Source organism: Amia ocellicauda, chromosome 8, assembly GCF_036373705.1.
Source record: "Amia ocellicauda isolate fAmiCal2 chromosome 8, fAmiCal2.hap1, whole genome shotgun sequence".
NCBI lineage: Eukaryota > Metazoa > Chordata > Actinopteri > Amiiformes > Amiidae > Amia > Amia ocellicauda.
The window spans coordinates 37,863,413-38,007,591 of NC_089857.1; the positions used below are offsets into that span (position 1 = coordinate 37,863,413).

Here is a 144,179-nt window from a genome sequence, read left to right on the forward strand (position 1 = left end):
TGTTAGAGGTAGTAAGTAGTGAAATAAAACTCTAAACAAGTCTGACGGCATTTAGAGTACTGTTATTAGGTTATTGTTATTATTAATATTTACAAAATACTGATACATATAATATTTGGTTTTAAATCAATAAACACACCATATATAACAAAGACTGCTTTATACATATTCAGTATTAGTAGTAATTTAAGTATTAATCGCATAGCAGACGCCCTAAGCCATGCCGAGTTTGCACAATAAACATTTTTAAAAGTATTTCAATATGCAGTAAATACAATCAGTACAAAATACAATCATACATCCATACCAATGAGCTAGCAAGTGCAGATATAATACAGTCATGTCCCAGGCATGTAGTAAGGGGTGGGGTAGTTACAGTGAAATGATAGAAGTTCAAAAAATACATAAGCAATCAGGAGCATTGAGGGAGTAGTTTATTAAGAAAGTGCATAAGAGCAGAGTGCTGAGATTAGGCTGCAATATTGTATGTACAGTCTGAACACATGGATCTTGTAGCAAAGCCGGGGTGTGGTCAAAGACCTGGCTTAAACCATAAAACATTTCAGATCATTGTAATGGATTTTCTGTTCTTTTTTGTATATATTTAATGTTAGTCATAGTTTTGACCTACCCATAAGACACAAGTCATGTTGATTCTAATATGTTTTTTAAAAAAAACATAGGCAACGAGTGTTTTCTACAGATCTGTCTCCAGTAGCCACAGATGCTGATAGTCATCGAAATAAACCACACGTTTTATTATCACCTTCGTGGCTGTGTTTCCACTGATGTACTCTAAGGGTGTAGAGGCTGCTTAATCAGACATAATGATACAGGATATGGTTTTATCATTAATGTAATTTTTAAAATATTTTACACCAGTGTATATGTTGTGTTGTAGTTTTTCCAGTTCAAATGGGAATTTTTATGTGCTTTAATAATTTAATTATCTATATATACAGTACTGTGCAAAAGGTTTACGCAGGTGTGAAAAATGCTATAATCTAAGAATGCTTTAAAAATAGACATGTTAATAGATTATATTGATCAATTTATTAAATGAAATTGAGTGAACGGAAGAAAAATCTAAATCAAATCCATATTTGGTGTGACCACCCTTTGCCTTCAAAACAGCATCAATTCTTCTAGGTACACTTGCACAAAGTCAGGGATTTTGTAGGCATATAGTCAGGTGTCTGATTAAACAAACAGGTGCTAATGATCATCAATTCAATATGTAGGTTGAAACACAATCATTAACTGAAACAGAAACAGCTGTGTAGGAGGAATAAAACTGGGTGAGGAACAGTCAAACTCAGCTAACAAGGTGAGGTTGCTGAAGCCAGTTTACTGTCAAAAGTCATACACCATGGCAAGACTGAGCACAGCAACAAGACACAAGGTAGTTCTACTGCATCAGCAAGGACTCTCCCAGGCAGATATTTCAAGGCAGTGAGGGGTTTCCAGATGTGCTGTCCAAGCTCTTTTGAAGAAGCACAAAGAAACAGGCAACGTTGAGGACCGTAGACACAGTGGTCGGCCAAGGAATCTCACTGCAGCAGATGAAAGATGCATCATGCTTACTTCCCTTCGCAATCGGAAGATGTCCAGCAGTGCCATCAGCTCAGAATTGGCAGAAAACAGTGGGACCCTGGTACACCCATCTACTGTCTGGAGAAGTCTGGTCAGAGGGGCCTTCACGTAAGACTTGCGGCCAAAAAGCCATATCTCCGACGTGGCAACAAGGCCAAACGACTCAACTATGCATGAAAACACAGGAACTGGGGCGCAGAAAAATGGCAGCAGGTGCTCTGGACTGATGAGTCACAATTTGAAATATTTGGCTGTAGCAGAAGGCAGTTTGTTCACCGAAGGGCTCGAGAGCGGTGTCTGGAGGCATCAGTGAAGCGTAGTGGAGGTTCCTTGCAAGTCTGGGGCTGCATTTCTGCAAATGGAGTTGGGGATTTGGTCAGAATTAATGGTCTCCTCAATGCTGAGAAGTACAGGCAGATACTTATCCATCATGAAATACCATCAAATTTATTCTGCAGCATGATAATGACCCCTAACATACAGCGATAGTCATTAAGAACTATCTTCAGCGTAAAGAAGGACAAGGAGTCCTGGAAGTGATGGTGTGAGCCCCACAGAGCCCTGATCTCAACATCATCGAGTCTGTCTGGGATTACATGAAGAGAGAGAAGCAACTGAGGCTGCCTAAATCCACAGAAGAACTGTGGTTAGTTCTCCAAGATGTTTGGGCCAACCTACCTGCCGAGTCCCTTTAAAACCTGTGTACAACTATACCTAGAAGAATTGATGCTGTTTTGAAGGCAAAGGGTGGTCACACCAAATATGGATTTGATGTAGATTTTTCTTCTGTTCACTCACTTTGCATTTAGTTAATTGATAAATATAATCTGTTAACGTCTATTTTTGAAAGCATTCTTACTTTACAGCATTTTTTCACACCTGCCTAAAACTTTTGCACATATTGCTTTTTTGTTGTCCTGAAGATTGTGCACTTTGTCTTGTGACAGGAAAAAGAAAAACCCAAAGCATCCAGACGCATTCAAGAAGATAAGGGTCTTATTTCTTGAAAGCGTTCCAGGAGGAAATCGCTCTCATTTGAAGAAATGCTGATTAGCATTTGTGAGTTCAGAGATGATTCTCTACATGGATTTATATTGGGAAAAATCTAGTTTTAAAAATCTTACTTGAAAGATGTCTGTATTTGCAATATGCTGATAAATATGATGATCGATTATAAATTTTATCTAATTAATAATTTGGTGTGGATTACATGTGAATTAAAAAAAAAAAAAAATCCGGATGTGGATTCTTTGTTCATTAAATTAAAATGATGATTAGGCCTACATAAAACAGAATTACAATTGCCTTTTCAAATAAAATGTATTATTATTATCCTGCAGCTGATGCATACTCTGCATCTGTTTACTTGCAGGCTAATAATATCTGGTCTGAAATCTGATTCTAAAATACAAACAAACACCCACGTTTGCAAGCAAACACTTCAAAAAAGAACTACAACACCCACAGTGCATTGTGAACTGTAAACCTAAAAACTGTAGCATCATAGCTTACATATTACAAAATGTAGCCCTCAGATAATCATAAACGGCTATATTTCATTCATCTTCCATTTAAAGAGCGATACATTGGATCTGTCATATGTGGGGCTGTTAAATTACATACTGAATACAAGAACTATCTTTCTCTACTCTAGAGTGAAAGTGCAGTCTGCCATCTTGGGTGATAATAACCCTGCTCCTTAAAGCATTGTAACTAACCTTAACATGCAGTTGTTTGGTTTTCATTTAGGTTACATATAAAATTAATTAAACGTTTGACTTACACTTTAACCCCTGATGTCTAGCCACTTAATCTTTTGAGCTGCAGAAAACAAAAATCAAGACTTTTAGGCTACAAGACTGTTAGGCTTTTTCTGTATTACTTCTAGAACACAGTACTTCTACAACTTCTGTTCATATCTATCTCTCAATTCTGTAATGTCTAGTACAGAGTGGTCAACAAATTCAATAAACCAAGACAATGAGACAGGACAGGAACTTGAAGATTCACTAAAACTGAGGCACATCAATTCCTAAGTAATACAAGTTCAATTAATTTGTTGATTTATTTCTATGTAATACAAAATTCTGCCAAGTTCCTTGTATTTTTTGTTTTAATTAGCAGCAGTGAAGGCAAAAGGCCTCCCACCTAGAAGGAAATGATGTGTTGTTTATCATGGTGTAGGTCTTAGGGCCATATCGAATAAAAAGTTTGACCTACCCGCAAAATGCAAAGTACAAATCTGTACCCTGTCACAGTTTAATGTATTGCTAGAAGACACTTGATAGCCTACTATTTAAGCCTAAATAAAAATAAAAAAACAGAGTACAGCTTTGTCATTTGTGATTCGCTTGTGGGTCAAAGTTTTGAGTTGGCCTAGCCAAGATCAAGACTAAAAAATTCACTTCAACCAGCAGTGTTTGAATACACTTGGAGGCTATGTGGCATATGCATACTAAAGTGCCTGATACATGTATTTAAAGTATTGTATACATTTTGTATCAAAATATGGTTTCATTTTCAAAGGCCACATTTAGTTATATTAAATTATATTTTTCAGATCTGCTGACATAGATCTTAGAGTATCACTCAAGATGGCCGCACGATGTCTCACTCAGCCTCAGTTCGAGAAATAAAAACATCTCGTGTCAGAGGGCGGCGGTCTGACGATCTCGCGATATTTGGGGCGATGACGCGGAATCATGGCGAAACTGCAAGATAGGTCTGGACATATGTGTTTAGTACAGTAAGTCAGTTTTCTAATCACATGAGTTCTTGCGAGAATTCGTGGGGAAACAACACGCAGAAAGAAGTAATTCAAACAACACGAAGAAGATGACTTGATCCTGTTTCCTTGAGGAGACCAAGTATGGATATGCTGCTGTGTTATTATTGTCATTTTCACTTTCCGTGCCACAGCGTTGAAGATGGTAAAAAGAGTTGCATGTAAGCGGTGCACCCGGGCAGTGGTGTAACTCGGGACTGACACTCGGGCTGTTTCCCCACCGTGACACTGTCACCAAAGTAGAGATGCGTGGAAGTGAAACTGGACTTCAACAATAACCCGGTGTTACCCAAGACAGAAGCGGTATTGTTTATGGTGATTTAACCCCCTCCTAAAAACAACAAGGTTAGTGATTTCAATCAAGATCAGCTTGTTTTGGTCCTGAGTCATGCATGGGTCGGGTTACCTGTACTGCACCTGTATATCTCAAACTGTTTTATATAATATTGTGCAGGGAGTGAATTATATACGTGTCTTAATAAAAATACAAGTGAAATCGACGTGGGTAGCAACTACATACTAAGTAGGACAGCATATGCTAATCGGGAAATATATACTGGGCTGTGTCAGTGATTGAACTGTACAACACTATTGGTTTTGTAAATGTATAACTCCAGCTACACACGTAAAGTAAGATACATTGTTTCAGTTGCTGATCGTTGCTGGTTTTGGTTTTGATTTAGTGGTTGAAATGTGCAAAGGATGAACCTCCTCCTTGATGCCCTTGCTTGCTGTTCCAGGATGAGACATTTCATTGCAATATTATCCTCCTCCCGAGCGTCTGTGTTCATTTAAAGGCCGGATTCAGGAAGAAAAGGCATACAGGGACATTTCCAGTATCATGAATCTGCACCAAGTGCTCACAGGAGCTGTCAATCCAGGAGATAACTGTTTCGCTGTGGGAAACATCAATGACGAGCCTTTCACGGTAAGTCCGTTTCATCTCATGACTTATTTAGTACACAGCATTGTCTAACGCACTGTATTTGTTAATGATTAGTAACTAGAGATTTTTGTCTTTTGTGAAAAATGGGTGATAATACTGAAGCTACTAAGATATTTGGCTATTTATATGTTTCCTACTAGTACCTAGTTGGCTAATTTAAATTTACCCATAATTATCTGAATCATGTACAAGTATGAATGAATATGGTTAACATTAAGTTATAAACTATGATCTATCTTAAGTTACTTATATAGATGGACTGATATGAATATACACAGGGATATCAATTTTCAGGGTGCCTTAAGCACAAGGAAATGCATGTAATTGTATTTGATAAACAATTCCTGTCACAAGTAGATTCATTGTTTTAAAATAACACCAATAAAGAAATCCTAAATCCTGTAAACTGTTTCAAACATGGACTTCTACAAAGTGAATTTCATGTTACTTGCATCTACCGGGACAGAGGGCACTTTGAATTCAGGATATAAAGTATATTACATAATGGTTTGAATAAAAATGTATATAGGGATAGGCATATTCCATCCAAATATTCCATTATAATTTAAGTCTTATTTATTAATGTGTAAAACATTAGTGATGAATGTGTAGGTATGTATGCATTATTCATCAACTATAGTAACTTTTTTCCCACCACAAGTGTGTTAAATATAATATGTAATATACCTGTGGCTAGATGGATGTTACTGTTCAATGTAACTGCTGTTATTGAAAAAAGAAAGTGAAACCTGGGGAGATACGCTGTGTGCTAGATAACATCAATTTAGATAATTACTGAACACCTATCTTTCTATCCATCAAAGATAGAAGCTAAGGAGCAATTCTCAGTCCATCCAGAAATCATTACCTGTCATTTTGTGAAGGTCTGGTGGACATGTAAATCATATTACATGAAGCTGTTCCAATTCATTTATGGCAAGTAGGTTAGTTATCTCTTCATGAAAACATCCTCATTCATATGGATATCTTCTATATGAGATTTAGCCATTGCAGAATTCTCAAGTGATTCTCAAGGTCCAAAAAAGTTAATTATATAGTTGTAGACAGACTCAAATCTAACGTGATATTGAACATCTTTGAACTCTCTAACCAGTCATTCATGAAAAGTTTGTTTTCAGTTGTCTCCAAGAACTGAATTTCACTTTGTATTGTCCCAAAACAGTAATATCTAATCAGAAAACCATTTACTGAAATTCCCAACTTGTATGATGATGTTTCTTGATGCATCATGATGCATATTGAGGTAGATCTCTCATTTTGTAGGCTCTATACAAGGGATGACCTCCGTGTCATCCACCACAGCATCATGCAAATATCCCAAACTTAATTTAGGGAATCAACATGTGCATCAAGCAGGGATCATCAATGCTTGCTTAATTTGAATTCTAAACATTATAGAGCACGGACTGGAAAGTCATTTATTTACCTGAACCAAATTGAATGTCAATCAGATATTCTATAGGAGGTAAGAATATAGAAGTCTGGCTAGTGCAGTCCTGAACTCATGAGCAAGAGCTTCAAGATGACCTAATTTTAAAATGGGCCCATCTCCTACAAGGCCTTGCACTGTGACTGATTAAGTGAAGCAGGTACAGGTAGTGTCACAGTGTTATTAATGGGTCTGGGATTCTGCCAGTCCCTTATGCCTAATCTTCTATAGGATAAACCATATATGAAGTGATTCTGCCTCAATGAAAACTGTATTTGTTTCCTTAATTGTTATTTTATTTGTATTTTGGGTTACCAGTTTGCTTCTCTCCTTAACCATATGGGATTTGATTCTTGGTAGTATGTACTCCCCCACAGTCAAGTGGAGAAACTATACCTTTAAACTTGCAATGAAATATTTAACTTCCATTTGGAGATATAGCCTACAGACTGAATATTGACTACAATCATGTAATTATTAGTATTTACACATTTGTCATATATATTGGAGAGGTATGTGAAGAGTTGATTGATATAGGCTAGAGTTGATTTTGTAGTATAGCGTTAATCTCTGTAGCTTTGTGCTCTCCTAGTGTGTTGAAGTCTTATTTGAATATGCCTATATTTTATGTCTGGTATTACTATACCCATTGAGTAGAAAACCTGTGTTGTCAGATTTTGTGAACATTATCTTACTACATTAACCTTTATGATGTGTTTGCATCATGAAAATGTCAAGCTGCCAATGAGACACTACGTTAAATTTGATCTGTTTGTTTTAAGTTCTCGTGACTCAGAAGGTGCAAGTCAAGGTTTTCAGTCATAGTTTCATATTAAAAGTATTTGTAAAACGTACAGCATTTGCTTTTCTCTGAATAATCGTCATCTCCCCTGTGTTTGCAGTGAGAAAACTGCAATAATCAAACCCTGCTCTCTTTTTTAATTGTAAAAAAGTGGTTAAAGCAACCGTATTCAGTGTGCAATGGGAATACCTGATTTCCTTGAACTAAAAACAATGTTCTCCATCTCCACAGCAATTTATGCTAAATGACCTCAATATAATGGATTAACGTAATCTCTTTAGTGCGGGAATTCACGAGGGTCCCTTTTTGTGTATTGGCTGGTTCTTTGGTGTAACAGCCCTAAGATATGCCCTTGCAGTTTGCTAGAAGGCACTAAGCTGCTACACAATTCATGGCGACAAAAAAAGCAAGCGGCTGTGGGAATGTTTTTTTTGTTTTCCTCGATTTTTTTTTTTCTGCAGAAAATATTAATTAATTTGCAAAGAAAGAGATCAAAGCTGATCCTTTTTGCCTTGACTTTAAAAGAGCAAAGGGTACGGTTTGTACAGAGACAAAAATCACATATTAAATTGTCTCTTTACGTCCTCTTCTATTGACATTATTTTATTTAGAGCATTCTGACCATGAAAGTCTGTATCAAGCCCCGATGCAAATAAAAAAAAAAAAAAAAAAAAAATTCTCCCTATATTCATCATGAGGATGAATCATACAGATGTGTATTGTTTACAATTGCACCAAAAGTTGAGTTTCCGAGTATTTTTTTTTTATAGATCCATTCATTTGTAGAACTTTAATAGAATGACCACCTGGAGGGGTTCTTTATTATACTTATTTAGATTTTTAGACATTAGTAAACATGTAGACTGCAGACCAGAATTCATAACAGGTAACAGCATAAAACCTACAATATTTACAGGATGCAACTTTTATATTTAGATACAGACCACTTCTCAATGTGACTGTGAGATTGACATACTTTAGGTTTATTTGTGTATATTGTTCTAACTTTTTGTTATGATAATACACTTGTAATGCGTGTCACACTATAACTAAACAAACAAACTCACAGGTTAATAATAATAAAAAGCTTTCCTTAAGCATGTTCCAGATAGACTGGGGTATCCAATCTTATTCACATAATTGTGCATATAGTTAGAAGTGGTCATACTTGGGTTTATGTTTGTAAGATGACCTTTGATCATCTGCATTTTATATGCTTTCCAAAATCCAAATACATTTTCCTTGCTTGATTAATTATTAATATAAAGGAACATGAGTAAATTCCAATAAAAAAAAAGAGAAAACTTTAAACTTTCAAATCTTTTCTTTCTTTTCTCTAATTTCAATTTATTGGCCTTTCTTAACTTTATAATGAAACTTAACACAGTCTCCTTTACTGCTCTGTATTATTCAATTTGTTGCAAAATGTGTACAATAAAACCTGTTAAAGGAATCAAAATGTAGAGTAAGTTCTCAAAAGTCCATGTGGTAGGCTTCAAATGAAATTTAAGTAAAATGATGGATATTCACAATGGAAAAAGTTGTGAATCGATATTTAATTTTGTCCTTGAGGAAGTGCCTTTTAGGAATTATGTTGTGGTCAAATAGTTGAACTGAGTCAGCATTATTATAAAAAAAAAAAAAAAAAAGTTAGCTGCAAGGACAGTTGGTTTGGATGCAATGACATAAACCTGCATATCGTATCTGTAAATAATGATAGTTGGTAGTGCGCTAAAGTGTCATTTAAACCTGCAAAATTCAACAATCTTTACCAGGCATGGATATTTACAGACACTTGAGTTCAAACAAAAGATTGCAATCAGCAATCTATGTCCAGCATAAAATAATGTCTGCATTTGTATTCTTGACAGATGTTACATGTAAATTAAAGTTGTCCTTTTTTGGTCTTTGTATCATGCTTGTTCAGTACATGTGTCAGTAAATGTAGCTATTTCTCAATGAACCAAGAGTCCTTGTTTTCAGCTCAAGTGTAGTGCACTTGGTATTTCTGAGAAGTGTGCCTGCCATTTGATTTACTGGAGCAGAGTCAGGAGTCCTGACCCCAGTCTGTCTCTCAGTTAAATATTAAAACTCCTTTCATTCATTAATGCAGTATTAATCAGGACAACGTACAGTTACTGTCTGTTGTTTTCTAGGTTTGATCTCATTAATATGTCATATTGGGAATTTCTTTGTTATATTTGACTGACTTTGCAGTTATATGTCTGGAAAACATCCTCTGTTACATTAAGTGAATATATTTCCAAATAAATCCATACATTCTGCTGACTCTCACTTTCTTCATTGTAATTTAGCAAGATTGTTCACATATTTCCTTAATTTCCATTAGCACCTCATAATTGTAAATAATTAAAACCAATCTGATAAGGAGACATTTAATTATAAGCTAACGTCTGTATTCTTCTCAAAATGCCAGATTTACTTTCAATAAATAATTGGGGAAATAAATATATTTGTAATTTTAAAGCTCTTGTAGTGGATTGAATGGGAGTATGTATTTTGCATTTTTAGGCTATTCCATGAAAACCTGAAATGGAGACTCATAAATTCCTACCTTCTGTTATTTTCCTAGTAGATCACTGGCAATAGTGGAACACTGAGTCATAGCATTGTAGTTTGTAAATTTGTGCATTCGTTTTTTTTTTTCCTTTCAGGAGATTGTAAATTTAAGTTTTAATATTCCCACATAATATCTTGATGTACATATATATTTTATATTCTAATGTTTTGTAGGCTGTGTGAAACCAATATATTCGAAAGGGAAAAAAGGAGAATCTTTTGGGAGTAACATGGATTTGAAATTGGACCAATATTTAGTGAATTGAAAATAGTGGCAGTGTCTGCAGAAACAAGACAGGGTTGGGCAGAGCAGATGCTGTTGAGCATTACTTATCAGCACTAAACAAATTCATGCCCGTCCCTTTTTGATCAGTTAAAAGGCACATAATATATCATAGAGAAAAGCTATTAGTGAAGAGGCATCAATATTAAATCTTATGTATTCCTTCTTTAAGTGTCAATTGTGGAAATACCATAGGAAACGTTCTTAATACCTAACTTCACCTCAATTTATATTCTCCATTATGTTGTGTGTCCAAACCACTACAATAATTCTGTCCCTGTAGAATGTTTATCATTTAAAAAAAAAGAAGTTTTTCCGAAAATCTGACCATCTTCCAAGTTCTCCTGAAAATGAACCTACAATAAATCTCTCTACCGTGCAACATGTTATTTCCAATTCTGCATAACGTCCCATTTTCTTGTAGGGAAGATGAGATTACAAGCACCATTTGTTTAATTCTTGTCAGAATAATCTTCTCACCTACTTCTTTGCTACAGTTGCACAATGTTGTACTTACGTTTTGCTTAATTATATACTTAACTGCATAGCAGTGTTCTGCATATTTGCACCATGTACCCTTTTAAAGTTCCCTAAACTTTTATAACACACACAGTTTCTGGACTCTTGTCCCGATTTGATGTTCCAGCTCAACTACCATAGAGGATCTCTGGGTCTGCACTTTGAGCCGGTCATGAATTGTTTGAAGTGCTTTCCTAGTTTCCTTGAACTAGCGTTACAACTGCAGGGCTTATTTAATCACATCTGTAAATGCACATGCCTTAAGAATAGAACGTGATGTTGGCTTTTCACTGGTCTAAATCTGTACTATAAAAGTGCCCTTCATGGGGGGGAAACTGTCTGCCTAGCACATGACCTGTTGTACAGTCCATTAGTGCTGCTGGGAGTCTGTTCCTTTTACCACTCATTCTCGTGTCCTGGGAGAGACTGCTCTTTGCCAGTAGGAAACAGGAAGGTTGGCATACACTGGCTAGTACAGTAGGCAAATAATGTGCCATTCCCCTTGGACCCTTGATTCAAGTCCAGTTCAGTTCATGCACTTAATTTTCCTAATACACAGCACAGGCCTGGAAATGGAAGGTATGGCATTGCAATTAGAGTGATCTGTAAATGAATGCATATCTGTGTATGGTTTGCAAAAAAATAAACCACGATTCAGTTATTGCCTGTGCTCCGTGACACGTACGTCGACGTTCTGTGTGATCAATGAGATGCATCTCTCTTGACTGAATGGCAGTTGAGTCACTCTTTTATTTCCTCCTTTTATACTGCTTCAAGGTTAGAGGACAAAGTTGGATCGATGTGTGCTGCACAATTAAAAAAGAAAAATGAAAATCAGAAAATGTGGCAGTGGTCCATTTTAATTTGTGATTCTGATAATGGTAGAAATTGTCTTCTGATTACATTAAGATTGTCTGTAAAGTCTTGCATCGAGTAATTTATTAAAATGTCTGTGTAACTTGTGTATCTCTGGGAACAAAATGTAGTCTGCCATCATGGCTGTCCAGACTGTGTGCATGATATCTGATTAGACTGTATTCCTTACCCTGTGTCCAAGTTCAGCTGATTATTAGACACACATTCTCTGTAGACTCTGTTGACTGGATGTGGATGTTGGCTAAATTACATATGCATAGCTTTTAAGGTCGATGTTTATAATCCAGTCAAGGGTAACCAAATAATACAAAAGGGTTCCCTTGCATACTTTGTTTTATATTTTCATAAACAATCCGAACCAGTTGTACCTAATTTTTAAACTGCAATAAATTAACAACTTATACTGCAAACTGGATAAATTCCACTTTGACTGATTAAACGGTAGAATATGTGTTATTTGTATACTGTAAGTGGTCAGCACACATTCCTTTTGGTGTAATTCACTGAAATAATTGCATTTATTCCAAACAGACTACACTGATACTGCAAATTGTGACTTTAGATTATTGTTTAATGAATCACTTCCAAATTCAGATCCGTAGTTATAGTAAGCATTAACCAATTGCTTTTGGAAGCGCAGAATACAGTACAGTTGTTTGTTTTAATGAGAAGCAATCGCATTACAGCAGCAACATACTGATCACATGCCCAGACTGACTGTACATTTCCTCTTGCTGGCCTCCAGGATGCCCTGTTCCAGTATTTATTTTTTATTAATTTTTTCCTGCAGCTAAAAGGACATGTTAGAAATTTATTTTTTGCTATGTTTTGCTAATGTTAAGACTGGTGTAGTTGCAGTACCATTCAAGTTCAAATACAATTGACACATTTGAAATAATATAGAACCTATCATTTTCTAAAAATAACCGAAATTTCCCAAATGATTTAACGAACTTCTGTTGAACTAATTGCCTCAATTGCATCTATATCATTGTTAGTTATACTGCCTTCTTCAATCTGTAAAATGATTTTAGAAAAAGCTTGTTTCAGAGCCTCGGTGGGATACATTTTTTTTTTTTTGCTAAGAATGATAATGAGACTAATTTAAATCGTGAATGTTAACTTTCAATGTAATTCATTAGTTATATTATTCCTTTAAACGATTAATTTAATCCTCTTAAAATGTAAACTTTGGTATTTCGTTTTATCTAGATTATGTGCAATAGTTTCATAGTATAGTACATTTTTGCTGTATCTCACTTTTGTACATCCTGTGGTCTACATTTTTAAAAGAATGTTTTAACTTATGAAGAGATGAATAAGGGCAAAGCTATAGTGTAATTCTTTGCACATAGACACATAAAATCAACATAAATGCCATGTACTGATGCAGTTTCTTAGAGAAGTTCAAGACATTACACTATGAGCTAGACTTCTTCCAGAGCCCAGAGAGGAATGTCTTGATGGTCTCCACACAACAACATTCTTACAGAAGCTTTATTTTTCACCAAACCTGTTCTGCTGGGCTGGGCTGGGCTGGGCTGGATTGGACTGAACTGGACAATTCCTCCTGGATTGGCATGGTTCACGGCTTCACGTGAACCACTCACAGCATTAAAATTAATTAAGTCAAAACATTTACATGATTTGTTTTTAATTATGTACAAATGTAAAAGTAATTTGTGCTCAAAGTGACTTGTAACAGGTGCTTTATTTCATCACATAGGGGAGCTTTGTAACTGGAAGAATCCAGTGAATCAGTCAGACTACCAGACTATCAGTCCTGCTGTTCTTGACTTTTCTTAAAATAGAGAAGAAAATGAAGGGTGGAGGGAAAAAAAATACCCGTTCACAGTACTTCAAGGTTATGTGATCAGACAGTCACAGTCACATTTTCATATCCAGACAATCATGTGAAAACTGTTCTTCTTTTGTGTGTGCATGTGTGTGTGCGCGCGCCCAATGGTATCAGATATCCTGGTGGAGTCAATATTGTATTACCGAAGACAGTCTCATACTGATTTTAGCTGCTTCTAGTGGAATTAAATCCTATTATTATACTTGTATAGAATGGACTGTTCTCGGGTGATGACTGAGCAAGGGCTTTCAGCAGGTCATACAAACAGGGCTCAGTTTGGACAGTGTGCTGCTAGTTCTTTTTGTTGTTTGCTGTGAACATATGGTAATTTTAAATTTTATTCTGTGAGATTTTAAAGCATAGAGATACAGCGATGCATGACAAGTGAGCACAGAGGGAGTACTACTGTGCTCAACAATACCTAATTTTGCTGAATGCTGAATAATGTATAGTTAAAGATGTTCATATTGAATCTGAGCACTGATATAATGGGGATGATTTTAGCTTTTTGTTATTTTTTCTATGCCAGCTCTTCAACTGGAAGCAGACAGTTTCAAAGCCTGATTATTGACACAGATTATGAGATACAAGCCCTCCAGTAATATGTAGGCTAAATGCTTCAATATTACTTTTTAAAGTTACAATATGTTCTTGTACCTTTTGAGTTACTACCTGGATATTTTCCAATTTTCAGCATGTGAAGTAAAAAATAATATTGGACTTTTTCCACAAGTTTCCATTGAGAACTTCTTCTTATGCACATTTTTATTCTGTAAACCAGTGAGCATTTGTCAATTTGTAAGTTAAGGACATCAGCTATAACTTGCTGCGTAAGTACAAAAGCAATTTACACACGTATATCGCCTCCCGTCAGAAAAAACAAAGCCATCTGATCTAACAGGGACACGGTGCTGTCTAGGGGGTGGTGCAGGAAACAAAGAGATTGTAACTCAGATTGTGGAATGTAAGCAGGTTGTGTAAACTGTTTTGCCCTGATACTGGGGTCATCACACCTGTTCTTCACGTTTCTCTTGTAAATAGTGGCAGGGTATGGTTAGTTAGTTGCACCTCTAGCAGGTTTAACTTTTGTTCGAAATGTTAATGTGTAATCCAGTCCTCCGAGCACAGCTCTCTTAAAGTCACCATACTGTGACATTTCCTGGCCCAAGGAGAAGAGTGCCACCTAGCTGAACTTTAGTTTTCTGCAGATTTTAGACTAATTCCCACTTATCCTTATATGCGCTATACAGTGTCTGCATGTTTAGTATGTATAAATAGGTATGTAAATATAAATGTCTAAAGCCCTAGTGCACAGATTATGGCAAGAGGTGAACTGTCAGCAAAAGTACAGTGAACTACAGAAAAGCAAGTGTATCCCTGTCACTCCTTAGTATGTGTTCCCTTGCTCCTTGATACAGATGTAATTTTTGTGGAAGATTACACATGCAAATGAATAGATCGGGATCAGTGAGTTCTTAGCAGACATCAGTGAAATATAGATAGACTGTACATGCCTGGAATCTTTAATGCATTCACAAAAGCTTTAAAGAGAGTTTATGATCCTTACTAAATCATAACAGTCTTGTCTTAAATGTATAATTTTTAAATCCAACTCTAGTAAATCCTTGTAAGAATTATTATTATTGAAGCTTTTAAAATAATAATTTAAATAATTTGTAAAACTTTATTTTATATTATACTATAATATATTTGAATACTTTGTGGATTCTTGGAAAACTATCATATGAAGACTATCTCTGTTCTAAAATGCACCGTACTGAACAGATACTCCTGCTTGTAACATCTAATGACCACAAATTAATCTGAATTGCCAATACTATTAACTGTTTAATACTGACCTCTTCTCTTGGAGAAATCTGTTTCTGTGGATTACCTGCTGTTGGACCTCCTCTGGCTTAAATAAGTGTAAACAGCAGGAATTCAGCCAAAGATGAGCAGTTGTTTAAAAAACCTGCTACACTGTTTTGTTTGTTTCTTGTATTATATTTAATGTAACAAAATGTATTCAAATTGTATGTACATTAACTATCACCAGAAATATTAATAAATGTATAAATTAAACGTATTCCTGACCAACGGGAATGAACTTTTATTTCCCCACAATATTTTAATATGTTTTGTGTTGCTACTTGTTATATTTTTTTCTACTGGGTATACAGTCAGTAATGTAGCTCAATGCATAGGCTACACGGGAGGATTGTTACTCTAGTTACGTGAGTCATCATCCCTAGACTACAGAGACTACAGCTTTGAATCACAACAACCTTTGCTGTCTCACTCATTGTGGGCTTACAAAACAAACAAAATAAAACAAATAAAAAATACAGGTAAAATAGAATATGCACTACTAGAAGTGTTTGCACTTGTTACTTTTAATTTCCAAGGCAGCCAGATGCAAGTCTAGCACAATAACGAAACAATACTGTAAACTTACTCTTGATGTAAAAAAAAAAATGAATTAAACTATATAGATTTGAGCTTTCTGTAATTGCCATGCCTGGCATATTTTGACATACATTTAGACCTGGTTTAGACTTATCTATAATTAGTGGTGCCTTTTTCAATAATTTTCAATCCTTTATTTGCATTTACTTTATCGTAAATGGTGCTTTTTCAGTTACTCACTCTTTTAAGTGAAGGAATGCCAATAACGTAGCAACTATAAATATATAAATCCCCTGTGCTTTTATGGATTTATTTAGGTTTATCTACACGTGTTTTCAAAGAGCCCTTGTCCTGCTGCATCTCTGTATGGCTTAGTACACCACAGGTCTATCCTCCTAACATCTGCCTTGCATTTCCTTGATTTACTTTGGAGGCTGGTGACTAAACTGAGCTCATTTTACCCATTCCTTTACCAACATATCTTGAGTTAGATCTCACCATTTCAGCAGGATCACTCTTAAAATATCATCATTACACTTAGCCTGTGCCTTGATCTGTCTAACCTGATTGTTATATTAGTATTATTCATCTGAAGAATCACCACCTTTTACCTTTTTCTATCTTGTAGAATGAATAGGGCATACTATTGATTGAAGTATGATCATTATTTTCGGCTGCCTGTAAAGAAAGATTATGAATACATTTTCTTGTCCTCTTCTAGAGATACACTTGCAGTGTACTTTCTTCATAAAATGGGACCAGGAGGAAGTTGTGTCATAAAAAACTGGGGCTTGAGTAAACTAACTACTTTCCGGTCTGTCTTACTGATGTATTCCTGAATATGTCACAATGTGCTTGATCACTCAATGGTAATTTGTAACTCTAAAATAACTCGACATCTACTTCAGTTCCCACTCAGTTTTAGAAGTGCCTGAATTTCAAACTAGTAAATCAACGACGACAACAACCACACAAAAACGCTATTTGAAGGCTTATTAAACATTTTTTACACAAATAATGTAATGGGGAAGTGTTAGCAGAAATCTCATGTAGTATCTTTTCAAAGGTACAAGTTAGGCTGAGTGTCGGGGAGCCTCTGATTTGACTTTGATTGGCCAGGCAATTTATTGGAAAATAAATGATTGACTTCAGAATCATTATATTAGAAAACTAGGGAGTTACACAAATAGCCTAGATCTTGGCGGTTTAACTGGGATTCAATATTAACAGCTATGAACACTATCGAGTGTATGCCAAATTTATTCCCCTGGAGCACCTACATCTTAGAATCACATTAGATTAAAAAACGAGCTAATCGGCAACATCAAACACAGTATGAGATGTCACAGGCGGCGCTCGCTGTAGGAGATCTTTGGAGCCCCAGATACTAATGAATCTTGTGCATCTCTGTGCTGTCGCTTCTCTGAAGGAGACAATAGAAGTGTAGTGTGTGTTGCTCTTTGTTCCTTAAAGATAATGCAGTAGGCGATGAGTAGGAGGAAGACTAATGAGATGTAGAAATTCTGTCTTGTGGGTACAGCTCCAGAGATGTGTGCAATGTATAATCATAAAATGTCGTGTATTTTTTTGTATTTATTTTTTTCTTTTTCTGGTTGGTGTAGCATACATATTTTGTAAAGTTTTGAAAGGGAGTTTTGTAATGTTTTCATAAAGAAGTATCTGCTAGTATTGCCACAGTATTGCCCAAAAAAATAATGACACAATACCCCCCTCCCCTGAATCTTGCATCTCGCTTACTTAATTTATTTTCAGATCTTGTGTTATGTGCTATCGGTGGTGCTCAGTTTTTAAAGTTAGAAAGTTGCTGACTAGTCTGTTTGCAGAGGCATCTTTTCAAGGTATCTTAGTCAAAATGTGCAGGTGTCGTTACCAGCACGTGCAGCACACGTACACCTCGGGTGGAAACCATGGTATCCTTAAGGTTCTAAAAACGAGTTAGAATAGTAGGCCTGATTGTGGTAGTGTTTTTTTTTAATCAAAAGCCTGACAGCAGAAATTACTTTCAGAAAAAGTTGACTTTGCTGCCTCTGGATTTAAAGCGCTGAAAGTATTTGAAGTATATTTTGTATGTGTTGCATATCAAGGCAAAAACAACAATGCCTTGAACAAGTATGCATGGTAGGGTCATAATCAAGCCCTTTAAGTGTTATTAATATTGCATCTGTAAAAAGAGTACAATTCCCACAGCTGGCCTGACTTCCTCACAGTGGAGATCAGTGGAGGACTATTTCAGTGTCTGCCTTCTGTTCAGCTGCCAAAGTATGAGATCAGGGATATAATACAACAGATTACATTTATTGTACTGTGAGAAGTATGTGAACATTCAAGTGTTGTTGACAGTGGGATTCTCTATTTGTTTACATCAAAATATTTATACTATATATAAGTTATATTGTATTAAGTGAATTAAGTAACAGTAGTGGTTAAAGGTTAGATAATGTTAGATAACAGTGAAACCAGTGAAGGCCTTAGCTGTGAATTATGCAGAGAAAGATAGAAGGAAAACATCCTTCTGCACAGGTCTCTCCCCAGCCTTTCTGAGTTTTAAAAGTTGTCAATTTTTTGTTTTGTAATCAGGTTAATTTTATTAAAAGGTACAGGATTTATACTTTTGCTTATCTGGCCAAAATTGTCAAAATGCAAATGTCTTGATTCCAGGTTAAGGTTAAGACAGAATCTAACATCTCTATTGCATTAACCTGTAGCAAATAATTAAATGTAAACAATGTTTGATCACTTTTGCCTTTATTCTTTTAAATTGTATTCATCTTTGTTACAATAAGTGTGTTGCTCAACTCACCAGTTATTCTGAGTTGCAGCAATAAATAAACATACACAAACACACATAATACTCTTGTTAATAACAGCACATCACTCACAATATACAAGCATTTGTTTTTATTATATAAGATGATTACTCTGATGTTTCAGACAACTTTGCCTCATACAAGTTTCATTTTTCAACTCAGTAATAATTGCATAGCAAGCTTAACAGAATCCCCCCCCACACACACACAAACACACACACTCCAAAAGTGTTGATAAATAACAAAAAGTTCTGAAACTGCAAATGCATTTTGAGATCTGTGAATTTACTGCTGCAATAAAACCAAGAAATGTGCAAAACACAATTTAATGACACTGAGCTGAGCACATAAGATTTATAATTGGAATACTGGCAATTAGGCTGCTTTCTTAAGGATAATCATAATGCTTAATGATACTATTAGAGAAAGAAAATGTGAAGCAACAGACCAAATCTGAAGACCTTACTTTGAGTACTGAAGAGACTTTCTGATATTAATCTATATTCTGTGCCTCCAAACATCCTATAAAGCACTCCACTTCTACCATGAACTGAATCTTCAAATAACTGTGGGACATTTTAGCACTATGTTGAATGTGCTTTTGCTTCATAAGAAATTCTGAATGTTTCATTGAGATATTGCTTTGAATGTTTAGGAGTCTGTTTTTAATGGAACCAAAGGTTCTAAAAAATAAATCTCTCAGTTCCTACATAGGTCCTCATTGTAAATAACATATCAAGGTTGTCATTTGTGTACAAGTTACTTATATTTAATTTGATTTCTGTTTTTATTATATATATATATATATATATATATATATATATATGGATGTGGGCCACATTGTATTTGAAAGGAAACAATCAAGATGTGCTTTAAGTGTAGACTTTCATCTTTAATTTGAGGGTAGTTACATCCAACGTTGTAGGAATTACACCCATTTTTATATGTGGTCCCCCAATTTTAGGGGCTCAAAAATATTTGACAAACTAACATAATCATGAATTAAATTATAAGTTTCAATACTTGGTTGCAAATCCATTGCAGTCAATGACTGCCTGAAGTCTGGAATCCATAGACATCACCAGATGCTGGGTTTCTTACCTGATGATGCTCTGCCAGGCCTGTACTGCAGCTGTCTGTTGTTCCTGCTTGTTCTTGGAGTGTTTTGCCCCCAATTTGGATGCAACTACCCTCAAATTAAAGAAGAAAGTCTATACTTAAAGCACATCTTAATTGTTTCCTTTCAAATCCATTGTGGTGGTGTTCAGAGGCAAAATTATGACAATTGTGTCACTGTCCAAATAGTTATGGACCTAACTGTATGTATGTATGTGTGTGTATTTATATATAAATGTTCTGATGAAGACTAACTGTTGAAATGCATCAACGTTGTTTGATGATTTGAAATATGAAAGTGCAAGAATAAAAGTATACAGATTTGGATTATTCCATGGGAGTTGCTGTTCCTCATCTTCTGTGGTTTTTCGCAGTTAGATATTCTTTTTATATATATACATACATACATAAAGTACTGTGCAGAAGTTTTAGGCAGGTGTGAAAAAAAATCTGTAAAGTAAGAATGCTTTCAAAAATAGACATGTTAATAGATTATATTTATCAATTAACTAAATGCAAAGAAGAAACAAGAAAAATCCACATCTAATTAATATTTGGTGTGACCACCCTTTGCCTTCAAAACAGCATCAATTATTCTAGGTACACTTGCACAAAGTCAGGGATTTTGTAGGCATATAGTCAGGTGTCTGATTAAACAGTTATACCAAAAAGGTGCTAATCATCAATTCAATATGTAGGTTGAAACACAATCATTAACTGAAACAGAAACAGCTGTGTAGGAGTAATAAAACTGGGTGAGGAACAGTCAAACTCAACTAACAAGGTGAGGTTGCTGAAGCCAGTTTACTGTCAAAAGTCATACACCATGGCAAGACTGAGCACAGCAACAAGACACAAGGTAGTTCTACTGCATCAGCAAGGTCTCTCCCAGGCAGATATTTCAAGGCAGTCAGGGGTTTCCAGATGTGCTGTCCAAGCTCTTTTGAAGAAGCACAAAGAAACGGGCCACTTTTAGGACTGTAGACACAGTGGTTGGCCAAGGAAACTTACTGCAGCAGATGAAAGACGCATCATGCTTACTTCCCTTCGCAATCGGAAGATGTCCAGCAGTGCCATCAACTCAGAATTGGCAGAAAACAGTGGGACCCTGGTTCACCCATCTACTGTCCGGAGAAGTGTGGTGAGAATCAGCCTAAATGGAAGACTTGCGGCCAAAAAGCCATATCTCCGACGTGGCAACAAGGCCAAACGACTCAATTATGCATGAAAAAACAGGAACTGGGGTGCAGAAAAATGGCAGCATTTGCTCTGGGCTGATGAATCAGAATTTGAATATTTGGCTGTAGCAGTTTGTTCACCGAACAGCTGGAGAGCGGTACATGAAAGAGTGTCTGCAGGCAACAGTGAAGCATGGTGGAGGTTACTTGCAATTTTGGGGCAGCATTTGTGCAAATGGAGTTGGGGATTTGGTCAGACTTAATGGTCTCCTCAATGCTGAGAAGTACAGGCAGATACTTATCCATCATGCAATACCATCAGGGAGGCATCTGATTGGCCCCAAATTTATTCTGCAGCATGACAACGACCCCAAACATACAGCGGAATTCATTAAGAACTATCTTCAGTGTAAAGAAGAACAAGGAGTCCTGGAAGTGATGGTATGCCCTCCACAGTGCCCTGATCTCAACATCGAGTCTGTCTGGGATTACATGAGGAGAGAGAAGCAACTGAGGCTGCCTAAATCCACAGAAGAACTGTGGTTAGTTCTCCAAGATGTTTGGACCAACCTACCTGCCGAGTTCCTTCAAAAACTGTGTGCAAGTGTAACTAGAAGAATTGATGCTGTTTTGAAGGCAAAGGGTGGTCACACCAAATATGGATTTGATGTAGATTTTTCATCTGTTCACTCGCTTTGCATTTAGTTAATTGATACATATAATCTATTAACATGTCTATTTTTGAAATCATTCTTACTTTATAGCACTTTTTCACACCTGCCTAAAACTTTTACACAGTACTGTACATACATACATACACATATATAATATCGTAATCCTCTGTTATTATGCTATGTGTATCAACTACTATACTGAAGAAAATAACAGTGACAGCATTTTATAACTTTACATAAAATTCAGTTTATTTTTGTCTGTTTCATGGTCTCCTATCTCCAGCTGTATTAGTTAATCGTGACTCTTCTCTTCCAGGCATATGCATCTGGATGTGACATTGTGATATTAGGGAGTAACTTCGAAAGGCTACAGATCATCCCAGGGGCAAAACATGGAAATATTCAAGTTGGATGTGTGGACTGCTCCATGCAGCAGGGCAAGGTAAGAGACCAGTATGGCATGTTTTCAAATATCACTTGTGTCCCCTGCAGTTGCTAACCTTGCTCTTTGTAGATTACCATTAAGACACACGCACCACAGATGACATTTTGTTATATCTAGGAGTCGATGTTGAAAGCAGAAGGAGAATGAGATCACATACGTTAGGGGGTGATTTTGTTTTGTTCAATAATATACTATATGGCACTTTCTTATATTACTGTTTTTCTAGAAGGATTCAGATTGCTTTAAAAGCATGTAATGTAGCTGTCACTGGTATAGCTCCAGAGTGGGTAAATGTCAACATAACAAACAAATGTTTAACATTTGAGCTAATATGTTTTTATCTCTCTAAAGATCACCTCTCTCAGAACACTTGTTATTGAGCCTGAAGCCTCACTGGAGTACACAACTCTATAGATTGTGAATAACACAGAGATTCTGTATTAAATGCAGTTGGTGGTCCTTCCTGCACATTAATATAGACATATAATATAGTGCCTTAAAACAGTTAAAATGACTAGCAGAAGCAGACAGAAAAAGACAAAGAAAATCTTTCAAGGGCATTGAAGACTGCATGGATTTTTTTTTAAAGGGTGTCTTCATGGGAATCATCCTTGTATTGAGCTTGACACAAAGAGAGGATACATTGGCTCTTTGGTTAAATGAAATATAAGTCTTTGGACAGGCAGATCAGTAATAAGCCTTAATTAGCTGTAATCCAGCATGAAAATCACATTTCCAGGATTAGACAATGTTTTTCAATTTTTTTAGTGATAACCATTAGAACAATATTTACTACCTTTCAAACATATTACTGCATTCTCCACCCTGCGTTTTGTGGTTGTTGCCCTGTTGTGCTTTATGCTTCTTTCTGTTTCTATTTCAATGTAAATCCTTAGTCATGGCGGTATTTTTACCATTTGAATATCAATTTTCATTTGAATAATTAAATCAATCACAAGTCAGTCAAGAACATTTTTTGTCTATAATTATAATCATGTATTTAGGTTAAAAAAAACATGTTGGTTATATATTTCAATAGTATACACACTATTACCCAAATATGGATGTACAAGAAAATATATGAAATCAAATGATCAAATCTTGATTTGATCTGTTTTTAATGAGGCATTGGCAATGAACAATAACCCAATCTTTATCATTTTGTTTTTGCCTTCTGTTCTGAAATAGCCTACATGTTGTACAGCACTCTGATGAGAAGTGTATGTTTCTAGACTGTGCTGAGCATAAGAGGAGGAGGAATGAAGGGGAGGAGTGGGGTTCTTGGCAGTAAAGGAAGGGGAGGGGTGGTGGAATCTAGAGAAATCAGGATCAGAGGATGGGGAGGAAGAAGAGAAGATGAAGAAAATGTCAAATTTGGAAATGTTGAATTTTAGCACTTGGGAAGAGATGGCTGAGAGGCATTTTGAGAGGTAGGATGAAATGTGAGAGCAGGGCAGTGGGCTGATATTTGAGCATCTTAAGTATAGAAATGGTAGGAGAAGGCCAGAGAGAACAAGGTGTAGTGAGAGGAGAGCATTAACAAACTCATTTGAGTTTGTTAGTCTAGCCAGTTTTACCTTTAATAGTGAGTTTCCACTGCAGCATTTAAGAGTGAAAGCTTGAGACTCTACTTATTTTCAAACATAGGTTGAAAGTATTCCTGTAAGTTAGGAAAGCATGCTATTTATGAATCCGGTTAACATAAGCCTTGACTGAGCTCACTTCCACAGTTCGCAGGGCAAGGATGGATTTGGTCTTACTGCTCTGTAACTGTTGTCATTTATTTATTCTGGTCTCATTTTAACCACAGCCAAGTCAGATCTCTTAACATCATTAAATGCAGCCCACGGCCAGAGGGATGCATTTGTTTAAAATTGATTTGGGGGGAATATTACATGCTGAAAAGTGGGTGTATCATGCATGTTGCTAAGTTCTGTTGATTCAAGAGCCAATTAGGCTACTAAATGATGTCCTGCAATATAGAATTAGGAGTTAAATAGACAAGATTGTAACTGGCATAAATTGGAAATGTGTTCATCAGAAGCTTGTTGCAGCGTACATTTTGTTATAATTTATATTAACTCATAATATCAAAGTATGCATTTCTTTTTTTTTGGTTTCTAATATCTGTAATGTCTATTAATGTAATGCAATTTTCATAAGGTAGTCATAATCTGTTCTCTATTTTGTTCAGTTCAGGTTCTGTCAAGTACACATTCATTTTAGACAATAGACTGTTAATATAATGGCCACATAATGTGTTAAAATATGAGGTGTTACCTCCAGGGAAAGAGCGGTTCTTTCTATGAATGACTAATATACCAATGACATTTAATTAGTTCTGAATGCTTTTAATTTTATCCAACCAGCAGTTATGCAAAGTGTCTGGCCCTTTGTCCCATTTCCTGCATTTTAAATGTATAATTAAAGATCCATTGGTTTCGTTTATTTGTGTTGGATTGGATATAACAATATAAAAATTGTCTTTTTGCATCTCATTACCCTGGGACTTCATAGTCAAATTCTCCAAGCATAGCCCCTTTAGTAGGTAACCCTGCTCAGGACTTTGTTAAACAAGAGTGCAATTGTTCCTAATTTGCCCTCCCAATGTCATTCACAAACTGCTCTCATGAAAGCTATTATTGATGAATGCCAATCATTGTGACATTGTTTCTGTTAATCAGATGTTTTTGTATATTATTGAAGAGAAACTGAATTAATTACAATTACAAAATCAGAGTACAAGTGTCATAACTGAATCCCAAAATATAATGTAATGCATAAGTATATTTAATATCTATCTATCCATCTAAATATATATACACATTTTATTTTTATTATTTACTTATTTATGTATTTATTTTCACAGATTGCAGCTTCCTATGGGAATGTCATTTGTATATTTGAACCTGTTCAGCTTTTAAATCCGAAGATTAAGAGTCCAGCGGTAAGTCCTTAGAATAATATCTCTTTTTACTAATTGGTAACATATATAGGAAATTAATTGCATATTGTATGCATTTCACATATTGAGAAGGTTACTGGCTGCAATCCCAGGGCCTTGCTGTAGCTTTTGGTGTTGGACTTTCTTGGAGAGCTATGTTAACCTAGTATAGAATGTTTATATTTATATATATATATATATATATATATATATATATATATATATAATTTTTTTTTTTTTTTTTAGTTTGTGGAATAATTAGCAAAATTTATACTTTTTACTTTTGTTTTTTCAGAAATTAACCTACCAGTGGCAAAAGACTGGACAGTTTGTCCTGCAGTCAATAGCACACAATCTAGCATGGGACCCCACAGGTAAGATCTGAACACGGTGGTTTCTGTTGTTTAGTTTCATGTGTAGATGGATCAAATGCAATCTTCACGTTACATGCAAATTAAGCACACTCTCTTGTTCTTTGAGTCCCTATTTGGTGCTTACAAAAACAATGGTGTGTCTATATAATAACATATACAGCCTTTTATTCAAATGCTTTTACTGAAGATTTTGTAGCAGATTTTACCAAAGTAAAGTCCCAGACGTATTCATCAAGTTTCAAAACAAAAGAACAAATTCATTTTTCTTTTTACCGATGCTACCGATAAACATTTCAAAATTATTTGAATATATTGTGTGTTTTAATCCATACATCTTCATTACATACACCTACCTGATGACTGGTGCATTTTTTGTGGGCGTTTCAGTTCTATCTGCAAAGAATCATTTAATTCAGATTTTAAATACTTATGCAACAGCTTCTCATCAATCTGAGTTAGAATGTCTTGAAAGTAATTCACCAAAGTACTTTTGACTTTTTCCTGTTTTTATAAGACATTATATTACCTTGTTTCATAGAAGCTGACAAATGTGCCATGTTTATGAAGATTTTTATTTGGTCTCCAGGCACACGTCTTCTGACAGGTTCGAACAGTTTACAGTTGTGGTCCAACGTTGGCTTGAGCTCATGCATCGAAGAAGATGTAAAAGAAATGACCATAGGGAATGGCCTTGGAAGCTGGAAATGCATTTGGCAGTGCAAGTAAGGAAATCATGTATAGTAGTATTACAAAAGATTAGTTTTAGTTACTTAGACATTATTCAGTCTAGGGTCTCAATAACTCTGAATGCTAAATTTTAAGCGTATAAAAATACTTTTCTTCCTGAATGGTGTTTTGGCTGCAGTTTGCAATGTTTCAGTGCAGGCTGAGATTAAGCATCTGTATGTGGCTATAACTTGGTTAGGTTGGCTTCTTGTCATGAGAAAGTTTAGGTGTGCAGTGATACAAACTATACTATCAGCAGTAATTTAACAGCTCAGTACTATTCCAGGGATTTGTACAGTTACTTCTGCATTGTCATTTTCATAAATATGAAACATGGATTACTGTTTCTAATCGACATAATGTGAATAACTTAATTTTCTCTTGAATCCACAGTGGTAGTCGAGAATATCTACACCCATCGTTTGAATCGGTCATTGGGTGATTCATTTATGCACATACAAAATCAAAACTTTGAGCTACCCACAAATTGCAATTTACAGACTTGTACCCTATCATGTTTTGATTTATAAGATGTAGAAAGTTTGGTCTAACCCTTAGTATAATACATAATACATATTTGTTCATTAAACTATATTTGTGAATTATATATATTTTTGGAGTTTGTTGAACACTGTTGTAGTCATTGTTGTAGTTAATTTTGGACAAACACATTAGTTGGAGTGGCATTCCAACGTTACACGTCATTACGTTGATTAACATTGTTTCAACTAAAGGATATAGATAACTTTGAACTGCAACCCGGTCATATTTGTGTACATTTATTTGTAGAGGGTCCCACATTTGTTTTGTTCTTTGGGATTTTTTTCTTAATTTTATATTTATTAAATTTACAGGACTGCATCCTCTATTCATTTAATGAAATTCTCTCCAGATGGGGATTTCTTTGCAACAGCTGGACAGGTAAGCGGTTTAAAATATTGTACTAACAGATTCCTGTTATCCCCACATATGAATAATTAATATGTATGTTGACTTGGATATCAATATTTTCTCTACTATCATTAATAATATGCATGAAATGAAATGCTTTGTAGGATTGATTTTATTTTTCACACTTTAAAACTGAATGAATGTTTCTTTCATGAAATAATCACACGGCCTACTAATCTCAACCCCAGCATTCTCAGTCTGTCCTACCAGCTTGCCTTTTTAAAGGATTACATTGCAGTAATACAATTAATAGGCCCTGAAAGAATTTTACAGACAAAACACAAGTAATTTTAGATAAGCACTTTGAAATAACATCACAGTTATTGGGCCTGGATGTGTTAGTTAATCCTTGTCTGTAAAACGCTTCAGACTTATACTAAATAAAGGTTGATTTTTGGTTGTATGCAGGATGACTGTCTGGTCAAGGTATGGTACAACACTAGCAGCTGGCATACAGGCGCAATGCCCCTGTTTAGTCCCCCCGAGCGCTCAGCACAGGGAGAGGTGGATTACTCGTTTGTGTATCTGGCCCATCCAAGGACAGTAACTGGTTTCTCGTGGAGGAAGCTGAGTAAATACACACCTAGGTTAGTAACAAATTATCTGCACGTGTGGGATGGGATTGCTTCTTGTTCAATATCAGTAGATGCATATTCTTAGAACAACTTTTCTTTATGGCAGGAACTTTGTTGATGCTTGAAACTGATTTGTGGTATATCGGGGTTGAGGTGTATACTAAACCGTAATAAAAGTCAATAAATTACTGCTATTTATTTGACATTCTCTAGTGTGTCATGTCTTCTACTATTCAATGGTGGGTTTCAGTGTCTTTTTCTTTCCTGCAGGGGTGCGGTATGCAATGTGCTGTTGACTTGTTGCAAAGACAGTGTTTGTCGCCTTTGGACTGAGACCATGCTACCCAGTGATGGCTTATTGTCTGGACTTGGCCAAAACCAAAATAACGAGCCGGTTACATCAACAAGTGGTTTAAAAAGGAATTCCTCCAGCAAAGAACGTGTGCAGAGTGCTCTGGAAGTGAGTGATACCAGGCCTGGTGTTTAAGGGAGAGGATCTCATGAGACGGGAGTAACTTGACTGCCTCTAGTGTGTTGAGATCTGACTGAAACACGGTGTAATATTCATTAAAAAAAATTACAAGTTTAATAGTTTTAAACCCTTGTGATCGCCTACTCTTTTTGTAATCTGCTGAGAATTCTGTAGTGGGAACTTAATTCTTAATTTATTGTAGGAAAATACAAAAGAAAATACCATTAAAATTCAAAGTTAACAGATAATTTTAGTACAGAACATATATATCACAGGTTAATTTAAAACAATATTTTAATCATATGTTGGAAGGTACCGGAGTAATCATAATCGTATAGAATTCAATTTTTTATTATGCATCTGTGGACATGGATTGTTTTTGTAACACGAACAAGCTTTTGCTAAGTTACTCTCTCATTCTGTACTCCCACTAGCCTCATAATCACTCCTACAAATAACTCCTACAATCACGGACTGTAAAAATAGGCCAGCACCATCCTCCTGAGATGACAGGGCATATTCTTCCTATTAACACGAATCGTCATCGAACACTGTGGGAGTATATGCCAATCAAAAAAGGGACGGTAGCTACACGAATGTCACCACAGGGGCTTTTTCTCTGTGCTTTTTTCAAAATCACAAAGCACAGGGTGGAACCGTATCCCTACATCATCTTTTCTTTGCATTCCTTAGATTTTGCTATTCATAATGCCATTGAAAGCCTCTATGACAAGGCCTACCCTTAACCCCCTCCCCAAATTCATACTGCTGCATGTTTTTCAGTTCACACCCCTCTCTTCTTTCAAGTGTCCTTGAAAGTTCCATGTATTATTATTAATCGGATATGAATGGTCCTCTTTGCAGTTGAATCTGAAGCAGTTTCGGAGAGGCCGCCGGAAACCTGTGGTCGTGGCGTCCCACACGGGCTTTCTGCCTCACCAGCAGGACAAACACCAAGCCCACCGGACCAGCTCCAGCCTGCACACTAACGCACTGTGTCACTTTCACATTGCGGCCAGCATCAACCCTGCCACAGGTGAGTGCCAGGGGCTGCGTTCAGCTGCACTCCCTGCTCGTACATTAGGTTTAAACTCGGCGCCTGCAGCCCTATTCCAGCTCGGACTACACATTAATGTTGAGTCCTCTCTTGGAATAAGAGAACTCCCGAGCCCTGTGATGTAGGCCTAGCAAACACAGTAAAGGGTGGGGGATTGAAATCCTATCCTCTCATCTATATACAACACATTTCTTTTATTAAAGTTTTTGTAATTTAATATTTTTGAATTTTTGCCCCTATTAATAGTTTTTTGCTAGAAACATTTAAAGTCCAAGGGTTGGTCACTAAGCACTGCTGTTCTGACATTAACTGGTGATGTTTTCAGTTTAAGGACATCTCCAATTCAGATATATATGTGTTTTACGGTACTTGGGATTCTTACGCAATAAATTGTACTGAAATAACCAGGTATTCCCATAAAATTAATGAGATCACCTCTCTCAGATATTCCAGGAGCAGAAGGTTTTCGTTGTGTTAATGGATGCTCAAACCAAGGCAAGCAGTTTTGACCTATTGATCAAATGCATTGGCATTCACTCAAATCATTAAATTGAAATCATTTATGAATTTGTTAATCTGTGTGTATTATTAAATGACTCATTATTATGTTGTATGTAATTCTACATTTAAATGAGAACATATGCACTAGTGCTCAAAAATATTGGCTTACCTGGAAATATTCTGTAAACAAAACTATAACAGGAAGATTCTGTATAAGCTATTGATTTGGATTTCAATGTATGCAACTCTTACATGAGAAAACCCCCCCACTGATTTTTCATTGGCATTTCACTTCACAATGAACTGGGGTGATGAGAGCACCAATTTCAAAACCCATTCATGCTATCTCCTCATCTCTCTCTCCTGTTGCTTTTGATATAGAGAGATATTGACTTGAAGGAACCATGGTAACTCACCACACAATCCTAAGAGATCACGATTCTTGGGAGTAATTGAAGTAAAATGCCAGTAAAAAAAACCTCTGCTTTATTTTATTTAGAAAAATGTCAGGATTTGGAGCATGATCTGCCTAATTGACTACTCCTATAAATCTTTTTGTATAAGTGCATGTTTTTTGTATCGGTAAGATTTCCAGGTGATCCCAAAATAATGTCTACAATTGCATGCTAGTTTCAATATTTTAAGATTTGAAAATAACAAATGAGAATGCATGCCCTGTATGATTAATGCCATATCATTAAATGTTTAAAGTTTTCAAAATATTAGCTTGGAAAAATAAGAACTGTAGCCTAAGCATTCAATAATTACACCAATATAAAGGATTGTCTGATTTCAATGTATGATGTTTCAATAGAAGCATGACCATTTCCCTCTACCCAAATAACACTATTAATACAAAATAAATACATATGGATAGATATCAATTTGTCAATCACAGTGCTCGTTTGTAGTGCACAATATAGTATCTCTTCCAATCCTGTCCATTGCAAGACCTGTTTTACGCCTGGACTGTATGTATGTTTGGTTAAAATACATAAAATTGACAAAGGCCTGCATGGAATGAGTTGGTAGAACTACAGCACCCACCTAAACATTCATCTTTTGATCTCCTTTCTAGTTGTATTACCATATTTCACATCCATTGGGCTACATTATCACCTTACTTTTCTATGTAAATAATGTTAATACTAGGGTGAAAGTGGTTAATAGATCTGTTTAAAAATACAGCAGCAGTTAAGGAATCATTTGGAAATATAAAGAAGTTTGATTCCTATCTGCAAAAAATGTCAGTATTACATTATTAAAAGGTAATATTCATATACTATCTATAGATAGATTGATCGATTGATTTGTGGACAGCAGTGTGCAGTAGTGAATAAGTCTCTGGACTTCTGATTGGAGGTTCATGGTTTCAATCCCAGACGGGGACACTGCTGTTATACGCTAGAGCGAGGTACTGTACCTTGATTGCTCCAGTAAAAACCCTGCTATATAAATGGGTAATTGTAATTAAAAAGAATGTGATTTAGTGTAAAAACTGGATAAGGGTGTCTGCAAAGAAATATAATATCATCTATATTTAACCTTCATTGTATAGGAATGTATTACACTACCCTTTTTGAAAGATAATGTCTATTGAGCATCTTTGTTCTTAACCATTCATACATGTTCACTTCCTTCCACTGAATTGTGCTCCAAAATATAGTAGCACATCCAGCCAATACGTACTGTGAGCAACACCTTCCATGTTCAGTGTATTTTGCGTTTTAAATAAAAGGGGCCTCTCAGAGTATTGTTCCATAAAATACTCTTGGTTTGATGCATCTGTGTAAAATTCAATGGTTTGTTCTTCATTTTGATATAAGTAGTTGATCAGTGTTGATCAGGGCTTTGTGTATTGCGTAGACATTCCACTGCTTCCCTCCATCTCGTCGCTGAGCCTGGATGACAATGAAGAGCAGAGCAGCCCTTTTGTGGTGCACTGGCTGAATAACAAGGAGCTGCATTTCACCCTGTCCATGGAAGTCTTCCTGCAGCATCTGCGCAGGAGTCTGGACCAGCAGTCTCCCGAGACCAGCACTGAGGAGACTTCGCAGACGGACGCCAAGTCGGATGAAGGTAAAGTAACCGTTCAATGTATTCGCACATTACATTGTTATCATTTGGTTAACTAGCATGATTGTATTAGAATTAAATCATTTGAATTATGTTCTAGAAAATGGTGCTTTAATTTTCTAGAAATGGAGAATAATTAAAGGTTGAGGCAATTCAGGTATAAATTCAAGGCAGAATGTAGTTTGTTTAATTGTGGAACATTGATTCATCAATTTATTGTTGTTAAGTCAATATTGGACTCAAGACTGTGTTAGTAATAGCTTCCTGTGTGTTTCTTAGATACCAGCTACAATGATGATGATCAGAAAGGAAAGAGAGATTTGGATGGAGATAAGAGCTCCTGTGGCATGGGCATACCTCTGTCTGCTGCTGCTATCGATCACGAGATTGAAGTCCTGTTGGCAGAATGGAACAAGAATGCAGACATGCTGTTCAGTATCCATCCCATGGATGGCTCTTTATTAGTGTGGCATGTGGACTGGCTGGATGAGTACCAGCCCGGCATGTTTCGTCAAGTGCAGGTAATGTGCCCCCCAGCATGTATCTCTTCTGTGAGATCATCTTTAAGATTATCATCTCCAATCAATATAGCATTTAGGCTTTATTCTTGAAGCATATGTCTTAATCCAGATTTATGATACAAAAGATGAATGACAAGCCAGACTCTGTACTCCAATACGTTTAGCAGGTTATTTACCCAAACTAAGTGAAAAGATCACAGTTTGCCACTTTTAACTTCATTGACCAGAGGAATTATGTTTTTCTCCTTTTTCCTTTTTTTTTTTTGCAAGGTCTCTTTCGTGTCTAGAATTCCAGTAGCATTCCCGACGGGGGATGCCAACTCTCTGAGCAGGAGTGTGGTGATGTACGCCTGCACCAAGAACGTGGACCTTGCCATCCAGCAAGGCAAGCAGAAGCCCTCTGGCATGACGCGCTCCTCTTCCATGCTCATCTCCTTCGGCCACAATAAGTCGTCCAGCAGTCTGAAGCTCAGCATCTTCACCCCCAATGTCCTCATGATCTCGAAGCACGCGGATGGGTCTCTGAACCAGTGGGCGGTCAGCTTTGCAGAGGAGTCAGCCTTTTCCACAGTCCTGAGTGTTTCTCACAAGTCCAGATACTGTGGGCACCGCTTCCACCTTAACGACTTGGCTTGCCACTCAGTATTACCTTTGCTGCTAACCACCTCTCACCACAACGCCCTTAGGACACCTGAGGTCGACAGCGTAAGCAACATTGCTGGCAATACAGCACCTCGTGATCCACTGTCGAAGCGGCTCAGCCGAGTATCGGTCGACTCCTCGTTCCAGGATCCCAATGCCATCTACAGTGAGTTGATCCTCTGGAGGGTGGATCCCGTGGGCCCACTTTCCTTCTCCGGAGGTGTCTCGGAGCTGGCCAGAATTAACTCGCTACATGTCTCTGCTTTCTCTAACGTGGCTTGGCTTCCCACATTGATACCTAGCAACTGCCTCGGTAAGGAGCTGCATTTAATTGTCATTCCTCAATACAATGTGCTGTTTTTTTTTTTTTTTTGTCTGCAGCATTCAAAATACATTATTGTAGTTGGTTTATTTATTTTTTAAATTAAAATTATTACATAACTTTTATGTGGACATTTTATAATAGAGAAGTGGTAATATTAGTAAGAGAAGAGTAAGAGAAGTAAGAGACGTACTGTGAGTGTCAGTGGCAGGATGATACCTGAGCTTTTAATACAGCAAGCTTTTCCACATAAGCAAATGTGGCATATGGTGAGTGGCAAAGGTAGCACTGTAATTTGAAAAGGAAATGTGTTGAACCCTAGACAAATTAGTAATGATAAGCAGCAGTGGCTCTGTTTCCCAGGGCTGTATTACATTTTTAGGACTGTTAATGTCCTGTGTTATAGACAGGTTGAGGGCAGATTTTCTCAGTTGGGTCTTTTGGTTTAAAATCACTGATTTAAAAATGTGCAATGATAAACGCATTGCTGCTGGTCAGGGTTAGATTTTATACTATACTTCAACTGATTGATTATCTGAATTCAGAGCCATGTACTACCCTATTACAGCTGCAGGAATAAGATTGTGTTTTAACTGAAATTAAAGATTACATGAATTTTTCATATACAGAAATCATATTTTTGAATGCTAGCTTTAACACAAACCTTTAGTTTAGTAACCTAATGTTCTGTCACGATCTTTCTTTGTTTCCCCCACAAGTTTTGAAGGTCCTTAATAATTTAAGAGAGTCTTTGAATATACTTTTGCTTCGTTTCATGTTGAGACGTATACTAAAAGCACATTCGATTTAAACCTATTGCATCATGCACTCTTGTGTTTCATTCCAATAAATCTTATTAGACCCTATCATCATAGGTCACGGATGCTGTGTCAAAAAGTAAAAAAACACTCTTATTTAAACTGATGTACAGATGGAAAATGAAATCTCTTAGTGTGATCTAAGCTTGGGGTCTCATTGCCTGATGAGAAAATGTATAGCACTGTACTGTATAAAGATTTTTTACCAGCAGGGATACTTATAACTTCACCGTATACTGGTCATATTGGATGTGTATCTCTTCCTATGCTTATACTGAACTTTTCTTTTCAGGTGCTTATGGCAATTCCCCCAGTGCATGCTTCGTGGCCAGTGATGGTCATTCCCTAAGACTATACCAAGCTGTTATTGAGGCTAAGAAACTGCTGAGCGAGCTCTCAAATCCTGATATCTCTGTAAGAAAATGTTATATATTTGATTACGATATGATATGATATTGTGTTGTTATTTTAGGTGGAACCTGTATTTGCATTTTCCAAGGTAGATGTCATTTGAGTAGGTCAAATATTTATTATTTGAATGACTAGCAGCATCAAAACTAATTTACAAACTATTTGTAATCTTATCTGGTTGTTCTGACTGCAGTTTATAACATGTCTGCCTGTAATATTTTTTATCTTTCTAGAAATATGTTGGGGAAGTTTTTAACATCATAAGTCAACAGTCAACTGCAAGACCAGGGTGTATAATAGAATTGGACGCCATCACAGATTTTGTACGTACAAATTCTGCTTCATATTATAGAGATTTAATCAACCATTTCAGAGCCTTTTTCTTTTTTATTAAGCATATATCTTTGACTTTATTCAAATGTAAATGATATTACAATAACTTTTTGTATCAATAATGTGTAATGTAGATACGTTTTTAAGATACGACTGATAAGGATTACATTTCATTAAGTTGAGAAATAAGGTTTAGTATTTTAAGTTGCTTATTTTTTCATATTTTTAATTACATTTCCTTTCTCGATTCATTAAGTAATTTAGTAATTGATTTGTATGTTTCAAAGCTATTGACATAGTTTAAAATGTGTGTCTTAAATGTTATTTTTAATTAGTTTTGGTTTGTTCACAGCATGGGAAAGAAACGCAACTTCTCCACGTATTTGAAGAAAACTTTATTTTGGGACGTAAGAGCAAAGATGAAGGAATGTCATCATCGGAGATGGGTATAACACGTAATTTCTCTTGCCACTCATGTAACAATAAGGAATATACTCATTCATTTGATTTGAAATGTTGTATTATACATCATAGTATATTAGTCTCCTGCGTAAGTCACTGATAGTTTGTCTTGCTGGGGTGATACATCCAAATTAAAGTTATATTATTTAATTAATGCCTTACAAAGGTTAGAAAGCTAGATGCATGGACTGTATTATGATATATATGTATTTATTATGGCCAGTTAATGCAGAGAAGGGGAAAAATAAAACTTTGGGGAACAATTATAAATTATTGATGTTCTAATTGCCTGATTGCACTAACGTTCTGTTGCTAATGTGCGTGTCTTCATAACAGCTCCCCAAAAGGGATTCTCTGAGAGGTTCTTCTTGGTTGTTATTGAATATACACAGAGTGGTCACTCATTACTTCACATGTGGCATCTACACTTGAAATCAGTTCAAATTACTGTAGGTACGTACAGAATATTCATTTTTAGTTTTTATTTTAACAACTTAACTGATTCAAAGATTTTAATTTGCTGTTTTGGGTTTCTGCAGTATTTTTTCAGTTTGTTTTTTGTATAATTAACATTTTCCTCAATTAGTAAGAGTATCGTTAGGAATGAGAACCTAATGCAAAAACTAAGGTTTTCAAGTTTTCATAATTTATTCATGCTAGTTTATTTTTGATCTAGGGCTATAAATGTAGGCTAAAAAGACCATGCTATCTACATTAATATCATCTCTAATTAGGGGAATACAATAGAAGTATTTTAGTTTAAAATATGCTGCTTTTCTATATTTTAATTTATTTTGTAGCTGAGCTGACTTAACACTTCTAACGTATCACTACAGTACCAAAAATCCATGTTTTCACCTTAAAACTTTTTTTTTTTCCCTTTGTTAAAATCTAATTATAAATATCCTTGGAACTCAAATAAGTTTAAATCATGTAAAAGAGATTACTTGTTATTCCTCCTAGATGACAAGCCTGATCCGAATGAGTCTCTGACCGTTCAAGATGACCAGTATGGCTTCTCTTCAGATAAAACCCCCTCCCCGCTGTCACAGAGGTGTAAAGCCAGCACCACTAACCTGCAAAGTGCCAGCAGACTCACTCTCAGCTCAGAAAGAGTGTATAGCCAGGAATTGAAGCTGCCAGATGGAGTGGAAATTATACGAGCTACCCCTTCGGCAGGTTAGAGAAATATTTTAATGAGCTTGTAGACTCTTTAAACAAACTAGACTCTTTGTTTTATATGCTTTACACTGAATGATTAGTAAAAAGCAGGATTACAATGTATTAAAATACAATGGAACCACAGGATGAATGTTTCCAAGATTTCCCAGAACTGCTCCTTCGGATTCCGGCCTCTTATAAGTTTCAAATCAGCTTTGTTTCGGCTCTAAAAACGTTAATTACATGTTTTTTGGAAAACAATTTCCAGTATTTAAAATCAAATAAGGGAACTGACCATCAGACCTTAATCATCCTTTTAGGTTTATATTAATTGTGTTGTCATGTGTTATGTGTCATGTGTGTATATATATATTTTTTTTTTCTCTGCCACAGGGCATCTCAGTTCCTCTTCTTTACATCCAACTGGACTTGCACCGTATCTTTTGGCCACTTCCTGCTCTGATGAAAAGGTGCGCTTTTGGAGATGCCGGGTGGAAGCAGAGGCCTTGTCGTCCAGTGATTCTGACAGTTCTGTGACTTTTAACTACACGTACGTGTGGGAGGAGTGGCCACTGTTGATTGAGAATGGCTTTATAAACACTAGTACAGTGAGTGTGCCAGGCAGACCCATTGAGGTCAGCTGTTGCAACACAAGTCGCATAGCAGTGGCATATAATCAGACATCCACCCAGTTCTCTGGCAGAGATTTCACAATGCAAGTAGGGATTTTTGAATGTGAATCCAGTGGTGGGTCACAGTGGATCCTCGAACAAACTCTTAGCCTGGATGAGCCAAGCACAATTTTTGATCCCAGAATTAGCATTGACAGTAATTTAACTGTGTACAATAAACAAGATGTGTATTTATCAAGTGACATCTGTGTAATGCCTGGTGCCAAGCATCTAGTTCATTTAGACTGGGTTTCCCGGGAAGACGGGTCTCATATCTTAACAGTTGGAATTGGCTCTAGACTTCTTATGTATGGGCAGCTTTCTGGAAGAATGCCAGAAATAGGAGTAAAGGAGGGACCCATAGCTTCATCAGTACCCCTGTGGGAGGGCGCAAAAGATCAGCCTTTATCCAGATTAGTCCTCCTTCAGTCTGTGGATCTTGTTTCCTCTGTTGAAGGATCTCTTCCTTTGCCTGTTTCTCTCTCATGGGTGAGAGATGGCATCCTGGTTGTTGGGATGGACTGTGAAATGCATGTTTATTCTCAGTGGCAACCACCTGCCAAATCTGTGGTGGCAACTGAAGTGGACGTTGGTAGCACAACCTCTCTGGCAACTACAATAAAACACAGCTATGCCAATGGGTTGAGCCCTCCACCTCCCAAGAAGACCCTGACCAGATCCATGACCAGCCTCGCTCAAAAACTGAGTGGTAAGAAGACCATGTACGATCTTCCCATTGAAATGGAGGATTTTGGACTCTTTAAAGCTGCTCATGACCTTTTCCCCACTCTGCCCCAGTACCATCCCGTGCAGCTGATGGAGCTCATGGACCTGGGAAAAGTCCGCCGGGCAAAAGCAATTCTCTCTCATTTGGTGAAATGTATTGCAGGGGAAGTGGTGGCCGTGCAGGACAGCAGCACCAACCACGAGCGCCGCCTCCGCTCTTTGACAATCAGTGCCAGCGGAAGCACGGCCCGAGACCCTAAAACATTTAACAAGGCAGAGAGCTCTGACTACACAGAGATAGACTCCATTCCTCCCCTCCCGCTGTACGCCCTCTTAGCAGCTGATGAGGACACTTCTCCCAAAGCCAAGGATAAGACCGCCGTCAACGAAAACCATTGGAACCAAAGCGACACCTACGATGACCTCTTCCAAGGCCCCAGTCTGGTCGTGGATGATTTCGGTCTGACGGACAGTGAGCAGGAGGAGGCCAAGCCCCAGGTGATTGACCTGTCCCAGTACAGCCCCACCTATTTTGGTCCAGAGCATGCACAGGTCCTGTCAAGTCATCTCCTGCACTCCAGTCTGCCGGGACTGACCCGAATGGAGCAGATGTCATTGATGGCTTTGGCCGATACAATTGCAACCACAAGTACAGATATTGGAGAGAGCAGAGATAAGAACCAAGGTAAAGCTTTATATTCTCTCTCACAAGTTTCTCCTTCCGTGTCAGTTTGTTGTTGTTAATGAAGATGTTTCTGTTCTTACGAAGGGGGAGAGACTCTGGACGAGTGCGGTTTGAAGTTCCTCTTGGCCATGCGGCTGCACACGTTTCTTCTCACTTCCCTGCCTCCTGCATATCGAGCCCAGCTCATGCGCAATGGTAGGCTGTTTGAAGAGCACTTTTTCCATTGATTATTTTTTTTGTAAAAGTCATCTTTCATGGCAGAACTTTTAAATCCTTTAAAATGACAGCAACATTCTGAAGTTTCTCCTCCTTACTCCTGTGCTTTTTCATTTTAGTTTTATTTCATAACGAATGCATCAATCATGTGCTTAATTGGTTTTCCTGCAGGCTTGTCCACGTGCCATTTTGCCTGGGCTTTCCATTCAGAGGCTGAGGAGGAGCTGCTGGGCATGCTGCCTGCGATGCAGAAAGGCGACCCCACCTGGTCTGAGCTCCGAGCCATGGGGGTTGGCTGGTGGGTCCGCAACACTAACACCTTGCGCAGATGCATTGAAAAGGTATGGGATTTGTTGTTGCCCTATTCAAAATGAACAATTTTCTTTCTAGCAATGCATACTTCTTTTCTTTTTAAATGAGGGACTGCTGAAAGCCACACAATGTCATGTCATGTTTGTTGTTTTTTAAACAGGTGGCCAAAGCAGCTTTTCAGAGAAATAACGATCCTCTGGACGCAGCTATTTTCTATCTTGCCATGAAGAAGAAAGCAATAGTTTGGGGTCTTTACAGGTATGAAATCTTGTAGATTAAGTTATTGCCTGTGTGTCAGAGGAGATCATAATGTTTTAGACCAAGATAAACAGTGCTGCATCTCTCTAACCCATGTCGACACCTAGGTCTCAGAGTAATAGGAAGATGACTGAGTTCTTCAGCAACAACTTCAGTGAGGATCGGTGGAGGAAGGCGGCACTGAAAAATGCCTTTTCCCTATTGGGAAAGCAGCGCTTCCAGCATTCAGCAGCCTTCTTCCTTCTGGCTGGCTCCTTGAAGGATGCCGTGGAGGTAAAATTAAAAATTTAGAGAACTGCTGTCAAAATAATCTGATTACTGAAGCACTGTGTGAGAATCTCTTACAAGCTCTACCGGTTATAGTATCTCGGGAATGATACATTACTGGTACTGAAAGTGAGTTGTGAAGGCAATGGCAATTCAGATGGGTTTTAGATCACAGTGCATTTCTCAGAGAGATGCACCACCATACATACTGTAAGTGCTGTTCAGGGCTTCTGTAAATCTCGGCTAATCAAATAGTTTTTATTAGATGGCAACACTACTTGGTGATTTCATTTCATATGTTTATATGAATATGGGCAGCAGTGCATTATAAGAATATATTTATGCGCCACTGTAATTGGTTTTATAATACGTGATTTAAAAAATGTTCAAATAAGTTGCTGTTTAAGGTATTGTAGATTCTATTCAGAGTAAAAGTGCTTTTCCAGCTTCTTATCCTTCAGTTACTTCTTTCTGATAAATGTGTATTTCACGTAAACTGCTTCGCATGACATTCTGCCATTTTGGTTCATCAAAAGGAAATTAACATATTTTTGTAATCTAGTTCGTAATGTTCTGTTTCAGGTCTGCATCGAGAAAATGCACGACATCCAGCTCGCCCTTGTGATCGCACGGCTCTACGAGTCGGAGTTTGAGGTGTCCTCCACGTACAAGTGCATACTGCAGCGGGAGATACTGGGCTTCAATGCACATGAACGTACATTCATCTCGTCCCGCATGCACCCAGACCCATTCCTGCGCAGCATGGCGAACTGGATACAGGAGGACTACAGCCGGGCTCTGGACACCCTGCTGGAGGTACCAGTCAGGGAGGAAGATGCAGGTGGGGCCTGAGGAATCTCAGTTGGATTGTTACACACGCACACACACAATACATTTCATAATTGTGATATAAAAGTATAGTAATGGTCATTCATAGGAAGGTATTTAAAATCACCATGTAGCTCTACAGTCTTCCCCAATGATCTCTGTATATAAGAGATCTCTGTAATTACAATGATGTATATAAAGAAATATGTCTTCATGAATTTGTTCTATCAAGTAATATTTTTGATTCATATTTTATTAATATTTAATGGTGTTATTGCTTACATGAAAGCTATTCAACATGATTGGACGAGAGGCATCCACACAACATCAGGTGTCTTACTTTCTCTGGACACTACTTTTTCTCTGGCTTTGTGCTTGATTAACTGCTATAATTAGTTCAGAAATCATGTTTGTGAGACCAGTTGGATTATGCTGATCTTTTCCTGTTTTGAGAACAAATATCCCGCAGGAATACCTCACACAATTATTTAGAAAACAAAACATAATGAAAAAGGCACAATAGTATACTTAATACTTATAAATTACCATTATATAATAACAAATATGTAACAAAGAAAAACAATTCACTATTAACAGCACATCCTAAGATTTATCTGTTTCAAGCCAAATACCAGCAATCCACAAGCTGAGAGAGGTGGAAAAGTTACTGCTCCATTCTTATTTTTGGCTCATTCTTACTCGCAGTCTGATCGTGAAAGCAGCAAATTGTGTCCTAAATTTATTAGACTTGTTGAATGAATTGTGATGTACCATTATGCTTCTAATTCTCCTTAATTTATATTGTTTCCAGGTGCTGCTGCAATGTCCGCTTGCTGTAACCCTGTGGTGTTCAACTTCTACACTTATCTACGGACTCATCCTCTCCTCCTCCGCCGATATTTTGCATCCTCTGAGAAATCTTCCGCCAAGATGGGTCTAACTGCCGAGAGCAGCTTTGCAGATACCATTAACTTGGTGGAAAGGCGACTCTTCTTCACTGCCGCACATGCTCACTTTAAAGCTGGATGCCCCATGCTAGCGCTAGAGGTCCTGTCAAAGATGCCAAAAGTAGTCAAAAAGTGTCGGCCTCTGCTTAGCAAGGAGAGCTCCACCCTCTCGACACGTGCGAAAGAAGATTCCTTGTTGACCAACGATATGAAGGTCGAAAAGGCTTCTGACCTTGACTGGTCCAAACCTGTGGTGAATGGTTTTGGATCGGTCCCCGATAGCTTGTCAAATAGTCAGTCGGATTCTGTTCTCAGTCTTGACTGGGGCCAGCCTTCTCTGGTTATTCAGGATGAACCTTTGAGTTTAAAATGGGACAGTGACAAGGAGTCCAACTCGGAGGATGAAGAATGTGGGTTGTCCATGAAAAGCTGTAAAACCGAGAACAACAATTTCCTTAAAGAGACGCCTGAATCTAGTTCTTCTTACACAGACACCTCAAACATAGTTGAAGATGGTGACATCTTAACGCCTTCAGAAGACATTATAGCTGCTCAGTTGAAGTTCAGTGCCTGCCTAAAAATCCTCACCACAGAGCTCCGAACGCTATCCACTGGGTATGAGTTAGATGGTGGTAAACTTAGGTATCAGTTATACCACTGGCTAGAGAGGGAGGTTGTTGCTCTGCAGAAAGCTTGTGGTTACAAACCTGATTTGGAGGACCTCGAGGAGGGAATAGCTGGGAAAGTCAGTGAGATTCCCTCTTCGGGGTTGTCTGCTGAAGACCTCTATAAGCAGCAGAGAGCTGCGCAGCACAAAGAGTATCTGCAGAGGAGGAGACAATGGCTCCTGAAGAACCAGCCCCTCTTCAGGATGTTTCTCAGCTACTGCAGCCTTCACGGGTCACATGGTGGAGGCCTGGCATCAGTTAGGATGGAACTGATTCTTCTTCTGCAGGAGTCTCAACAGGTGATATGAAAAGTTTTGCTAATTTTTAAAAGGATTGGAGAAATTAGTGGGGTTTTTTTTTTCCATTCTGTAGAATTGTACAAAAGTATTTGTTTTACCCTAACAAACTTATTTGATACATTGCATTGTACCAGTCTGTAAGCTGCAATTCAAGATGGGCTCACAGGTACAATCAGCATAAGCAAGATATTGTCTGTCTTTATGGCTGGTTGGGAAAGAATCTCGGAGGTGCACAGTACAGTGTTTACCTTGACTAATACAGAAGCCATAGAATTTTGCTTTTCTTCAGAAAGACATAAGAAGAAATATTTAATACATATTTATTTTAATCTGCCATAATAATGTTATATTGCTCTTGTTGTTGTTTTGCAGATCCTGCTCATAATAAAACTAATTTTTTCTTCTAGGACACGGCAGTACAAGTTACCATCAGCCCAACCCAACACCAAGCGTCAATACCTCTCTTATTAGCATGCACTGCCAGCGCAAAAACTGTGGTTGCCAACCCAATAATATACCTGACAAACCTTACTCATGACATTCTGCACACTATAATTGACCTGGATTCTCCACCACACCCTGACATTATAAACAACAAGGTGAGGCAAGGACGATTTGTTTCAGTTTCGGCGAGTTTTGTTTTATTATTCATAAAAAGTTTTGTTTTTTACCTTTTCGTCCTGAATTTTTTTTTCGGCAACACTATTTCATTGATTTGTATTTTCAGGAACGATTCTCTTAATTTAAGAAAAGACTACTTTAATTAGCAAGGTGCACATGTGCCAAAAGTTCTCAGTTTAAATAACGTATGCATTAATTTGAACTTGAACACTAAGATACTGAATGCAATGGGTGGTACACAACGATAAGTGTTGTATGGAGGGGGCTTTATTTGGGACAGCTCCATGAACTCAAATCAGGTTATATGTGTGTTTAGCACAGACAGACTGATTTAGTTTATATATGCAGTAGAAACTCAAAATATGTATTTGCTGCTTTCACACTACTTAGAACATGGATAGGATCCTTGAATCCTTTATTGGTATTAATGGACACCAAATGAGCACGATGGGCTGAATGCCCTCCTCTCATTTGTAAACTTTCTTACGTTCTTAAGTTCTTAAATGGATAGCTGTAAAATACTATGCCTCATATTAAACAAATTGTTTTTTTACAGATCTATGTCATGCACACCTTGGCAGCTTCACTATCTGCCTGCATCTACCAATGTCTCTGTAATGGACACAGCTATAGGTATTTATGGCCTCTATTCTGATCCTCTCCAGTGTTTATATGCTTCGGTTTTGAGGTCATAGTTTTGAATTTTGTTTTTCACACACATGCGTATTGCGGGTGCAGTGTACTAAAAAGAAATCAACCAAAACGGCACAGGTTTAATATTTTACTAACTGGAATAGGTGTATTTCTTTGAATAAATTAAAACAGTTGATATCTTCAACATTAGGCTGACATAACAGGAGTTAAGTTAACCCGGAAAATGTATATTTGTATTACAGAAAGCAATAAAAATCATTTTGAATACTCAAGAGATTTCTGTTGTAATATATTATTTAAAATTAATATTGTCTGTTTAAGAGCCATCATTGAAAATGATTTTTTACTTGACATAAACAAGCTATACTATAGTATTAATGTCAGTTTACACCGCAAACTATTTATTTTGTAATTTCCTATTTCTGTTTTTCTGATGATCAAAGTTGTTTTTAAATTATTTTTCAGTGCGTCACATGCAAACCAGTTCACAGGAATTGTCTACCAAAGCTTCCTGCTGACACAGCAACATCCAGTGCGAACACTGAGTATGGATGAGGCCGTTACTCCAAATACGTCACCTGCCCAGTGGCCAGGTAACCACATGAACGTGCCTTATATTCTGTTATATATGTTTTTTTTTTTTTGAGATTGTCAAAACCTTATTGATAATTACTGTAAATACTTATTCAGGCTTTATTAAATACACTTCACGTCTATATACCTTCATGTAGTGAAGAGAGTGCTGCAAAGATTTAATTCATTCATTAGAACATTTATGTTATTCAAGACAAAGATGCTGAAACATTACCTCTTTATTGTTACATCAAGGCTTCCTCATTCCTTACTGCAGGACATTAAACACACCAGTATTAACAGGCCAATCGAAACGTTATTTTCTGAAGAACCATTTGTGTTTTGTAGGTATCGGAGCTCTGATCCATCTCCTGAATTCTGCTGGTGAGGAGGACCAGCCCGGGCTGACCGTTTTGCTGTGTGAGATTCTGACCGCTGTGTTTCTGAGTCTCTTTGTTCATGGTCTTGCGACCCATTCCAGCAACGAGCTCTTCCGTATCGTCGCCCATCCGCTCAACAGTAAGATGTGGGCAGCAGTGTTTGGCGGTGGCGCTCGAATCCCCATTGTGGAGAAGCAGAGCCTGGCAAAGCCTTTCTCAGGTTGGTCTACATCCGTACCTAAAACGAGCAGCGGCAGACAAGTGTCGTTTTACACTCTCTACTGCTGTGTTATATTTTATATTATATAAGTGATTTTCTTGTCATTTCTATTGACAATTTTGCAATTAAGAAGTGAAGATGTGTTTGATTTGTTGGATAAATACATTATTTACTTTAGCATGGCCCACTAAGTTATTTTGAATCAATAATTGACTGTAATTGAATAATTGAATACTTTTCCAGTTAGAAATAATGAATATTAAACATATCATTTTCGAACATCCTAGACATTTTCGCAATTCAATTTAAAAACATTTCAAAGAGAACTCTTCTTCCTGGCACATTGCCACTTTTCATCCCTAAACATAACTATAGGTCTACAGTGAATATGTACTTTTCCTTAAAGCATACCCTTTGCTGTTGAAATTAATTCAAAACATCAGCCTACATAAGCTAAATAGAACTGCAGAACATGTTCTCCAATTAATTAGTGAAATATTGTGAAGCTTTTTTTTCAGTGCTTGTTAAGTTTAAAACATAATCGATGACATATACCAAAATATAACACGATTACTCTTAATTAATTAAGTGGATGCTTGTGCTTCTTCACAGATATCACAAGTTTATAGTTGTTTTTTCTCATCCTTAAAGACACAGACTGCACCCTTAAATTAGGGGTGACCCTCCAGGCCTGAGAGGCTGCAGTGACTTCAGGTTTTCATTCCACCACCTCTCTTTTAACGGCATCAAATCATTATTTTCTTATTGGACCAGCTGTACTATTTTCCCTATTCCTTAAGGCGCTGATTATTTAAAAAGATCTACAAAAAACTGCTCACTTGCAGCCTTCCAGGACAAGGGTTAAGCATCTGTGATTTAAACAGCTTAAACACTGCAAGATGTAAAAGTAACAACTTGTAGTGAACATTGAAGTGTTTTTTTTATGATTTATTTATATACATGCATTGTAATCACTAAATTGTTATTAATCCATTCCATGAAAATGAGGGTAGAATACTTTTCTTTTCTTGTCCCATTTCCATGTTTTATGTCACGTTTTATATCATTGTGTGACTATAATGTGATGCACAGTGGTAGAGAGATTGTGTCCTGGATTATTTTAAGGATTTATCTTCTGTTTTGGCAGGAAGGCAGTTTCCTATCCCTAGCCCTCAGCAGGTAGTAGTGTTCTCCATGGAGTGTGTGGGGTTTTCCAAAGCCCTGACAGCCATCAGTACTCATAGTGCTACAAGTCCTGCAGGCAAGACAGTAGATCATAGTTAGGTCTTTGCCATTGTGTGTGTGTGTGTGTGTGTGCTGTGTGCAGTCAGAGGACAGCCCGAGACAACCATCGTTGTAGATGGTGCTGGCAGTATGATTAGAAACCATTTTGTTTACTGAAGGCTGTTCATCCAGTGTTGTGTGCATCATCACTTTGTCTTTCAAAGTAGAGGATTTCCCTGTGCTTCTGCCAAATGTTGAAGTTTGTTCATATTCACACATCATTCTTATTAGGGAATTGGATGATTTAAACATTTTGAAAGTTTGATTCTGATTTTTTTCCCCTTTTTTTTCCGTATTCAAATCCCTAAATCAGACGTGATGTGCACTGTTTACAAATGATTAAAAAAATAACATTAGGCCTGCATAGGATTTATTGTTTTGTCCTTAAAAAACTAAATTTCAGTTTGTCACTTTCTGGCTGTTATGAATTTTGGCCACTTATTAAACTATAATTGAAAGGCACGTTTGGTCACAAATAATGAATACAGTTTGTAATTTGGTCAGTCATGATATTGATCAATTTGGAATACTGTGCATCTTGATGTACCTCCAGAATCTGCATCTGCCAGGAAACAACAAAACTTACTGTGTCCGACGTAACAAACATTCATGTTTTTCAGCTTAAGTATGTATAATTTCTGTTTTATCAGATACATACTGGTTGAACAATAAGCAATGAAATTGGTATGGAGAATGTCAGTGCTGAATTGACGATGTAAAGCTAGGCGATAGTCTGTTTGACCACTGTATATAGGCCAAATGTCTGATTTGGAGGAGATAATTTGTTTTCTGACATAATTACTTTTTACAGTATTTTAATAAAGTTCTCCAAACTGTTTATATCGCAGAGAAATCCTTCCTTTTCTTCCCAATGACCTGTTTATGGAAAAAAGCATGTTTTACTCTATTGTAGTGGTGAATTATATAATATGAAAACTTGTAAATATGAAAGATGAATAGTTACCACACACTCAAGAATACTTTCTATATTTTAATGTAGTTTTGTTGAAATTAGAGAAAGTATATCTTCTAACTGCAGAGATCGGACAAGTACGGGTACAGTTAAATGACAAGCACGTGACCGCAGACTAAGAACAGGGACACCTCAGAGGTACACACAGGGACATGACCTTTATCATACCTGATGGGCCTTATTATGGTGCACATGCTTGGATGATTATAATGTTGGGACACCCTAGCACCAGGAACAAATTCCACAGACCAGGACTAATGATTTAATTCATACCGCATGTTTCTAGATTATGTAAGGCAATAAATGACACCACTAAGGATTAGCCTACCTCTATATATCTTGGGACTTGTGTAAATCTGAAATGTGTATTTATCTACTTAGTCTCTGCTTGTGGTAATTTCACAGTATATATTTCCAAAATCCCTCTATTCTAGTAAGGTAAAAGGTGGAAAGGATTTCTGAGTGTGTGCATACAAAATATATGAACAATAAAATACACACAATCCTAGATCGTTTAGTATCATAAAAAAGTCAATGCTCCAAATTCACAAGACTTTAATCATTAGATTTTATTTTTCTTGTTTGTCCCCGTAGCTTTGCTCTTGTGTCTTGCTGCATGCTTCTTTTTAGCATGCTTTTAAAGTGTGCTTTTTAAAAGTGATTATTTGTAAATCCAGACAGCATTTGTTTACATTAAACTTCAACTCGCATATCCTGTTTTATCTTTGACCGTTTTGTTCCAAAGGAAAGGATTGGTAAAGCATAAGGATTTTCAATTTTTCTTGTAATGAACTGTATTATAAACAAACACAAAGTTTTGCATCATTACTAAATTCGATCTATATCAATCTGTCTACTGTTGACAAGTATGTTTTCTGATGTTGGTACCGCTTGACACAAATTCAGCATTAGTCCACACTTTTAATTTCCCTAGAAATGTGCAATACAAAGTCAAAGCAGTAAAGGTTAGTTGAAGACTGTGGTGAAATATTAAGTAGAAAATGTCATCTCATGGGCCCTGACTACAGAAGAATATTATTACATACTGCCAGTCAGATTCTTCAAACTGGACTCCTGGAATAGAAACCTACTGCTGCAGGCTTATAAGTGGCAGTTAGATATAAAGGTGTTGAATGTCTCCCTTCCTCACACCATCTATTAGAAGCTGAGGTTAGATCTGTAAAGAACATTCGTCTCTATTACTAAATCTCTATCGTATCAGTATTCTGTGGGGTTCTAGGTCCATTTGTTCCACAAAATACTCCCAACTACAGTCATTTTTGTCAACCTGAATAAATTCCATCTATTAGTTGATTTGTGAGGATTCTATAAATATCTAAGGTGCTAATTCCTTGCCATTATGTTAAGGCAAGCACAGAAGAAGTGCTCTAGGATACTGTTCAAGGTTTAATTATATTATGCTTTAAGCACTATCACAATCATTGTCTGCTAGCCTGTGATTTAACCTGAGGAAGATATTACTGTGGATAGAAAACCTTTTTCTATTTTTAACACAAAGTCTGGTGCCAAAGTGTTACATTTATAAATGTGCGGTAGGATTTGGAACCATTCAAACATGTACACTTCCAGTATGCAAAACTACTATTATTTTCAATAGTATAATGCATGACATTAATGAGGCGCATTAGTCACTGTCTTACACCATTTGCATTGAAAAACCAAAATAATTTCCCACATTTTGACATGCAATGGAATATTATCTGGATTTACAGAAATCTGTCCACTATTCTTGTCTGTAAATCCTTTCTTTTCACACTTGCTTTCTTACCTTCCTGTTACCTGTAAAGAAGAAGTAGACAGTGAAGTTGACTGGGATCTGTCTCAGGCTGATATAGCACAGGGTATTGGAGATGCTGGTGAGTAGGATGCTGGGAGTCACGTTTTTATTCAAAACAAACCTGGCAAGGGAGATTACTAATCTTCATTTTCTTTCCTTTTAACAAATAAACATAAGAACCACAATTTAGGGACATCATGTATTGAATTTGTGAAACATAATGAAGCATTAATTCTACTTTGATAAAATAGTTTTTAATGGGTATTCCTTTCTTGATGAAGGCAATTAAGTTACTTGATTAAATATAGTCATTCAAGTTTGAGCTTTTTCCAATGACTTTTTTTAATGTAATTTATGTAATTGTATTGGTTTTGCTGCCATGAGCAGTTAACAGAACCTAAAAGTTTATTTGCCTTTTATGTATAGAAACCTAATTTATTTTATGTCTAAATTTTTTTTTTATTAAGTATTTGAAGTTGAAGGGGTGATATATTTTGAGCAAAAGTGTAGATATATTTTACTTTAAAACATTAATAAACAGTCTTCTAAAGCTTTAAGGCATCATTATGTAAATTGCAGTAGTTATTGCATTATATTTCTTAGTTTATTTTTGGATGCTTATATAGAGGGAAGGAACATTAAACAAGCAAAATACTATTTACATTTCCATCAGTTTTCCCACTTTTTTGTTGATTTGCTTTTTTATTTTTGAGTTGCATGTGCATGTTGGTTTAAATGTTTGTGTGTACAGTTAGTCTTTCCTTCATGCAAAATGCTAATAACTTAAGGAACAACAAAAAATAATGTAAAAATAGGCTTTAAAGCGCATTTGCTGTAAAAGACTACCCAGAAATGTCTCTCAGGGAAACAGATATTGCATCTGAAAATTCCATAATTGTGTGGTTTATAACCAAGATGGTTTAATGGTATAATAAGTAGTATATCCCTTGAGGCTTTATTTTAACTGAATTAGTACATTTTATATATTAATATAATTTGTACAAATATATTTTTACTTCAAATAGACTAAAAGCTAGATGGATGGAGCACTGTGCTGATTACAGGAAATTAGTGATTATTGCAGCACATTAAATCGCCTTTTCAGGCAGATTTTTTGATTGATGTATAACCATTGATCAGGTTCTTTAGGGAGGTACAAAAACCACCCATCTTCATTCACTTCCTCATAAATAAACCGGAAACAATGTTTCACTGGAGAGAATTTATATTTCTCTTTTTTTGTGTGTTTATTTTCATTTTTTACAGTTTTCCCTGTTCAAATGAAAATAAAACAATAGACATTTGTATTGCTTTTAGTTTGCACCATAAACCTATTCATTAGAATCGTGTATATGTGTGAGTATACTGTATTTGTGTTTATATACACTTGGATTCGAAGGTATTCAATTTTTTATTAGAAAAAAAAAATGGTGAATCATTTAGTTTAATCATTCTTGTTCATTAAATAATAGCAGTGATCTATTCACACTTTGTCAAACACAGATTGTCTAGAGAAAACTGTAAAAACTATAGAAATGAATAGTGTGAGTCAAATGTTTACACAAGCACCATGTGTAAACTTTTTACAAACATGGATTCTTTACAGTTTTCTCAGAATCTACCTGAAGAAATAAATGAATCAGAGGTGTAAACAAAAATTCAGGAGAGGGGTGTGATCCCATTCCTGCCCCACCCCACTTATAAGTATGGGGCTTGAACACTACTTTCCCAGCATTCATTGCTTCGCATCCCTCTATCCACCCCAAACATGACCATTTCTGGAACTCCCTGGCTTCCACACTGTAGGGCTCTCACTCCCTCATTGTCTTATCAGGGTGTGGCCAATGCTCCTGAAACCACATCCATGTGCTAATAAAATCATATTATTTCATGATACTTTTTTTCATATTTCGTTATTTCATTTGAATGTGCTTTGCTGTCGTTGTAGTCACTGCTCACGGTGATGGGCAAGACAGGAATCGCAAAAACTTCAAGTTCCTGTCAACCAAGGGCAGCAGCAGGGAGAGTCTGCAGAGCCCCACCTCTCCTGTTGTCGATCAGGAAATGCCTGTTTTCAAAGAGAAATTTGTCCCTCCCGAGCTTAGCATCTGGGACTACTTCATTGCAAAGGTATTGATGGATTCAATCTCTGAATTTGCTTTTTGGTTCTGTTGTTTTCCTGTAAGAGTGTTTCTCAGTGACTGTGTAGTAAAGGCAGATCCAGCACGGTGCGTTGACCCCTTCACTGAGTTTTCTCCAGTCACAAAACTAACTCCCCTGTGATCAACTGTCATCGTGAAAAATCTAACCAAGGCCCAGCATAATGTTTTTTAGGTACAGATTGCGTTAAGATTCCTACCTAATTAAAAGCAAATAAATAAAGTTCTGTTAAAGAATGGAATTTATTTTTCATGACCATTTCTCAGACTGGTTTAAATCCTTGCTTGTAGAGCTTCGTGATATTTACTGAATGGATGCTATTCATTGCAAGTTATGCTTTTTATGTATTAAATAAAAAAACGTAATCAAAAAAAATATAACTGCACTGTGTTATAGGAGAGATTATGATTACAGTCTAAGCAATACGATACAAGCAGTAACACAAACAGGATGTAATAGTGGAGTTATTTGTCTGTCAATATCGACTCTCAGAACTGACGTTTATCGGGTGATTCTTCTGTTTCTCTGCTAGCCCTTCCTCCCGCCGTCTGAGAGCCGAGTGGAATACGACTCGGAGGAAAGCCAGGGCAGCGATGAGGAGGAGGAGGAGGACGACGTTTATGCCTCAGACACCCAGCTGCAGGAGCATTCAAATCCCAACTCCTACAGGTACCTGGGCGTGGGTAATAGGGAGCTGCAGTCTGTCGGGTTATTACTCAATGAACTGCTATATCTGTTTAAACAGAAGATTGGGGCAAATTATATTTAAGAACAGTATGAAAACAGAAAGAAGGGAAAAAATAGGGAAAATACTACATTCGAAAATCTGACCAAAGTAAGTTTTAATCAGGGATATGAATGAAGGTATGAATGCTGTAAGCATTCAATGTAGGTTATGTTGAGAGAATATTTTGAGTAATTTTCACTACAATGAAGGGTTGTTGTTTTTTTTTACTGAAAACTGAATGATGTGTTTATTTATCTGAGCCTAGCTTGACATTGTGATATTGGTAAGGAATGCCGTTAGGACTTAGTTTGAAATGTTTATGTTGGCTAGGGTTGGGGTTCAGTCTGCTGTTCATGCTTGATGGCACAGCGCATTGGTTTTGTGACACTGTTATAAATGATCACAGTGCAGTCTTGCCTTTTGAAGATTGATGCATGTGTGCAAAATCTTATGTTACATGAAATTGTTTTTCAGGTTTACCTATATATAGATGAATCATGTTATGATATCTTTCTCTTTCAGTTGGTCTCTGATGCGATTGGCTATGGTGCAAATGGTTCTTTCCAACCTGAAATCTTTCTTCCCAATGGCAGGACATGATCTCTCGGGTAAATCGCTACAATTGCTTTTAGTTTTAAATCCCCTTGATTTTCATAATATAACTTCTATTTTCTACAGAAATAACTACATCTTAACTATACAATATACACTCACCTAAAGGATTAATAGGAACACCTGTTCAATTTCTCATTAATGCAATTATCTAACCAACCAATCACATGGCAGTTGCTTCAATGCATTTAGGGGTGTGGTCCTGGTCAAGACAATCTCCTGAACTCCAAACTGAATGTCTGAATGGGAAAGAAAGGTGATTTAAGCAATTTTGAGCGTGGCATGGTTGTTGGTGCCAGACGGGCCGGTCTGAGTATTTCACAATCTGCTCAGTTACTGGGATTTTCACGCACAACCATTTCTAGGGTTTACAAAGAATGGTGTGAAAAGGGAAAAACATCTAGTATGCGGCAGTCCTGTGGGCGAAAATGCCTTGTTGATGCTAGAGGTCAGAGGAGAATGGGCCGACTGATTCAAGCTGATAGAAGAGCAACTTTGACTGAAATAACCACTCGTTACAACCGAGGTATGCAGCAAAGCATTTGTGAAGCCACAACACGTACAACCTTGAGGCGGATGGACTACAACAGCAGAAGACCCCACCGGGTACCACTCATCTCCACTACAAATAGGAAAAAGAGGCTACAATTTGCACAAGCTCACCAAAATTGGACAGTTGACAGGAAGACAGGAAAAATGTTGCCTGGTCTGATGAGTCTCGATTTCTGTTGAGACATTCAGATGGTAGAGTCAGAATTTGGCGTAAACAGAATGAGAACATGGATCCATCATGCCTTGTTACCACTGTGCAGGCTGGTGGTGTAATGGTGTGGGGGATGTTTTCTTGGCACACTTTAGGCCCCTTAGTGCCAATTGGGCATCGTTTAAATGCCACGGCCTACCTGAGCATTGTTTCTGACCATGTCCATCCCTTTATGACCACCATGTACCCATCCTCTGATGGCTACTTCCAGCAGGATAATGCACCATGTCACAAAGGTCGAATCATTTCAAATTGGTTTCTTGAACATGACAATGAGTTCACTGTACTAAACTGGCCCCCACAGTCACCAGATCTCAACCCAATAGAGCATCTTTGGGATGTGGTGGAACGGGAGCTTCGTGCCCTGGATGTGCATCCCACAAATCTCCATCAACTGCAAGATGCTATCCTATCAATATGGGCCAACATTTCTAAAGAATGCTTTCAGCACCACGTCAATGCCACGTAGAATTAAGGCAGTTCTGAAGGCGAAAGGGGGTCAAACACAGTATTAGTATGGTGTTCCTAATAATCCTTTAGGTGAGTGTATATGTGTGTTTATATGTGCTATGTTTTCCCCCCCCCATTGTTTTCTGTGTTCCTCTGGCCCCATGACAAATAAGCAGAGTTTTAAAAGTTACCATATTATAACAATGAGTTCTTCTGTAGGAAAAGGTTTTTAAGAAGACTACACTTACCTGTTTTATGTACTGTAACTCCTGATTTTGACTTAACTGAATAAAGAAATTATCCACAGTGGGATTGATCTGCTATTGTACCATTACTTTACCTACATTGCTTCAGTAAACACCCAGCTGTATAAATGGGTAATTATGAATGAGAGAGCATATAATACTGGTAACCTAACTATTTGTGCATCGATTTCTGTGTAAATCCTGAGTAACTTCATTGGTATATATCAAGGAAAGTAATATGCCACTAACACCACTTAAAAATAAAAAAATAAAATGCATAGTTCAAACAGCAATATCAGCTTGCTGAAGGGGGGAAATTGATCAAGGCATCTTCAAGTCCCGAGGGTCTGCAGTCATGAAATGTTGTTTCTGCCTGTACTTCATAATTCTTCAAAACTCGGGGCTATTTTTTCCATCCTAGAATAACATGGATACTGTAATTAATGTTAGTGCCTTAAAGTAGAAATTATCCAGTAAATCAATGGAAGAAAGAGAAATTGGGGCATCAGACAGCAGAGACGCTTCTTTCCATCTTTTTTTTTTTTTTTTTTTTTTTTTTTTTTAAAGGTATGGTGTAAGTAAGGCCATTTCCTTCTGTGACTGATTTGCAGAACTTGGAAATTATACTTATACCATTAAAAAAAAAGTGATGTCTGGTGGGGTTGTGATCCCTGACTGTCGGTTTAATGTGTTTCATGTCCACCAGAGCTGCCAGTTGGATCCCCACTTTGCCATGCAGTCCTGAAGACCCTGCAGAGGTGGGAGCAGGTGCTGCTCAGAAGGATGGAGATTTTCGGGGGTCCCCCTACCAAGTTCATCTCCACACACACTGGAGATGACCTCCCCGCAGCAGGGCCAGCCATTCTCCGGCACAAAGCACTTTTAGAGCCAACTAACACCCCGTTCCGGTTGGTGCCTAAGTATTATACTTTTGCTTATCTTATTTCATTTTTTTTTTTAATGCATTGTTGGTTTAACGCCAATCTATGTGGGTTGCCTCCCTGCAACATAAAATCTGTTGTTGTCTATTAACAGTGTAAGTAATCCTTAGGGTTTTATGTTAGGGAGTTGTGGGCACTAACCCCAAAACAGCATTGTTCATTTTGTACCTAAATACCTGGGGTGCCCTGGGCAGTGCCTAAAGTACAGCTTGCTCGCAATAAAACGGCTCATAGGTTCTCATATTAAGTTCTAGTATGTGATAGGAAAAGGAAACAAATATCTATCACTTTGAAATACTTGCTTAATATATAATTAAAACTGCTAATAATTTAGGGATTTGCATCCCTCTGAAAATGTTTGCAAATTAGATGCGAAAATAACAGCATTGCATAACACTCCCGCTTGTTTTGCCTAATAAAGTTATCTCCAGGGTAAAACATACATGTAGATCTAAGCAACATTTCCACTGGAAAGAGATTTAGATTAGGTCCTTTATAACCAGTGAAATTAATACATGTGTGCAGAACATTGATGAAACAACATCAGTCATTTTATAAAATCTAATGCTTTTTTATAGGTTATGAGGTTAACAATAAATTAACATGCCTGTTTCCTTCGTTACCCTCTTTAGCAGTCTGCATGGATTGTTCTGCTTATAAATAATTTGGGTTTAGATAACCTTAATGCTATGTACATGACCAGTCTATGCAATTTTACTTTAAATTAAAAAATAGATTGCATGCATCCAAACCGACCTACATAATTAAATTGGTATTACATTGTTAAAAAACAAGGATGTATAGAATACAGCACCACACTTCTTAATTCTCATTGTCTAATTCAGGTAAATGTTTAATTTCAAAGTCATGGGCCTAATGCCATTACACTGAAGAGGCCAGCTTGTGTTTCAGCAGTAGATGAGGCTTCTGGGATGCTGTCTATCGAATGTCTCTCACAGCACTAAGTACAGGCACTCCCATTGTATCATGGTTTAAAGAATTAAGAATTAGATAATGAACAGAGCGAATCTTCAGGGAACACCTGTTCAGTTTGAATGCAAGCCAACATCTTGAAAGTGATGTATATATTCATGTATTTTCATGTATAAGTTTAAAACCTGTGAGGTCATGAACTATGAAAGGCAATATTGCATTGTGTATGGTCAACTTTTAGTGAAAACCTGGTTAAATGGTAATGTTCCCCAGCAGTGTAATTGTAGTCATCTTCATATTAATAAAGGGAAGTTTAGAAGAAAGAATAATAAAAAGCTTGATTGCAGATCCAGCCATCACTCTGCGCTTCCCGTGAAGAGATTGTGGCAGTACCTGGTGAAACAAGATGAAGTGCAGGAGACTTTCATTCGCAACATTTTCACAAAGAAAAGGGGTCAAAATGAGGTACACATCCTAAACTCTTATTTCTGTATGTGTATAATGATGAACTTTGTTTTGTTCTAATGCTATCTGTCAGACATTTTGCATGAACTTAAAGCTTTTTCTTTTATATAATGCCATTCTTTGTATTATAACACTTAATTGCTGTTCTCTTCCTGTGATTTCAGTGATTTTGCTTGTTTTCTTCTGGACATAATTGATGTGAACCTTAAACAACTTTTCTGTTTTACATCTGTTTTTTTACACACTAATTATTATTCTTTTGTTTGATTTTGTTTGATTCTTAACAAACTTTGTAGACTTTCTTAGAATTTTCTATTTGCTTTGCATGTTTCATCTCATTCTTTTGTCTGATATCTTGTGGCTACTCCAATGATTAAGTCGATAGAAGACTTCAATGAGAATGTCAAAAATACTGTGATGGAGGAACCTAGCATCAATAAGGTACAACCTGCTAATAACTTGATAAGAATGAGAAGAAAAAATCCAATAAATCTATACAAGTTAAACCCAGTTTTAGTTAATCTGAACGACTGCATCTTTCATTCTGGAAATTGCTGTAACATGCAAATAATGCACTACTATCTTTGCAGTTGATTTTATACACTCACCTAAAGGATTATTAGGAACACCTGTTCAATTTCTCATTAATGCAATTATCTAACCAACCAATCACATGGCAGTTGCTTCAATGCATTTAGGGGTGTGGTCCTGGTCAAGACAATCTCCTGAACTCCAAACTGAATGTCTGAATGGGAAAGAAAGGTGATTTAAGCAATTTTGAGCGTGGCATGGTTGTTGGTGCCAGACGGGCCGGTCTGAGTATTTCACAATCTGCTCAGTTACTGGGATTTTCACGCACAACCATTTCTAGGGTTTACAAAGAATGGTATGAAAAGGGAAAAACATCCAGTATGCGGCAGTCCTGTGGGCGAAAATGCCTTGTTGATGCTAGAGGTCAGAGGAGAATGGGCCGACTGATTCAAGCTGATAGAAGAGCAACTTTGACTGAAATAACCACTCGTTACAACCGAGGTATGCAGCAAAGCATTTGTGAAGCCACAACACATACAACCTTGAGGCGGATGGGCTACAACAGCAGAAGACCCCACCGGGTACCACTCATCTCCACTACAAATAGGAAAAAGAGGCTACAATTTGCACAAGCTCACCAAAATAGGACAGTTGAAGACTGGAAAAATGTTGCCTGGTCTGATGAGTCTCGATTTCTGTTGAGACATTCAGATGGTAGAGTCAGAATTTGGCGTAAACAGCATGAGAACATGGATCCATCATGCCTTGTTACCTCTGTGCAGGCTGGTGGTGGTGGTGTAATGGTGTGGGGGATGTTTTCTTGGCACACTTTAGGCCCCTTAGTGCCAATTGGGCATCGTTTAAATGCCACGGCCTACCTGAGCATTGTTTCTGACCATGTCCATCCCTTTATGACCACCATGTACCCATCCTCTGATGGCTACTTCCAGCAGGATAATGCACCATGTCACAAAGGTCGAATCATTTCAAATTGGTTTCTTGAACATGACAATGAGTTCACTGTACTAAACTGGCCCCCACAGTCACCAGATCTCAACCCAATAGAGCATCTTTGGGATGTGGTGGAACGGGAGCTTCGTGCCCTGGATGTGCATCCCACAAATCTCCATCAACTGCAAGATGCTATCCTATCAATATGGGCCAACATTTCTAAAGAATGCTTTCAGCACCACGTCAATGCCACGTAGAATTAAGGCAGTTCTGAAGGCGAAAGGGGGTCAAACACAGTATTAGTATGGTGTTCCTAATAATCCTTTAGGTGAGTGTGTATATATATATATATATATATATATATATATATATATATATATATATAATTTAAAATAGAATTTATATCAGGAAATTGTAACTGATTGGTATTCATTCCAGATGTTTACAATTTAAAAATACTAATCCAAGATTCATAGTTCAGTCAGCACAAAAGCTAAACTGCAGCATAAATACCAGATATAGTGTATGGGTTTATTGGAAATATTCAGGTAGTTTAGTGAATTCAATTCATTGTCATAAAGCAATGCATTTAATCCTTTTAACATATTATTGTAATTGTATGTTATATCACTATAATTAGGTGAGTCATACAATCTTTTGTTGAGTGCAGAAGGATAAAATAACATTTAAGTAACTGGTATAACAATTTTCTCAATATATACATATATCAAAACATTTTAGAACAAAAACATGTATTTTGCATAATCGGTTGTAGGAGTATGGCAATTTACATGCATTTACTTGCACAACAAAAAAAGGATTAAATGTATTTCACAGTTACATAATATTTTTTTGTTTAAAAAAAAAAAAAAAAATTGCTATAACACTAAAGAGTGTGGTGGCTTTGGGACCTTCATTCTTTCACCAGCTCAGAGGATTCAGGCACGTTGGGGGTTTATTTGGCTCTGTCTCATATTAACAAAATAAAAACATCTTATTGACTCAATATAAAAATGTGGGTGAGAAGTCTCCATGTCATCCATTTTTATGTGTTTATCAAGTTCCAGTTTACATGTCTGATAAAAACTTGAATATACCTGTATTTAAGCCAAAAACCCTATGGTTGTGGCCCATACTACTGCGGAGTATTTTCAACTCATTTGTTTTTATTACAACATGTAGCAACCTCTGGAAGTGCTTTGGTAATGACAGTTCTTTACATTTCATACATTTCTTTAAACCTTGGTATATTTAAATGTTTAATTTAACTTAGATTAACTGTTTGTTTTTTCAAACCGCAGATAGAAGCTGATCTGGGATATCCAGGAGGCAAGGCGAGAATTATCCACAAAGAGTCGGACATCATAACTGCGTTCGCTATCAATAAGGTACTCAATTATTTGACAAATTAAAGAATAATATATTCTTCCCAAAAGATCTTTATGAAGAGAAACTAATTATCTCTGGAAACATGAATGCCACAGAAGAGAAAATGGGCCTTCTTTTAAAGCTGTTTGTGATATTTTGTATTTTCAGGCAAATCGCAATTGCATAGCAATAGCTTCGACCCATGATATTCAAGAACTGGATGTGTCTGCAATCCTGGCAACTCAGATATTAACATGGATAGATGATGAAGCAGATGTGGAGAACAAAGGGTGAGGACTGACCTACTTTATCAAGTGCAATTGAACTGCAGCTCTATGCCAGATTATAGATTATTACTGATTGTTGCTTTTGACTGTGTGAAAGGTCACTGGCTGAACAAAGGAGAACTCATCCTCAATATCCTCAAACGTTCATATAGAAAAGATGAGCGACAATAATGTAGTTATATTTTTTCTTGTCAGGAATCTTTTGGATAATAACTGTTACTTTTTGTTCCTTAAAAAAAATTGCAATGAATTTTCCTAAAATGTGCAGACGATTTCTGGCATATATGTACACAGAGAATATGAAAATCTATGCCAATACAACCACTTTCTTTGCGAAACAAAGGGATTTCGTTTGTTGTAAAGCAAATTAATGTGTCTTATTAAATTGTGTGCACAGTTTACACTAATTATTTTTTTTCCCAAACTTGTTTGCTTTAGTGGTTGCTACAAATATGATGGAGTCATTCTGTCGGTTTGCTGTATTTCAGAAATGATGACTTCACGTTGATCCACGCACGGGAAGATTTCAGTACCATACAAGGTACCACTCCTTACACACCCAGCAGCCCCGGGACCCCCATAAACATGCCATGGCTGGGCAGCATGCAGACCGGCCGGGGAGCGTCTGTGGTGAGTGTCACTGTGAGAATATACCCATGAGTACCATGTGTTTCTGGCAGCATTATTCTTGTGTGGATGAATCGGTGTCGGGGGAAGGTATCAAGCTCAAATCAATTCCACAAGTGTACAGTAGGCATCGGGAGGGGAGAGTGTTCCTTGGTCCACACTGAAACAATGCGGTATTTGTTCCAGCTCTAGTTATTCAGTTGCACCAATCGCTTGGTGGACTTTTTCCAAGGCCCTTAAGGTCTGAATTTGTTAACCCCTGGTGTAATAGGATATAAAATTCTGCTGCATTATAAGACATCTGAAATATGTAGGCTGCAAAAAGTATGCCATGTCTAAGAATGGACTGGGAGAAATAGAGGAATTGTAAAGCAGTTGCTATAACATATAATGACAAAAATGAAACTTTACGTAACTGGACATAATAAAACTGTACATACATATTTTTTCTGTGAGTGTTTTACTTTTTTTGTAGGAACTAGCCAGCCAAAATGATATGGTTAGTGTTATTGGAATAAAATGGCATTTGTCTGCAGTCTATACTTTGCATTTCAGCAATGTATTCCAAAGCCCAGAGTGCAGGAGTCCATTAGCCCAAAATTCACAAGTGGCTAACCACAGTTTGTCTTTGGATAACTGTCACTTGGGAGATCAAATTGAGAGAACGTAACTGTTTCTGCTCTGAGTGGTTGGGCTGTTCCTGGCTTAATGGTCCCACGTTCACTAAGGTAACTTTGGGACACACCCCGACAGTACATGCTACGTGCATCCCGGAGGCGCCACTAAAGCAGTTTATTCTTCAGGAGAACAAAAAGCAAACAAACAAAGGTGTCATTACACACTCCAACTAAATGGCTTGCCTTTTTTGGCCTGTAATTTGTTTGTTAAATTATAAAAACAACATGACATGAGAGGCATCTTGTGAGTTTCTGAAAACGATTGCACAATGCTTCCCCATGGGTGGTAACAGCTGTTAATGAAACCAGTATTATTTTCAGATGTGCAGTTTAAGGCTGAAGTCTATCTTTTTGTGTTTGAAGATTTCTCTTCTCGAGCACTGTTTCCAGCACAGGGAGAGGTGTGGTATGCTTCCCAAGTGTGCCCTTCTACTTTCTTTCATGAGAGAGTAAAAGAAACATCTTCTCTGTCTATATTGATATCTGGAGCCTTTACAGCTGTGCTTTTATTTCTGGAATGCAGGCGATGATAATGCAGTAAAGATATATATATTTTTTCTTTAATTGCAAATCGTGCTTCTACATGACACAGCAGAGAGACACCATGCCCTTCTTCACACCACAGGTTTTCATTTATATATTTCTTAGTTTAATCTTAGAATAATGGCTGTAGAATTTTTGAGGCGATTCAAGGCGCTTTCCTACTGGCGTTTGTTATCTGTGTTCCCCCTCTATAGGAGACATGAAAGGCATGTAATTGTCCCTGTTCCCTCCCCCACTGTTCTCACAACCTTCCCTGCTCCCATTTAGTTACACCCTTTCTATTTACCTCTGTTTCCTTTACATGCCTCTTCTTCTGTGTTGCTAATCATTCACTAATCAGGAAAATTCTGCTAAATTAAATGGGATCAGAAAGGATTTGACAAAAAAGGAGGTAAGACTGTAGTCTCGTGAGCCCTTGTAATTCAGGTATGTGTAGATGGTGCTTCCAGTGACCAGGTATGGCCACCCGCTCGTTGTTCAGTGCGGCAGGGTCATTCTAGTGATGGGTGAAAGTGCTGATGCTTTTGTCTCGGACCTCGTGTTCTGTTGCTTCATTTTTAATTTGCGGATGTCTTCAGTCATCGTTCAAGTTTGCATCGTGGTGTTTTTGTGTTTTCACGTTGAAGTGCTTATTGTCCCGCCTCATCGGTTGGTATTCCATACATTGTTTCTTCAAAAAATAAAAAATAAAGTAAAAAACATCATATCATTTCACCCTTCACTAGCGATGTCTGTCTGCTGTATTTCTTGGTAATAATCATGGTGACATTTATACTAGCATTCTTTTTCTCTCTCTCTCTTTTTTAGATGATCAAAAGGAATATCAATAATGTAAGAAGAATGACCTCCCACCCCACTTTGCCATATTGTAAGTGACATTGTTTTTTATGTTATATTTTACCAAATCATCATGTATTGATCCACTGCTATCCATCTGAAGCTAGCCAGCTAAAAATAACCCTCAGACAGAGGCACATTGTTCGTTGAATGAAATGTATGCATTATTAGTTGTATCAACCATGTGGTTCCTAAAGCTTAGGCAACAAAATGATACTTGCCATTTTATTTTGCTTACTGTCAAATACTTAAATGGTTGGTCATTTTATTATAGATTTGTTTGTTTTCTTATTAGCATACACCCTTACCCAGGATAACTTCGTTTATTGTAACCTCGCTGTTTTTGTGCATATAAAATATTTTTTCCAGGCAAACTAATTTTCCCTTGGGGTTCTGTATTGTTGTTCACAGTATAACTCCTTTAGATTTGCATATTATTAATCATAGTCTCTATTTAACTTCTGAGACGCATTTCTTCCCAAATGTGTTAGACCTGACAGGTGCACAAGACGGAAGTGTCCGGATGTTTGAGTGGGGACATTCCCAACAGATCATTTGTTACCGAAGTCCAGGAAATTCAAGGGTTACAAGGATCAGGTTTAATTACCAGGGCAACAAGGTATATCCTCTGTCACTAAGTACTCTCTTTGATATTCAAATTAATCATCCTTCTAAACCTTTTCCAAGAAAGTTCTGATTCAATCAGTGTGTAGTGCATATAAATAGCGAAAAGTGTTATCAAACGTGTTGGATTAATTATAGCTTTAATTATAGCTCTAGACATTCTAATAAATATGTCCATTGTGTCGAAATGATCATTGCTAAGTAAAATATTTAACAAACTATTAGTATTAATTTCCTATTAAACTTTTGGTTGAAAAATACTTTAAAGGTGATATGATGCAGTTCTGCCATTTTTATTTTTTGTTTTTCTGCAACAGTTTGGCATTGTTGATGCCGATGGAGCCTTGAGTCTTTGGCAGACCAACACCGTAGGAAACACACCAAAACCATACCTGGTGAGCTAAATTAGGGATTTGGCTCAGCTTCATGAGGTTGATTTTTTTATTTTTTATTTTTTATTCTTAAACATAAATTCTGTCTCTTCTGCAGACCTTGCAGTGTCACAACAAAACTGCCAATGACTTCATTTTTGTGGGGTCATCCTCTTTAATAGCAACAGCAGGGCAGTCTGGTGATAACAGGTAAGATGTTATTATGAAAAAAAAAATACTTTAGAGGTAAATGTATCATGTTGTACACTAGTAAATTAATTCAGGTATGCAATGTAGTTTTTTATTGCTTTGTATGTTATTTAATTAGAAGTATACAATATTTCCTCACCACAGTTTTATTGATGACTTCCTTGTTTTCTGCAGGAACGTGTGTCTGTGGGATACATTAGTCACTCCTATCAACAGTCTTGTTCATGGTAAATCAATCCCTTCCATTGGTGTAAAATGCAGAAAAGGATTTGTATGCATCTTGGTTTATTTCCCCTCTATGAATTTGTACATTATTGATGACTTTGCATGCATGCATTTACTAAAGCATAATAGAACTGCTGAGCAGCAGAGAATCTTCTGACTTGTTTTCACTGGTCTGGTCTGTCATGATGGGCAACTCTGTGGATCCAGGAATTTGCAGTGTGTAACCTGTTTTAATGCAGTTGGATATATTAGGCATTATCCCACGATCTATGCAACATGAATAGATGTGTTTGATTTTGTAACCAATACCAAAGATTCATTGAACCACATTGAAACATCTGTTTAGTAGCCTCTTCAAATGAGCATGTCTTTTTGTTAGGAAATAAAGAAAAGCTTTTATTTAAAAGAGATTTTTATTTTATTTTATAGTGCTTTCAAAGTTGTCAGGTTCAACACATTTACTGCATTAAAGTTGGAAAGGAGCAACTGCAAAAGGCTTAGAAAGAATAGCACAGAATTCAAAGTTTCTTCAAAGTAAATGGTGGTGTTCTTGCTGTTGCAGCATTCACCTGCCATGACAGTGGGGCCACTGTCCTCTCCTATGCCCCAAAGCACCAGCTGCTGATCTCTGGAGGAAGGAAAGGTTTCATCTGTGTGTTTGACCTGCGCCAGCGGCAGCAGAGGCAGAGCTTCCAGGCCCACGATTCTCCTGTTAAAGCCGTGGCTGTCGATCCCACCGAAGAGTACTTTATCACTGGGTCTGCAGAGGGCACCATAAAGGTAACACGAGACCCCTCTGTTGGACACACCTCCTTTTCATGAATGATTGTATAATGTTATTTTCATACCCTGTAACCAATTTGAGTACTTTTTGTCTGTTGAAATCTGTTGATTTCTCTAGAGATTTGTTACAGTTCTGCCTCTTTATACCCGCTGATTCTGAAAGGATTAAACCCTTTTCAGATTCCACTCACACACATGTTTAAATATTACCTTTTTGTAACCTTTTCCTTTTTTATGATAACTCATTCTAATTCGAAATGTTCTGTATTATTACCAGTGATTATGCTATGCATTTTAGTCACCATAACTAGTAAAATGAAAGAAACGACGTATAGTGAGGGTTTTCAAAGTAAAACTGAATGATGTCAATGTTTTCCGATCCTGAATCACATTTCTACCTCTCTTGAAGATTTGGAGTGTGTCGACCCACAGTCTGATTCACACTTTCCTCAATGAACACGCCCGTCAGTCCATCTTCAGAAACATTGGGACCGGAGTCATGCAGATTGAGGCGGGTCCTGCAAACCACATCTTCTCCTGCGGAGCCGACGGCACAATGAAGATGAGGATCCTTCCAGACCGCTTTAGCACAATGAATAGTGACTGGAAAAATGATGTGAAGTTTATCCTATAGTATATTATTGTCTACTCTTTTAACAATACATTAATCATAGGTCACATTTAAACATGTAGTGTGTTATATTGTATATCATACACTCGTGCCACATAATTACAGATAACTTGCTGAAGTAGAGTTGTTTCAAAGTAGGCGATGCATCCTGGAAGCACTGATGCCTTATGAGAATTGTCAATGGTGTAAAGCTTTGATTTATGAGAAGTAGTACAGCTATAAAAAGAAATCTAAAGAAATAAATATAATGTTTCTGCTGCTTTTTTCCTTAATTTTTAAACTGGTGTCAAGGAATATGCACACAAATTATAACTGTAAGTATTTTTAATTCAAATATGTAAAGACAACTTGTATATGAACATGTAATATCAGATTAAATTTAATGTAACTATAAGAATTTTCCTTACTTCTGTGATAAGGATTTTTATGCCTGCTATTCAAATTATGTTGTGTTTTGTTGTACACACAAACGATCATGTTGTATGTTAGTTTAGTTTACTGAATGATAATAGCCCATTGGGTCCATATTTTCAGAATGAATTATTTACTGTTGGAGTTGAATTTCTGTGCATTTAAGCTTGCTCTGTTTACACTGCTTTTTTATTATTTAAAAGAAAATTAATCTAGGTGGCAAATGTGTGTTAGTTAAAACTATTTCAAAATGGCAGATTGTTCAGGGTTGGAAATACTGAAGGTAGAATTATTAAGTCCTGGGTCCTAAGAAGGATGAAATCTAAAGTTTTTATTACATTTAATGAAGACGATATTCCATAGGGGTCAATGTTAAATCAAACATTTCACAATGGTGTTCTGGGCCTGGAATAAAATGGACACACTGTTCATAGCCTGTCCATGTTTATAGATATGTTATGGATGCAAGCCTCAGTTTCAGCAGCAAAACAAAATGCATTTATTTCATGCACTTGAAACAACCTCCATTTTTTTTTATTTGATTTTGTATATTGAAGTATTTAGGAGGTGTTCTCAGTTTTTCTTCCACATTTTACTTAAGTTTAAGTATTTGTCGTTGAACATACCATTTTCTTTTAATACATATATTTACTTTTAATGACTTCTAAGTTTAAGGAATATAAAGCAAATTATTTATTGCTGTGATGATTAGAAAGTTATTCTTTGGAGAGGTGGGCTAAAATGTTGTTTCCTGTAAGAGAAACAGTTTTTTGGTTTTTTTATTTCTTCTCTTGAGGTAACTATTTCACCTTGTGAATGAGATGTGCAATGTGTATACCAGGACAGGGGGAAATAATGAATAAACAATGATTACACTGCATAATAGCAGTAATAATTGTGCTTAATTTAACAGCAAATTCTGAAAGGATAATGTCTACTTTTAACTGAAAATTAATCGAGCTTCAAAATAATCATTAAAACAAATAATTTTACAGTATTTAATAACTGAACATTCTGTTAAGCATGTTTGATGGGTTGTAAACTTCTTTGTATAAGACCACACACTTACAACAAAATGCTAATGAACACTGTTTTTTTTATTGTCTATGAAGGGCTTGCTGCAATGCAACTAGGGAAATTTGTAATGAATCTCAGGCTTTGGCTTTCTAACTAAATTATTTTTGTGAAAATCCTTTTTTCGATTTGAAATCCTGCTATTACAGTACACAAATGATTTGTATATTTAATGGAAAAGATATGCAAACATAAAAGAGAATCAGTTGTGGAGGATGAGGTGCATTTAATATTGTGGTAGCGCTTGATTTAAAGTATTTGTTAGAACTATGGATAAAAAAAATGTTAATTATAGTAACCTGCAGTATAATTTGTGTAATTTACACCGGTATTTTGCACATGTAAATATATGAGAAGCCTTATATAGAAGACTTATGATTTATTGGTGTGCCTGCCTTCTTGCATTCTAAGTAATTTGTAAAGATACATTATACATTATGGGTATATATGGGGCACGTTGTAAATGACAAAGTAACTAGCCAAACATTTTGTTGAGATATGGCAAACAGATGATAGTGCTTCCTAATCTCAACTATGTAAGAGCTTAGTTTTCAACTTTAAAAGTGTAATCTTGTAATGGTACTGTAACTGCTCAATGTGTTAATAGATCAAGCTCACATTCATTTAAATAAACATTTGAAAAACAAAAGTATACATTTACAAATGTTGTTCCATAGTATTTTTTCACCAGTATTTCAAAATGTACTGAAATACTCCAAACAGATTAAAGGATGGTCAGGGGTACAGAACCCAGATGATGACTAATTTCAAATGGCTAATGGTACTATTTAGATGGACAATTCTCTTAAACCAGCAACACTTTGTTCTGAGACTTTGAAAAATGTATGCAAGAAATAACGGATTACTTTTAAATTGCCCATTCAGTTTTCTGTGTAGAGAAAGAAAACCCTTTCCTTTCCATATGTTGTCTCAGAGGAGTTGCTTCACTGGATTGGAGTTACGACAGCCCAGATCTGAATGGGTTAGGAGGGATGAGGAGTCCTTCTTGGCTCCAACCCCTCTGATGTCATCGCTGAGATGCAAGACCCTAATGAGTTGCCTTCCTGAAAATATTGAATGTTGACTTAAACTTCTGGCTGGTGATAAACCAATTAATAGACTGGCTTGTTATCTTGAAAAGCAAAACATCTGTTGCTTTATTGACCCTATTGTGTGATGTTGAAGAATGGAATGACTGATACCGTGGCTTTACAAATGTACCTTATGTTTCTATGATATATCCTTGGTATGCACTGCTATGCTCTAGCAATGCCACTTTAAACCATGTAATTACCACTTTTGAAACCATTGTAGCCACAACAACAGGTGTGTATATCCATTACCATTGCTCCAAACAAGCATCAAATAAGATGTGACAGGGTAATGTTGCAGCTTGAAAACATTGGCTGAGCTGAAAAAAGGGCAGGGGGAAAAATACAGAATGGAACATAAAACTATAAAGTGTAATTTTATGGGAAATCCTATTTGGATGGATAATATGGAACTAACTACCATTACATGCAGAAGCACTGAACACTGATCCACATATAATACTGAAACAGACTGTCAAAGGTTTTCTTGATTGCATTTATGTATCCTTTGACTCAGACACAAAAGCTTGAGCATAAGATGATAGGTACAATCCATTATGAAGTGATGGAGGCCTGCAACTTTACTTCTATACGGAAAAGACTATACTATTGCATAGGTCAGGACAAGTCTTCCACACACCCTGTGTTGCAATGCTGTACTGCACTCCTGTACTTACACACAACTTCCCCAGCAAGAATTACACTGCAGTATTATTACCAGGGTATCACTTGTGAGAAGAGCTATTGTTGTCATAGGCTTCCTAAAAAAACACAAAGTTCACATCAAGATTATCAGTGTTTTTGTTTTTAATTAGATCAAGAAAAGTACTTAAATCCATGAAAATGATTAGGCTGCATTATGGTTGATCGGCGATGGGTGATTTGAAGGCTTTGTGGTGATCAGTATTTAATGTATTGAATAAGTAGGCCAAAACTAAAAAGAAAAGAAAATAGACTCCACTGAGTGACTTAAAAACCCCCACACATTTTCCATTGTAGACCAATGCATTCATTTACAAAAAAGTTATTTCGTCACCAAGGTAGATAGGCGATACTAGGGTCGCGTCCGTGTAATCTGCGCTGCTCCACCAATGGGATCGGTGCGATTCTGCAGATCTGCGCAGAACTGCGGAAATCTGCGCTACAACAACGCGTCCTAATGGTGAGTCGGCTGCCGGGTCTGCGGCAGAGGGTGGTATTTCCGCTGTCAAATTTCAGTCGGATCAGTAGTAAATCGTCCATTGCTTCCCCGAGCAGCACCCTGCGGCACCGGCGCAGATATATGTGTGTAAACAACAGACGCATCCCACAGTAGGTGGTTTTCTCTGAAGGCGACGGATTTTCGCTTGCAGCCGATTATCGAGGACCAAAATCTCACAGTAAGTAAATCGAGTAAAACTTGTCTTTCAAATGAGAGTGGGTTTGGGCTTTCAGCATTTGGTAACTGCTTGCTCCAAACGTGCAACTGTGATAAGACCTGAAAAAAGTGCTTTAATAGTGAAACAATTTCAAATAAAATACAAAAGAGAACAGCAACAATCCTGCAATTGATTTCTACAACACATACATCAATGTGATATTAGTGTAGACTGGTTTAATCGACTTTCAACAGTATACATCATTAGTGGTCACTGGAAATGTAATCTCCAGTAATATTTGACCATTTCACATATCTAACCATCACCATAGTTTCTTTGAAGCCTTTTCCTGTTTAACTTGAATTTTAAGTCAAAATGTAACCAGTTGGGGAGCTGATGAGTGAGCGTTTAAAAAGTTACATTGACTTTGTTGCGTCGCACATTAGTTTGCTCTCCAGTGAGTTTATATATATATATATATATATATATAAACACGGTTGTTTTCCGAAACCATTGAAGTAAATCTGTCGTTTGGGTTTGAAATTAAAATGAATGTCAGGGGCACTGAACAGCTAGTTTTATGATGAATTGTGTAACGGTCTTATTTATGATTTATTTGACGTTTCATGACCTGATGCCTTACTGAACAACAGCAGGAAATTAAAAACGCTTCATAATATTATTAAAAATTACAGATTAACTTCTACAGATGGTTGTGTGTAATTTGGAGCCTCGATAAATGTGATGTAGTCAGTTTTTCAACCGCTTTGAAAAATATGTATTAAAATATTAGTCTTCCTTTCAGTAGCTGGACCCTTATTGCCTTTCCATTTAAAGAAAACGTTTAATAATAAACACAACACATCTCTGTTACTGCCTCATGAGCATCGATTTGGTTTGCCAGCTGTAGCTACAAATGGGCACCACACTTATTGATCTTGTGCATATTTTAAGTGTGCACGTTTAGACCCAATAACTGTTTCCTTTCATTTTTTAACGTTTTAACTTCACTATCAAACTTATGCAAATTGTCTCTGATTTTCATGAATTTTGAATAATATTTTGACAGTTAACTCATGAATAGTGCATTGTGTGCTGCTTGTGCAGTTAAGCAACATTGCAGCATAAAGATCTGTTTGTTATCCTTGTCATGTGCAATTATTCAGTTTGATTTGCAGAACGTTCTGGATGTTTCATGTAATTGCTAGCATATTGCTTAGATTGCTTTTAATTGCACAGGCCCTGAAATTTCAACAGTGTTGTTTTAGGTCATCAAGAAGCTACCTGATACTGTGAGTCACTGGCAACAAAATCAAAACTGGTTGACAATGGAAACATGTCACATGTTTGTGATTTCATACTTCCAAAACAGCACATTGAAGCACAATGCTTGTAAAAGAGAACTGGATAATGTCACAAATAGAAAAGTCCTGATTCCATCATGTGTACAATTTTTGTGTGTGACTCTCTGGAGGGAGTTGGTAGACCTCTGAATATCCAGTCTACTGATGAACAGCAGAATCCAAATCCTTTTAAATTCATTCATGTTTTTCTGTGTGAAATGTCTGCTCTTTTAATTCCTCTGTCTTCTTTCCATCGGTGACCTGCTGTTCAAATGTGTCCCATCTTAAAGAGTTTTTGAACAGTTTGTTTCATCTGCACATGACACATAGTAGGTTATTTGCTCCGAGCTTTATTCCATATATTAGGAACAAATCATGATACTCTAGCTTCGGTTGAGGATAGCAGGAGCTGTCTTTAAATCAACACCTATAAAGAGCTCAACAAAGCTCTGTAGGAAAGCATGACATGGCATGAGAAAGCAAGAAAAATCGAACATTGCAACATCCTGTTTCGTTATTTGCAAATGAATGCTTTCAGAGAGCTGCTTTCTCTAAATCCATTCCTTATGGCTAAAACACATCCATATACTTAACAAAAATGTTGTTTATCTTGGACAACTATAGCTACACTGACATTTACCATATGCAAATGAATGTAGGGGTTTGTAACATGTGCATACATGTTGGTGTTACGAGACAAGGAAGGGATCGCATAAACATTGCTTAGAGAACACAGAAGAATATCACTGTGTGTATGGTATTTAGGTAGTCATTTGTTAAAGACACATTATGCATTATGCTCCTTGGATTTACAAGCTACAAAAAGCATTTTGGAAAAATTCTGGAATCATACTTTTTTTGGATTTTCCTTTAAAAATATTTTACTTAACAGCACAGACATATGTAACAATACAGCTGAGATGATGAATAAAGGTCAACTTCTAATGTTTTTTATTACATTAGCCATTAGGCTACATCTTTACTTAACCTCAGTTTGTTTTGCTTAGCTTGGGAAGATGTGCATTTGTATGCTAGGGAGGGGTACCAGAGTTTGAGATTTTAGTAGATAAGCTGATAAGACATCAGGGGCTCTCAAAAACCTCCTTGAGGGCAAAATGGAGAAACAAGGGTCTAGTATGTGAACGCAAACAAAATTGTAGTTTTATTGCCACATTCTTGTAAAATAAATAAATACAATTGCAGATAATATTGCATTGCGTCCGACTTAAAAAGCATACAGCTTTCAATGTGATTCAGAATCTGAACGAACAAGCACTGTTTTGTATTGAGCTTCTAAGACAACTCATGACTAAATGTGCTATATATTTGTTTGGTGCGTGTTTCATGTCCTCATGTTTTAATCAGGTTTTTTTTCACCATTTAAGGTCTCTGTGGTACACAGGGAATGAATGCTGAGCATGTGTGTTCTTTTATGTTTGCAAACTAGTGTGTCCTACACTGTCAATCTCCAAATTGAGATTTATTTATTTATTTAGTAGCAGATATTATCCAGTGCATTTCAAAGAAACATTTCAAAACATTAGAAAGTGCAGTAATACAGCCAATACTAAATATAATAAGCATACATCCTAGTACAGGGGTGGTCAACCCTGTTCCTGTAATCATACAAGTTTTACAGGTCCTTCTGAATTATCTATCACTGGATACCTTGAACACATGGAAATTGTGAATAATTAAGCCCAACAATTGGCTCAATTATGCAATTAACAATGTAGATGAAACTAAAACCTGGAGGCACAGTGGGTCTCCAGAACCAAGGTTGGCCTTTCCTGCTTCAGTACACTGATCTAACAAGTGCACACAAAATACAGTTAAGTCTTCATTATGTACTATTTGCAGTAAAACAAATAAATTGCTAACAATACATAAATAGAAGGGAGTATAAGGAATCATAGTTCAATAAGAGAGTGCATAAGAACAAGAGTGCTGAGCAGCCCAGGGTGTTTGGCTGCTGTGTTACAGGTACAGTTTGAACAGATGTTTTCAGTAACCTCCAGAAGGTGGTCAGGGACTGTGCGGTCTACTGGAAGCATGCATTTAACTTCCAATCAATTCTGACTCCTATGAACTGCCTGTGCCAGTGATGTCACACTCCTACCAACTAGGTTTGATTATTATTTGTATTGATATATACTCATAGGTTTTATTGATTTATGCTTGTATCTTTGATTTGTAATTGTATTTGTAAAACTTACTCATTTGGTATTGATTTGTACGTATGATTTTCACAATGATTTCTGAATGTCGTCCTAAGCCAGGCAGTGAAATGGGAAAATGGTTTCTTGCACAAATGTATTTGTTAGTGATCGGTTTTGAGACGGTTTAATGGAGGTTCGATAGAATGGTTGCAAGCTTTAAGTACCGCTAGCCTTGTTTATACAGCACCACAGTTTCCTTCCTACAGTGAGGGAAAAAAGTATTTGATCCCCTGCTGATTTTGTACGTTTGCCCACTGACAGAGAAATGATCAGTCTATAATTTTAATGGTAGGTGTATTTTAACAGTGAGAGACAGAATAACAGCAAAAAAATCCAGAAAAACGCATTTCAAAAAAGTTATACATTGATTTGCATGTTAATGAGGGAAATAAGTATTTGATCCCCTATCAATCAGCAAGATTTCTGGCTCCCAGGTGTCTTTTATACAGGTAACGAGCTGAGATTAGGAGCACTCTCTTAAAGGGAGTGCTCCTAATCTCAGCTCGTTACCTGTATAAAAGACACCTGTCCACAGAATCAATCAATCAATCAGATTCCAAACTCTCCACCATGGCCAAGACCAAAGAGCTGTCCAAGGATGTCAGGGACAAGACTGTAGACCTACACAAGGCTGGAATGGGCTACAAGACCATCGCCAAGCAGCTTGGTGAGAAGGTGACAACAGTTGGTGCGATTATTCGCAAATGGAAGAAACGCAAAATAACAGACAGTCTCCCTCGGTCTGGGGCTCCATGCAAGATCTCACCTCGTGGAGTTTCAATGATCATGAGAACGGTGAGGACTCAGCCCAGAACTACACGGGAGGATCTTGTTAATGATCTCAAGGCAGCTGGGACCATAGTCACCAAGAAAACAATTGGTAAAACACTATGCCGTGAATGACTGAAATCCTGCAGCGCCCGCAAGGTCCCCCTGCTCAAGAAAGCACATGTACAGGCCAGTCTGAAGTTTGCCAATGAACATCTGAATGATTCATAGGAGAACTGGGTGAAAGTGTTGTGGTCAGATGAGACCAAAATCGAGCTCTTTGGCATCAACTCAACTCGCCGTGTTTGGAGGAGGAGGAATGACCCCAAGAACAGCATCCCCACCGTCAAACATGGAGGTGGAAACATTATGCTTTGGGGGTGTTTTTCTGCTAAGGGGACAGGACAACTGCACTGAATCAAAGGGACGATGGACAGGGCCATGTACCATCAAATCTTGGGTGAGAACCTCTTTCCCTCAGCGAGGGCAATGGGTTGTGGATGGGTATTCCAGCATGACAATGACCCAAAACACACAGCCAAGGCAACAAAGGAGTGGCTCAAGAAGAAGCACATTAAGGTCCTGGAGTGGCCTAGCCAGTCTCCAGACCTTAATCCCATAGAAAATCTGTGGAGGGAGCTGAAGGTTCGAGTTGCCAAACGTCAGCCTCGAAACCTTAATGACTTGGAGAGGATCTGCAAAGAGGAGTGGGACAAAATCCCTCCTGAGATGTGTGCAAACCTGGTGGCCAACTACAAGAAACGTCTGACCTCTGTGATTGCCAACAAGGGTTTTGCCACCAAGTACTAAGTCGAAGGGGTCAAATACTTATTTCCCTCATTAACATGCAAATCAATTTATAACTTTTTTGAAATGCATTTTTCTGGAGTTTTTTGTTGTTATTCTGTCTCTCACTGTTAAAATACACCTACCATTAAAATTATAGACTGATCATTTCTTTGTCAGTGGGCAAACATACAAAATCAGCAGGGGATCAAATACTTTTTTCCCCCACTGTATATCAAATGTTTAGAGGAAAGTTTAGTCACAGTCAACTGACATTGCTGTAATTTCACTATAGACTGTTGCATTAGGGTCATATGTAGCTGGGAAGGTAAGCTGTGATATTAAGAAGTATTAAATTTACATTAATACAGCAAGCTGTTTAATAAGGTAAATCCCAAAATGCTATACATGGGATAGAAATTAAAAATGGTAGCTCTAATGCAAATGTTTCCAATTTTGTTGGACAGATCTTAAATAAATTACAATAAGACACAACTGGGTCTTTCCCTATTGTTAGTGTATAACTCTAAAGAGATTTCCACAACAAGCTGTCTTTGAAGTACATACAGCTGTGTTATAGAGAGAGGCAGAGCAAAAACATTCTCGCAAACAAAGACTCAGTGATTTCAGCAACTTCAAAGTCAAATTTAAATTTGTTGGAAGCTTGTTTTAGTCCACGTCAAACAAAGATTTTTTTGTTGTCCACCAAGAGCAAATATTTTATTTTCTCTGATGGATGAAAAACTGAAGTACACTGAAAATGTCTGCAGCGGTGTAGTATTTTGTGGTTTACTGTAAGTCTTTAATTCCGGAGTTGTGTAATGAAATGAAATGCAATGAATGTGTTCCTGTTTGGTGCAATGGCAGTGCATTACCAACAAAACAAGCAAAGTCACACTTTGAAATCTAATGTTAAATGATTAATCGTTCTTTGGTCTGTACATGTATTAGGTATTTGTTAATTACATCCCACTTTTTTTATTTAATTACTCGTAATTTTGAGACATATGGTGGTACATAAATGTCTTCCATGTTAAAGTATTAAGGTATAATACACTTTGTATTGTATTGTATTGATAAGGGCATCTGCCAATAAATAAATAATAATAATGTCTATGAGACTCCTGACTTTTGACAGTACTAAAGCAGACGTTTTTTATTTTATTTTATTTATTCAAACATCCTTTTCAAAGTGAAGAGAATAACTTTTTTAGTGTCAACTACATTACCTTGCATGGGCTTTGTCTTGTAAATTAAAAGGATTGAAGCTGTTATTTGGGTTTATTTAGGGACTGCTTAATGGCAGGAAAACTAAATTGGATGAATTAGTTTAAAAATAAACACTTCTTTATGACACATTTATGTCATGGTGTCATTTATATCACTGTGATGTTATTAAACGCTAGCGAAGTCTCTGTTCCAGGAAACTGTTGTTTGAAAGAAACAATAAAACAGCATTACATGGCGCCTTTCATATAAATAATCATAATACGAATCAAGTTATGTTTGCATACGTCTATTAAAGATACATTCGCTCTCTGATTTAATTTTTTTTATTTTGTATTACTCTTCCTGTCATTCTACTTTGGTTTTAAACCTAATGAAAGTAATTGCTAGTGTGGTGCAGCCATTTCTGCACAGGATGTGGAAACAGTCAGTCACTGTGCAGAGAAGGAGGCAAAGGAAGATAAAGTGAAACGTGCCAGGTACTTTAAAGGTACAGAGGGCTTGATAAGTCTTTTTTTTTTAAATCGGTTTCTGTAATGTTTAGCCCATTTAATTGTACTCTATTTACAGTATTAATGCAATTATATAGTTTCCATAAAGCTTAAAATAAAAACAGCAGTTGAAGTTCCACGTAGCTGTGGCCAACTGATGCTGTAGTTAAATCCTGCTTTCTTTTCAAAGTTGACATTCAGGTATAATTTCCACTGAGAATCTGTCTATTATTATTATTATTAGGTCTCTATTTAAAATATCTGTCTATCACCAGTATCTTTGGTAAACTACAACTATAACACTTAGAGAGCTCTTTAGTAGTGTGTTGGGAAAGCTTTGTCAAAGCAAACTTAATTTGAATCATAGAACGCACACCATGAAGCTTTTTGAGTTGACAATTATTGGAATGGTACAGTAATCATTTCAAACTGTACAACTTGGCTCTTATTCGTAGTTTTTCACAGTAAAGCTGATGTGTCAGCCAAAGAACAGACAGACAGCTTTGCGTGAGGACTGCAGAGCCGTGCAGGTGTGTTCCAGGTGTTTGTCCAGACTGCTGGATTCACATGCTGCAGACTGGACTTAACCCAACAATAGTGTAATCATGTATGATTTTCTGTCCTTGTTTATTCTATATTTCTTAAGCAGACAGGGTGTGAAATTATCGCATTTGCTATGAAAGGAAAAAGAAGAAAGCAGCTTGACTCGTCTGTTCTATAAGGCAAGGGTACGCTAACAATTCCTCAGTATGGCACACAAATCAGTAGCTAATACCAATGGAAACATGTTAAGACATTCTGCAGTGGGTTATGCACTAAGAGCAATTTAATAAAAGGAATGAGAATGGAGGAATAATCTGAAAAGGTACAAATGTTGTTTAACCTGTATTTTTAATCCTATACTTTAAAGATGTAATGATCAAAAGATACATTTAGAGCTTTACACATTTCTGCCTATTTTTATCGAATAATTTTTCAGTTCCGCTTGGTGAATGCCAGATTTCTCCTCAGCATTGCTCTGAAAGTCTGATCCTACTCACTCAGATGGTATACCATGATTATGTTCACATGCTGAGTAGTATGAATGTTTAGATTGTAAGAATATTCCCTTCAGAATTCATAAGTAACTTGCTAAATAAATAAAAAATGCTACAATGTCTTTATTCACAAAGCATCTGGAAAACCACCTTAAAACTTCAGCAGCAGAGGAAGTTATTTCACTTTCTTTTTTTTTTTTTTTTCCTTCTGTAGTCTCCAGAGATAAGAAAAAAAAAATGTATATAAAAATAACAACCAAGTCATGAGACTAAAGGATGACATTGTACACATTCTTTGAGCCCAGCCTAAAGAAGCTTTGAGTTGGTGACAGTGCCATTTGCTGGGATTGCATCTGGGCTAGAGTCGAATAACGGTAACATGCAGGCTGCCGAAACCATTGATCCCAGAAAATCCTTTAAATCTTCTTGGATTTGTTTATTTTCTTTTTTTTTTTTCTAATGAAAGTAAGATGCAATACTATTTACAAATGTGTGTGTGTGTGTATGAATGTGAATTGCAGAACATTGTTGGGGTTTCTTAATAATTGCAGGAATATGGAGTTTGATACAATAAAAGTAAGAACTCTGACTACGTAAATTAAGCCTCTGCTCGTGTGGCTCGGCCCTCAGAGACCTGTGAGCTCTATCATTTCCACAGTTAGCTTGAGTGGGCTCTTCTCAGCTTGCCTTACTCCACTGACCCCTGTGGCTAACTGGGTGGTTGTGAGTCTTTTCTTTTAAATGTTATTAGAACAGCATTAGCCCTCCCTGCTAAGCCTACTCCCTATGAATTGTGGAACGAACAAGACAATGGACCGATTTTGTACATTTCAATGTCTGTCTGTGAGTGCGTCCCCTCCCTTTATTCCTTTATAATAGTGGTTTTATTATAGCTGAGTTGATTAAAAGAAAAAAAAAAAAGGACAACTCCATATTGATAAGGAATAAAAGAAACAACACATACTGGATGTTGTCTAGTTGAAGATCATATTTGCTTTTTTTGTTTGATTAAGGTAAAAGGTACACAGCTTCTTTTTTGGTTATTATTTGAGCATTTCTGTTGGTCCTCATTCCTCTCATCTTTTAATTTACCTGTGTTGTTCTCTTCTGCCTATTCAAACCGTAACTGCTGTTACAGCTCACTATTAATACATTGTACACTATTTGATCAGATAAATATGACTTCCAGACCCCAGTTAGCATGTAGCTCACACCTCCTTTCCAAATAGAAATGACACGGGTCCCCTTCTATTCCTCTTACCACACATAAATCTTGCCAACTGAACCACAGAAAATAAATATTGTGCCTATGCTATAGAATCCCAGAGGACAGACCTTGTCTCTCCCACAATGTTATGCTGTGACTTGTTTTTTTTTTTTCTTACTAGTATGAACATCCTTTCAGAAAACTTGCATGAAGTCTTCTTCTCACTGAGGGGACACAGACACTAGATACTTTTCTTTTCTTTTAGCTCAGCTATGAGTGTAGGTGCCTTACCTCTTTTTTTAACAATAGAGTGATGATCAGAGCATGTCCTCTTGATTGTCGCTGTTTTATTGTGCCTGTTGAAACACAAAATTCAATCATTGTTTCTTGTGGCAGTTGACAGTGGGTGATTGTGATATTGTTTTTAGAATTGTCATTAAACGAGATGAGCAATAGGTAAGAGATAAGCACACTTGGAGCTATAAAGGGAAAGAAACTATCAATTTCCATCAGATCAAGACTGTGATTGACTGCCTATTGTGTTAAATGTCTGCCTGCTGTATTTCTGGAGAAGAAAACAAGAGGCTCATTCACTGAGGAAATATGAAAGTAGATGCCAAAGAAAACACTTTATTAAAATGCAGATGCACAGCAAAGACATTACAGAATGAGATTCCAAAGGTAGCCAGAGATGATCAGACACGGGTCGAGAATATTAAATGTTTTAGTTCTACTTCTTTAAGGAATTTAGTTTTTAAAGAAAGGATTTTATGTTAAAGAAATGAGTATCAATCAGGATACAAATGATCCACCTGGTATTTGTGTTTCATCAGAAACTGACAGTCCAACCTCCAAACTGGCATTTTATTTGAGGTGTATGATAAATAACCAGATTTGTTTAAATTGTATTTAATTTACATTTAGTACATAAGGCATAGAATTTTATTATCAAATCTAAAAGTTGAACAAATTAATTGACCCTCTTCTGTATTTTACTGAAGGTAAAATAAACATAAATTTACATTATGAGTGACAGAAAAACAGTAACAAAACCATATCAGTAACCACTTTCAACAGAACCAATACATTGATGTAGGAGTGGTTTGACACTTTGTATGCATGGCACTGGAAATGGAGTGGGTTTAATAAGTTCTGCTGCCCCTCCTTACCTTATATAAAGAAACCTGAATATCTTTTAATTATCAGAACAGCAGTGCTCGCCCATAGGATAGACACTCATTCACTGCACATCGTCGGCATAATGAAGTCCTGGGATTCTGGGAAATGGGTGTATTGCCAACTCAAGGTTAATGTTTTTTCTTGTGCTTTGTTAGACCATGGCACTTGTGGCACCATGACTTTACCTTTGCGCTGCCGAGTCCCTGCCTCCTATAGAAACCATGCAGCTTTTATAAGCTTTGGCACAGATAGGTAGATTTTCTCTCCTGCAGAATGGCAGTGTTGCTAGGAGATGCAGTGCTTGATTTTATCCAGTACCCCAAGTCCTACTGCTCACCAAAGCAGACGAATGCTGTTGTGAATTTGCACATGGTTTAGTTACAAAGCAGTTGTTCCATAGTGCCACAACAAAAATGTGGCAACTGTGAAAACCTGGTTCATCCCAAGCAAATTACAATATTCCAGTAGGGCATGGGAGCATCTGTGTATCCCCTTTCATTCAACAAGTGACACTGGGCATTTGCACATGCTCTTCCACGGTCACAGCTGAATGTAGGGGGTCAGTTTCCACATTCCTCCTCTCTTGGCATCTAAGAGTTCATTTCTAGGGTTCTCTCTGGCATCTACACACATCCTATCGACTCATTTAGCACCCCTAGGCTGTTGTACCTCATGTTTATGCCTTATTTGCCTACAGACAGCCTTCCTCTGCAGAATTAGGAATTATATGACTGGTTCAACCTCCTTGAAATCAACCTACTCTTGTATTTTCTTTTATTAACCCTTTTTATAGTCTTTGATCTTTTGATCCATCTCACAGCTGATCCTGATGTGTCTTGTCTATCTGTCTATCTATCTCTTATATACTCTTTGAATCTATTTATATATTTTTTAATTCTTTTAACTATAGTAATGCTCTCCTCGGCAAATGAAACCTGAGAATAGTCTGAAAGGCCTCATGCCATATAGTTACCTTTGTTATTGTAACTGGCCTTTTGTAGTGTCTGTTTGTTTGTTTGAGAATCTTTATAGAACACAGTTAGTTCAGATTTCAAGCTACTACTGTATTTATGTGGTTTACAATGTCGGAAATCTTGAAAGGCATTGTGTCCCATTTCATGTTGTATTATCAATATATACTGTAATTGCAGCAGATGTGAAAGTACATGGAAGAATTGAAACTGTTTCCATGAACACCCTTTTATCTGGGAAAGACTTCCCTCTTGTGGAAGAAATGAAGACTGCAAACAGTATTTCAGCTCCGTAAGGATGAATCCATATACTCAACACATTGCATCCTCCAGGGGTTTTCCCTCTGTACCATTGAAACGATAATTTTGGCACTTTTTTGGCCTCAGTGCTTTTATTTACACATTTAACACTGCTTATAAAAATACTGAATTGTATTTTTTCCCAATTCAAGTTTAGTTAATCTGTTTATCAGTTGCACTTGTATGTTTGAATGTCTTAAATAAACATTTTGCTTCATTTATTTAAACTTTCCTCCTGCAACATTCCTGATTTAGATGACTGTTCTAAAAATGAGGGTGTAATTCAAAGCTGCGAATGGTATACAAGACTAAAACTGATACTGTGATGTTTGTTAGGAAATGTAAAGTTATTCTGTTAATGTATGGTTAGGTTTATATTATCGTGGTTCAAAACAATGCTGCGAAAGACACCAAAGAATGAAAACCGACAGTATAAAAGTGTATCACAATTGCTAATCTCTTACCACTGCAGTGTGACCATGTGAAGTTTCAGAGAGAAACCTTCAAAAGGTTTTCAGTATTTGCAGTGAGGGGCAAGTCAAATAATTGTGTGAATGTTTTGTGTAATTATTGGCATTGCAAATAAACAAACAGACATAGGTGTAACTACACACTTTTTAGCAGAACTATGTGCTGTTTAATGGTAGCTCTGTGCTTTGACTTAATTAGTGATTTCTGTGTTTAACAAAAGGCCAGAGAAATTAAGGATTCTGGTTATGGCATAAATTCTAGTAATTCCCTGTTTAAAATAATCCTTTGTAACACTGCAGTTATTAGCGCCTTAAAAGGGCCCATCACGATTAGAAATGTATAGGTGTGTCATCTCCTTGATTGTAGTGCTGACATTCAAGAAGAAAGATTATGAATGTCAAACAAGTTAGGCCTATAGGTACACATTGGTGAATATGTTTCTGATATTTTAATGTACTGCCTGATTATCAAGGTGAACTGTGATTATTTCACTGAAGGTTTTCACCATTTCATTAATCACTCAATATTCTTTCGGTGTTATACAGAGGAAGGGATATTTCAAATGTATGTCATTAGATGTGCTCATCACAGACAGACATGATACAAAGATTGGTTCAGCTGACTTTGCTCTCCTATGCAGAGTTAGACCTACATCTTGTGCCTTGATTGAATGTATTTGTTTTTTGAGAGATGGCCATAGCTATATAGTGATGTTCTTTCAGCTTCTTAAACTGGTTAGAGATGATATATTGAGTTGTTCAATAATGTTTTTTTTAAAAGGCTATGGTAAAACCCTGAATATGAAAAAGTTTGTATTTCAATTATATTTATTTATGGTAAAATACCAAAGAGTTTAAAAACTAGTGATATGATGAAATAATATTTTAGTTCTGCCAGTGCTAGTCAGTATCACATCAGGAATAGAGAATTCTGTAATAAATATTATTGGATTATATGAAATCTCAAATATACCTTCATAGATTAACTGACTGAGTGTTATTCTTTTGAAGATATTTATTTCTGAGGACTTCAGGATGCATAGTATTACAATGTGGCCATGTTGTTCGCATCTACCATCAATCACTGGTGAATTAATTTTTTTACCTTGATAGACTATGGATTAAAATTCAGCATCTCAAAGTCATACTGGCCTATCTGACTCTATTATATCAGGAGTGCAGTTATTTTACTGCAGTTAGAAAAAGTTGTGAAATGTTTGTTTTTCTCCTGCTTGAAAATGTTTTCACACATACAGTATGCAAAAGGAAACCAAGCGCTAAGTGTGAAAGTGGAGCATTGCATGCCATGCTGTGGCATAGGATACAAATACATTCTCATAGCCATATAAAATAAGATTCATTGTATATTAAACAAGTTGAGCATATTATTGTATTCTTTGAAATATAGTAGACCTAGTTGCATAATTTATACCATGATTTACCATGATTTTTGCCCAGGTTATTAAACCGTGGAAATTGTGTACCATCCCTAATAATCAAGTAATCCAGAATTGAACCATATCATGTCCTTATTATGCAATAAGAGTGTTTTTAAGAACCAAGTAGGGCTGTGCGATATGACTTAAAAATAATATCTCGGTATTTTTAGAAGTTTGGACCATACACGATATATATCTCGATATTTCTTGTTTTTATCCAATCGAGCCACAAAATAACACCAAAGACATTCAAACTACAAGTATTTCGTTAATCCTTCAATAAGCAAAACTAACAAATACATGCAGGCTGTCATGGTAAATATATGCAACACATTACAGGGCAAGTGTTGTGTGATTACTATTACGTGCGTTATGTTATGGGATATATATTTATATATATATATATATATATATATATATATATATGTTTAAAAATAGCGGGGGTTACAATAGTTTTATATAGAACAATTATCCGGTCAAGGAAGGACGGACAGCAGCTCCCGTCTAAAAACAGTCCATATTCACCGATGTCTCAAATGATTTATTAGAGAAAGTGAACATCACAATGCCTACGCGTTTCGACTTCTCTTCCTCAGAGCACATGGACACGCAGCATGATTTACTGTCACACCAGTGATAGTGATCACGCAGCACATGCGCAGTAAAGGTCCAGATTCAGGCAGATTGAGCACAGCCGGGTCTATAGCGGCGCATTAACATCTGCTGGACAGACGTTTCTCCTGTGACTGTCGCGTCTCGATTCTGCTGACCGGTACAGCACGATGTTAATACAAAATAGGTATTATTATTATTATAATACAACTGTTGAACCACTTCACCATCTTAATAAAAATAAAATGATACTTTCTGCATGTGTTTGCATTGCTTTCCATTTATTTAAATGCAAACGTTATTATTAATTTTATACAAATGATATCAGTCTAAATTAGCGGGGGTGGGGGTGCTTGCAGATCGAGTTCAGCCCGGCGACGAGAGCGGGGCGGACCGTGTGCGCCTGCGCATTAAAGCATCACTTGGTCGTGTTGGTTATTGTGTGTCAGTTCACTCTCCTGCACCTCTGTTTGTGTTTCTGATGCTCATTTCAGCCGCATCCGACACGTGAGGAAGAACCGGGAAGAACGCAAAGCGTCCTAATGACGAAAAATACTGCCGTAAAGTTTGCAATTTGCGACACTACGATATAAACGATAGAGCATAATATGAAACGATAGACGTTTTTCTATCGTCATACGATATATATCGTCATATCGCATAGCCCTAGAACCAAGGCTAAACAATATGAAAATCTGATTAATCCTTTAATAGGTTTAGTTGTATTAACATGGTAGAAGGGTCGATTGAATTTGTAGGAGCAATGGATTCTAAATGTATTAGATTGATATTTAGTTTCTCTTCACATCTGCCTGTTCGAGGGAGTTTTTAAAATATTGTTGTATTTGATATATCTGTGTCGTCTGTGCGATTGCTCTTCTTTCTAATCATATGTTTTGGCAAGTTCTCTTGGGGCTCTTTCATTATAAATTGTGAAGTACATAAATAGGCCAAATAACATTCTTGTCTATATACAGAGTCTTTACGGTTGAGGCTGAGGTCATGGTTTACAAAGCATATTAAGATGTAGCACATTGTTTGGGTGGAATGCTATGAAATGGTTGCATTTGTTTGTCTGTTTGAGTCCAGATATGCAGAACAATGCAGCATATTTGTATAGATTTTCCAGTCTGTGAATAAATCCAGTTCCAATTCATATAACAAGGAAGATGGTAAACGCTTAACATAGTTGTGCACTATTGCACTTCAGAGGTTTAAAGTATAACATTTTACCAGTGTTAGAACAGGTTACTTCTAAAATTATTCATTTGAGAAATTCTACTGAAATTACTATTTCTGGATTCCCTCTTGTATGTCTTATACAATTACATCTTTATATGCTTTTTCTAAGGTTATTCAATAATATGTCATTAAGTTATTTAATGCTCTGGGTTAGGGAATCAAGTTTTATTTTAATGTTAAATTGCCTGATGTACAGATGTTTCTGCTCAAACTAAGGAGCTGACTTAAGCACTATAAAATATTAAGTTAACTTGATTTCCTTATCAGCAGTGTCTGTAGGTAACACGCTCAATGTGAATCATACTGTCAACAGTGTGGAAATGTATTCATTGTTACATAATGATGGCTTTTAGAGGTAGCAGTGAGCGGTGAGCTGCTGAGAAGGGGTTTAATCTTCACACCCTTTTCATCTTACAGAATTAACTCTCTAGAAGTTATGAAAGGTGGGAAGAGTATCATTAAAATAATCTGTAGAGCTCCCATCATAATTTGCTTCATCCTGTCAGTTAGAAGAATTGGAGCTGAAATACAGAAGTGGTGTTAAGGGCTAATCAAGTAATAACCACCAGAGTTTTACCATTTTTGTCACTGTGACTGTAAGTGGCAGAAAATCAAATGTTCCGGGGTGTTGATGCCTTCTCCTAACTAGTGCCATGTATAAAACTTTGTTTTGCAAGATTTCCAAAAGATACTATAATCAAAGATCTCAATAGTTGCATTACAGAGGAAATTCTGATTATTTTTTTCTTACATGCTAGATAGCAGTATATGCTGCTGCTTTAAGATAATCTTTTTGGGGCATTCACGGGGTATTTCCACAAGGAAAGTTTTTAATTGGCAGATACCACACACTTTCCAGATAACTTACTTACTACTGCTGAGAATTGCACTTTATAATTACCCAATTAATTGATTTATTTGGTCTGTTAAAGGCTGTTGTGCTGACTGTGGTCATTGCCTTCTTGCAAGTCTCTGTGATGCATTACTTTAAATCTGATGACTTACTCCAGAAGTAAAAGGCATGTGCTGTCAAATTAACTCCACCCTGTTCGGGAGCTGGGGAAGTAGAAGTGTAAGGAAGAGAATCTGTTTGCTGATTACACTTGAGACAGCAGAGCTTGTCTCAGACACTGGGCTGTAGTCGCATTTGTGGGAGATGGAATCCACTTTCATGCACCGATATTTCATTTGCTGACTTCACAGAATTTGTTAAACTTGGACTGGCCCTCCTTTTTTTTAAATTTGGGTACGGAAGTTAAATGCTTCTGCTTTAAGTGCACATCGGCTGCATTCCAGTCTCCGTGTGTTCCACCACAAGCATGAGCTCTGAAGCAGATGAAGGTATGTCTTCATGAGTCTGACCTGAGAGAAGTGGATCATTTGAGATTTGCTCTGAATTGTGACTTTTCAGGCTGATTTTCCATGGGTAGCACAGAAGCTATGTGCATTGATTGTGTCTCATAAACTGTGCCTGACACTTTACTTTCACAGATTTTCATGTCACTGTGCTCTAAAGTGATCGTGATCAGTGGAACTGGGAATATGAAACCTTTAGAACATTATAAGTGAAATATGTGACAGTCATGACAGGAATTTCCTAGTGACTTTAAGATTACTTTATGCTTTTCTTGAAATGGCTGAAATTTGACTGATTTACATCTAGGAAATATAAGAAAAAGAGAAATTCTGGAATTCACGCTGCAGAAAGTGTTTTTTGTCTTCCGTTTGTTGATTTTGTGTGAGTTAGTGGAGTTAGGGGAAATTCTAGGGAAATAAGACAAAATCTAAAAATGAGAAGGACCTTGTGCACGGTGAGGAAGTAAGACTATACTTAAAGATTCAGTATTGCTCACCAAAGTCTGTTGCAAAACTTAATTCCAGAAATAGCTACACGATTGATACATTCCTGGAACAGTTGTTGCATTCCGGTAACAGACGTTTGTATAAAAAAAAAAGTAAAATGTGATATTTATGGCTTAATAGCTGTCACATAATCAGTTAAATCTACACAGAATGTCAGTATAATGTTGCTTTTCATCTCTGCGTTAGCTTTGTGTACATATGCTTTAATCAGCGGACATCTAAAAAAAAAAAACTCCAGTTTAATATGCAAGCAAGTGTGATTCATTTGGGTGTATCTAATGTCTATGTGTTATATGTTTGTTTAAATGCATTATTTTTTAATTCTGAGGAATGTCATAATATTTGTAGTTTGTGAAGGGGTTAGTACCCACCACAGTATGGTTTTGCCCACCGCTGTAATTTTCATTTTTTGTAATTGTAGTTATAATTTTACTTTGTAACCTGTCTACATTTGTTATTATGATATTTTAACTATCAGTAACAGTGGTTGAGAGTTTTAAGCCTGACTATGTTTTTTGTTTTTGTTTTTTGTTCTTGTGAAAATCCTTCCGGTTCTTTTTGAGTCGACCACTAGTGCCTTTTTTAATTTCTTTCTGGTGCATGTGTGGTGCCGTTTATTAACCTTTGATCAATGGCTGTGCATTTCTGCCAGCCAGCACTGGTCTGGACATGGCTTCCCTTCACTTCATCAATGTGACAGTATGAAGTGCTCACTAGGGATATCATACACCTCTCTAAGAAAACCTCTGTTCTTGCAACCTAGAGCAGTTTTCTGAATGCATTTTTTTGTATGTTTACAGGAAAGAATGCAACATTAAGCTAGGGCAATTATGAAAAACGCAGACTGAATTACTTAGACAGGCACTCACAAACTCGTCACCTTTACACTTCCTCACTTGACAGACCTTGTAAAGACTTTTATAAATCTTATACTTATCACATTATACTCCTTATACAATCTGAATTCGAAAACAATGTTTTAACCCATCCAGAGGTTTTAATGCACTGTAGGTTAAAATATCATGGCAATTCTACATGCAACTCGGGAATTAATATTAAAAAAAACTATCCTCCTTTTCCTAAATATGTGAAACATTTCCCCCCCGAGAGACTGTGTTGTGATGAGTGCCCCTCTCACAAAGGTCTGCAAAGCCCAAGTGATATTATAATGCCATGTACATTCTAGCTAGTTTGCCGACCAAAAGGAAATCATAAACCACTCATTTTCTATAAATGACTTGTGTGTGAAATACAGCTTTATAGCACACTGCAGTGGTACAAACACTGTGATTGGCACCTTCGGGTTAGGGAGTAAAATGATATGTTAAGTAAAGAAACATGCAATTTTGTGGAGTGCTTGTCACACATAATTACATTTCTTGACTTTCTCATGTGACGACGTTGGATTTGGTAACAGCCACATATGTTATGCTGTGTGGTGTTTTTACAGTGGTATATATCACAGTTTGTTTTGCAGGTCTGTGGCAAATGGAGCAGCAAAATATATTATGCCTCCAATGTGCCATCATTGAACTGTCGTATAGGTCGTAAAAGGTTTTGTATAGTTATGACAATGCATTCAGTACCCATGTTCATTCTAAAGGTGCTGTGTCAGAAGATAAGGGTGATTGGGAATACCTGGCTATAATGTTGATGCCGTTGCTGCTCATTGAACAGGGCTCTGGCCAGAATGCTCACTTAGCTGCTATTGCTCTCGGTTGGGTTTCTTGTTTTGCAGTATGAACACTATTGCTCAGTGGCTAGAGTATTAGGTGAGAGTGAAAGTGCAGGAAAATGTAAGAAGTTAATTATTTTGAAGCACGTGTTCAATTTAGATGCATGGATTTGTCCTGCTTTAAAGTGCTTGTTTGATTCTCTAAAAATATCTTAAACCCTTATACTCCTGTCTGTTACATTTAAAATGTTGATTTAATTAACAAAAGCAATTGAAGTAAATCTGTCTTTTGAGGATAGGCTATCTGCCCCCCCCCGCAGCTCATATGGTTTATAATATCTGTGGTATGTGTAACTCTCACAACCTCTTTAGCATGTAGCAAAACTTGACAAGTATATGTTTTCATAGACGCAGATGTTCTGTTTTACTGACAGTATTAAGAGGAAGGTTTTTTTTTTTGTTTCCATCAGTCTGTATAAATACATGGAAAAAGAAGCAATCACTTCTATTTTTCATTTAAGGGTTCTACAGTGAAGACTGTATTTGCATGTCACTGTATACTTTTTAAAAATGACTTCACTTAAATATTTCACATCAAAGATTGAAACCTCAAAATGCATCCAAATATCAGTAGCCATTATTTCTTCTTAGAGATTTTCTCCTGCAAAACAGCCATAATTTAAGTTATCCTGCTATCCTCCCTGTTGGAAATGCTGGCCTCTTGCAGTGATCATGAGATTTAGTTTTGTGGGTTCACGACAATGCAATCCTTCATCATGCCTGTGTAAAATGAGGTAAACCATATGTTCATCACCTCGGGAAATAGCACGCATGGCAATCTGTGAATATATATTATCAACCTTCCAAGATATCTAGCGTAGACATGCAGAAAACTCGCACGCCTAACTAAACGCACATTGGAAAGCCTTCATTAGACAAAGTTCTCAATAAGGTCTAATCTCTCTTTTCTGTTTTTTATTTTTTTTGTTTTAACGATGTAGTCAGATGCTGTGCCTTTGAAAGCTCTGTATTCAGCCTTGAAAAGGGCCTTTTGTTCTTGGTTTTATCACATGATAGAAAACTCTATACTCTAATCACAGAACTGCACTGTTTACCACAGTCTTCTCTTGAGGATTTTAGAACTTTTCTGAAGATTTAAAACTATTGTGGAAAAGAACTATTCTATTCTTTGCATCAAATTGGCTTAGAGAGAGGTTATAGCTCTGAATTCAACCTTCTGCACAAGTATCATAAAATGCTTCCTTATAGAATATAATAGAATATAATTACTGCAGATTCCAGTGCTTTGTCAAATAAAATAAAATACAATTTATGTTTTCTACAGTTTGACTACACCTGTGCATTGCTTGACAGTGGTATTTCCATGAAGTACAGTTTTTAGGTTTCAAGGAAATAGATGTTTTTTTCTTAGAGGTTGAAAAAGTCTCATCCCGCATATGATTATTGATTTCCCTGTTATTGTTAGGACTACACAGATAACTTGTTTGTCTGGTCTGTAAACCATCCAGGTATATCTAGTAGAACAGTGAAATAGTGATCCAAAAAGAATTTTTACCTTTATGATGGCAAGTACTTCCTTTTCAACATTTCTCCAGAACCATTTCATTTGTGTACAGTTAAAAGGAAACGCCAGTCAATTCTATTACAGTTGTGCAGTCTCTCTAACTTTGTCACTATAAAATGTAATTATAAGACTTGTCCTTTTAATAAACTTGTCTTCAAGCATAATCTAAAATTTGTGCTCACTTCTAAACTTTCTTGAGAAAGCAGTACTTTGGTACATCTGTACTTTTCTTCTGAGGCATTTTATTGGCATTTTGAGTTTAAGTTTTTGTTACAATCTGACGAGTCTAATATAGCAAATGGAAATATCAGACACACATTATGAACAAACTGTTACTCCTGAAATTAAATAAAACATGAGTAAAGGAGATGGAATAAAACCCAGGTTTGACAATAGTTTTATATGATTTTGTTGGCAATAATATAAATTGGGTGTTATGAAAACATGGTTAACTAGAGCTGTATATTTGAGTATCATAGTTTGAGTCATTTCTTTTTTCTTCTCATTTACACTTTCACTCTATGGTCTTATTTCTCTTAACTGGGAATCAGATTTCAGCTGAAATAGCAGTGGGTCCACTCTTTGATTGCTGTTCTATATTTTTCACAATAAACCAAAAGATCTTTTATAAATCTTTTTATGCAAATTAGTTTACTCTGTACCAGCTGTCTTGTTAAAAGCTTTACATTTTGAACAGCCTGATATTGTTTACTACATTTACCAATGTACATTCAGGTGTATTTGATGTAAATTATAAAAGTGCTTGAAAAAACATATTTACTCTCATTTCAATTTTGCAGTGGCCACAGATGTCTTCAATTCAAAGAGCCTGGCGGTTCAGGCGCAGAAGAAGATTCTGGGGAAAATGGCCTCCAAGTCCATCGCCACCATCCTGATAGATGACACCACCAGCGAAGTCCTGGACGAGCTCTACCGAGTGACCAAGGAGTACACACAGAGCAAGAAGGAGTCCGAGAGGATCACCAAGAACATCATCAAGATCGTCATCAAGCTGGCGGTTTTGTTCAGGAACAACCAGTTCAACGAAGAGGAGGTTGCGCAAATGGAGAAGCTGAAGAAAAAAATCCACGTTTTGGCCATGACTGTCATCAGCTTCCACCAGGTCGATTACACCTTTGACCGCAACGTTCTCTCCAAACTGTTGAACGAATGCAGGGAGTTGCTTCACACGATCATAAACCGGCACCTCACAGCGAAATCCCACGGACGCATTAACAATGTGTTTGATCATTTTTCGGATTGCGAGTTCCTAGCCACGTTGTACAACCCTTTTGGACCGTATAAACCTCATTTGGAAAAAATGTGTCATGGTGTCAATAAAATGCTAGACGAGGGAAACATCTGAGCATTTCCTCTATTTCCAGAGCAGTTTCTTTGACAAAGAACACAGCTGGCTGAAGAAATAGGGGACACTAGCAGGACTGAAAGAATACAATATCCTGTGCACCGGACATGGACCATTTATATACCTAAATGAATGCCTCTGCTTATGCGTGTATTGAATACAACCCACTTTGCCACTTTGCTGTGCTGTGCTGAGAAGAATATATATTTGTATCATATTGCTCAAAGCAAGCATGATCAGTGGGGAGGCCTGTTGATCACGGCATAGTAGTAGAGTGACTGTGATGGAGTATAGAACTAATACATAGGGACACAGAAGTGCTGGAAATACTCTTAACATCATGCAATACGTTTAAGTTAAAGCTAGAAAACCAAATCCTGTTCTGCCTTGTGATCAAAACACAAGGGGACAATGCTGGGGTGAGGGGTGGGGGGGATCTCAGCCAGACTGCCAAATATCTGGTTTGGTAGGATAGATTGTTGGAATGTAACGAGGGAGCGTTGCACCAAAAATAGTTGAACATGGTTGTGGTGCACCGTGAGTTCACCATGCCCTGCTTCACACTCTGTGACTGTTATGAGCGATTTCACATCTTCTGTGCTACAATCATTTTGATTCCAAATAAGTTAAATTCAGTTTTATTCTGACCGGAGACTATATTTATAAAGGAGTTTTAAAAATACATGTCTTTTACTAAATTACTTGGGAATTGAAACTTGATGACCTCCAGCTATTGAATGTGGAAAACTACTATTCTGTATTATGCAATAAAGTCCAGAAAGTAGGCTAAATGCTGTAATATATTAAATGTGACAACAAGGAGCGATTTGTTTTTTTTTTAAGAAGCATGATTCATCTCAGATATGTATCTGCAAAACTGTTGCATTCTGAATAAGTACAACCACATAGATGCTAATCAGTCATGTTTAATATTTTAGAAGCTATACAGTGTAACATGTATTTTGTGATACGTGAACTGTAGATATTTCACTCATGCTAATGTGATGTGGAAATTTGCTGTGAACAGTTTTTTTTTTTTTATTATTGCCATTCCTTAAAATGTACTATTTTAAAATATTAATAAATAATGTACATATAAAGAGATGTTGTATTTTACTGTGTGATCATTTTTGGTTTTACTCTTACTGTATTGATTGCACCATATCCACCCTGACTCAATGAGCCCATTAGGGACATTTTGTACATTAGATTATTTAACTGCCAGTCTGAGGAATGTGGCTGTTCAGGAGCCCTTCCCAACAAGTGGATTTGCAGGAGCTTTGCACATTCTTCCCAATCTGCTTTTAAACCCCATTCAGGATGGAAATAAGACCATAAATCTTTTGCAGTCCCGTTTTACAGGTGTAGTAACAAGATAAACAAATAAAATTGCAGATCTCTAGAGGAAATGTGGGTTTTTATGAAAACACCTTGATTGTATGCTGGGTCTTTACATCTCTGCAGCTTTGTATAAATTCACTTCCCATCTGGAGGTATTTTCTTTTGTCTTCCTTCAATCCACTAATGTAATAGAATGTGGTTTGATTTGGCAAGACAATGAAGGTGGTAGTTAAATCAATACTTTTTAATATTTATAGATTATTTGAATTGCCATTGAAGAAAAACTCTGAGAAGATCGATTTTGGTAATTCATTAAGGGAACAATATCCTTGATTTAATTTCAGAAAATGTCCTAAATATGTAGATTAAAGGAAAATCTTTGTCTGGACGCAGACTGTGCAATGTGCTTCACTGGATGTACTGGTGTCTGGTCCATGTCAAAGGAGGGAAAGTCACGACCATGTATAAGGCTGTGAAAAAGTGTAGTGAGCATTGCCCCCTGCTGACCAGAATGCCAACCTTACTGGAAGGAAAATAGTAGCTTTAACTTCCTGCAAGTCCCATTGACTTGTGAGTGTCTTTCTCTCATGTCACAAAATATGGTAAAGTTGTAGTGTACCATAGTAGTAATATGGTGCAATGTAGTGTAATATGGTAAATGTATGGTAAAATGCAGTGTGATGTACTGTGGTATAAGTATAGTGTAGTGTATCATCATGGTACAAACATGATAAAATGTAACTTGTATTAGTATGGTAAAAACATGGTAACAATGTAATGTAATAAACCATGGGAAAAATATAGGATTTTGTTTTAGCTGATGTCATGCATATGTAGTCATTTATATCATTATAATTGAATTGTAGAATTTAAAACAAGAGCAGTGATGTTCAGACTGTACAATGCACTAGTTAGAGCTCATCTGGATACTGTGGACAGTTCTGGGCTCCACACTTCAAGAAAGATATCGCTGCTCTAGAGGCAGTTCAGAGGAGAGCAACTAGACTTATTCCAGGTCTGAAGGGAATTTCCTACTGAGAGACTGAGGGAGCTGAACCTTTTCACCCTGGAACAGAGGAGACTACGTGGGGACTTCATTCAAGTCTTCAAAATCATGAAAGGCATCGACCACATCAAACCAGAGGAGCTTTTCCAGATCAGCAGGGACACACGCACCCGGGGACACAAATGGAAATTGGGCTTCAAGGCATTCAAGACAGAAAACAGGAGACACTTCTTCACACAGAGAGGCGTCACAATCTGAACACACTCCCCAGCGATGTGGTTGAAGCGACAATTTGGGAACATTTAAAAATAGACTGGATAGGATCCTTGGATCAATTAGTTATTAATGGACACCAAACGAGCACAATGGGGCGAATGGCCTCCTCTCAATTGTAAACTTTCTTATATTCTTATAATTTTAATAAAGAATACTATTGAAAATAGTTGTAGATTGTTATTGACTGACACACACACACACACACACACACACACACACACACACACACACACAAACCAGTGGTGTAGTGGTACCATAATAAGCAGTAATACTATGAGCCAAATATGAGGCTGCATTTTTGCATTGCATTTTTTGTCCCAAATGACACCTTTGTCGTTCACTGACTGATACAATAACTGATTTAAAATAATGAAATCATAATAATAATACTAATATGGAAAACAATATCCAGAGTTAGCGTTGAGGACGGTGACTGTAATTCCTGTATCGCACTAACCGAACCTAGCTCTAGATTAGGCCTATTTTATCATGTCTTTTTGTGGGCCATAGTGTCCACAGTTCACAGTTCAGTGGGAAGAGAAGGATGCAGTGAACACGGACATAAACTACATATCCCAGGGTACACCGCGAGAACGAGTGTGGTTCAATAAAAGTCGCCGTTTCCGGGGTTGTAGAAACGTAACTCGTCTTTTCTTTGCCTACGATTGTGCACAATGTCAGCTCCTCTGAGCTTCGATGGGAAAGTTGTTCTGGTTACAGGAGCAGGGGGAGGTAGGACTTTAAAACAACAACAACATATTCATGATTACCATTGGCATATATTGAAATAGTAACTTATCGGCCTGTGCCACTGTCTGACAGCAGCTGGGATGGAAATAATGATTTTGCACGGTGTCAGATGGAGACACCGGCTTCGGATAGCAAGTTACTAAAAAAAAATAGGAAACTGGACTGGAGACATTACATCTGAGAGCTGACAAATTGTAAAAGAATATATATTGCTGACGTAGCAGTAGTTCAAATCGACCGATACAGACTGTGCTAACTACAAATATACGCACACTTAGGTGCATCTTAAATTATGTTGCAAGTATGAATTGGACAAAATTAAAATTAATGATCGGTGCTATGACGTAAAATGACCTTTCAATCACTAAATGCGACGACGAACAAAGTGCGTTTGTTGAACCGGGACTCTGGTCAAGGGTAACAGTTGCACAAGGCATGCTAATGAGGCAACTCTTTATACTGGGACAGGACCTCGGCATGTTCACATAAACCATCGTAAACTATATGCAGTTAACTAAGAAGTGCATCAAAACAGTTGCGATGAACTCCACTGTTGTAGCTACTGCGATTCATTTATATCTGCACTGCATATGAAAACATGACGTGTGATGTCTTTGTTCACGTCCTTGTCCAGATTAAAAAGAATAAATTCCTTGAGTCCCAGTATTGTTCATAGAAATGCAGCTGCAGTAAATGTTGTGTGGGATTACTACACACCCGGGCAATCTAAAAACAATAAAGTGTTGTAATGCTTTTGCGTCATAGTGTTATTTTTTTCTTCTTAACTGCAGCTTTGTGATTTGTGATTGTTTTTTCACTACATCAGGAGCATCTCTTCTGTTTCATGCCTCCTGCCCTGCCTTCCTCTGTACCCCCTCTCTGTTCTGGTGCTGGACAACACGTCTTGAATCTCCCCCTCCTCCTCCACTCTTGCACCCCTAGCTGTCCTGCAACCAACAAACCACATGCATCCATTCTGCACTTTCTGCAAGTGCAATCTCATACCTCACCTGTTCAGACTGCAACCGTCAATCCTGTCTTGTTTGTATATTGTATATGCCTTGTTTCATTAATTTCTGCATTGTGTACTGTACTGTGTAAACACATGTACTACACACTGTACAGCACAGTGCAATTTTACACAGTTTGCTAAGCAAGTTCTTTACTTTAAATAGTTTTATATATAATCACCCGATGTTTCATAGAAATTGAGTATCTTGGAAGGTTTTTTTCTTTCTGATGAGATACCCTCTCCGGATAAGGCCTACATATTTGTCAGCCCCCACTGGTTAAGAAAGGATAAAGTGTTTGCTTGCTTCTAGAAACTTACTGGTACAATCCGTCATCTTCATCAAAGTATCTGGGACATTTATTCCTACCCCCCCCCCCATGTCTGTCTGTGTGAAGAAGTGCCTGTGTTTTTTTAGATAAAATATTAATTAACACCCCTCGTTTTCCCAAAACTAAAATAATTAAACGGTACAAATATATAATGTGAACGTCTTAAAGTGTGTTTTTTGAAAGCTACTTGTCTGTTTACCGTTATTTCAGAATTTCAATTTTATGGATTACATTGTATTTCTGTTCTCTTCTTCACAGGACTTGGGAGAGAATATGCGTTAGCCTTTGGAGAAAGAGGAGCTTTGGTTGTGGGTAGGTCTGGACAAAACCGAATCACTTTTAGAAATCTGTCAAATGAGATCAACATGATATTCTTTATCTGCAAATAATATTGTACTCTATTTCAAATGAAATACAGTTTTGAATGGGATACAAAGAAGAACACGTGAAGGAGCAGGAAATGAATGCTGTAGCTAGTCTGAGACCATATAAAATTCAGACACATTGTAAATTAATTTTACAAAACATTGTAGGTTACGCATTCCCTTGAAAAGAACCAAAGGTTTTTAAAGGAGTGGTTGGTATTATGCTGTTCTCTGTAAAAGCGTGAGAGATTTATGCATGGTCTTACAGCCATCCTGTTAATGGCGATTGCCATCTCAAAGAACTGTACAACGAGATGAAGAGGCTATTTGAAAGTACATAAAAGAGGCTACTAGTTTTATTAAAAATGCATGAAAGCAATGTTTTACAGTTTACTTGTGAATTTTCAATAAATGACATTTTTAATGTGGTCTCTGAGTGAAAGTCTCTGGTATACACCAGTCAGCTTGTGATTCACTGACATAGTTGTGTTGTGGACTGTCCCAGCTCCAGTTACACATATATAACTGGAAATCAGTGTATTCAAATGTAACTTGATTCTGCTGTAGTCTAAAGCAAGGTCCTACTGCTCTGAAGTTGTGCCTGTGGAATTAAACCTTTTAGTTGAAGAAGTAGATAAAGAGACACTTACATATCGTATGCAAATCTGAAGTACAGTTAACGTTTAGCGTTTTGCAAGTAGAGGCTATTGCATTCTTGTCAAGTTCTTTGTGACAGACTTGTTATCTTGATGCCTCCCTCCTATTTGTATAAGATTATACTTATATTGTCCTATTATTGCAGTATTCCAACATGCAGTGTTCTACAATTTATGAATTGTGCTGTATTCAACATGAAGCTGAAAGAGAGAGACTTCTTGTTTCTCTCTAGACCTGATCGATTTGGTGTAAAGGTGAAGAACTGCATGTTTTCCCTGTGTGTCTGTGAACGCGGTCACTGCCTTACTATGCTGCTGTACTGTGCCAGAGTTCAACCCTGATACCCAGAAGAACAGGGTCTGATGTTTTCATGTGACCAGTTTAAATGTGACCATTATGTAGATGTATTTTAAAATGAAACCGTGCACAAAGGAAACATTCAGTTGAATACAAATTCATAATTCATAAAGCAGTGATGTCTCAAAGAACTCGCCTGTTGATAATGACAGGTCTAGGGGACTTTTCCTTACCCAGCAGTACAGTTTGTGCTTTATAATAATAATGATGTATTCCCAGTAGAGGAAATAGTCTAGTTTTTTTTCCCTTTTTCCCTTTTGCTCAGCAGACATTTTACTTTTAATAAGGCTAATAAGGAAGAAAAAGGAGAATACCACGAAAGATCAAATCACAAAACCTACGCTGTCCCAGTATAAAGTCTTTATTCAGTTTGCTGTGAAGGAACATTTGTACAAATAGAAATCTAGTGGCTAAGATATTTTAACAATGCAGTATCTTGAAATGGTCTTTCTGTAACGTCTTACAAAACATGAATTTAATGTATTTATTTAGAAATATTGGTATATGAAAGTAAAATAAAATGCATGTAGACCTAATGTTTACTATAGCTAAATTGGGAAGCAGTAACTGAAATGAAAGTAAATGTGCAGTTTTTGTTTGCTGAATTGAAATAGAATAGTTGGAATAGTGTTATGTTTTGGTTTGACTCCACAGTAAATGTAGGCTTTTGTTAAGGTTGGGATGTTTCTCTGCTGAGTTAACCGAATCATTTGTAGATTTGGATTTTGGAGTTTAGTTTGACGTTTTGGTGTTGGCTAGGTCTGGGCTCCCGGCTTCTTCTTTGGCTTTAAGTAGGGCAGGTATCCTACTGGTTTAATTGGTTCTGCTGAGAAATGTGTGTGTTACGCTGTTGTGTGAATTTGCAGTGCTGGCCAGGGTTGATTTTTAGCCAGGTGTTAACAGCTGTGGCAAGTAACCTCTTTGTGTAATACATTTGTGTGTGTAATGTGAGGTGTGACCAGTCAACACTGTAATGTAGTTTGTAGGTGCAGAGTAAGGATTCTGAATATTGTTGGGTGTTTGTTAGGCTCATTTATTTAGGCCATATCTGTTTTAACTGAATATTTGGATTTTTAAATAAGTTTGCAAAAATTAGCAATATTGATTATCCAAAATCTGAATATTTGCTAGATTATATGTAGACACAGAGACATTTGCTATTCAGATCCTTAGTTTTGCAGGATTGCTATCCAAGTCAATGCAAATATTTCCATCTCAGTCGATCATAATAGCATTTGTACAGTGGACGTCCTTCCAATTAGTTTTCCATGTTGACATTTCCTGTGTAAATATTTCCCATCATCCCCTCTCCCCCTCGGGACTGTTCTCTTCCTGTTGTCCTGTTAAACAGCAACTGGGACACTCTGGGCTTCAGGTACTGCCTTATTAGGATCAGCTGGGTTTTAACCACTCACTCCAACAAGGTTAATTATGCAATCTCTAAAAGCACCTGCAGTGAGCGCCCCCGTTTACCCCTGAGTCCAAGCCTGTCACAGTCCCTCCAGCGGTTCAGACAGGAACACTGTCAGCGCAGCCAGTCACAAAAACCTGGGAGCTTGCCTCCAGACTTGTTCATATCCCTGACAGTGTGACCTAAAGTAGATTAACAATGAATATTCAGGAGTGTGCACAGTATTTTGTTGAAAGATATGAAAATGTGAAAAGGCATGCAAGTCTATCAATATTGTGCGTATCAATGGTCAATTACATATTTTGCTATATCCTCAGTATTCAGATGTATTCACACCCTGTAAAACTATTGATGCCCTGTTTATTTTCTTGATCAAGGATGAATTAATTAGGAAACCCTATCTGTGAAAGGCAGATCCGGTGTCAAACGGTCTGTGTGGCATGTCTTGCGTGACCGGGTCGCCCACTGTGCACGTGCGGGCTATCCTTGGCTGAGTCCTGTCAAAGTGCCCTTGCTAACTTTTCCTCCAGGGACTTCTAGAATCTGTCTTAAACCCAGCAAACCACACACACATCAATATCGGTTGCCTGACATTTATCAAGAATAAAGAGTGTGCTTGTTTGAAAAAGTATGTGGATCAATATATGGATCAATGAGATTCTTTAAAGTATTTTAAGAATTATTTTAACCACATCAATAAATAAATGAAGTTTAAATAAGTTTGCATTTATTTAGTCCAATAGTCTATACAAAATGCCTACACTAAGGTACATGTGTATTTCCTGTTTAACCACAAGGAGGCAGTGTTGTTATGAAACCTTTACATCTGTACAATGTTCAAGAGTGGCTCTAATGTACTTGTTTATCAAACAGGTCATAGTCCCGGTTTTAATGTTTTTTTTTTCTTCTCACTTCTAGTGAATGACCTTGGAGGTGATATTAAAGGGGAAGGCAAATGTTCAGCTGCAGCTGATCAAGTTGTGGAAGAAATAAAGGCTAAAGGAGGCAAAGCTGTTGCAAATTATGGTAGAGTTTGGCATCAATCATTATAATTTTAAATACATGTATGATCATGCTAGAATTCTAATGTTATTTGTAATCACTAGGAAATATTTCTGTTTAAATTTATCTTTGGGCAATATTACCTGTCTGCTGTACATTGTTTAATTTCGTAATGAGAATTAATTATCTTTTCAAGGTCAAATTGTGCTCTGCCTTTATGATTAAACGATCATGCTATTTCACTCTCATCTATACAGTATTAACTTAAATTTCTTATTATAAATACATTTAACAAATACAAGTATAACAGGATGTGCCTATCTGAATCGATGTATAGAGTCTTTGTACAACATTTCCAAAATGATGGAAAATAAATGTTATGTCTGGATGACACTGCCTGAAATACTATACTATATTTTATTTTATTTTTTTGGAACATTGCTTTCCTAATTCAGTTTATAAAGAAATTCTTCTCTTGACTTCACAGATTCGGTAGAGAATGGAGATAAACTGGTTCAGTCAGCACTGGATGCATTTGGGAGAATAGGTATTACTTTTAAGATTTCATTTAATTTTGTTGTACCCAGCTGAGATGTCAAATCTCATTTCCACTCTGGAGAGCTCTTGATACTGGCTGTGTTTTCAGATTCTCACAGTGAGTTACTGATTTCCATGGCCGCTGTGGAGCCTGACCTCTGACCCCTTAACTTCTGTATGGTTTGGCCACTGTACATTTAACTTACCAACAAAAGCCAAGTAATTATATTACTGGGTGAGGCTACATAAATCGGACAGATCCCAATACTATTTATTATTAGTAGTAGTATTATTATTAGTGTCTATGATATATCTGGCAGGTGGAAACACTCTGGTTTAAACTTGCAGTTGCTGTGATGCTGTCGTCCATGTTTTGTCTTGGTCTTAGAATTTTAGAAATTAATCTGAGACGTGTCATTAAATTATACAATCTAAAAATGTCTTGAAATGAAATACTTTTTAAGTTATACCAGTGTTATACATGTTACTTCATATTGTTCTGAATGTTAATGCCTTGTACATTATAAAATGTAAATAGACAAGTGTAGTTTGTGTGTGAAGATTTCTCAGTTAAAAATAAACAAGAACAAATCATAATAATTTGCTTAACAGTGGTCAAGTGCACTCGTCTTTACTTCTGTAATGTAGTAACCATAATTTGTCATAATTAGATCATAAGCTTGTGAAATTTACTGGTGAGGTAATTAAAATATACTTACCCATCTATCAAAACAGAGATACTATCAGGGCTCATTTATCTTTATAATACTTAATCATCAGTCATATCTTCATAAATGTTTTTTCCGTCCTGGACATTTTTCCAGTGTCAATATTAACTGACAGATTTAAATGTCTTATTTTATACGAAGTTTATAAGACCAGAGCTTTAGAGAGAATATATCTGAAGACCTTGAAAAAATGGTGCAGGTTCTTTCTTGACTAAATTGTCTGTTTTATTTTTCAGATATCGTAATCAATAATGCAGGGTAAGTGAATGTATCTTACCACGGTGGAATATGTCTTAAAGTAGCCGTATTTGACCCAATACAGTTGACATGAATGTGAAAACACATGAGTGGCCCGACTGTTAAATGTCTTTGCTGGGAGCATGAGATGAGCCCTATAGTCCCGACAATGCTGGTTTGAATCTGGACCGTGTCATCAACGATTATTCTCGACCAGGGTTTAATCTGCTTTCTGCTCCACAGCAGAATACTTTCTGATGACTATTATGGGTGCATAATCATAATTCTCTTCTTCTTTGGAGCCACCCATGTTAGCTCTCTTATCTGCTACCCTGTGGACTGTTTAGAAGAAAATAATGAGGCGGTAAAGCAAAGGTTTAGGGTCGCCATCACACAAACACAAGATATATTTAAAATAAAATAAAAAATAAGCTACATTTGTAAAAGAAAGCAACATGTGGGCAAAGGTTTATTTTCCAACTTGAGTATGGTGGCAGATGTGTTGCCAAATGAAACTGAAATTACTTGAGTGGAAAGACAACAGGTTATAAAATGTAAGCACTGATCTGTTTTGTGATAGAATACCCTGCGTTTGGGAAGGTGTGATGGCATATTTTGAGTAAAGGTTTACATTAAAAAGCAATACTTCCTCTACTGCAGTTCCATTGCACAAGGTTAAGGTGTCCACATGCATCAATATTTTATGCTGCTTCTTCCTTTCTCAGTTGTAGTTCAGTAGGTTTGTCCAGGCACACCTATAACTGTGACAGCCAATGTATAAACATGATTTTCATTATTTTAACTGATTACAAAATATAAATAAATCTAGCCGATCAATCTTCCTAGTAAAAGCTGTAGGCTGAATGGGGATTGGAAGGTTATGGCAGTCGAATGCTACGCACAACATCATTTGGATGATTAATTTGTACTTCATTTAAATCTTAAATTAAACGTCATAAAATATGCTGTTGCTTGAATCAACTTGTTCATTATGTGTTACTTTTATGTACTTGGCCTTTAAAAAAATAAATGTTGCTTTAGACAAGCTATAATTGTAATTAGTCTCAGGAACAGAAGATTGTAGCCAAAGGCATTGTGTATTTAGTTTAATAAAAGCCATGCTTATTTAAACCTTTGCATTATTAGGAGGCGAGGCTGATGTATAAGGGAATGTCAATGCTATAGTGCACGAGGTCTCCTTTTTATGTCGCAATTCATCTCGAACAGCGCTCTTTCATTGGCATTTTGCATCATGTAGTTTCAGGATGAGTTAAAATGAGCAATAACTTCATAAAGGATAAAAGAGTCGCAATGTAGGTCACAAAAATACATACTTCTATTAAGTGATCCCTGTCTGATCTATTAATGTAAACTCTTCCGTATTAATCGGGTCTGTGTGATCTAAACATACAGAGAAAAAATGTATTTTCCCCTCAGAAGATGAACCGCTGTGGTAAAATAATGGAGTGTGACAGCCTGACATACCATATTAGTGCCTAACCCAAAGACATAATGTAAGGCGGCAACATCTTGTAGTATGAATAATTGCTCAAATACTATAGCTGGTATGCTTGTCAGTTCAATGCTTAGGGAAATGCACCTTTTAAAGGTTTTTCCTGGGTGGTTTAATTAAACCAATGTCATATAGGCATGTGTATAAAATCTAAGCTTCCTGGAGCACTGTAGAAAAACATTACGAGTTCATTAAAAATAAAAAGCTGTTAGGCTAATATATCCACATTGTTTTGGGAGTTGGTCAGAATATTCTTCCATTGTAAATGTACCCTTTTTTTGTTTGTGTGTGTGTATTTGTATCCATCTAATGTTTGTCCATTTTTATACTGCCAAACTGTGCCTTGCATTTGTAAAATACTGCAAAATTATTAATCTGCCTGTGGAAGTTAAGATATGCATGGCACCTTATTCCTCTTGATCACTCAGACTAATTATACACAGCATTAAATAAATGGTAAGCAGGTGAATACCCCAGAGCCTTTATGCAATTAATTTTATTTTTTCTTTTATCCCTTTTCTTGTTTCACAGGATACTCCGAGACCGCTCTTTTGCCAGAACCAGTGACTTAGACTGGGGTAGGCATCCTTGTATTGAGTTTAAAGCTTTATCCTGTTTTTTTAATTAGGACAGTGAGTTTACAGAAGGTCATTTCATCATGTTTGCCGTGCCTCAGAAGATAATCCAGTTCTTTATCCCTGGCCTGTCAGAAGTCCGTCCAGAATTTTAAATTGAAAATTATAAACATCTCATATCACAATGAGCGGCACAGTTACAGAGGACTGATTAAATGGAAAGACAGGCCAGAAATACAGCTCTAGTAGTCCAATTCTTCTTGTATCCACATTATAAAATGTATACAACTGGTTTAAATATAGGTTCTACATGTAAATAGATGGAATACAAATTGTGAGCAGTATTTAGTATATAGTAACCATAAAAAGATGAAAAGCTTACTTCTACTAATGTAATGTATACTAAGAAACTCTTGTGTAATTATAATAATACCTCACAGAATTGCATCTTACTATGGCTCTGAGGTGAAATATAAAACCTGGCCTTTTTAACCCTCTGTGACCTTATGCCCATTTACCTCATCACTGGCCAATTAACCACGTGTTTCCAAATTAACCAATTGTATATTGTCCGTTCTAGGGTAATAATCAAAGATCAAAGCCATAGGGTGTGTGGTGTCGCAATCTCCAGGACCGTTCTTTAATAATCACTATGAATGATTAAATACTACAGCGTTATTCTGAAACTCGGCTATACCTCGGCCTCTCTCAGCTCTCGGATCATTATGCAATGGCACTGTTTACTCATAATAATTGCATCGCTGAATTAAATGCCCCCAAGCATGTGCACCTAATGACCATGAAGGTCATCAAAATATAGAACCAAAAATGATAATTCGTTGCCACGGGGTTCAGTCCAATTGCATTCCCTATTTTACTGCAGCCTCCAAAAGTTGACTGGTTTTTTTCAGCAATAACATACTGCATACGCTGATCTCTGTAAATAAGGACGAAGAAACGAAGGCTCTAAAGAAGGGAATGGAGACCGCTATGTTGCACTTTTTGAACAGTCTTTGACAAATCTAATTATATATGAAAATAACTTGGGGTATAAGATTGTTGGTGTCTGTATCTGTGTCAAAGCTGAAACCACTGCACCGTGCAACTCTGATGCTGTGGATACTTTTCTTTGTCATTTGAACTTGAGCAATGCTCTGGTAATGGCTGAAGCTTCGTAGCTATGGCTCCCTGTAGATATCTTTTGTATCAGGTGTAAGGTGGGCTGCTGCCTTTTTATTTGCAAGTGCAGGTTTAGTTTCAATTTCCTGTCACTTTTTTTTCATTCATCTGTAGAGCTTGCACTAGATGGCAGTATGGGACTTTCCCAGATGACATAAATTAGCACAGGAAATCATCAATTATATCAATATATAAATAAATAAGATAATAACAGCCGTTGAAGCCAACATGCCTTGGTTATGACATTCTGCCAGCTGAGTTATTTCCGTTCGGCCGGGCGTGAAGAATATTGGATTGCTGGCGGAAGTTTCGCAGGGGGGGATTTTCCCTTTTGATGGTGTGCTCGTTTCATTGTCGTGAAAAATGCATTGGTGTTACCAGGCACGGTAGATGAGGTCCCGCGAGAGAGGAATGAATGGAAGGGAGCTCACCTGTATGAGGCCATTAGATTCCATGACGGGTGGGTTGGGTCAGGTCAATGTACCTGCTGCTTCTCATGGAAAACGTACAAGACTGAAGACCGTCTAGTCAAGTAATATGTATTTGTTTAGGTTATATAAACCCATAAGATCTGATCTTTTCTTGACCAAAACATGTTCGGGTCGAACTGATTATCAGGAAGGTAAAAGGAATTATTTAATTCCTTTCAAGGATGATTGAAATTCTTTGTATTGTAATCGTGTTTCAAACCAGGGAGGAAAAGTCTATGTAGATTAAGGCTGCCATGTCAACTCAGCCATAGGAAATTACATAATCTGTGCAGAGTACAGGATGTATTCTATTCTGTAGACTACAGATTTGTGGTTGGACTCCAGCCTCCATGAACAGCCAGCTGGCAGAGGCTCCTGGGCCGCCGTGTGGGATGGCCTGGATGTGTGCTGGGGTCTGTGGCTCTCTGCACACCAGCAATGCCCAAGTCTGGCACGTCTGGAGCCAGTGGGGCTGGACTGTAGGAGCTGTTCCCAGTCTCTGGTTGACATCAGAGCCCTACTGTTTGTGTCCAGAACTCATGATCAGGACAGAACAGCATGTCTCAGATGATGTGCATGTGTATCATTTTGTGTATTTGTCATCTTTAAAAATAAATAAATAAATAAATAAATACAAAAAATTATATATATATATATATGTGTCACTTTAGATGTTCATGTTATCAGTTTATTGAAGGAGCTGGGTCTAATGTTGCCATAAAACAGAGCTGTTAAGGAAAGAAGGCTTTGAAGAAAAAAATACTACGTCAGTGGGTGAATAGTGGAGAGTGAAGTTCTGAAAGTCATTATTTTTCTCTAAATAAATTGTTGGTAGGCTGGTTGACATCTGTACCCCCTTGATTGGCTTGATCCCTTAAGTTCTTTGTTTTACTTCAGATCTGATTCACAGAGTGCACTTAAGAGGCTCATTCCAGGTCACCAGAGCTGCATGGAACCACATGAAAAACCAGAAGTTTGGAAGGTAATTGTGTTTCAGAGAACATTGTAAAGCTAATTCCATTTCCATTCTCATGTTTCAAATTCCATATTTATTAGTCAAACCTACAATTAATCATCGTGATAATCATCCTCATAGAAATGCAACTGAACGTGTTATATATTTTGATGAATAACCAAAAGTATTGTATAGTGCATGTTTACTGTTAAAAAAAAATATATATAACACAATGAAACATTTCTGATAATTTTATATATGTATGTATGCACAATGTATTAATGTAAGAAGTTAAAGACTTATTAATCAAATAATCCATTTGCTTTTGTTAAGTTCCTGCTTTTGTTTTTTTTAATTTAATTTTTTTTTTCTTGTGTTTTCTTCATTTTATTTAGAATTATCATGACTTCTTCTGCTGCTGGGATATATGGAAATTTTGGCCAAGCAAACTACAGTGCAGCAAAACTGGGCCTTTTAGGGCTTTCTAACACCCTGGCAATTGAGGGTAACAAGTATAACATCCACTGTAACACCATTGCACCAACTGCAGGATCCAGACTAACACAAACTGTGATGCCCCCAGGTTGGTATATGTTTGTTTTAATCTTTATTTACCTATGTTTTAATTTACTATTTAATACAGATGGAATTAAAACACATTTTCGTCCCAGGCAGTTATGCTTATCAAGCCGGAAGCTTGTTATGTATTCTCACTAAAGCAGTCTCTTTTCTTCAACAAATTGCAAGATAGAGGTGTGATTTGAACTGAGTTTTCCAATTATTGGAGAGAAGAACATAGGGCAGTGTGATGTAGACAATTCCAAAATGCCCATATCATCTAAAGCGTTAATTGAGGCTTAATTGGATTATTGACTATATATTACCACTGGAGTATTATATCTTGTAACTCATCAATACACAAAATTAGGAATATTCTGAGGCATATCATTGTCAGGGCATCTTTTAATGCTCTTCCCATTAATACAGTATCAGTGTTTGATGTAATAAAGTAATTTAGTACTGAGATAAACATTTTTGTTTTTCTCTCTGCAGACTACAAATCTAAAATTTGTTGAGCTGTATTTTTCTGTTGTATGTGTCAACCAGTCTCTGTTCTCTAACTCAATCCGGCATCTTCCTCTATTGTGGAAAGATGTTGGATTTCAATACAAAAGAGGGAACTACAAAGGGAATGTTACATTCTTAGATTATTTAATCAGGCTCCTCTAGGAGTCTAATGTGCCAAATGTATCATATTCCTTAGAACCTATTTGCTGTTATGCCATAGTAACATTTTTCTTGGTCTCTGCATCCCACTGCTATTACATAACCTGTCACTTTAGCACTGCCTCTGCAAACTCAAGATCAACTGCTGTGTGTGTGTGGTATTTTTTCTGAGAAAAACACTTTGTAAGAGAGAGAGAGAGAGAGAGAGAGAGAAGGGTTTGATCATATTTTTATTAAAATATACATGCCACTATTACTCATGGGTTAGATAAAACACACACCAACTAATCACAAACAGATCACTTGGTCATGATATTTTGTTTGCCAGAAGCTTCTTGCATCTTCCTAATGGAAAGCTGTCTGCCCGTGTGAGGACTGAAAGTTGTGATTGGTTGGTTTGATTTAATCTGGGCCTTGAAACTATTACAAAATGGCATTTGAGTTGACAAATCACAGCGCAGCTTTTGAGAAAATTCAATGTGTCTTCTCCTTTGTAGAAATGTCACATTGTACAGCTACTTTGAACTAAATTTCACTAATGTCCCACCATGGTGTGCATTTTATGAACTGATAACTAAGTATCTTTGATAAATTAGAGAGTCTCATTTGTAACATCCTGCATAAGCTACTGCACTAATATGCTCAAATTTAGGCAGAAAGCTATGAATTGCAATCAACAAGAGGAGCTTCGGTGAAATAACCTTAGGCTTAAAGTAATAATCTATTTATGTAGTTCAATTAAATTTAAAGGAAACTTGCTGCTTCACTCCGAATTGTATTGAACACATCTCTAAGAATAAAGAGGATTTTTTTGAGAAGATTTTTAATTTACTTTTATTTGATGTCAGCTATTATAACGTTTTTCATTTCAATCAGGAAAGTTCAGCAGGGTCCTTGGTGTGACGTGTTGGGATCACTGATTTGTTGCTAACTAAATCAATACTTGACCTTTCAATGCTAACCTGTTATGTAATCTCACTAAATACCTTTTGAATTCACCACTGCAGGTTTTAAGTAACATCACTATTGCCCAAAGCAAAGTCACCTAAACAAATAGAAGTTTGATTGAGGTAATTCTTTGAAGCAACAGATTGTTTTTGAAAGCCACACTGGCATCTTGTATTTTTTTTTTTTTTCCATTTAATTTGAATTGTAAATGATCTAATTTAGTTAATAGTGCATGGAATACTTGGAAAGATCCAAGAACTCTATGGAATTGTTTGACAGATGTTAATGATAACACATCTCACCCCCCCATCAATCCTGCAAGTTTTCCAATCACACAGATTGGTTGTGTTCTCACATTTTTTTTTTTTTTTAATAGACTGATTTTTACAACCTTTTGCCCCTTAAATTATGATATAAATTTGCCATCAAGCACTTTGGAAATCCTAATGGAGTAATGCAGAACTGTGTAACCCATTGGCAGAAACTAAGTAATTATTACGATTTGCAGCCAATTTTCATGGGCTTCCTAATGAAATATGCTAAAGACCATTGACTGTGTGTGCTGTAGATAATTCAACAGATCCACTCTGACTGTTTTTACTAGGCTAGCTCTGGAAAAAATTAAACGGATTCTTTATCTTTATCTAATATTAAAAATGTGCAGTGATTGAATCTGAAATGTATGTACATTTGACTTATTGTGAATGTATTATACTACAGAAACACAATTCATAAATAATTCATTCATTAAGAAGGAAAAATGTTTTATTTAAAATGGGCAAACCAACATTGGGGTTTGCTTAGTGTTTCTTAGCCTATGAGCTGATGTTTCTTAAACAAGTTAGGAATTATGATAGTATGAAGTCCTAGATATATATTGAGGATTTTTAAACACTCAGGCAAGCTAAAATTGTTGTTGTTGCAGAGGTGTCTTATTTCAGTTTAGTAAGCTAATGGTCCCAAAGGGTTATTTTTATATTTGTATTATTACTGTATATTTTGCTGTTGACACCATTGCATTTCTGTATTTTTATTCAAATCTATATTCTTTATATTCTTACAGTCTGATTACATCCAGAAAATTATATGATTCAAGTGATTCTTCATCAGTTTATTTCTCGTAAATGATAGTGTCAGCATTAAAGTAATATTACTTATTGACCATATTAATACCACTTATGCCAGAAGTCTACCCTTGGGATTGAGTGATGCTAATCAAAGGGACTTAGATGCTCTTTAGAGGTCTAACCTGTTTCAACATATTTGACAGGTATAGGAAAAACTGATGTGTGCCAAGATTATCACAGTGCCTTCTATAGACCTCAACACTGTACTCAATAGATCGTTCTTTAATGGACCTGTGCGGTAATTTCGGTTACAGAATAGTTCACCCCAGAATTTATGCTTGGCTATGCTTAAGAAATGTGATGAATCGGTGCCTTTTAAATGGAGTTTGTTATCCCTGGTAATTTGTTACTGGGATAAGCCTCCGAGAGAGGCACTTGAAAAGTAATTTACTTCTAGAGATTCTTTGCGACTCCAAGTATTAAAATGAAAATGTATCTGTGGTTTAATTTCCTTTAGTTCTTCCTGCGAATCAGCCATAATTTTAATGTAACCGATACACCGACTCTAAAAGTGTTTTAGTTTTAAATTAATCCGCTTATTCCTGGACAGGGGGTTTGGAACCTCGGGAAGCCATAACCTTGTGAAGCTCATAATTAGTAGCCAACTGTGAGAAGTGCACAGTCCATAATAATGTCCTGTATAATTTCAGTATAGACTACTCAACAGAATCCCCCCCAGGTGGGCATTTTTTTGTGACATTTCATCTCCATTGATAATGCACTTCCTTTTCAAGAAAGCATACATTGAGTGAATATCTTTTTCAAGTGCAAGGTCAACTCTCCAGGACCACAATGCACTGGGCCTCCCTGCAGCTTCTGTTTTGAATGATAACGGACAGCTTTTCAATGGGCAGGATACAACTCGCCTGCTATGATTATTTATATATATATATATAGTGAAGGAAAAAAGTATTTGATCCCCTGCTGATTTTGTACGTTTGCCCACTGACAAAGAAATGATCAGTCTATAATTTTAATGGTAGGTGTATTTTAACTGTGAGAGACAGAATAACAACAAAAACATCCATTTCAAAAAAGTTATAAATTTATTTGCATGTTAATGAGGGAAATAAGTATTTGACCCCTTCGACTTAGTACTTGGTGGCAAAACCCTTGTTGGCAATCACAGAGGTCAGACGTTTCTTGTAGTTGGCCACCAGGTTTGCACACATCTCAGGAGGGATTTTGTCCCACTCCTCTTTGTAGATCCTCTCCAAGTCATTAAGGTTTCGAGGCTGACGTTTGGCAACTCGAACCTTCAGCTCCCTCCACAGATTTTGTATGGGATTAAGGTCTGGAGACTGGCTAGGCCACTCCAGGACCTTAATGTGCTTCTTCTTGAGCCACTCCTTTGTTGCCTTGGCTGTGTGTTTTGGTAATTGTGATGCTGGAATACCCATCCACGACCCATTTTCAATGCCCTGGCTGAGGGAAGGAGGTTCTCACCCAAGATTTGATGGTACATGGCCCCGTCCATCGTCCCTTTGGTGCGGTGCAGTTGTCCTGTCCCCTTAGTGGAAAAACACCCCCAAAGCATAATGTTTCCACCTCCATGTTTGACGGTGGGGATGCTGTTCTTGGGGTCATTCCTCCTCCTCCAAACACGGCGAGTTGAGTTGATGCCAAAGAGCTCGATTTTGGTCTCATCTGACCACAACACTTTCACCCAGTTCTCCTATGAATCATTCAGATGTTGGCAAACTTCAGATGGGCCTGTACATGTGCTTTTTTGAGCAGGGGGACCTTGCGGGCGCTGCAGGATTTCAGTCCTTCACAGCGTAGTGTGTTACCAATTGTTTTCTTGGTGACTGTGGTCCCAGCTGCCTTGAGATCATTAACAAGATCCTCCCGTTCTGGGCTGATTCCTCACCGTTCTCATGATCATTGAAACTCCACGAGGTGAGATCTTGCATGGAGCCCCAGACCGAGGGAGACTGACAGTTATTTTGTGTTTCTTCCATTTGCGAATAATCGCACCAACTGTTGTCACCGTCTCACCAAGCTGCTTGTCGATGATCTTGTAGCCCATTCCAGCCTTGTGTAGGTCTACAATCTTGTCCCTGACATCCTTGGACAGCTCTTTGGTCTTGGCCATGGTGGAGAGTTTGGAATCTGATTGATTGATTGCTTCTGTGGACAGGTGTCTTTTATACAGGTAACGAGCTGAGATTAGGAGCACTCCCTTTAAGAGAGTGCTCCTAATCTCAGCTCGTTACCTGTATAAAAGACACCTGGGAGCCAGAAATCTTGCTGATTGATAGGGAATCAAATACTTATTTCCCTCATTAACATGCAAATCAATGTATAACTTTTTTGAAATGCGTTTTTCTGGATTTTTTTGTTGTTATTCTGTCTCTCACAGTTAAAATACACCTACCATTAAAATTATAGACTGATCATTTCTTTGTCAGTGGGCAAACGTACAAAATCAGCAGGGGATCAAATACTTTTTTCCCCTCACTATATATATATATATATATATATATATATATATATATATATATATATATATATATATATAAGCATAGCAGGCGAGTTTTATATAAATATAAATACACTCAGATAATAGATACTAATGGTGTGCACATTATGCTTCTCCTTTACTATATAATTTTCTGCCAACAGCAGGAAATGGCTGCTAATTATTTTATTTTGTGAAAGGTGTAAATCATTAGTTTAATGCACAATGTTCTGTTTTGAAATGGCTCTCTGCCCTATTTTGGGAGACTGCTGTACAGAGAGTGTTTGATTAAACAGTTTACTTTCCTCTTAGATAGTTATCTCCGTTTTAGTTTTATTAATATGGTTTATGTATTTATTTGCTTTTCGTTTATTTCAAGACCTGTCTGATTCAGTATACAGCTTGTGCCTCCTGATGTCTTGTGGTAGGACAGCAAAGATCTCTGCAAGTGACGTACCCATTTATGCCCTGACCTGCCAGTGAAGCACAATTGAGAATGGAAAATCAGAAGCATGTTAATCTTCCTTTGTAGACCTCTTTCAAAGGATCAAGTGAAGTGTTGAGACTTAATCCAGTTGAATCTTTGGGCAGACAGATTTCATGTGTTCCAAAGTCTCAATTTCTTGATGGTTTCAAAGCGGCAGTCATACGTGTCTGCATAGTGCATTGGTTAGTCCAGTGTCTGGGTTGTTCACTTGGAGAATGGGGAGTCATACAAATAAAAATAACGTTTTGGGGTTTGATGAGAAAAGCCCTACTTCTGATCTGAACAATAGATGTAGAAATTTGCTTTTCACACATTAAACCTGTTTTTCCTCTACATTCTGTCCTCTCCAGATCTTCTGGAGTCCCTGAAGGCGGAGTACGTTGCTCCCCTCGTCCTGTGGTTGTGCCACGAGAGCTGTGAAGAGAATGGTAGTCTCTTTGAGGTGAGAAAGCACATGCGTGTGGTGTGCCGGGTGATGAACACACATGCCTTTGCTGCAGATCTTCAGCTGTGATGACCTATTGATAGTCTACTTGTAAGACCGCTTTGAAGGTGATCTGTTTTTTTCTGCCGGTCTTTCTGCTGCTTTTTAGATAAACTGCAGATATCTATAAACATATGATACACTCTAAATTAAGATCCAAGTTTTCAGCCACAGTTTTAACATATTATACAACATAAGCTCCCAGTTCATACACCTGTCTATAACGATTTGTCCAATGTCTGTCAGCAGTAAAGAGCAGTATTGACACTTATGCTGCCCGGCCGCTCTCTCCCAGCCCAGGTTCCCTGCGCCTGCCATGGTGCCAGAGTCTGAGCTGTTCATTTAGCACCAAGAGGGTTTTTATTTCTTCTAAATACAGAAAGCATTCATTTGTTGCAAATAATGAAGCGTTTTATTTTAATAAAAGCTCTACAAAAACCACTAGTAAAAACAATACTTAATTTAAATAGTAATATCTGAAGTTGTAGCAATGTCTGTCTATGATTTTAAACTGTTTTGGAATTCAATGGAGTATTCTATCCTCATGTAAAATTATATTTGTTCAGATTTCTGTCGCCGTGCTTTATTGAGTTGCGTTTCATCTACGAATGTTGATAATAAGACAAGCAAGTGAAAAATAAGTGTCAGATCATGAGAATACAAGCTGCCACAATACGGTCTCTCTAAGAAGCATGTAATTTCATTATCAGCTCTCGCCAAATTATTGCAACTTCAAAATGCACAGAAGCACTTTCCACACACCCATATTTTCACATTTTGTAGCACATGCAGTCTAGCCAATACGCACTTGTTATTTCAAGCTCTGTTTATGGCCTGTCACATGAAAATGAGCAGTTACGCTGAGAGAGAACATGTTTAATGTCAAACGTAACTCAAAGCATTGCTGACACTAGCAGCATTGCCAGGCAGCCTTTGTGAATCATGCAGATACACATGTAGATCTCTGCATGTTGAAGTCCTGATAAATCCAAGTATAACGTGTCACTTGTCTTGTGAGGTATTTGTTTAGTGGTGTACTTATGTCTAGCTATTGTAATCACTTTCAGAGTATATCTGGATTATATTTGATACTACTTACAGAGGTTTGATTAGTAGTTGTAAATATGAAAGTATCACTTGGAAGATCCTTTTGTCAAGGGTAACCCCTTGTCCTTGCACATGTTAAGAGGCACTTCACTGGTCCACTGTATTTGCTGCGTTCCCCTTGTGATGAACCCCAGTCCTGTTGTGAATATTAATTAATATTCCCAGCATGATGTGACTAATTTTCCATGTCAATAATTCCCGTGAAAGGTCTTTGGGTATTAAGTGTTTAATGACATGCTATGCTGCTAGTTAGTTTTCATTTAAAACTAATAAAAACAAAACCGCTATTATTAAAGTAGTTATTTATTCTACAGATGAGTCCAAATACCAACTGAATGAAAACCTCAATCTGAACTCATATGATAACCTGATTATTGGTAAACATATTAAACAACATTAAATACAGTAGTACATCAGTATATATTGTAATGGTTAATGATTTAAGCTATCCTTCAAGTAATTCTGATTTTTCCAGATACATTGTACATTGCCATGGCTTTACCATAGTATGTTAAATTCAAAAAATAATGTCAGTGTAGGAGTGAAATTAACAAACAAATAAATGCATTGAGAAGATGTGACAATGCAAGCAGGGAACTCTGAAATACAATGAATAATAACATAATTGCATCTGTTCACCTATTAATTCAGAGGTATTGTATAATGGATTTTTTAATAGATTTTGCTTAAATGTAATTGGGTAAAGGAAATCCAGCTAGGTTATGCATTCATTCTTCCTGGAGTTTTGCAGGTTCAGCACCACAAAACATATCACTGCAATATAGTAATACGATGGGAAACCAAATGCTTCCTTGAACATTGGAAAGGTAATCATTCCTGGAATAGTAGATTCACACTCTGCACAGGGAAGGCCTATATTTTTGTGCTCAAGGCTAAGCGATGCATGTTATTGACACTGGAGCAAGTGTGTGGGGCTATTCTGTAAGGCATACAATATGTTAAGTACTAATTTTCTTACTAGCACACCAGCGGATGTGTGGTGTTAGGAAGAACAGTGAGTAACTGTTGTTGTGGGTCAATGTCCACTGAAGCTTAGCTCAGGGTACTAAAATGAATTGACTTTTGAAGCAGATTTGACCATGGCCTCAACAAGGGCTTTACAGATGATTGATTTCAACTCTTGCACCACCTAGTCCGCTTGCCTTGTTTGTGTGGCATATGATGACTACACTGTTTAATAAGATTACTCATAAAACTGCATACACATTTCAAAGCACTTGAAAGTGATTATAGAAGAGTGATTTGTTTTGTTTGTTTAATCTAACTGATCTTTCTTCTAAAACGGTCATAAGTAGGGTTGACCATGTGAAATACTTATTTTTGTCTTCACTTCCTGCCCTCTTCAGATGGAATTGACATCCAGTTTGTTTTAATATATTATTTCCTGTAGACTCCACTCGGAATCGTAAAAAAATGTAGGTGTGGACCACCTCATAACTTCGGCCCATTCACCAACATTTTATTGCTGTTTATTAATTATCATTCCTGTGCTGGATGTTCCTTAATAAGTTATTATTTGTAAACAGTCAGGACATGCAGTTTTACCTGATTTGTGTTCTGAAATTAATCACATTCATTTTGGCATGGACCTGTAAATAGTGTTTACAGTGACTATTTATCTTTGAAATGAAAGAATGTGATTAAGAGGGACTGTAGTCGTTTGGGAATTTGCTTTCCCGATCATTGTGTATATATAATGTGTGTGTGTGTGTGTGTGTGTGTGTGTATAATATATATGCGTGTGTGTGTATATGTATGTATATATATATATATATATATATATATATATATATATATATATATATATATGTATATATATATATGTATATATATATATACTGTGCTGAATTTACACACGGAAGTAATAGTGTAGAATTTGTATATATTCTCATTTTGACATTTATTGTTATGTTGTAGGTGGGAGCAGGCTGGATTGGCAAATGTAAGTAAAAGTAGTAAAACTAAGTCAAAATATTGAAATTAAAATCTTGGAGAATGACACATTATTTTCCATGCAAATGTATTAATTTGGTCTTTGTAGTTCCATAGAAAAATATTCTTTACATTTTAATATTGTGCATAATTCATACTTTAATCACGATTGAAAGTGCACATTAGAGTAGTATGTTGATTTGTGAGTGGTGATTAATAATGCAACCTGTAAATAGTATGTTTAAAATGAACAATTTATACATGTCAGTACAATAGCTCAAAAACCTGATGTGCAAATAATTTTACCAGAAGGAACTCGCTCTGTTGAAGATTAACTTTTAAGCCTGTAACTGTTTATTTCTGCCTCTTGGCACTTTATTTAATTTAATGGGTACATATGTGAATTTAGCATAGCTTAAATATTTAAAGACATGACATATTATTGCCCTGGAGGGAAATTCTATTTTAGGAGTTGTAATATAAGAAAAACAATGTTTTTTGCATCTCTATCTGTCAGAGTGTATGACCTCAGTCAGCATTTTCTCACCTTGCTTCTAATTAGTGCGCTGGGAGAGAACGCAGGGCAGCATTGTGAGGCACAAGAACCAGAAGATGACTCCAGAGGCTGTGAGGGATAAATGGGAGGACATCTGTGATTTTCATAATGCAAACAAGCCCATGAATATCCAAGGTAAAATAGATTCCATGTATTATTTCTTGCTCTACCTTTGAGAGTTTTGAAATGTATTAAATATATTTAGGATTGTAATTTTGAATTTCAAAATCTCAAATTTCTGCCTAAAAACATACTTTTTTTGGATTGGACTATAATGGATCAACATATAGTCAGAAGAAACCATGTGCTATTTGTTGTATTATTTGATGGTATAGAAAAGATTACACACCTTTTTTTTTTTTTTTTTTTTTTTTAATTCTTCAGTGCCAAGCAATACCGAGAGGTAACTTGTGGGCAACCTTTTCCTTTTTTCCCCTCACATGATAATGACCCTAAACACACAGCCAGACTAAACCTGAATTAGAATAAATTAAGAAATGTTTTGCAATCCACTAACTTTTATACCATTAAACCATGATTTTGAAATTTGGGGATCTATTTCCTGTCAATTGTTATCATCATTTGTAAAATTTTATTTTGAGGTAAGTATGTTTTAATCAAAATCAATATTTCTTTCTAATTCTACACAATAATTTTAAGCACCATTGTATGCAGACTTGAAATGCATAATTTTGTTATGTACTTAAAATAACAAAAAAATATTTAAAGTAGAAAACAACAACAACCACCAAAAAACAATGCTCATCAATTTTGTTATATAATGGTACTAAACTACTCTTGTGTCCTAAATCTTCTTCTTTATAGTATAGCATGGATTAAATGGGTATTCTTTACATCTTTAGCTGTGTGTGATTCTTCTTTATTCATTATTTTCAAGGTTAGTCTTGAGCACATTTGTCAGAAACATTAAAGTGCATGAACAAAGTTGATTTATTTAGATTTTATGGGTAAAAAAATACTTTGCCACACTCACCCAGCTTTCCAGAGTAAATGCCTTTGAGGTTAATATTGAAAAATACAATCCAGGTTAAATGTTATATTGAATGTAGGTAAAGCCTTACCGAACTTCAAAGCTGAAATGTAGACATGTAACCACCCAGAGGACTATCCTAGTGTGCACTGCTACTACTACCTGTAATGTAAGTAGAGAATGAAATGTAACTTTTCAATCAGCCTGCAGTCGAGAAAAGTAATCAATGTTCAGCCCGGGTATTGAAGGTTGACTTGAAGTTATTTTTTGCACACTGTTAGTGTGATTTAATTAGGCTTTGATCTTCACTTTCCTGAAGATTGATTCCATTTTGACTTTCAAAAGCAATTCTGACTGACACCTGGATTTTCTCACATCTATATATGTGCATAGCACATTCAGAGTTCTAGATGTTTGGTTTTTCATTTTCAGAGGTCCTAGTCAGAGTTGGGTTAGTCAGTAAATTCATTTATAAGGATGGACTGCATCAGAAAACGGACCTTTCTAAGGGCCAGTGCTTCAGTTGGCTTGTACAGTATGTTGCCTGAGATCTAGGCCTAATTGGTGCTTTCTTCTTTAGTTTATTTCTACAGCAGCCTCAACAGCTTTTTCATTCATGGAATGTATGGTTGGTTTGTGTATTTCGTAGGCTGTGAATACATGCGGTTTTGTACTGTAATGTAAGTAATGTAATCATTATTTCTTCAAAAGGTTTTTTTTCTTTCTACCCTGGTTAACCCCTGCCCTAGACATATTTATAGCTTAGCGCTTTCCCTTTCGACGAGCATAAATGCAGACAGTCTATCAATGGGATTTGTACTGCATGGAACAAAACTGCTGCATTCTACAGCAATGGGATCTATTCTGTTAAAGGACAGTCGAAGACCTTTATGAAATAATGTTTCTCATTGACATGAGTTTAAGTGGCAGATTCTGTTGTTAATGCTATCATATCAGAGTTCAGTTGATCCTTTTTCCCCTAGTGTGTTATAATACAATTCAAATATATTACATACAAAATAAAAAGCACCTTTCCAGCACTCCCATCGATTTCATCACACCTCTAGTTTGGGTATTTTCTATTAACATAGTAACAACATCTTTTAACATGGGCTAGTATTTTTCTAGTTTACCGACATAAAAAAAAAAAAAAAAATCTATATTATGTTTCTCTGCAGTACCAACAGTATCTGTTTAGTGTAGGTAAGGAATATTGTTCACGGTATATTTTAAGGGTTAATTTGGGTTATCCCCAGGCATTTTCATACAGGTGGCTAAATATGGTTTTGTGTTGTTGTTGACGGTAAATAGGTTTAATGCAGTAGCATTAGGGCTGTGCGATATGATGATATATCGTTTGACGATAGAAAAACGTCTATCGTTTCATATTATGCTCTATCGTTTATATCGTGGTGTCGCAAATCGCACTATTTACAGCAGTATTTTTCGTCATTAGGACGGTTTGTGTTCTCCACAGTTCTTCCACACGTGTCGGATGCGGCAAGAAATGAGCATCAGAAACACAAACAGACATGGAGGACAGTGAACTGACACACAATAACCAAGAGATACTTTACACGGTCCGCCCTGCTCTCGTCACCGAGCTGAACTCAATCTGCAAGCAGCACCCCCGACAATACACAATCGCACCCCCCCCACCCCCGCTAATTTAGACGGATATAATTTGTATCAAATTAAAGAATAATAGTTTGTTTGCATTTTAATAAATTGGAAAGCAATGCAAACATATGCAGAAAGTTTCATGAGATGGTGAAGTGGTACAACAGTTTTTTTATTATTATTATTATAACTATTTAGTATTAACACGCACTGTACCGGTAAGTAGAAATGTCCCTGTCTAGCAGATGTTAAATGCGCCACTGTAAACCCGGCTGTGCTAAATATAACTGAATCTGTACCATTTTACATCACATGTGTTGCGTGATTACTATTACTTGTGTTATTGTTATGTGACCGTAAATCATGTGTATATGTATGTATGTGTGTGTATGTATATATGTGTGTGTGTACGTATATATATATATATCTATATATATCCCATAACATAACACATGTAATAGTAGTCACACACCACTTGCGCTGTTATATGTTGCATTCTGCATATATATACTTTTCAAATTTAGATTTTCATTCTTTTTTTAGCAGCCAGGAAAGATTCTGTTAAATAAACCATGTCATTTAAGGCTCCTGTCAACATTTCAGACAAAATCTACCTATAATTTGTGAATGATTTGACCCCAGAATCAGTACTAGTGCATACTAATGTGTTAGGCCACCAAATTATTTAAATGTACATAATTAATACACTAAACTGTTGCCTGATTTTTTTTTTTTTTTTTTTTGTGTGCTGGTCTCTTGGTACAAATCAAGTGTCATAATCTCTGTTAATGCAAGCACACTCACCCCCCCCACCACCACACACACACACACACACACACACACTGTGATTAGTTCAAATCATTGTTCTTAGGGCCTGCCCATTTTCTAAGGCATAAAATGTGAGGTGAAATATTTTTGAAGCGAGATGAAAAGCTGCAAAATTGCCATGACTATTCCCTTTAGCCGAATGCAAATGAAAAAAAGCCCTAGATTTGTCTTTTGGAAATAAGTAGCTATAGACATGTTTCAGTTGTATTATTAAATTTACTGATTTTGATTAAAGTTCTTAAAAATTAAGGTATTTTCTGTATTATTCATTTTTATGTATGTATGTATGTTTTTTCCCCCCAGAATCCATAAACACTCTGGTTGATGTCCTGTCAAGAGTCGATACGAATGAAGCAATATCCCCAAATCCGACCAGTGCAGTGGCATCTACTAGTTCTTCAGGCATAAATCCAGTGAGTATAACACTAATGAAACCCCAAACCTGCATGCTCGGATTCTAAAAAATCACAAACATTTGTAGTGTCACTACATTTTGAATAGCAAGCTTTAGGGCTCTGCCAACCGATCGATATATTGAAACATGGAAATGCACATCAATGGATAAAATAACTATTAATGGATGGGTGAAAGAAAAGTACAGGGAGGGCATTGGGAGCAGTCAAGGCCAAAGTTCAGGTTGTGGAGGTGTGGAGTTGACAGTACAATCTGCCATAAAGAGACAAGATAATACACTTCTGCACAAACTTGTGCTTTATGTCAGGAATATAGATTTTTACTCATTTTGCATTTTCTCTTATATACTCCTTTAAAGCTGCTCATACAGATTGTACCCATAGACCTGTCTAACCACCAGTACTACAATGCTGCAGTGTGCTCTAATCAAGTATCCATGTATCCAACACTTACTGCTGTGGTTACTTGCTGCACAAGGTTTATGTAGTTTGAGACACCGGCCTATTTACATGTACAAAACATATTCTGCCTGTGACCTATATTCCATGAGAAGAGTGCACAGCTACACTACCTTGTTACAATGGGTGTGCCCATTTATTTGCGTATGTATGTACACATATTTTGCACCGTCTGTGTTTCCTTTGTTGACCTCTGAGGCTGGCAAAGAGTTGTGCTTTGTTCAACATTTCAACTAGGCTCTCTAGTCATCTTCAGGGACTCTCTGTAATGTGTGATGAGTTCCTATTGCATAACACTCAAGTTCTACCCAGGAGCAATAATACGAATTCCTATTCAGTTCTATTTTAAGGTTTCAGAAGAAACATCTAGGCTGTCTGAATTTCTCCCCAAGGAAAATGCTTTTCCTTTGGATGTATTTCTTAAGATGTTGGGGTTTTAAGTAGCATGGAAATAGAGATTTTCTAGATATAGTTAATTTATAGAGCTGAAAGGTGTCCTTTTTCCCAAGGTGGTGGATTTTTCAGAAGGTCATTTTTATCATTGTCTCATTTTGTCCTTGACACTTTTTTGTCTTGCCTGTAATTGGCAACAAGAGAATGCATGTTGCTCTGACAAGGTGATGAAGATTTCTGCAATACCAGCACACAATCGCTTACCTGCATTTTCTTTCTCTGTGATATTATTTGCAAAATGTATTACACAGCCGTTGCATAATGGAGTGCAGACCAAAATTGACACGCACAGAAGAGTTTGTAGCTGTACAACTAATATCATTAAATTATTCTGAATCAGTTAATACTGTCAGGTATAGGATTAGCCTATGTGTTTGTGCTTGGTTTGTTTTACAGAATAATTTCTAAACACACAGCCAGATGAAAAAAAAACCCAAAAAAACCAAACAAACAGCAGGTTATAAAATGGATGTCCTGGTCTTATTTGTCTCCCGACCCCATTGAAATATTAGGCTATGCAGTGTTCTTAACAAGAGTAACAAAAGTTGATGCACCTAAATTGGATATATTCCATTAATCTCAATTTCTTTTTGGAAAGACTGCCCATATGATCTCATAAATTAAACTACCAGCATATGTATATTTTATTTACATTGCATATATTGAGCTGCATTTTTGTATATATATATATTTTTTTATCTTCAGCTCATGGCAGTTGGACAGAAGATGCCCGAGATGGTCTTTACCTACTCGCACACCGAGTGTATTCTCTATGCCCTTGGAGTTGGCATGTCCACTAAGGATCCCGATCACCTGAAGTTTCTCTATGAGGGCCATGAAGAGTTCAGCTGTCTGCCCACGTTTGGAGTGATCCCGTCACAGGCGTCCATGATGAGTGGAGGCCTGAATGATATTCCAGGGCTCAATTTGGACTTGACAAGGGTATGCATTTACTCTCCCTTGATACACAATTTTTCTGTTAAAATGTACAGCTGTAACCCAAACTAAAGGCTACCTCTTTAGGTGCATGTTTCCACTATACTGCCCATATAGTACATTTGATCGATCTTAAATGGAAAAATAAATGAAGTGTAAACACATTTGATATAATACAAATGGTGCATTTTGAGTTATAACATCAGTGCAAAATGGCTGTATTTGTTTAAAGAGACAGCCTTGTTGGAAAGATGTAGTGTTCCTGTTTTTTCTGCCGTGCTCCACTGCTCAGTTTACTGAATGCTGTTTATCATTTATGCATCTTAATTACAGAGCACTGTGTGAGAAGTTTCTTTATCGTAGGTGACCTTCTTATGCAACAACTACTGTGTAACATAATTCCCATTAAGTCGGTCAAATTAGCTACTTGTGGTTTGTGAAAACAAGGTTGTGCATCTTTAACAGCTAAATTATCTATTTTAAGATTAAAGTAATTAATAGATGCAAACTTGCTTAATTGCTTTTATGTTAATCCCTATTGTGAGACTACATCAGTTATTAAATAGGTTTTATTCTTGGGAGGTTCTGCATCTTGGCTGCAAAGGGTGAACAAAATTAATCACAGGGACATGTTTTGTTAAGTCAGCAGACTTTTTCCTATTTTGATTCATGAAATGAAAATACAGCAAATACAGCAATGCTCCAAATGAAGCAGGGTATATTTACATTTCTTATCAATAAAAAAATAACAAATAACCCATTTCAAATAATTAATGCTTCATTCAGTTTGTTTCAACTTAGTGAGGTAAATTTAAAGGCCATTTTAAGTCATGCTTCAGGGGGGGTGGAGAATTAAGCTAAAGCTAATTTTCACACATTATGTTACTAATTGAGATATGTATATATACACAGTATGATTCCATTGACTGGATATCGATTTCTTGAAGGTGAGTAGGAGTGTTTGGAGAGTGAAAAAACAAACGTATGTTTAGGGGTTTTCCAATATCATACCTTTTGGCCATATTGACACCCCTCCCCAGTACAGTGAAAGGTACCGTTCATGCCATATTGATGTACGAGACACTTTTGCCCAAAAGTCTGTGAGAAATAAGAACAGTTCTAATGGTTCAGGCATTACATTTCTGGATCCATTACCCAAAGTAGTACTTTATACACAGTTCTTTCTCATTCCCTTTTCTTTTTATAACAATTTACCTTAGGCCTATTTTAGAAGAAAATGTTTCATGAATTATTCTGAACAAGTGCTATTCATAATTAACCTTGAATTCATAAGGAATGTACATGTATTCAATGGTGCTTTGAAATGTAAAAATTTCACGCATCAAAGGATGTAAGGGGTACTGTGCGAAACTGCCTTTATAAAAGCATGAAAGGAATTTTTGTATGCATTAAGCTTTTGTTATGCATTTGTGTTCCCTCAGCTTTTACATGGGGAGCAATATCTGGAGATGTATAAACCAATTCCAACCTCAGGTATAGACCTTTACACCTATTTCCGAGACTTTTATCATGTCGAGCACTTTCTCTAAGGGTATATATAACACGGATGGAAGACATTCACTTGCTTTTTGAGGTTTGCTTTCAATCATTATCTGTATCCAAGTTATAAACATCATTTCTGCCTGATCGGATTATGTGCTGTTGTAAGACTTGCACATTTGTTATATTGAATAATTCTCTCATAACATATCTATTACTAACCCAGCTGGATTATTCCCAGAAAGACTACTCATGTGCCTTGTAGTCTGTATACTCTGTATATTTTCCTATGTACACAGAAAACAATATTTAAATGAACCAATATCAATATATATTTCCAGGTCAATTTATGAATTGTAATTCTACAGTGTCTATAATTACCTTTTTTGCTTGTTAATGTAACTGCCATGAAAACTGTCATGGCACTACACAGACTTGGTATTGAATTAAGTGTACTGTTTGCAATTGCAGGAAAACTGACTTCTCAAGCTACAGTTGCGGATGTCTTGGATAAGGGCTCTGGAGCCGTCATACTCCTCGATGGTAAGCTTTTTAAAAGCCTGTGTTTTCATCTTTAAATACTACAAATACTTTAGTATGAGGTAGAGGAACTGTAGCCCACTTTGTAAATATTGGTGTGATATAGCTAACATTTATTGTAACTTCTACTGCTAATTTAAGAAGAATGTTTTCATGATAATTCAAATTAAAAGCATTTATTTTTTATTTTGTATTTGGATTACAAATTTTTGGCAAAGATATATTGATTAATTGCTGTGGATGTGAATAAATTGCTAATTAATAGTGTACTCTGTACAATCACTGTGGCAAGCTGTTCTAGACCAGTACGTCCCCAGTTCAGTTTTGGCTTGTTGTATAGATCTCTGCATCTCTGGGATTTTCATTTTTTGTTTTTTATCTGCCATGGTAAGAAATGTTATTCAAAATTTCATATTTACTTTTATATACAGACGTGCTCAAATGTGTTGGTACCCCTCCACAAAAAATGAAGAATGCACAATTTCCTCTGAAATAGCTTGAAACTGACAAAAGTAATTGACATCCACCATTGTTTATTCCATATTTAATAGAAATCAGACTTTGCTTTTGATTTTTGTTTTTCAACATAATATTGTAAATAATAAAACAAATGAAAATGGCATGAACAAAAATCATGGGACCCTCAACATAATATTTTGTTGCACAACCTTTAGAGGCAATCACTGCAATCAAACGTTTTCTGTAGCTCTCCATGAGACTTCTGCACCTGTTAACAGGTAGTTTGGCCCACTCTCCCTGAGCAAACTGCTCCAGCTGTCTCAGGTTTGACGGGTGCTTTCTCCAGACTGCAAGTTTCAGCTCTTTCCATAGATGTTTGATAGGATTCAGAACAGGACTCGTAGAAGGCCACTTCAGAACAGTCTAATGTTTTGTTCTTATCCATTCTTGGGTGCTGTTAGCTGTGTGTTTTGGGTCATTATCCTGTTGGAGGACCCATGACCTGCGACTGGGACAGAGCTTTCTGACACTGGGCAGTATGTTTCGCTCCAGAATGCCTTGATAATCTTGAGATTTAATTGTGCCCTGCACAGAATTAAGGCACCCTGTGCCAGGCACAGCAATGCAACCACAAAACATAACCGAGCCTCCTCCATGTTTCACTGTAGGTATGGTGTTCTTTATGCATTAAGCTGATGTGACTTGGCAAAAAGCTCCAGTTTTGACTCATCTGTCCAAAGGACATTCTCCCAGAAGGATTGTGGCTTGTCAATATGCATTTTAGCAAATTCCACTTTTTTATGTTTTTCTATCAAAAGTGGAGTCCTCCTGGGTCTTCTTCCATGGAAGCCACTTTCGCTCAAAAAGCAACTGATGGTGTGATCAGAAACTGACGTACCTTCACCCTGGAGTTTAGCTTTTTGGCAGTTATCCTTGGTTCTTTTTCTGCCATTCACACTATCCCTCTGTTCAATCTGGGGTCGATTTTCCTCTTGCGGCCGCCACCCAGGGAGGTTGGCTAAAGTTCCATGGACCTTGAACTTCTTAATAATATTTGCAACTGTTGTCACAGGAATATCAAGCTGCTTGGAGATGGTCTTGTAGCCTTTACCTTTACCATGCGTGTCTATTATTTTCTTTATCTCCTCAGACAACTCTCTCCTTTGCTTTCTCTGGTCCATGTTCAGTGTGGTGCACACAGTGATATGAGACAGCATTTAAATAGCCTGAATAACTGATTACAAGATTGGAGACGTGTGATACTAATTAAATAAACTAATTAGTTTGGAATATCACTATAGTCCAATTATTTATTATCTTTTCTAAGGGGTACCAATGAATGTGTCCAGGCCATATTAGAATATCTTTGTAGAACGAGCAATAATTAATCTCTTTTCACAGCTTCTTTGCTTTATTCTATGACATACCAGAGGCATGCAAGTATACATGATGCAATAGCTTTTAATTTCATCACTTTTCAGGAGGAATGAAGCATTATTGCAATGAGCTGTAAGGGTACCAACAAATTTGAGTATGTCTGTAATACCTCTTTGGTGTTAACAAGTACAAAGTATCTTTTTGGACACATTGGCCCCAATTATAGGGACCATATTTTTTCTTGGCATATTTCTGTAGAATACAATTGAGCTGTTTGTTTATGCAGGACCATAAAATGATGCATTCTCAGCAGAGCAAAAACAAAGTATTTTATTTTATCAGTGCAATAGGAATAATCCTAAGTATCCATTCTTCACTTTGGTTATATGCCACATTTAACTAGGCAACAATTTAATTATAACTTAGAGATCTCTAAATGCCATACAAAAATGAAACTATCTACTAATGTGTTAATTATAAATCATGTGAAAACAATTTGTGAAATTATATAATACATTATATAAAAAGTGTGATTGCTATTTTTGAATGGATTTGCAAATGTATTTTTTAATTAGGTTTATTGATCTCCTTTTGGACAGCTTTTTTACTTTTGATTTTGGACCACCAATGTAAAAAGACTGAGGACTAGCCTTTTTTTTTTTTTTTCTCTCTCAAAAGCAGTTTAATTATCCTTTTGTGTTATGTATTATATATTTGTTTTAATGTCTTTTTTCATAAAACATCAAGCTTAAATATGCATCTGTGAGTGCTCCACATTTGTCTCTGAATGCCCCTGAGCATGTTGTATCCTAGAGCTGTTGCTGACCAGCAGCCAGCACACTGGTTTTGTCCTCTGAGGGTCAGTCAAAATTATCATTGGCCGCTTTCACCCATATATGTATAAAGCTATTAAGAACTGCAGCTAATATGCACTGTAAGACCTACTTACTGCTCTTCATAACTTAGCACTGTTGACTGGGGAACTGCCTCATGGGAAGAAAATTTACTGAAAATCTTTGATATTTCAAACTAATAACTTGGCTAAATGGCTAAATCCTATTCACTCCAGCTATAGAGCAGAGCATAAAGCTCTCACAGCATTATTAAAAGTGACAGCTGACATCTTAATTTCCATTCACGACAGTTGTATTTCTGCTGCTATATTATGTTTACTATTCATTTTGTGGAAGCTGCTAATTGAAAACTTTTCAAGTTTCAGGTGAAGTTCAGGATTAGGTGTATTGCAATTTGGGTAATAATCCTGCACTTTTAATGGAATTATATTTGAGGAATGAATTTTAGTACCATAAGATCAGTTCTGGGGCCATTACTATAAAGGTCTTATATTTAATGATAGTGTATGTATTAATTTGATGTGTAATTTCTGGAAGTGTGAATTCTTTACTCAGTGTAAGTTATGATATAGCTGTGTACATTTCTTCAATTACAAATAAACCTTTTAATTTATTGTTATTTCTAAACCACCTTATTTTTTCCTTTCTTTTGATAACTAGGACAACATTTGATTAGATACCTCTCAATAATCATTTAGGTACTTTTCCACAATTTGTTTCAACTTGTATCTTGCCATGTGGGCTTTGTGGAGAACTTTGAATGTCTCCCTTGCTATATACCTGCCTGCATTCACTTTATAATAAAACATTCCTATTGATATCGGAGCTTTGTGGGCTGTAGCATACTCCTTCTGCTAAGCCCTCTGAGTTTTTGTTTGTGAGCCTGACCCATATAGATTCTGAGAAATGTGATTATTCTAGTTCAGGTTCAGTTTTTGATATATACTGAAAATAATCCCCTAGACATATTGTACTGGAGCTCAGCCAAATTAGCAAAATGATCACTGAATAGTTTCAGATCAACTCCAACAAAAAAATAAAAAGTATAAAGAGAATTGTAAATGCCACTGGACTACTAAAATTAAGAACACAATAAATTGGAATTGTATCAGGAAATAACAATTTACACAAGCAGAATACCTTCTCAGGTTCAAAACCCCCAAAGCAAGACTAATAATCCTGCCATATAGAGATCTAGTTCATGTTAAGTTACCATAAAGGGATGGAGTAAGAGAGGTTTTTTAGGGTATAGTGTTAATGTCAAATGAGTTTACTTTTTTGGGTTATATATATATATATATATATATATATATATATATATATATATATATATATATATATATATATATATATATTTTTTTTTTTATTACTTTTTATGCCATTGAAGTGCTTTAGCAACATGATTCTTTGTCAAGCCAGTAAGGACAATTTGAATTGTGCTAACCCGCAGTGGTGGTTTCTGTACACTGTAGCCTATCAACTAATACTGTATTCAACCCCATCAGTCTCTGCTAGCTAAGTCTCACTGACTCCTGAAACATCATGGTAATTCTGTGACCTCTCTGGGCCGCTGGACTGTAAACTCATCTCCTCTGTCCTAAACTCTTGGCCACTCAGTTTCCTGTTTGAAATACTCCTCATTTACTCTTCACACACGTCTATCCCTGGAGTGTAAGTAGGTGGTCTCAGATCGAAGAGCCACGAAGCCCCTGGATGTACTAAATTAGCTATATCACTAGCTCCGGTCTAGATGCAGGCGTGTTTGACAGACGTATTGACAGGCATGATTGACAGACTAAGGCAAAAGAAAAGAATGAAAAAATCTGTCACCAGCATTATTTTAGAGGTCATTAACACCGAAGAGAATTGCCTTCAAACAGCACTGGCACATACACTTTAAAGATTGGTTAGTTCGCACATAAATCATTGTTGTAGAGTCATTTATTCTGTACTTTGTGTATAAAATATAAGAAATTATTGTATGAACTGCTTATATACGGTTCAAAGTATAAATGTATGATAGTTCTCTCTTTTGACCTTCCATTGTTTCTTTCAAACTAAAGAAAAAAAAAACTAAAAACAAAACATGAATAATCATTTTTGTATTTGTCTGTGCATGGAGTTAGTTCATGTGACATCTTCACAATTGGATAGTTACATTTCGGCAACCATGTATGTTATACAGTTTAGTATAGCCAGAGGATGAAGCTTCTTTGGCTTAGCATTGCCTTTTTTCAAAGCTGTGCTAGTTAATATAAGACTCACAAAATGCCATTATCAGAATAGATCTCAGAGTCTCATCTCCTACATTATTTAGACAAAACCTCTTCAAAAATAAGGTGTCATTTCCCGTTTTCTGTTTCAAGCTGTACTTTTCCTTCAAACCTCTGACAAATTTCTGTAATACTGAACATAGCTTCCAGTTAATTCTACTCTTTGTTTTTCTTCTCATTAATATAACACGAACCTCCGAAATCTCTCTACATTTTTAATTTTCAGCTTTTTCTTAAATGTAGCATTTTTATATTTCCTTGCATTTTGTCAGTATCTTTAAGAGTGAACCACTGTATGTGTTTTTATTTAGAATGGCTCTAGGCTATCCCCGAAGCCAATACCAGAACATATATAACCAATTATAAATTATATAATTTTAGATAAGTGATTAAAACCATTAAAAATACATGTTTAGGATGTTTCCTTCAAAACATATCTTCAAAGACTTGGTAGCTTTTGTTCGCTAAAAGAACATTGTTATTTTTTATATGTGTGTGTGTCTGTGTTTGTGTATTTACAGTAAAAGGTAGCTACAACATGAAATAATAGGGAGAAGCATTACTGTTACAGTTGTTTCTGCAGCTATCCAAGCTCTTTCAAAAAAGTCCTTTTAAAGGGTGATAGTTTTTTTTTTTTTTCTGAAGTTCAAGGAGAGAGGGATTTAATGTGAAATATTTTATAGTTTAATGAATTCACAAAATGTATACTTTTGAACATTTGGGATTTTGTAATTCTTCGATATGGGAGAATGATACCTTGTAGGTAGCCAGGTAAGGTAATCTCTAAAGTATATAGTTATAGATTTATGAAATATCCTTCCTTTGTCCAAGTGGATCTGTTCCAGCCTTTGCACTGCCACCCTCCTTGTCAATAAATCACAGCTTCTTTGTTTCATGGGTTCTTTTGTGTTGAGGTTTCTATAAATATACCTTTATTGACTCACTTCTGAACACGTAGCTTCTCTTTAATTAAAGCCATGAAATATATTGAGGTTAAGGCCTAGAGTGGAATAATGTACAGCATTCCCATGAAAATGCATAGTACTGATACCCTGGATATTTTCACTCTTGATTAGGAATTGCTCTCTCATTTAACTTTTGGAAGGTAACACATTTTGTAAACTCAGATTTGAAAAGCATTTTGTGTTTGTGAATGGGTGTTACACCAGGTTATTCAGGTTACATGTGGCAGTGGAGTGACCTGTGATTTTAGCCAATTAATCTCTGGAATGACAATATTATTCTCTATCAAGTTCAGTAATGTAACAGTTTGTTACTTTTGTTGATCATGAGAAGAATTCTCTTCAGATACAGCTGAAACTGTTTTCAACATTTGCAGATAAGGAATACATAAATAACTAAACTACAAATTAGTAAAGGTTTCTTATATGTATCAATCTGATTTTTAAAATGATCAGGATGAAATATAATCTCTTTGCTTTAAGTGCATTTTTGTTTTCAATTCTAATTAGAAAGCATTTCGAAATTACCCAGAACAGGTTTATCATTCCATGAGCCCTGATTATAATTGGATGAAGCAGGTAATTTGAGAACCCTCACATTAGTATTTAAAGGTTCAGAGTAAGCTGTTTTGGTTAATTGGTGTAGATTGCATCTTCTCTTTTGATCTGTATCACAAAAAGTGCTCTACAAAAAAGTTGAAGATTAAAAACAATTGTTAATGTATGACATAAATATTGAGAAGGCATTTACTTAAATTTACTTTGATTTAGAAATGGTTTCTTTAAACACATAACATGTTATATTTCGTAATTCAGGAGAGATTAACCTTTCATATCAGGGGAGAATAAAATGCCTAATTGGTCCCATTTCAATATTTTCTGTTCATGTATCCTGCTGATATTTCAAATTTCCCAAAGTAGTTACAAAATACACATGTTCTAAGCTATACATCATTTTCACTTATCTCTTGGCTTTTGTTCATTTGTTCATTTTCTGTAGTCAAATATTGGAGGCAATTTGTATAACCATTCTGCATGCTCAGGTGGAGGTAAACATAGTCACTTGTTTATAGATATGATTTATGGAGCCGTTTACTTGTTTTTGCCAGTTTCCAAAAAAAGGAAATCAAGCTACCACTACAGATGCCCAACAAAGTAGATAAAGTATATTAAATTATATTTTCTTGTATATTTTACTACATTCTGAAGGACAATACCACTTTTTGCTTCTTTGATTTATTGTAACTTTAAGTATACTATACATCATTGATAGTACATTTATATTTATTTTTATCATCCTCCGAGTCCCTGGTAAACGTAGCCAGATCTGTCCAGTGTCAAGCCCCTCTTACTGTTCAGAATAAAAATACTGAATCATTGAAGAAGTTAGGCTAATTAATACAGAATCCAGAATTTGAGATTATAATTTAGTACATTTTAAAAATTCCTATACACATCCTAAATTCTGTGCTCCACCCTGTACTGGAGGAAGCGGTTACATTTTCCTTTTTTTGCATAATCATATTTTTATTGCTCGTCTACCTCGTCTTGTTAAGTAAAAATATTTTCTGGATTCTCAAAGAAATAGGAATCAATATAAAAGATGTCAGGCTGAGAAATATGAGTTCTTGAGCAGTACGTCCAAAGTGTTCTGTCTACTGCGTTTGATGTATTAATAATATGTGGATTCTAATCAATCCGTTCACTCCTGTTTTTCAGTGCACACTTATGATGGTAGAGAACTTGTGTGCTACAATCAATTCTCTTTGTTTATTGTGGGAGCTGGGGGCTTTGGAGGGAAAAGGGTTTCAGACAAAGCAAAGGTAAGTCAACAAATCCAATTCATTGTTATGAAATAATGTTGCCTAACATTGTTTTCCTATGATAATACTATCATACTTATGGTTCCTCAGTGGAATTAATAGAATGATCAGGATTGCGTGAGAATGTTAGCCTGTATTGGGCAATGGGATCAGTGAGCATATTGGGGTTGCAATCTAATCATTTTCCTGGTTACATTGATATAATGGTTATGTTTGATGGCATGATTCAATTATTAATTGTATTTGATTAGTTTTAAAGATATGATTTCTATTCTGTTGAGCATCAGACTGACAATCGTTATGAAAAATTGACTGATAAATCTCAATTAGGCAAACATTCGATCAACCGATCAGAAGGTTTAGGTTATATTAAATTAACCATGTGGCAAAAGGTGAGATTTCAGCCAAGCATCTCTGATGAAGAGCAGATGCTTGGCTGAAAATGTCACGCTTCTTTCCCCACTTGCTTTTACTTTAATCGAATAAAGTGAATCTTTTCACTGACTTTGTGAGTGTTGTGCCAACTTATTTTGGACTGTTATTAAAAAAAAAAATAAGAAACATTGTCAGCACTTTGTTTAATCTCAGCTAGACTCCAGAGAAATGTAAGTCTTATGAATGCAAATCTTGTCTAAATTAATAGTTTTGCTATTGTGAATGCAAAAAGTGTGCCATGTTGCCTGCAGTTCCCTGTCAGTTTTTTTTTCTTTCATTTAATATCCTCTTATCTATTCTGTGGGATACATTTATTGTTTCAATTTACCATATTGCTTGCCACTGTTGTAGAAAGAAAAGAAAAAAACTTTGGGAAGCTAAAAACAGTCAAATGTATTGTCAGAACTAAATGTTTAAAATATTTAGGATTTATGTTTTTCATTATCCAACAGGAATAAAAAAAAAAAAAAAATGTTGGCTCAAATATTAATTTGACCAATATTTTTGTATCCATTTGTGAATTAAATGTACACGTTTCGATTTTGCATTGGAATAATCAGTTTACAAAATTCATGAGTTTCTGGCACATTAAATAGTTAAGTTGCACAAAAGGAAAATGTTCAGGGAAGTTGTAGTGTTCTAAATTATTTCTCTTATTCTAATTGGTTTATCCAGAAGTAATCATTCCCTTAAAACCAGAGCTCTATACTCTGATTGTTTCCGGAAATTAGACATTCCAGAGTAGCTAATGTTTGCTTATTTAACATAAATGTTTTTAACAAAGTTCAAAATAGTTTGTGTATTTTCAGCAAGTAGGATTTTCTTTTTAAATCTCAGAAGAAAAGGGAAGGATAAGTCAAACAAATGTTATTACACATTTTTATTCTCCACAGCTGCTATGGGTTTTGTTTTTTTGCCCATACTGTGAAAGAAACGGAGGCTTTTGCCGACCTTTTGTTTTATTTTAATACGACTCATTACTCACTTTGTGTGTAGCCAACCTTATTGACAGTGCTTAGAGGACAAAGTGCAGTCAATACTAACTGTCTTTATATGCTACACAGTATTACAAGCTGAATTTCTTTATCTGAACCTTTCCCCTAATGTCAATAACTGCCTTCAAATGATTTTTTCCCCTCGGCCTTCTAAATCATAGAACAGTACATCCAAATTAAATTATAAATAAGAATTGATATATACAAACATACAAAATACATTTTTATTATTGCAATATTATGTCAGTATCCCATATGAGTCATCTTCCGTTATGCATTACTTGATGGTCTCAGTCGATTAATGGAAAATAGGATTACATGACACCACTAGACTGAGTGGACTCAAGGAGTCCAGTGTGTGGGATGAAGTTTCCTATGGTCACGTCATAGTCATAGAGAGCATATTCATGTTCAAGTCACCGTTGTTTTTTTCCTCCCATATTGTTCCAGAGTTGCAGATTGTCCTTGCGAACCAGGTCCTAAGGCGTGCTTCATTCAAACCTCTCCGTGCCTCCCTAGCCAGCCATCTTCGAAACAAACATGCAGATTTATCTCCTAATATTTTTCCAGAAGAAGACCAGGATATTTTTCATTCAGATGTTAATATAGTGCTAATTCACATTATATTACTATAATATAATATATTAGTGTCACCACCCCCAAAGAGATACTGGTAGTTATAAACCAGGTTTGTCCCATTAGTATCTGCACTAAGGAGAGACCAAGGCACTTTGTACACTGATTTTCATGCAGGCAGCTTATTGAAGAATAAAGGGCTTCACAAATGAATACAGAAGATGCATTAAACACTGGATGTGATAGTACAATTAGATCTGTGAGTAATCTGTGCCTTAGGTTGGCCCTGTGAAAGGAGTTCATTGACTACAGTATTGAAGGGTGTCTGCTGATCCATAATTATCCTGTCATCAGTAAAAGTATGACAATACAGCCCAGTCACAACATAATACAGTCGCATTTCATGATTTGATTTCTGTTTAATTGCTTTACATGATCTTCTGTAACTCTTTATATGAAATGTCAACCATTCTATCATATTGTGAAAGAAAAGAAAAGGGATACATTTCTGAATCTCTTACATGAGCAGTTTGCATTGTCTTCTATTTCACCAGTCTGAACCAATAGATTCAGATAGGCTACAACTGTAGATATACTACACAAACAGATGTTTTTAACTGTGCTGGCATCCATCATTTATTGTAATAACATCTATAAACCTGAATTTTGTTATAGTGAAATAAAATAAGAGAAAATTATTTACTTGCTGAATACGAGTGTGCTATGCGAGAAAAAAACGATCAAAGGCTTTCATTATGCTTTCTTTTAATACTTTGACATTGGAATACAAACAACAGTGTTATCCTTCTAATCTGAGGACAGGCACTGTTCTCACTGACAACATTCAGTTCTGCAGGTTATTGGCTGGCCATTATAAGCCAAATATCCCCTGAGAGGATGCATCGAACCCAACAGTGGCAGCACTCAGCCAATAGGTGGCAGCTGGCAGTTTCTGATCATTGGCAGTGAATGGCATGGCATGATTTTCACCAGCAACCTCCAGGCTGGGGGTTTCATCCTAAACTGAGGCCAGAAGCTTCTATTGGTTAACATCTGGAGGCCTTAAATACACTGTATCAAGCAGTACTAACTGCTTCAGTTGTACAGGTTTATTAACAGCGGTCAAAGGATTTAAAAAGATTGAAATCATCTAATAATGCTGTGCTGTCTGTGACAATGGTCCTATTAACTTCCATTTGTAATAAATGTATCAATAAGGAAATGAAAGAGGATGGTGAGGCATTTTAATGAGATGCTTCCTCATGGCAATCGCTGTATTAGCAGATGCAGCCATTGACAGGTACTCGATCACTTTCCCAATTTCAGCCCCCTGCAGTGTGAGTCATAGCAGGATTACATGCTGTCTTCATTCACTCAGTAAAGCATTAATCCCCCCTGAATGCGCAAAGGCAGTATTACACCGGCCATATTCCCCCAAAGGACTCGTATCATCCTGTGTGACTAATTAGTACTTCTCTGCTCTGTGAATTTTTTTTTTTTTTCATCACATCTTTTGCTGTCCTTCTTTCAAATGCACACCGCCTTCCTAAAGTAGTAATTCACTCACTCATCTCTTTGAGTGCTCTTGGATTGAAAGCCCAAGGTAAAATATAGAGGGTTTCATTTTCATGAGCTATGCCTTCTTGATCTTTAAAATCAGCATCCTTATCTGTGGTTGTGTGAGAGAACAAAAAAAAAAAGGAATATAAAAAAGAAAATCGTTTGCAGGCATTGTATCATCACAACTAGAGCCACAAACATAGATCCCTGAAAATCAAAGGTTAAAAATTCATTTTAAGAAGTTACCAAAGTGGGCCCCTGGACAATTAAATGTACTGCTGTATAATACACTGTAGTCTGTGATTATTCACAACACAATATATAAACGGCCTTCTACATGTACATTTAATGTTAGGGAAAGATCTAATTATCTATATAAAAATAGACCAGATGCATTTCAAGAAAAACAGATCAATGATGTACCGAGGAAGCTATATAATGGACCCCAAGAGTTGAAAGACAACCAAGAATATGACACCATAGAAGGATGAGTTCAGAAGCTTTGCTGGAGTAACTTAGGAGAGCTCTAAATAAAAGCAAGTAGAACAATCTTGGGAGGCCTTCAGCCAGCAGTGCATTAACAAAGGCAGCTGCTGATGACAATGCTGATATATGATGATGATATAATAATAGATGTAACACTGAATTATTTGGCATAGGAATAGAAATTTCAGAATCTGCTTTTTTTTTTATATACGTGCACAGACTAGGGGCTTCATTATTATTATTTCTAATTCTGTTTGTCAGTAATCCACAAGTTCTGAATGGTTGTGCTGGGAAAGGATATCCAAGAAGCCATGAAAGATTTTTCATTCTCCAATGTCTCTGTTAGCTATGCTTTTTATTCCTCCAGCTTCTTTGTTGTGAATACTTCTACTTGTATCTTTCTCCAGGCGACAGTAAGACCACCAAACAGACCCCCAGATGCTGTCATGACAGATGAAACAAACAGAGACCAGGTAATATCTACAGTCTTTTACCCATTTAGCTTTTTAAACTTTATACAGACTCTGCAAGACTCTGGGGCATTATTGACATTTAAGTCTTTTCCCTTTTTCTATAAACATCAATAAGGTGAAGCATGGCATTAAATATTTTACTGTATAAAAAGAAAGGTTTTGATCTAGTCTATGAAACTAACCCCTGAAACTAAAATAAGATTATTATTATTATTTTTTTAAATAATATTTTAATTAAAGCCAGATTTACATTCACATTTAGTGCACTACATATTTTCTACTTCCCATTTAAAGGGGAATAAAATACACAGATTATGACTTATCTTGTTTGGCATGGGGGAGTTCCTTCTAGGCTTCAAAAGTAAGGTCATTTCAGTTTCCTACTTTATCATGTCTAATTTTATTTTCCAATGATGAAGTTGTGTATTTTACTATCAAAGACTCAAACCTTCTTTGTGAAAAGTATATCTGTTGTGACAGCCCTGTTTGCCGTCTTCCCCAATGTGGACCAGACCAGCAACAGCGCTGTTCCAGCCTATAATAAATCAATCCCCTGTTCACAACAGCACTCAGCCTCCTGTTTCTTACAGCTGACACATTGAAGAAGAAATACTTTTTAATCTTTGTTTAATAGTTGCTGCTGTGTCCTCTCTCATCTGCCGTTTAAATCTATAAGATATAGTCAGATCTATTATCCAGTTATATTCTCCCTCCAAGTGTGCACCAGACTGACATACATTAAACAGAATTTTTCCTGGCCATTTAATCATTTTGCCATTTATTAAACCTTAAGCCACCTTGGTTTGTATTACTACTGGCATAAAGTATAAATACATGTAATATGCTGCTGGAAAAGGCAAAACATGTCAAATTAAATAGCAAATTCATGAATATATTGTGGGTATAAGTAGTAAGTAGGGAAGTCGTATTTTCTGAGGTCTGCACTCATGGCGATGAGAGATGTAAAAGCCAGAATAACGTAATTGAATTGTTCACATTTCATTTTCTTTAATTGAAATCGACATATTTTATCAGATTCCTCTGAAAGGGTTGTTTATCGTCCTCGGGAATATTTTTCTAATTTCTGTTCTCCTTTAACCTTGATCTTTTAATTTGAGATTATCTCTTAGCATTGGAAACAATGATAAATTATGTCGGAATGGGCTACTAAATTGTAGTGGTCTGGGTAGACTCAATTTAAAACACTCTTCCTTTGTCAGTTTCTCAAGTTTTATTTAATGAAGTTTTTTCATCTGGAATTAAACCATCAATTTATCTTCCTCTTCCAGCTTTAATTGAGAACCAAGGGTGGTCAATGGCATTTCTAATTTGGCTCTGGTTGTTTGCAAATTTCAATACTTTATAAAAGTGTGTGTGTGTGTGTGTATATGTATATGTGTGTGTGTGTATGTATATATATATATATAATATACACACACACACACACACACACACACACACAAATGACCTCCTCTCGACTGTATGTATATATCGTTTGGTGTCCATTAATAACTAATTGATCCAAGGATCCTATCCTGTCTATTTTTAAATGTTCCCAAATTTTCAGCTTCAACCACATTGCTGGGGAGTTTGTTCAGATTGTGACAACTCTCTGTGTGCAGAAGTGTCTCCTGTTTTCCGTTTTGAATGCCTTGTAGCCCAATTTCCATTTGTGTCCCCGGGTGCGTGTCCCTGCTGATCTGGAAAAGCTCCTCTGGTTTGATGTGGTCGATGCACTTCATGATTTTGAAGACTTGGATCAAGTACATACTCAGAGACTTTTCCTAGCCCTGTTGGCCAAAATGAACAATACAAGCCATTAGATGTCCTCCCATAGCAGGAGAGAAACTGAAGGCATTAACCTAAAAGTAGTTGGAATTTTCCTATGCATATCAGAAAGCTATAGTTATTCACAACCTTAGAACATCATTACCTATAGTTTTGAATATACTGTTATTTGATCATTTACTTTTAGTAAAAGCACACAGTTTGTAAAACATTGTTCGACAAAGATAGTGATAACTCTAGACCAGGAGTGGTGGGGGGCGCTATTTTGCGTGTATTTTCTAAATCGTTTGGCGAACCCCTCAGAGAGGTCCCGCGATCTGAATCTCGTGATCTACCTTTTGGGGACCCCTGCTCTAGACTCGTGAACTATTGTTTCAAATGAAGGGGTGTGAAATTGATGGACAGATGTTGTCCACATGTGGGTGAAGTCCTAATTCTCTCCACCATGTTATGCCTGTCAACATTTCAAATCTGTATACCGCGCTGTAAATGTCCTGGTATCGTCATCAAGCATAAGGAACCGCAATCATTACAGATTGTTTTAACCAGAAGCCGAAATGAAGTCATTATCAGAAAATTATCAGAAAACGCAGAAACCAGTGAATATCTTGAAAGCAGGTGGCACCAGGTCCCATGTATCGGTCATGAATGAATGCATGAGTTGCTATAGAGACGTTTTCGCTTCTCCAAAGGACTGCTGTTTAAATTGTTTCATTTTTACACTGCCATGGTCTTCGTGTTGGCCTCTAGCACAAATCTCTGTATCCGTGCACCTGTCTCATATGTCTGTCTTGTATTCTGATCTGACATTTGTTACTCTTAGTTTTTCCTTTTAGTAGAGTGCTTTTTATACATTTTATACATTTGTTGCACATATGTATCCTTTTTTATCAACTGCTTCTGTTGAGCTTGACAGGTTCTTCTCAGTATTTTTTTTTTTTTTTTTTTTTTTTTAACTTTTCTCTGACACTCTCCCCATTTCCTTTAATATCTTTAATATTATTCCTCGGATTTTGACTAATTTCTCTAATGTAGATTTAACACCTTCTGTGTCTTTCTCTTGCTTTTGTATCATCATTTGTCATTTCACACGGAAGCTCAGTACTCTTCTGGTATCCTGTTTACAGTGCTTCTTTGTGTACTGACATAAGGCCAATGTTTTTCATCTTCAAAATTTATTTATTTGTTGAAATGCACTTTTATTTTTTATCCTCTTGGCTCTGCTCATCAAGGTTATTACCTTGGACTCTGCCAGCTACGAAAGAGTCGGTCCCTCGCTGAAATGAGAAACAGGATCATTACAACATTAAAAATTTGTTTTTGATGCTTCCAGCCAGCATAAGAGCTTTTCCAAGAATTCTACAGAACATTTTGAAATATATGGAGTAAAAAGGAGCATATATGGAAGGGGTTCGGGGCCCATGTCAGTCCTGTTTTTTAGAGCAGTAGAATTAAAACCATGCTTTATATAATCACACACATTGAATTGATTCAGTTAAACTGAAACCTAAAATACAGAAACCTCACAGGCATTTTTGCACGCTCTTCCCTCCATCTAAATGGGATACAAAAGTTGTTAATGTACTATACAAGGAAACTTTAACTTAAATATAGCTCAATGTAGCTCACAATCGCAAACCCATAATAATTACAGTACAAGTCTCAGCAGTGGGAATTGTATACTGTGCATTTGTAGGCAGTGGTTTGCAATATAATTATAAAGTTCTTAAAATTTGAGTTTGTGGGAAATTGTTTCAAGGCTGATTACCTGTGATGTCTTTGTGGTTTGCAGCATGATCTATACATTTCACAATCAAGGCAATAACAATAGACACATGCTGCTTGAGAGTGCCGTCATCTTCATAGCAGCCTCTCAGGCAAAATAATACCCTCTGCATCTACAACTTTATTCCAGAATCGCAAACCTTTGGAATTACAGACAAAGCAGTTATTTACAGGTCTCTTTTCAAACTGCATTAAAGATTTTTTTTTTTTTAAATTTCAGCTAACACATTTCTTTCTCCCAGTTGCCAGTTAGTAGAAGTACAGAATGAAGCTGAATTTTGGGGTAGCACTGACTTGTCTTTCATCCAACATCTTGTGGATTCAAGGGGCCCATTTGAGCTATCTTTGCATGAAGCCTCAACACTAAAAGGATGAGCTTTCTAATACTTTTGGCCAGTGACCATTCATATGTATATAATGTACATGGTATTTATTCCCTAGTTCTATTTAAACCAGTGTTTATTACAGGGTTCATATGCTAGTATGGAAGTTGGGAAAAATAAGGGAAAAATGCCAAAATTATTTCCAGGCCTTTCTATTCTGAAAGGCTTGAACAAGTCGGGAATTTTACTAGTGTCACAGGAGTATGAAATTTAATTCTGCAGTTATTTTTATGTATTAATATTATTAATTGATTGTGAAAGAAGATCAGCTTTAACGGTAACTCCACCACACAATACACTAGCAACAAGCTTGTATGCAAATCCGGCGAGGATTGCTCCATGTAACGCCAATCCTATTTCATAACCAATCAGTGCACTGGTATATGTCACATGACTGTCTGCTTCAGTGAAGCAAAGGTTAAACAGGGAAACTGAGCACTGCTAACCAAGATCCACATTTTGTTATCTTGTTGTTTATTAAATACTTAACCTTGTTCCCCAACCAAGGATTTTTTAATGTATATAATATGATTTGACTTTTGACAATTGTCATAGTTATTATGACTGGATAAAAAATAAATAAAGTAGTGAACTTTTATTTTTAAAAAGTGTATGAACCTGTTAGCAAACAAAAATAGATTTTCTCTTAAAATGATTACATGATTTTTAATTACTTTTCAAAAATAAGCAAATAAGTGGATCAGTAAAGGTTATGCTTGTCTTAAGAACTAAGTTGAATTGTGCCGAAGAGAGAAGGTCCATGTTACTACTGTGGAATCGGCTTTGATAACATCTGGAAGCTCATCATATTGAATTTCTGATGGAAGCCAATTAAATTAATGAACTGGGTTACATTTTATAGCAATTCCAGGAAACAATATTTCAAGTTATACTTCACCAGTAAGTTAAATGTCATAACATTAAATGCTGTTTTAATATGCTCATTGAAATCATAACTTTCTCAAAAGCCCCAAAGGGTAACATTAGTCATATTTCTGCTTCCAATTTAACATTTTATTTCTAGACTCCTAACAACAAAATATGGGTTAAAAGTGCATTGCAGATCTTGCCTTATGCTTTCTTTTCTTTGTACATGTGTTCAGCCTGTCAATACCACACAAAATGTTTATACACAATTTCACTTTATCAGGTATTCCTAAACGTGGAGTAGCAAAGTCTAGCAAAAAGTACCATAAAATGAATTATTCTTATAATAAATACATTGAAGCAGCAGAACTTTTATCTCAGATAACATTACTCAGCCTTTTTGAGTAGTCAGGTTTGATTCCAGTGGCTGACGTTTTGAGGTATCCTCACAGCTAGACTGAAATCAGGGATCCCACCGCTGTGTGCATGCCTGGAAATGAGTGAATTGAATAGGCTGTCTTTTTTTCCCCCTCATAAAAAGGCGGCCTTATACAGACTCAGTGGAGATTGGAATCCCCTGCACATTGATCCCAGTTTTGCAGCCATGGGAGGTAAGAAAGCATTAGGATTTGTATTATAGTATTGTGCTCACTGTATTTTGTTATCAAGTATTTCATTTTATTCCATGAAGTTGACATTCTAGTATTAATGGGACAGAATCCAAAGCTCGGTTTCACTCCAAACACATGCCAGGTAACTTTCTATACCTGAGTTGATCATTGGATTGCAAAACATATGACGCACAATTGGTGATTGTAACAGTTATCATTTGTAACCTTAAAAAAGATTCATGATTTTTTTAAATGACTTGTAGAAGACATAGATTAAGGTTGCTACAGTGCTACTAGGCATTTCCATTCTGGAAACTGACAAAAGCAACATCATCATGCATAACAAATCAAATATTGTGATGATAGATCAGGTGTATTTACTTTATTAGCTGACTATGGTGTATTTTCTTTCAGGGTTCAAAAAGCCAATTCTTCATGGTCTTTGTTCCTTTGGGTTTGCTGCGAGACATGTTTTAAAGCATTATGCAAACAATGATGTCTCAAAATTCAAGTCAATTAAGGTAAGAAATATCTAAAGAAATAACAAAATTAAATGTCCCTGACCAATATAACAATTGAAGTGTATAAAGATCAAAAGTTAGAAAATATGAATATTCTGGGAATGCAGTGGATGCAAAGAAGATGAACAGCCTATGTCCACCAGATCAATATCTTCTTCACAGTATTGTGTTTTCCAATAATACAATGGAAAGGCCGTGGGCTCTTTATAGTCTGACTAACCGATCAGCATGCTTTCTATGGAGATAATATCGTTTGGGATGACCTCATTTGGATTCACCATTCATTTAATGCCAGCACCTTAAACGTTACAACAGGTGCTCTGTTCAGCCTCTCATTGAAACGAATATTTCAGCTTCAGAATCTGAAAGCATAATGGCTGCCTCTTCAGAAAAATAAAGTACCAGCAAGAAATGAACAACATATATTTCTGCAGCACTTTACCATGCTGAGCATTTTAAAACCATTCAATAAAAATAGTTAACTTAAATCTAATCAAGCCTAACCCTGCAGAAACCTACTGCTAGTTCCATTACAGAGATTGGAACACTTTTCATTTCGATTTTATAGGGGAAGGGAAAGACTACATTTAGAATCACTGAACCATCATTGGAAAGCTTTAATTGGCATCTTAGTGTTTTCAGGTAGGGGTGACTGTCCCAGTCTCTTCAGAAACCATGGTATCTAATGAAAAAAAAACATACTTTTGCTGTCAAAGGTTTCCCCTCAGTAAAGCATTTTTCTCTAAATGGATAAATAGCATTATATTCCTCCTCAGGCAGTCAATTTGGGGCACTGTATGCTTTTAGCCTAGTCCAGGTGTGTAAGTGGAAGTACACAAAACTGTCTTAGAAACCAATGCAAAACAAAACAAATATATCTCTCTCTCAATGTGTTGTTAAATGAGGCCTGAGACCACATTTGTAATGATTTAATAATCGTCACATTGGATTAATGAAGCACTGCTTTTCCGGCTTCATATATGTAATATCTACTTACTTTTAGTAGTAGATTTTTTATTAGAAGTATTTTTATTTTTAAGGAAATATATGATGCCTAAATTTACAAGGAGTTGCTTAGTCATGAAACAAAACAGTCATGCATATTAGTGTCCCACAAAATGATAAACCAGCTTTTTGGATGGTATTTTCTGAGAGAGCTATAGAAGCCATTTATTGAGGTTATTGATACTTAAAATTGAAGAACAGTTGCAACAGTATGCATTGTTTAATCAGCACTGTGGAAGCATATGAGTGAATCTGAATTAAAGCAGTTAACACCAGAAACTTAAAACTTGAATTCCCATAATCACTTGCAAGGTGAAGCAATTTGATTATCACAGTAAACTGCAGGTATATACTTTTTACAGCATAGAAATACTAAAACTATCAGTACCTTATCTGACAAAAGTAAATATATTCCTACCACTTGCTCTTGACCTTTTACTAATGATTAAAATAATCACTGTATTTCACATCATTGAATAGCTGTTACACTCCCTTTTCATAGGATTTACCTCTTTAAATAAAGCTCACAATTCAAAATTATGATCTGTACCTTTATAAGATAATAAAGTGTAATTCATTAAATGCTGTTTTGTAGACTTGACTAATTGTTTTCAATGGTCTGTTGCTCATCTTCAGGTGCGGTTTGTGAAGCCGGTGTTTCCTGGGCAGTCGCTTCAAACTGAAATGTGGAAAGAGGGAAACAGGGTCTTCCTTCAGTGTAAGGTGAGGATATGGTTATTAAATGCACAATTTTAATAATGACCGAGAAACTTAACTAGCAAAGGTGATGCATATCTACATGTAACCAGTGAGTTTTGCTGCATAAGCAGTGTGTGGGGTGAATGCTGGGAATGAATGCTGGGAGAGAGATGTTTAATGCCCTGTATTTGTGTGTTGTGTTCGGGATTAGGGTCTGTCCCTTCTTCCATGATTTCTTCCAAAAACTTTTTCCTGGAGATCTTTTATAAGCTCCTTGATGCTCATGGTTGAGTCTTTGCTTTGAAACGCACTACCCAGCAGATGGAACCTACAGGAACTGCTGAATTTACCCTGAAATCGTGTGACTTACAATTTAACATAGGTGAAGGCCACTTAACTTGGTGTGTGATTTTGAAGATTTTGAGCAAATGTTAGGATTGCTATTACAAGGGGTGGACATGTATCCAACCATTTTCTACAAATGTTGAGAATATTTTCTTTAATTCAAAATTGTGGGGTTGGATTTGTATATAAATGAAAATAAAATAGTTGAAAGGGAGTGTAGACCTTCTATAGGCATTGTATAGCCTACAGGTAAGAGCCCAGTATTTTCATTGTTTATTTTTGTTGTTTAGGTGAAAGAAACTGGAGATGTGGTTTTGTCAGGGGCCTACGTGGATCTCAGAGATGTGGATAAAGCACCTGTAATGGAACCTG

At 36.5% G+C, this 144,179-nt stretch overlaps 3 protein-coding genes across 7 annotated transcripts in view; all 3 read left to right on the plus strand.

Annotated features, from left to right (window-relative positions):
* The first annotated feature begins 4,292 nt into the window (after positions 1 to 4,292).
* On the plus strand, positions 4,293 to 67,160 carry dmxl1 (Dmx like 1). Of its 4 annotated transcripts, none has more exons than XM_066711307.1 (46): positions 4,293 to 4,723; positions 5,062 to 5,306; positions 22,211 to 22,336; positions 25,209 to 25,286; positions 25,579 to 25,657; positions 26,244 to 26,379; positions 27,238 to 27,304; positions 27,743 to 27,921; positions 28,180 to 28,369; positions 29,246 to 29,417; positions 31,806 to 32,018; positions 32,295 to 32,536; positions 32,807 to 33,491; positions 34,611 to 34,732; positions 34,963 to 35,052; positions 35,415 to 35,508; positions 35,861 to 35,977; positions 36,488 to 36,703; positions 37,079 to 38,767; positions 38,852 to 38,962; positions 39,155 to 39,324; positions 39,456 to 39,553; positions 39,661 to 39,826; positions 40,403 to 40,661; positions 41,460 to 42,562; positions 42,970 to 43,161; positions 43,740 to 43,816; positions 44,303 to 44,430; positions 44,759 to 45,010; positions 49,076 to 49,144; positions 51,014 to 51,195; positions 51,758 to 51,894; positions 52,475 to 52,560; positions 54,729 to 54,930; positions 56,244 to 56,361; positions 56,740 to 56,802; positions 59,145 to 59,231; positions 59,380 to 59,501; positions 59,987 to 60,128; positions 62,153 to 62,213; positions 62,674 to 62,801; positions 63,124 to 63,201; positions 63,296 to 63,387; positions 63,562 to 63,614; positions 64,175 to 64,392; positions 64,805 to 67,160. In XM_066711307.1, the coding sequence occupies exons 2-46, from the start codon at positions 5,220 to 5,222 to the stop codon at positions 65,027 to 65,029; spliced, it is 9,201 nt and encodes a 3,066-aa protein (XP_066567404.1). In that variant the 5' UTR covers positions 4,293 to 4,723; positions 5,062 to 5,219; the 3' UTR covers positions 65,030 to 67,160. The 4 variants fall into 4 exon arrangements, with proteins under 4 accessions (XP_066567404.1, XP_066567406.1, XP_066567407.1 ...); XM_066711309.1 differs by having other exon boundaries at positions 5,119 to 5,306; XM_066711310.1 differs by lacking the exon at positions 56,740 to 56,802.
* A 1,638-nt stretch (positions 67,161 to 68,798) lies between these two features.
* LOC136754984 (tumor necrosis factor alpha-induced protein 8) lies at positions 68,799 to 91,844 on the plus strand. Of its 2 annotated transcripts, none has more exons than XM_066711313.1 (2): positions 68,799 to 68,981; positions 90,175 to 91,844. In XM_066711313.1, coding segments are annotated over exons 1-2 (567 nt in total). In that variant the 5' UTR covers positions 68,799 to 68,980; the 3' UTR covers positions 90,741 to 91,844. The 2 variants fall into 2 exon arrangements, with proteins under 2 accessions (XP_066567410.1, XP_066567409.1); XM_066711312.1 differs by lacking the exon at positions 68,799 to 68,981 and adding an exon at positions 85,338 to 85,592.
* Positions 91,845 to 93,974: 2,130 nt separating this feature from the next.
* hsd17b4 (hydroxysteroid (17-beta) dehydrogenase 4) overlaps positions 93,975 to 144,179 on the plus strand; it is a 58,016-nt gene continuing 7,811 nt past the window's right edge. The window contains exons 1-21 of the mRNA XM_066711315.1: positions 93,975 to 94,095; positions 95,713 to 95,766; positions 99,163 to 99,270; positions 99,734 to 99,793; positions 100,748 to 100,769; positions 102,793 to 102,839; positions 105,383 to 105,467; positions 105,836 to 106,023; positions 112,041 to 112,132; positions 115,220 to 115,244; positions 115,797 to 115,925; positions 119,533 to 119,642; positions 121,260 to 121,496; positions 122,933 to 122,984; positions 123,462 to 123,533; positions 131,175 to 131,278; positions 135,738 to 135,803; positions 141,168 to 141,237; positions 141,652 to 141,758; positions 143,400 to 143,486; positions 144,098 to 144,179. The exon at positions 144,098 to 144,179 is cut by the window's right edge and continues 2 nt beyond it. Coding sequence (XP_066567412.1) covers positions 94,038 to 94,095; positions 95,713 to 95,766; positions 99,163 to 99,270; positions 99,734 to 99,793; positions 100,748 to 100,769; positions 102,793 to 102,839; positions 105,383 to 105,467; positions 105,836 to 106,023; positions 112,041 to 112,132; positions 115,220 to 115,244; positions 115,797 to 115,925; positions 119,533 to 119,642; positions 121,260 to 121,496; positions 122,933 to 122,984; positions 123,462 to 123,533; positions 131,175 to 131,278; positions 135,738 to 135,803; positions 141,168 to 141,237; positions 141,652 to 141,758; positions 143,400 to 143,486; positions 144,098 to 144,179 — 1,855 coding nt within the window. The 5' untranslated portion in view covers positions 93,975 to 94,037. The remainder of the gene's footprint in view (positions 94,096 to 95,712; positions 95,767 to 99,162; positions 99,271 to 99,733; positions 99,794 to 100,747; positions 100,770 to 102,792; positions 102,840 to 105,382; positions 105,468 to 105,835; positions 106,024 to 112,040; positions 112,133 to 115,219; positions 115,245 to 115,796; positions 115,926 to 119,532; positions 119,643 to 121,259; positions 121,497 to 122,932; positions 122,985 to 123,461; positions 123,534 to 131,174; positions 131,279 to 135,737; positions 135,804 to 141,167; positions 141,238 to 141,651; positions 141,759 to 143,399; positions 143,487 to 144,097) is intronic.

Coding starts and splice junctions, on each gene's coding strand:
- dmxl1 (XM_066711307.1), top strand. CDS start 5,220: ATGAATCTGCACCAAGTGCTCACAGGAGCTGTCAATCCAGGAGATAAC. Junction 39,827..40,402: donor CCTTGAAGGATGCCGTGGAG/GTAAAATTAAAA, acceptor GTTCTGTTTCAG/GTCTGCATCGAGAAAATGCA. Junction 43,817..44,302: donor TGTAATGGACACAGCTATAG/GTATTTATGGCC, acceptor ATTATTTTTCAG/TGCGTCACATGCAAACCAGT.
- LOC136754984 (XM_066711312.1), top strand. CDS start 85,571: ATGAGCTCTGAAGCAGATGAAG. Junction 85,593..90,174: donor GAGCTCTGAAGCAGATGAAG/GTATGTCTTCAT, acceptor TCAATTTTGCAG/TGGCCACAGATGTCTTCAAT.